Source organism: Coregonus lavaretus, assembly GCF_964263955.1.
Source record: "Coregonus lavaretus genome assembly, contig: HAP1_SCAFFOLD_945, whole genome shotgun sequence".
NCBI lineage: Eukaryota > Metazoa > Chordata > Actinopteri > Salmoniformes > Salmonidae > Coregonus > Coregonus lavaretus.
In genome coordinates this window covers 49,695-193,298 of record NW_028156931.1, presented here as the reverse complement: position 1 = coordinate 193,298, position 143,604 = coordinate 49,695, and the positions used below count along the sequence as shown (strand labels likewise).

Below are 143,604 nucleotides of genomic sequence, written 5' to 3'. Positions count from 1 at the left end.
GAGGAGGAAAACAGAACATGGAGAAGGAGAACAGAAAGCGGAGGAGGAAAAGAGGAAGAGCTGAAGAGGATACAGGAAACTCCTTGCTGAGAACGTGAGAATGGAAAACAGAACAAAAGATAGAAGAAGAACGAAGACAGCAGCTCGAGAAGGAAAGACTAAAATTAATGGATCACAATAGAGAGCGAGAGAAAGCTGAAAGGACGAGGATTAGGCAGGAAAAAGAGATTGAAAAAGGAGATCAGAAAACTGTATAAAATGTTTCCAAATATTAAACAGACAAGGGCAATAAATTGTTTAATTTATCCACAAAATGAATTATTGCAGAGAGCACACAATCATTGTAAACTTTTAAATCCACAATTGCACAGCCTGTTTTTTATTTTCCCCAATGATGTGGTTAAAGGGATAGTTTACACAAATTACATAGTGATTTTATAACCCTGTTAGCAGTCTTTGGTTTTGTTTACCTGACTGCTGTCGCCAAATGCTTTTCAAAACCAATGCCTGTCAATATCTATAGAATCCTCTATAGCATTGCAATAAATATATTATATTGATGCCTTGTTGTCCGATCTCTTCTGGCACTTCAACACCTGAGACAGAAAAATCCCAACAGTTTATTCAGGATTTATTTACATTCAACTCTCTTATAGGCCGGTATTCAATGCAAGCATGTTTCTATCAAATGTCCATGTCTTGACCAGACCCAGTATGTAGCCAGTGGTGTCATTAGGCTTCAGCCCCGGATGTTTTGGTCCATCCCGACCCTTTTGATGGTATTGTTATTATTATTTTTTTTTACATTTCAGTCTGAGTTTCCATACTTCACATCACTTGCGCTATGCACATTTAATGACTAAAATAAACGATCCAATATACTGCAGTAGCAGGCACTGCAAGAAGCCCCTGGTCTGACTCAGTGCTGCTGTGATTGGTCGATTACACAACGCAGTGGACCACTCCCATCCCTTGACCCCACCCATACGCACCGGTTAGATGTCAATGTCATCACTCAGTAAAAACCTCAGGCAGAACACAGCAAATATGGATATTCAGAATTATGCATAAAAAATCGAGCAGGTTGACGTTGAGTAGGTGAATGAGGTGGAGAGTGTAGAACAGCCACAAAGTCAGTGGAGCAGCAGAGTTAGCCAAAGGTTATCGCAGGTTGGTGGTAGCTAACTAGTCTCCATCAGCATAAGGGTAGGCTAATGCTAATAAGCTAGCGTTAGCGTTCAGTATCCTAAAGGTATTGGATGTCATTGAGTTTATTTAACACTATATTTAGTGAATGGGCAAGCTAAGGATGTTGATATAAGTTATGATATTAGGAAAAGTATTTATTTCCGGCGAGTGTATTTGATGGGTTTCGTTTCTGTAGCTATCTGAGACCGAAAAGATGAGCAAATGTTTTTTTCTGACTGAAGCTCATATCTTCTGACAGTGAAACAGTGCCCCCTGTGGACTGAAGCTGAACTTTACTACAACATATTTAACCCTTTTTTTAAATGAGCAATGTAGAGGTGGTAGAACTGACAAAATTAAATGAATCATAGGTCTTATAACATATATTATTCTACAGGTAAACATGCTTAGCTCATGTCTGTTATTTCCATATAGGCTATGTAACTATTTGTAAAGAACTTCCCGTTATTAAATTGGTGAAATAATTTGAGCTTTTATTTTTACTAATTTAGCTACTTGCTTTCTCTATTGTTGCATTGTCGAGAGGTGAACCTGCAAGTAAGCATTTAATTGCACTGTGTACTCATGTATATGACAAACCAACTTGAATTTAGACAAGGGGGAGGGCAGCCAGAAACAGAGGGGAAAAGATGGCCAGCTTTGTGGTTAGATTATAGGTGAACATAACATTAAATACATCGGCCCTTAAATTGTGTCCTCAAATGTTATGTAATCTAAACATCTCACATTAGCTGGTAGAACTGACAAGGTCTGATAACTCATTCCATTCTACAAGTCCATTTTCTTTGAATCAAGTCTCTTTTGGGGCGGCAGGTAACGTAGTGGTTAAGAGCGTTGTGCCAGTAACCGAAAGGTCGCTGGTTCTAATCCCCGAGCCGACTAGGTGAAAAATCTGTCGATGTGCCCTTGAGCAAGGCACTTAACCCTAATTGCTCCTGGAAGTCGCTCTGGATAAGAGCGTCTGCTAAATGACCTATTTATTTATTTATATTCATATAGCCTAGGGGGCTATGTAGCTTCTTACCTGTCGTGTTTGGAGTTGTGTTGCGCTGTTATGTGAACATTTACATTTTTCTTTACAGTTGAGTTGCCCTGGTTGTCAGTATACTAGGATAGGGCTGTAACGGTACAGGTGTAGATATACCAACCCATTAGGCACGGGGACCTCGGTTCGGTCCGCACTGTGAACCTGAATTAATACAAAAAACATTTTAAAAACAATAACGCCATGCCTACGCTGCGTTGTATGCCACTGCCTCGTGAGTAAAGCTGAAAAAACATTGTAGGTTATTCCTTTAAAACAACTACAACCTATGCTCACGTTGTAATCAACATTATAATATTAACTGTCAGATTTTAAATTCTGCTTTTGTGAGGCACAGCCGGGAACTCTGTAGATGGCGCGTGGTGGGCTCGACAAACCAAAATTGGAGGAGCCTCCATCGTTTAAATCTCCAGTTTGGGAACATTTTGGTTTCACTGTCAATTACAACAGCGATGGACGGAGTTGTGGATAAAACGTTAATATGTTCTCCACTGCTCAACGAGAATGGCCCAGAGTGGCGTGTGTAGCTTGTCGGCCATCGCAAGTCATCAATGTGCCACTACAGTCAGTCCATAGAGCCTCCATGTGTGGCAAAGCAACGGGTGAAGCAAATTAGGAGATGATCTAATCAACGGAAAATGGAAGTAAGTGGTACAACGACCAAGAGCCACCAGGTAGGTTGCTATTTAATCATCTGAACGGTGTAATGCTTGAAAGCGCATGCAGACTCAATTAGCCTAGCTTGATAACATACAGTGAGGGGAAAAAAGTATTTGATCCCCCTGTAACTATGTCAGGAAAGCGCATGCAGACTCAATTAGCCTAGCTTGCTAACATAGCTAGCCGTCTTAGCCAACTAGCTTCTCTCAGTTTGACGCAGTCAAGACCGGTAGTAAATAATCCTATTGGATGATAAATAACCAGCTATGACAGGCTACAAGTTTGTATTCTAGCGCGAGTCGGCTTGTTATGGTTGGTTTCTGTCTCTCCCTCCTTGGTCCCGTGGCACTCGCTCACAGCACACACACACCGCAAGACTCCTCCTCCGCCTGCTCTCCCTTGCTCTGTATCAGCTCTGGTTAATAAAGTAGCTTACAAATGGATTTCTGCTGTTCCCGGATCAGATCATGTCTATACGGAACTGGTTATCCTCGGGTCTGTTCGGAACGGGTCTCTATATTGGAAAAAATGTTCATGCATATTTGTCCGGGTGGGAACGCCCCAGGTCCATTTCGGAATGGGTCCAACTTTTTAGACTTCTACTTGAGGCCCAACATAACAATTCCTATCACAGCAGACGATGCCAGGAACACTGTGAATGAAACTGGACTTGGGCCACAAATAGGGTTCTTTTTAATTGTGCGTATAAAAGTATTCTACTGTCAATTGACTACAAAGTGTAAATAGAAAATGTTGGTAAAAGTCAGTCTCGTCCAAACCTGAGTTGTGAGTCTTGTGGTCGTGACTTCATTACAACATAAAATGAAAAATGGGCATGTTTCAATCACATGACCACAGCTGGCAGCAGACAAGTAATCATCAATTCGGAGTGCAGCTGCATGCATCCTGATCTTAATGCCTGTGGTAAATTTGGGTTGACTTTGGACATCCCTATGGGGCTAGTTAGGGACCATAGGTAAATTACACAAGTACAGTACATGGGATAATACGTAAAGATTCCAATAGCTCCAAATGTCAATGACCAACTATAAATTGTATGAATGCATATACAAATATTGAAAGCATTTAATGAGAACTAAAAGGTGTGCAACATCAATATATTGTCTTATTTACATTGCCATTTATTGACGGTCACTAACTAGTCCTGGAGCTAGGCTATCCAAAGTCAGGTCGCACACCAGCCAGCTGAAGGTAATTGACAAACTAATTTGGCTAACTCTTCCCACCTGCAAACACACCCACATCAAACCACACCCCGAAACCAATTTACGGCTGAATTCAGTCATGGCTGCTAGCATTTCTTAATGAACCAAATCTAAAACGAGACCAGATCAGGAAGGGCAGTCACCCTTTAAATCTAGCTGATGACGTGTTGCACCTCTTCATTGTTACCTTTCAGAGCCAAGGAGGAGGACAGATGATAACAGCAGTCCAGTGGAGCACTTAGAACAACAGCAGCCAGGGGCAAATGTTAGGGAAGAGAAGGATTTAGGTGACCTAGACACAGGCCCAAAACAAGTTAAGCTACCTCAGTATCCCCTTGGCCATTCTGGATTGCAAAACTAAAGAGACCCACCAGACAAGACACAGAGATAGATAAGAGCGTCTGCTAAATGACTAAAATGTAAATGTAATAGATGGCAACAGAAGAGTAGATGATGGAGGGGAGACACAAAACAGACCGCAACACAACAATGGGATGTGATGGAGAGAGAGAACAGAAGAGGATAGACCCAAAAATAGAAAAATCTTATTTACATAAGTACATAAAATCATGGTTGTTTGTTACGTCTCTGACAATTGGACATTACTTAAGTCAACTCCTAAGGTGGATCGTTTTAAGACTGTATTATGGCCACTAGAAAGCCATCAACATGTACACTGAGTCTTTGTTTTGTTTCTGCAGTTCAAGAGGTTTTTCCAAAGAAATAAGAGCGCCAACCGTTAGGGCTCCAGAACTCTCTTCCCATTCAGAAAGAACAGAAGACTGGCGGACAAAGATGTGAGTGACTCAGATGTTTGCATAACATACTGTATTAGTTATAATTTACACACGCTGCGCTGCCTGGGCAATGAGGAAAAAAAAAAACAATTTTATGTTGACGGTGTTGGGTTGTAGTTTGACGTACAGTAAGGGGAAAAAAGTATTTAATCCCCTGCTGATTTTGTACGTTTGCCCACTGACAAAGAAATGATCAGTCTATAATTTTAATGGTAGGTTTATTTGAACAGTGAGAGACAGAATAACAACAAAAACATCCAGAAAAACGCATCATGTTATAAATTGATTTGCATTTTAATTAGGGAAATAAGTATTTGACCCCCTCTCAATCAGAAAGATTTCTGGCTTCCAGGTGTCTTTTTATACAGGTAACGAGCTTAGATTAGGAGCACACTCTTAAAGGGAGTGCTCCTAATCTCAGTTTGTTACCTGTATAAAAGACACCCGTCCACAGAAGCAATCAAACAATCAGATTACAAACTCTCCACCATGGCCAAGACCAAAGAGCTCTCCAAGGATGTCAGGGACAAGATTGTAGACCTACACAAGGCTGGAATGGGCTACAAGACCATCGCCAAGCAGCTTGGTGAGAAGGTGACAACAGTTGGTGCGATTATTCGCAAATGGAAGAAACACAAAATAACTGTCAATCTCCCTCGGCCTGGGGCTCCATGCAAGATCTCACCTCATGGAGTTGCAATGATCATGAGAACGGTGAGGAATCAGAACTACACAGGAGGATCTTGTCAATGATCTCAAGGTAGCTGGGACCATAGTCACCAAGAAAACAATTGGTAACACACTACGCCGTGAAGGACTGAAATCCTGCAGCGCACGCAAGGTCCCGCTGCTCAAGAAAGCACATATACATGCCTGTCTGAAGTTTGCCAATGAACATCTGAATGATTCAGATGAGAAATGGGTGAAAGTGTTGTGGTCAGATGAGACCAAAATTGAGCTCTTTGGCATCAACTCAACTCGCCGTGTTTGGAGGAGGAGGAATGCTGCCTATGACCCCAAGAACACCATCCCCACTGTCAAACATGGAGGTGGAAACATTATGCTTTGGGGGTGTTTTTCTGCAAAGGGGACAGGACAACTTCACCGCATCAAAGGGACGATGGACGGGGCCATGTACCGTCAAATCTTGGGTGAGAACCTCCTTCCCTCAGCCAGGGCATTGAAAATGGGTCGTGGATGGGTATTCCAGCATGACAATGACCCAAAACACATGGCCAAGGCAACAAAGAAGTGACTCAAGAAGAAGCACATTAAGGTCCTGGAGTGGCCTAGCCAGTCTCCAGACCTTAATCCCATAGAACATCTGTGGAGGGAGCTGAAGGTTCGAGTTGCCAAACGCCAGCCTCAACCTTAATGACTTGGAGAAGATCTGCAAAGAAGAGTGGGACAAAATCCCTCCTGAGATGTGTGCAAACCTGGTGGCCAACTACAAGAAATGTCTGACATCTGTGATTGCCAACAAGGGTTTTGCCACCAAGTACTAAGTCATGTTTTGCAGAGGGGTCAAATACTTATTTCCCTCATTAAAATGCAAATCAATTTATAACATGTTTGACATGCATTTTTTCTGGATTTTGTTGTTGTTATTCTGTCTCTTACTGTTCAAATAAACCTACCATTATCATGTCTTTGTCAGTGGGCAAACGTACAAAAACGTACAAAATCAGCAGGGGATCAAATACTTTTTTCCCTCACTGTACAAAGCCTTGCAAAAGTATTTATCCCCCTTGGCGTTTTTTCATATTTTATTGCATTACAACCTGTAATTTAAATTGATTTTTATTTGGATTTCATGTAATGGACATACACAAAATAGTCCAAATTAGTGAAGTGAAATGAAAAAATTACTTGTTTCAAAAAAATTAATAACGGAAAAGTGGTGCGTGCATATGTATTCACCCCCTTTGCTATGAAGCCCCTAAATAAGATCTGGTGCAACCAATTACCTTCAGAAGTCCTATAATTAGTTAGATTGCACACAGGTTGACTTTATTTAAGTGTCACATGATCTCAGTGTATATATACACCTGTTCTGAAAGTCCCCAGAGACTGCAACACCACTAAGCAAGGGCCACCACCAAGTAAGCGGCACCATGAAGACCAAGGAGCTCTCCAAACAGGTCAGGGACAAAGTTGTGGAGAAGTACAGATCAGGGTTGGGTTATAAAAAAATATCTGAAACTTTGAACATCCCACGGAGCACCACTAAATCCATTATTAAAAAATGGAAAGAATATGGCACCAAAACAAACCTGCCAAGAGCGGGCCGCCCACCTAAACTCACGGACCAGGCAAGGTGGGCATTAATCAGAGAGGCAACAAAGAGACCAAAGATAACCCTGAAGGAGCTGCAAAGCTCCACAGCGGAGATTGGAGTATCTGTCCATAGGACCACTTTAAGCCGTACACTCCACAGAGCTGGGCTTTACGGAAGAGTGGCCAGAAAAAAGCCATTGCTTAAAGAAAAAAATAAGCAAGCACGTTTGGTGTTCGCCAAAAGGCATGTGGGAGACTCCCCAAACATATGGAAGAAGGTACTCTGGTCAGATGAGACTAAAACTGAATTTTTTCTTGATGGCCAAAAAGATAAATCTGGCGCAAACCCAACACCTCTCATTACCTCGAACACCATCCCCACAGTGAAGCATGGTGGTGGCAGCATCATGCTGTGTGTATGTTATTCATCGGCAGGGACCGGGAAACTTTGCATCTTCAAAGTGGTAGGCATGTTGTGTAAATGAAATTATACAAACCCCCAAAAAATCCATTTTAATTCCAGGTTGTAAGGCAACAAAATAGGAAAAATGCCAAGGGGGGTGAATACTTTCGCAATCCACTGTACCTGCTATACTAGAAGTTAATGGCTACATGTATGAGGAATGTATATGGTGGGGTCAATGGAGGTTGGATGAGAAATATGGGCCTGAAAAGTGACTAAGGGAAAAGGCAATCACTTGGTTGAGGTCACTGATAAGGTTGGATAGCTGTGGATTAGTGAGGAATGTGGGCCGAGGTCAGATGAAGGGAGAAGGTACACTTTTGTTACACATCACTTAACTTCCTTCCTAGCAACAAAGATGTGGTGTTTAAAGGTGCAAGGAGGAGACTCCGCCTAAAGGAGGGTATAAATACTTGTGCTGGTGGAAACATGTCTTTGTCTTTTCAGCTGTTTGACCCAGTGGGTGAATAAACTTGGTTTGAGCCTTTCCTAGTCATCTGTGAGTTTTACTCCCTTTTATTTAGAACCTAACAACGGCCAAATGATCTGTTGCAATTTTCTAATACCGTGGCTGCTGAAGTAACCCCAGTTCTGATATGTTTTCAGAACACTTGAGTCATGTCCGACTCTGAGACCATCGAGCTAGCCGCTCTGGGCCGACCCTTCCAGCTGGGGATGCTGTATGACTGTCGCAGAGATGTCCTCATTCCAGGTACAGGAAACTATTACTATTTGGTTTGGAGGTAATGCATATTGATTATCTTAAATTCATTGACAGTGTTTCCACCATTGAGTTGGATAGAGGGCACGCTGTTCTAGCACGGGGAACACCATTGAGGGATTTCACCATTTTTAAAGTAGTTTCTATGGATTAAGGAAGAATCAGCAGGAGGGGTCAGCCAATGAATTGCACTCCTGAGCAAACATTCCATAACTGCAGGTGTCAGTAAATCACCAACCTGGGTGTCAGAGTGGTGTGTGTAGATGAGGAAGGAATCAACCGCAGGAAACCAGGAGGACTCTCACAGAACTTTAGTCAAAATCTGACAGGCAAGAAACGTCAACCCAACCGGGTGGCGCAAACAGATTACGCACGAAACACTGTGCGGAGAAAACAAGAAAAAGCGCACGCAGTGCGAACTCTCGTAAAACCTACGAGCGACTCAAAATATCGAGCAACAGCTGACAACAAGACAATCACGCATAACACCTGACCCAAACACACGAACTAAATAAGGGAAACAATTAAGACACAAATAAGGGACAGGTGTTATGAAACAGACAAAACCAAAAGAACATGAAACATAGAACGGTGGCAGCTAGTACTCCGGAGACGACGACCGCCGAAGCCTGCCCGAACAAGGAAGAGGAGCAGCCTCGGCCGAAACCGTGACACTGGGCTTTACACCAGTTCAGACTATACACACTCCGCACAGTAGGTGATGGTATGCACCTTTTCAATTGATTTACAAAACTGCTAATACACTCATAGAAGTTGAAGAAGACATTTGGGCCATACTTGTGTACACAAGCAAACATTTAAATGTAAACAGTTTCTCCAGCTCAAAATGAGTCTTGGCTAATTAAAATTGTTGATTTACTTGCACGTGACAGAATGCTAAATTGTATCTGGTCCCATCCGATAACATGGCATACATTAGCCCTATGCTAACCTCACCAGGTGGTAGTGATTATATTCTGTCTGATCCCTCCCGAGGACCCAGATTGAATTATGTAATCCTTCCTTAACCCAAAGGAAGTCTCACCCAGTAGACCACTTCAAAATGGTGAAAGACCTCAGTGGCGCTGCCCATGCTAAAACAGGCTTTTGGGCACTAAAGTCCTCTTTGATGCTGTAACAGAAGCGGCTATTGCAAAGAGAGATGAGTTTTCTGGTACATCTCTATGGTCTCCACAGAGTAAGAAAAGCTAGATGACGCACACAAATAGCACCCTTTATTTGTAACCCAGGTTCTATTTGACCTGGAAAGGGTTCTATCTGCAACCCATTTCCAGACTGGTTCTCCTACAAGGACAAATGGTGCTACATAGCACTCTTTTCTTCTGAGAGTGTAGGAGGTGTAGGTTTTCTAACTATGGGTGTCATGTCACCTAGAATATTTACTTTGAGTTCAATATTTACCTTCAATTAGTTATTTGAATGAAACCATGTTTACATATATAAATAATTATACATTTACAGGTTGGAGTATTATTTTCACAGTAAACATTCTTTGGTCATTCTCTTTTTAAACTGCAGGTATCACTCTCTGGGATTCTGAGATGCTACAGAAACACATCAATGTCTGTCCACAACTGAACACTGACTTCAAAATCCTTGCTTCAGACTCAAGTGTAGCCAAGTCAGAAGCTTTGAATGTGTCTGCATCTCTTAAGGCCAGTTTTCTTGGTGGCTTAGTCAGTGTGAAAGGTTCTGCTGAATTCCTACATGACAAAAAGACCTCAAAGCGTCAGTCTAGGGTTTCTCTGCAGTACCGTACCACCACTCGCTTCGAGCAGCTGACCATGGAACACCTGGGGGCAGGAAATGTGAAACACTGTAATGTCTTACAAGAGGGCTCTGCAACCCATGTGGTGACTGCCCTGCTCTACGGAGCGCAGGCCTTTTTTGTTTTTGACCAAGAGGTTTCCTCAGGATAAAACCACCAGGACATCCAGGGAAACCTGCAGGCCAGAATAAAAAAGATCCCTCTCATATCAATAGAAGGACAGGCAAAGTTGAAGATGAGTGAGGAAGAGAAGAGGGAGGCCAATAAATTCAACTGCACTTTCCATGGTGATTTTGCACTAGAAAACAACCCTGTCACATTTGAAGATGCCATCAGGGTGTATACTGGCCTGCCACGTCTGCTAGGGGAGAACGGAGAACACACTGTGCCCATGACCGTCTGGCTCTATCCTCTCAAGAACCTGGACTCTGCAGCTGCCCAGCTAGTCAGGCAGATCAGTGTTAGCCTGGTGCGTCGCGCACAGCGAATCTTGGACGGACTGGACAATACTGATGTACAATGCCAGGACATGATGAAGGAAGACATGGCTATCAAGTTCCCTGAAATCAAAGCCAAGCTCAACAAGTTCAGGGACTTGTGCTCAGAGTACAAACTGGTGTTCCAGAAAGGTCTCTGCAAGGTTATTCCCAAAATAAGAGGAGGAGGAATGGAGGAGGAAGAGATGATAAAAATGCTCAAAAGCAAAGAACGTTCTCCATTCCAGAATGACCTTATGATCACGTACCTGGACGACAGAGAGAGAGAGATGAATGTTGTCAGGTCTTACCTTGACGTAATGAAAGATGTACAAGTTGTGTACTCAAGCAGTGAATTGGATAGAATAGTGCTTGATCAAGCTAATGATTATGTAGTGTGTTTTGCATTATCCTATTTGAAGGAGAAAGAAGAGTATGTGGAAGTATTGGAAAACTACTTGCTGGAAGAATCTAAGAGTGATTTTCCACTGATACCTTACAACCCCAACGCAGCTGGGAAATCTGCAGCAGAAAAGTGGTTTCACTCGCGGGAGGTAATGAACCTAACCAGGCAAACCATAAATCTGTTCCTAGACTTCAAAGAGTCAAACAAAGGCAGAGAAAATATTGCATTCTGCATTGCATCAAGTCCAAACAAACTCCTCACTGCGTCCATCCATGTCTATGAAAGAGGGACACTTTTGAGTCCACAGTTTGAGCTGCCATCAAAGCCAGGTGTCCCCACCATCAAGAGTCTGGAGCATGACTGTGTCCACTTGCAAGTCAACCCTCCCAACCTTGGTGTTACCTCTGTGGAGTCATACCAGGTTTTGTACCAGGCTGTGCAGGCTGACTCTGAGTGGACAGAGGTCAAACCTGATGCTACAACTAACCAGGTCACCATCCGTAATCTGGACCCTTACAAAAAGTACCGCTTTAGCTGCAAGGCGGTGTGTAGACCTGGTGTGAGCCTCTCCAGTGACTGGACAGAATACTTAAGGACCCGTTCATGTAGCCCCCCTGGACCACCCACAGAGAAGAGCATAGAATCGGGACGTATCAGAGTGAACTGGGACATTCCTACCATGGTGGGAGACGATGTTTTAGTCATTGGTTATGTGGTGGAATACAGACAGAGTGTAAAGGCTATAGACAATCAGATGTGGCACATCATCAACACCACCACTAGAGAGAGTACACTGGAAGGACTAGAGGCTGACACTGCATACAGCATCAGAGTCTCTGCTAACTGTGGTGAAGCAGGGAAGAGTCTACCTAGTCCTGAGACTGTGCTGACTACCATTAGGGTCACTGATGCCCAACCGAAGACGATCAAATCAACCGGAGCAAAAAGTGAGGAATTCCTCAAAAAATCCCAGAAGGTGGAAAAGGGCAACCCCTCAATACACTGGCTGAATCTGGAACAGAAGTTTGGTGTAAATGAATGTTTTGGCCAGTACACATTTGGGAGGAAAGTTGAGCAAGGGAATAACAAGGTTATATTGCTTCTGGGGGCCACAGGTGCAGGAAAAACAACTCTGGTCAATGTCATGATAAACTACATTCTCGGGGTAAATTGGGAAGACTATTACCGCTTTAAGCTCATCCATGAGGTGACCAACAAGTCACAGGCTGAGAACCAGACTATGGTTGTGACATCATACGAGCTCTACAACCAGCCAGGCTTTCAGATTCCTTATTCTCTGACTATCGTTGACACACCAGGGTTCGGAGACACCAGAGGAATGGCTCAGGATAAATTGATCATCCAGATGTTGAAGGATTTCTTCTGTAATCCTTTAGGGATTGATCACATTGATGCAGTCTGCTTTGTAGTGCAGGCATCACTTGTTCGTCTAAGTCCTTCCCAGAGATGCATCTTTAATTCCATCCTGTCCATTTTTGGAAAGGATGTTGCAGAGAACATCCTGATGCTTGTGACATTTGTTGATGGGAAGCAGCTACCGGTGCTAGAGGCCATCAAAGCTGCAAATCTGCCCTGTAAGAAAGACAAAAGGGGGCAACCAACCCATTTCAAATTCAACAGTTCAATTCTGCTCTCAAAGAAGATGGAGAGCAGCAGTGAAGAGGATGATGATGATGGTGGTGATGATGATTATCATAAGTCACAGTGTCCAGAGCAATGGAGGTCAACTTTCAAGGAGATTAAGAAATTTTTCCAAGCACTGGAAAGCATTGAGAGCAAAGATCTGACCCTGACAAAGAAAGTGCTGGAAGAACGTGAACTTCTGGAGAAAACCATGAAACGCCTGACCCCTCAGATCACAGCAGGTCTGTCAAAGCTAAGTGAGATGAAAAGCTTAAAACAGTGTCTGGAGAACGAGGACGAGAACATGAAACAGAACAAAGATTTTGAGACAGAGATAGATGTGCTGCAGGTGAAGAGAAGCAAATTATCCCAGGACATTGCGACAAACTGCAAGGTATGCAATTTCACATGTCAAACCTGCTGCTTCCTCCCAAATGAGGATGACATCAAAAGTTGTACCGTGATGGATGATGATGGCAACTGCACCGTATGTCCAGGAAAATGCTCTTCCAGTGACCACGACAGGGAGAAAGTCTTGTTGACATATGAAACAAAGACTGAGAAAAAGACTATTCAAGAACTGAAGGACAACTTCATGAAGGCGTGGGGCAAGTATATGTCAACCAAGGACATGTTGTGTAACCTTGAGAATGAGTTTCACATGATCGAGGACGCGCTGATGAATTTGATCAAGCAGTCTTCTGACTGTCTCAAGAGACTTGATGAAGTTGCACCGAATCCAAGTTCTCTCTCCACTATGGAATACATTGAGATACTCATTCGCACAGAGGAGGACGAACGCAAGCCAGGCTTCGAGGATCGGATCGTAGGGCTGAAGAAGATGAAGGAAGTGTCTGTGATTCTGGACAAGATTGCAAAAGGAGTAGATTTACTCCCAAATTAGTGAAAATTCATGAAAGATAAAGAGGATAGACGGCAGGGGGTTCCAACATAAGTCAGTCATGGGATGTTGTCCTGCTAACATTATCTGGAAACCAAATTGAGTCTCCATTTGAATATTAAGTTTCCCAACGTTGTAGGAACATTTGCGTTTGCTGGGTAGATCCAACTGAGATGTGGGGTTCATTGGATTTGTATTAAAACTCTTAGCCTTGTGTAAAGCCTTATGTTAATTTGTCCACCCCAAGGTAACTGAACAAAAACTAGGGCCTAGATTAAATCAGAACTCCATAGCAAATCATTGTTTTTGTTTAGGCAATGTCAGAGGTGTAATTGCATTGCTCTTGTGGTCATTGTCACAAAGCCACACCCATCCTACCCATGTTAGAAGTTCAGAAGGAGGAAGTGTAGCTACATAGAAATAATGACACTCAAATTGAAAATCATTAAATGAAAGAATAAGGATTGATATCAGCCTAATCGAGGTGTACTTTGTATGACAACGCACATTCCAATGTTCAAACTTGTAAAACGGATGCATGAGCTTTCTACTAATGCGACTCGGTGCATCGAATGGCAATGTCCGCGATCGGTATAACGCCGCGAAAACGCTTGCTGATTTGACAGCTACAACGCAGTAACACCTCTGACATGGCCTAAGGGTCTTTCTATAAACTAGAGAACCAGTGAGGATTTCCTGCGCTGGACAACTTACAGATACAGCTGTTGATAAGTCATTGATATAAGGAACATTCAATAAAATTCAACTCTTTTTAACCCTTTCTCTTGGTGTCTTGACAGATTTGTCCAAAATCGTGTGACATAAAACACTACATTTCTTACCTTGCATTTATGGCAGTGTTTGTTGTTTTATCATATATTAAGCATTTATCAGTTAAATTAGACATTGAACTTGTACCCGGTAAGAATCCTGGATCTTGCTAGGACAGTTATTATGGATGCCGATTTTGGAAATGCACTGTAACTAGGCCTATGTAACATTTAGTGTTTCCTGTTACGGCGTGAATATAGTTTTCATGGTTACACAAATCCAAAATGTATGTGATTGCAAAATCGAATGCTTCTAACTGATATAGTCTTTACTAAATCCTTAAAACCAAAATCGATATTCATTAAACGTGGTTCTTCAATAAATACTTGTTGGATGCACATTTGATGTCCAGCTGTTTTAATTACGTTGTGATAGTTTCACACATCATCTGATCCAGGAAATTATTTTCTGAATGACAGTCAAGTGACAAACAGCTGTTGTGATACAGCACTTGATGCAATAACAGCCAAAGTGCAGGAAAAATGATGTTTGCAAGGAATGTCCAGAATGCTTTGGTGTCTCATTCGTTAACCCGATGAAGACCATTGTGCTGTGATCCACATTGGATCTAATATCCCTAGCAGATTGATGTTGATTGTCTGGTCTTGTCTGCTTGATTTAAAGCAGGGTCACGTTAGATTGAACAGAGAACGTTTCAAGGTAATGAGGTATAGTTTTATTGGATATAGTCTACTGTGCGCAATTGTGTAGCATAGACTATTGCGTATGGAAACATGGCCTTAACTACATCTGAGGACACCGAGTTCCGTGTACGTTTCGGCCAATTAATATTTCTTACTACATGACAAGATAAAAAAAATGAGTAAAGGGTCGTTCCTCGTTTATATGATTTGAATCTGAAATTAAACAAGTCATGAACGTTTTTTTTGTTCTTGTCTAAAGCAAATATTAAATAACGAGAAACTGAATAATAATTTGATTATTTAAATGTGTTTTTATAATTATTGGTTCTAGTTCAACCCGTGAACAGGGCCAGATTAACAAATCATAGTCCCCGGGGCTTTGTTTTTAAAATAATTGATCATTTCCAGTGGCACACTGACTCACCTAATGATGGAGACGAAGCCATAGGCTACCCACGGTGATGGTCGATGCGCTCGCCGAGCTACTTTGAAAAACAGTGCTGCTGTTAGTTAGACATTTGGAGTTGTTGAGATTTGTTTCTATATACTCTTCTCTTTTCAGCAGTAGGCATTTGCTTTCCAAACTACATTTTTCCCAGGATTGTGTTTTGAAATTTGCAAAAGGCAAACTGACAGTCGCAACCAACCATAGAAATATACTGAACAAAAATAAACGCAACATGTAACAATTTCAAAGATGTTACTGAGTTACAGTTCATATAAGGAAATCAGTCAATTGAAATAAATAAATTAGGCCCTAATCTATGGATTTCACATGACTGGGAATACAGATATGCACCTTAAAAAAAAGCAACGGTGTGGATCAGAAAACCAGTCAGTATCTGGTGTGACCACCATTTGCCTCATGCAGCGCGACACATCTCTTTTCCATAAGAGTGCATCAGAATGTTGATTGTGGAATGTTGTTCCACTCCTTTTCAACGGCTGTGGAAAGTTGCTGGAATTTGGCGGGAACTGGAACACGCTGTCGTGCACATCGATCCAGAGCATCCCAAACATGCTCAATGGCTGACATGTCTGGTGAGTATGCATGCCATGGAAGAACTGGGACATTTTCAGCTTCCAGGAATTATGTACAGATCCTTGCGACATGGGGCCGTGCATTATCATACTGAAACATTGTGTCAGATGAATGGCACGACAATGGGCCTCACGATCTCATCACAGTATCTCTGTGCATTCAAATTGCCATCGATAAAATGCAATTGTGTTCGTTGTGCATAGCTTATGCCTGCCCATACCATCAACCCACCGCAACCATGGGCCACTCTGTTCACAATGTTGACATCAGCAAACCGCTCACCCACACGTCTGCCATCTGCTCGGTACAGTTGAAACCGGGATTCATCTGTGAAGAGCACACTTCTCCAGCGTGCCAGTAGCCAAGGTGAGCATTTTCCCACTGAAGTCGGTTACAACGCCGAACTGCAGTCAGGTCAAGACCCTGGTGAGGATGATGAGCACGCTTGGTAACAGGCTGATTGGTTGGCTATACAGTGGGGGGGGAAAAGTATTTAGTCAGCCACCAATTGTGCAAGTTCTCCCACTTAAAAAGATGAGAGAGGCCTGTAATTTTCATCATAGGTACACGTCAACTATGACAGACAAAATGAGGAAAACAAATCCAGAAAATCACATTGTAGGATTTTTTATGAATTTATTTGCAAATTATGGTGGAAAATAAGTATTTATTTTATTTATTTATTTATTTATTTATTTTAGCAGCTATTCTGTGTTTAGCGGTTAACAAAGAAACAGGTCCTCCTATATGTTTAGATTTTTAATACATTCTAAGGCTGCATGATGCGACTAATGATGATTTTAAAAAAAGTAGCATGAAAGACATGAGCTCTACTTAGTTTTTTTGTGCAGGCTGTACACACTTCATCAGTCTCTCATTCACAATTTGACAAGCACTTGATAATGCCTCGAATTTCCCGGCGGCATCCCCTTCGTGTGGCCGTAATGCCCCTTTAAAAAATCCATGCCTTTTTGCGTTTAGCTTCAAATGTTAATAAACTATTAGGCTATTGCTTCACATTATAAGAGCAGCAATGCACACATGGCAGTAGGCTATAAGCGGAATGTTCCATCAGCGGGAAAACACCATGATCAAAAGTGACCGCAAATGCGATTATGCATTGTTCTGCTTTTATTATAAAGGTGCATTTTTATGGTGAAAATGATCTTCCCCAAACTTGAAACTCACATGCTGCATATGTATGAGTGAGGCTCTACACCCACTATAAAGGGGATTAATGTGCTTAATTTTAAGAAGTTATTTAGCCACTTTAGTTGTGATACAAACCTTATCAAAACATATAGGCCTATGGGCTAGGCTACATGAGGTGTGGGTCTATGATTGGAAAAAGTTGCAAAAAAAAGGAATGCGTTTGTCAGAAGGGAACCGATGTGGATGTGGTGGAGGAGTCAGGCGCAGGACACAGAGGTTAAGTCCAACAGACTTTAATAATCCAAAGTAGACTGTCCTAAAGTAACACGACCTCGACAAAACAAGAGGCGAGGGAGAATTACGCATACACGCGTAAACACTAAACATAAAACAAACAGAGTGCAAACACGTAGCTCCGAACAGCATGACAGTGAAAAACAACACACAATAATACTAACACAAAACAAGGAACTTATAGGGCACGCAATCAACACACAAATGGCCACAGGTGATACAGACAGACAAAAGCAATCGACTGCAGAAACATAGAGCGGTGGCAGCTAGTACTCCGGGGACGGCGCTCGCCGAAGCCTGCCCGAACCAGGAGGAGGAGCAGTCTCGGCCGAAACCGTGACAGCGTTGTTTCCTGCCTTATGCTGGGCATCATTCACAAGTGATAATATAGAATTCACAGGTGATAGGCTAATATTGTCACCCATCAGACTATTCTTGATTTAATCTTGTCTTTACATATACTAAATAATATGTGTGTAATTTGTTTTGATTGAGAATGGACCAGGGGCAGGGGGAAAAAATACATGTCATCTATGCACTTAAATAGGGAATGGAGAATGCTTTTCCCGTGGTTCAGTTTCATGCCAGCCAGGTAGGCTATACTCCTGTTGTAAAGAGAAACAATGTGCTTAATATTAGGAAAGTTGAGAAATAAATATAGTAGGCCTAGCCTATAGAAAGCTGATGGGATCCTCCTCTTTTTAGCAGAGGCCATCACTCTGTTTTCTCACGCAATTGCGTAGCCTATAGAAATGTTGCACAACATGAGCTCATGGGCTCTTATGATGCGTTTGATTAGGCCTCCTGTAGCTCAGTTGGTAGAGCATGGCGCTTGCAACGGCAGGGTTGTGGGTTCGATTCCCACGGGGGGCCAGTATGAAAATGTATGCACTCACTAACTGTAAGTCGCTCTGGATAAGAGCGTCTGCTAAATGACTAAAATGTAAATATAATTTACGATTAGAGTGATTAGAGGCACAATAGAGTGCTGAGTACCAGGCAGTTAGCAAGTTTGGTAGGCTACTAATGACCATCAGAGGCATCAGCGCTTGGAGAAGCCTAATTACCGTGACTAAACGGTCACATGGAATTTGACTGCCTTCATGACTCGTGACCGCCGGTGTGGCGGTAATACCGTCACCGTAACAGCCCTAGTTATGGCTTTACACCCCCTGCTATGTTGTGGATAAAGAGTTACCTGTCTAACAGAACACAGAGGGTGTTCTTTAATGGAAGCCTCTCCAACATAATCCAGGTAGAATCAGTAATTCCCCAGGGCTGCTGTCTAGGCCCCTTACTTTTTCAATCTTTACTAATGACATGCCACTGGCTTTGAGTAAAGCCACTGTGTCTATGTATGTGGATGACTCAACACTATACACGTCAGCTATTACAGCGATTGAAATGACTGCATCACTTAACAAAAGAGCTGCAGTTATTTCTAAAACTAAAAGCATTGTATTTGGGACAAATCATTCACTTAAACCCTAAATCTCAACTAAATCTTGTAATAAATAATGTGGAAATTGAGCAAGTTGAGGTGACTAAACTGCTTGGAGTAACCCTGGATTGTAAACTGTCATGGTCAAAACATGTTTATACAACAGTAGCTAAGACATGCCACCAGAGGTCTCTTCAAAACCCCCAAGTCCAGAACAGACTATGGGAGGCGCACAGTACTGCATAGAGCAATGACTACATGGAACTCTATTCCACATCAAGTAACTGATGCCAGCAGTAGAATCTGATTTTTTTTTAAACAGATACAAATTCAGCTTATGGAACAGTGGGGACTGTGAAGAGATACACACACACACACACACACACACACACACACACACACACACACTAGCACACGCACTCTACACACACATGCAATATAATAATAATTAAGTGTAATATTGTTGTATGGTGGTATTATACACTGTGTGCACAATTATTAGGCAAGTCAGTATTTTGACCATATCATCATTATTATGCATATTTCCCAACTCTAAGCTGTATAAACTGGAATGCTTATTGGAATTTAAGCATATCAGGTGATGTGTATTTGTGTAATGAGGGAGGATTTGGCCTAAGGAGATCAACACCCTATATCAAAGTGTGTATAATTATTAGGCAGCTTTTCCTCAGGCAAAATGGGCCAAAAAATAGATTTAACTGACTCTGAAAAGTAACACATTTTAAAAAGTACTTCAGAGGGATGCAGCACTCTTGAAATTGCTAAGATATTGGGGCGTGATCACAGAACTATCAAACGTTTTGTTGCAAATAGTCAACAGGGTCGCAAGAACCGTGTTGAGAAAAAAAGACTAAAAGAATCAAATGTGAAGCTACCAGGAACCCATTATCCTCCAGTGCTGTCATATTCCAGAACTGCAACCTACCTGGAGTGCCCAGAAGTACAAGGTGTTCAGTGCGCAAAGACATGGCCAAGGTAAGGAAGGCTGAAACCCGACCACCATTAAACAAGACACATAAGTTGAAACGTCAAGACTGGGCCAAGAAATATCTGAAGACAGATTTTTCAAAGGTTTTATGGACTGATGAGATGAGAGTGACTCTTGACGGACCAGATGGATGGGCCCGTGGCTGGATCAGTAACGGGCACAGAGCTCCACTTCGACTCAGACGCCAGCAAGGTGGAGGTGGGGTACTGGTATGGGCTGGTATTATTAAAGATGAGCTAGTTGGACCTTTTTCGGGTTGAAGATGGACTCAAACTCAACTCCCAAACCTACTGCCAGTTTTTAAAAGACACTTTCTTCAAGCAGTGGTACAGGAAAAAGTCTGCATCTTTCAAGAAGACCATGATTTTTATGCAGGACAATGGTCCATCGCATGCATCGAAGTACTCCACTGCGTGGTTAGCCAGTAAAGGCCTTAAAGATGAAAGAATAATGACATGGCCCCCTTCCTCACCTGACCTAAACCCTATTGAGAACTTGTGGTCCCTTCTTAAACGGTCGATTTACGGTGAAGGAAAACAGTACACCTCTCTGACCAGTGTCCGGGAGGCTGTGGTTGCTGCTGCACAAAAAGTTGATCGTCAACAGATCAAGAAACTGACAGACTCCATGGATGGAAGGCTTATGACTGTTATTGAAAAGAAGGGTGGCTATATTGGTTACTGATTTTTTTGTTGTTGAAATGTTTATTTGTAAATTTTGAGTTGTTTGTTTATTATTCTCACTTTAACAGATGAAAATAAACAAGTGAGATGGGGACTTTTCGTTTTTCATTTAGTTGCATAATAATTCTGCACACTAATAGTTGCCCAATAATTGTGCACACATAGATATTCTCCAAAGAAAGCCAAAACCTCACTTTTACTTTCTTAAATATTCAGGTTTGAGGTTTATTAACATTTTGGATTGACCGAGAGCACTGTAGTTGTTCAATAATAACATTAATCCTCAAACATACAACTTGCATAATAATTGTGCACATAGTGTACAGTACCAGTCAAAGTTTGGACACACCTATTCATTCAAAGATGTTTCTTTATTTTCTTTATTCTACCTTGTAGAATAAAAGTGAAGACATCAAAACTATGAAATAACACATGGAATCATGTAGTAACCAAAAAAGTGTTAAACAAATCAAAATATATTTTATATTTGAGATTTTTCAAATAGCCACCCTTTGCCTTGATGACAGCTTTGCACACTCTGGGCATACCACCTTGCACACTCTGGGCATACCACCTTGCACACTCTGGGCATACCACCTTGCACACTCTTGCCTGCATCTAGCTGATCTAGGGTGTAATCATTAGTCCAAGAGTGTGCAAAGTTATTCTGTTGGACTGATCGAAAAATGACGAATTAGCCTCCTTCCGTATGCCTTTATCTGTATAGCAAAATGTTTATATTTAATCCATTTTAAATTCAAGCTGTAACACAACAAAATGTGGAAAAAGTCAAGGTGTGTGACTTTCTGAAGGCATTGTATATATTAATATTAGTATATTACCATATTGAATTGATATATTCCTGCTACCAGTCACTTTTCAGCCCTGTTTACATGTACAGTCGTGGTCAAAAGTTTTGAGTATGACAAGTATTGGTCTTCAAAGTTTGCTGCTTCAGTGTTTTTAGATATTTTTGTCAGATGTTACTTTGGTATACTGAAGTATAATTACAAGTATTCCATAAGTGACAAAGGCTTTTATTGACAATTACATTAAGTTTATGCAAGAGTCAATATTTTCAACCTTTTTTGATATACTAAGAGGACCTTTATTAGCATGTTTTAACCACTCCTATGTAAATGGTAGATTATTTGACACTCAGGAAGAAGGTCTGATCTCATTATTACTGAAACAGGATACAAGTGGAAAATATAAAGATCCAGTCCATTTACAAAATTGGAGGCCCCTTACACTTCAGTGTTGTGATGCAAAAATCCTAGCAAAATGTATAGCGCATAGAATTAAAAAGGTATTGTCGGATATTATTCATTCTAATCAGACAGGTTTTTTACATGGAAGATACATTGGAGATAATATAAGGCAAGTATTGGAAACAATAGAACACTATGGAAAATTTTGGAAACCAGGCCTGCTATTCATAGCAGACTTCGAAAGGCATTTGATAAAGTTTGACTGGGGTTTATATATAAATGCCTTGAGCATTTCAATTTTGGAGAATCTCTTATAAAATGGGTCAAAATCATGTATAGTAACCCTAGGTGTAAAACAGTAAATAATGGCTATTTCTCAGAAAGTTTTAAACTGTCAAGAGGAGTGAAACATGGTTGTCCACTATCGGCATATCTATTTAATGTGGCCATCGAGATGTTAGCTATTAAAATCAGATCCAATAATAATATCAGAGGATTAGAAATACAGGGCTTAAAAACAAAGGTGTCATTGTACGCTGATGATTCTTGTTTTCTTTTAAATCCACAACTAGAATCCCTCCACAGCCTCATAGAGGATCTAGATACATTTTCTAACCTCTCTGGATTACAACCAAATTATGACAAATGTACTATATTACGTATTGGATCACTAAAAAATACAATTTTTATATTACCATGTAGTTTACCAATAAAATGGTCTGATGGTGATGTGGATATACTCGGAATACATATCCCAAAGGAAATAAATGATCTCACTTCAATACATTTTAATAGAAAGTTAGCAAAAATAGATAAGATCTTACTACCATGGAAAGGAAAATACCTGTCAATTTGTGGAAAAATCACCCTGATTAACTCTTTAGTATTATCCCAGTTTACCTATTTGCTTATGGTCTTGCCTACGCCTAGCGAACAATTTTTTAAATTATATGAGAAAAAAATATTCAATTTTATTTGGAACGGCAAGCCAGACAAAATTAAAAGGGCATATTTATATAATGAATATGAATTCGGAGGACAGAAATTATTAAATATTAAAGCATTAGACCTATCACAGCAGTCATACAAAAGTTATACTTAAATCCGAACTGGTTCACAAGCAAATTAGTAAGATTGTCTCACCCAATGTTCAAGAAAGGCCTTTTTCCCTTTATTCAGATTACAACCTCTCACTTTCAGTTATTTGAAAAGGAAATAATCTCCCAAATATCACTATTTCTAAAACAAGCCATAGAAAGTTGGTTGCAATTTCAATTTAATCCTCCAGAAACGACAGAACAAATAATGCAACAAATATTGTGGTTAAATTCAAATATACTAATTGACAAAAAACCTTTATACCTTTTTTAAACATTCTGTCAAAAAATAATATTTGTAAATGATATCATCGGTAGGACTGGTGGAGTTATGTTGCACATGCAGCTAACAAAAACATATGGAGATGTCTGCTCTACCCAAAATTACAACCAAATAATTGCAGCCTTACCGCAAAAGTGGAAGAGGAAAGTGGAAGGGGGAGAAAGTAAGGAACTTGTCTTTCGGCCTTGCATTAAAGAACATAATTGGTTAAGGAAAACTGTGATAAATAAAAAAGTATATCAGTTTCACTTAAGGACCAAAGGATTGACAGCCGTCCCATATAGATTGCAAAATAGTTGGAAAGAGATCTTTGACGTACTGATCCCATGGCATAGTGTTTATGAACTGACACGCAAAACGACACCGGATTCAAAAATTAGAATCTTTCAATTTAAATTATTATATAAAATTCTTGCTACCAATAGAATGTTATTTATATGGGGGATACAATCTTCCCAGCTCTGCAGATTTTGCTGTGAAGAGACAGAATCATTAGATCATTTGTTTTGGTTCTGTCCATTTGTAGCTTGTTTTTGGACACAGGTCCAGGAATGGCTAAAGGATTGCAATATTTACCTGGAGCTAACCTTGCAGATAGCATTACTGGGTGATCTGAAAAGTCATAGTCAATCAATCAATAATACTTTTAGCAATTTTTTTTATTTTTTATTCACAATCTGTAGAAGCAATGAGAATAGAAAGGTTCAGAACTTTTGTAAAACATCACAGTACGGTTGAAATATATATGGCAAATAGAAATCCTATATGGATGGTGTTAAGAGATAGATGGGAGGTATTGAATATAGTTGAAGGATGGGACTAATAACAAATAACAACAAATAATAACAAAGATAGCTAATAATGTAAGCATACTGTGTCCATAATAAGTATATAGGTTGTATGTTGGGAGCTTTTGGGAAAGAGCACAGTTAGAAAGATATGGCATATAGAAGCAAACCGGATGGACATCATGAAAATGATCGGAGAGGTTGAGAGTAGAAGTAGTTCAGGAGCAAATATATATATATATATATATATATATATATATATATATATATATATAAATATAATTATTGTAAAATTAACTCTGTCCATAAGGTGTAGATAGTACGTATAGACCGGAAGTAGATGCCTGGGCATTGTTGTTCACTAATTTACTCCAAGTAGGGAAAGGATGGCGGGGTTGAAAAGTAATAAAGGGGAGTATATATATTTAAAAAAAACATGGGGGATTGGAAGTGATGCAGACAATTACATTGATAGAAGATTCAATCTATCTGCAATATTAAGCTGATCCCCCCCCCCCCCCCAAATAAAAAAGAGTCAATATTTTCAGTGTTGACCCTTCTTTTTCAAGACCTCTGCAATCCGCCCTGGCATGCTGTCAATTAACTTCTGGGCCACATCCTGAATGATGGCAGCCCATTCTTGCATAATCAATGCTTGGAGTTTGTCAGAATTTGTGGGTTTTTGTTTGTCCACCCGCCTCTTGAGGATTGACCACAAGTTCTCAATCGGATTAAGGTCTGGGGAGTTTCCTGGCCAAGGACCCAAAATGTCAATGTTTTGTTCCCCAAGCCACTTAGTTATCACTTTTGTCTTATGGCAAGGTGCTCCATCATGCTGGATAAGGCATTGTTCGTCACCAAACTGTTCTTGGATGGTTGGGAGAAGTTGCTCTCGGAGGATGTGTTGGTACCATTCTTTATTCATGGCTGTGTTCTTAGGCAAAATTGTGAGTGAGCCCACTCCCTTGGCTGAGAAGCAACCCCACACATGAATGGTCTCAGGATGCTTTACTGTTGGCATGACACAGGACTGATTGTAACGCTCACCTTGTCTTCTCCGGACAAGGTGTTTTCCGGATGCCCCAAACAATCGGAAAGGGGATTCATCAGAGAAAATGACTTTACCCCAGTCCTCAGAAGTCCAATCCCTGTACCTTTTGCAGAATGTCAGTCTGTCCCTGATGTTTTTCCTGGAGAGAAGTGGCTTCTTTGCTGCCCTTCATGACACCAGGCCATCCTCCAAAAGTCTTCGCCTCACTGTGCGTGCAGATGCACTCACACCTGCCTGCTGCCATTCCTGAGCAAGCTCTGCACTTGTGGTGCCCCGATCCCGCAGCTGAATCAACTTTAGGAGACGGTCCTGGCGCTTGCTGGATTTTCTTGGGCGCCCTGACGCCTTCTTCACAACAATTGAACCTCTCTCCTTGAAGTTTTTGATGATCCGATAAATGGTTGATTTAGGTGCAATCTTACTAGCAGCAATATCCTTGCCTGTGAAGCCCTTTTTGTGCAAAGCAATGATGACGGCACATGTTTCCTTGCAGGTAACCATGATTAACAGAGGAAGAACAATAATTTTAAGCACCACCCTCCTTTTAAAGCTTCCAGTCTGTTATTCTAACTCAATCAGCATCACAAAGTGATCTCCAGCCTTGTCCTCGTCAACACTCTCACCTGTGTTAACGAGAGAATCACTGACATTATGTCAGCTGGTCCTTTTGTGGCAGAGCTGAAATGCAGTGGAAATGTTCATTTTCAAGGCAAAGAGGGACTTTGCAATTAATTGCAATTCATCTGATCACTCTTCATAACATTCTGGAGTATATGCAAATTGGCATCATAAAAACTGAGGCAGCAGACTTTGTGAAAATGTAATATTTGTGTCATTCTCAACTTTTGACCACACCTATTCACACACCTCAACCTTTTCCACATTTTGTTGTTACAGCCTGAATTTAATATGGATTAAATATAGTTTTTTTTTGTCATTGGCCTAAACACAATTACATTTACATTTTAGTCATTTAGCAGACGCTCTTATCCAGAGCGACTTACAGGAGCAATTAGGGTTAAGTGCCTTGCTCAAGGGCACATTAACGTCATTTAGCAGACGCTCTTAGCCAGAGCGACTCACAAATTGGTGCGTTCACCCTATAGCCAGTGGGATAACCACTTTACAATTTGGGGGGGGGTTAGAAGGATTGCTTTATCCTATCCCAGGTATTCCTTAAAGAGGTGGGGTTTCAAATGTCTCCGGAAGGTGGTGAGTGACTCCGCTGTCCTGGCGTCGTGAGGGAGCTTGTTCCACCATTGGGGTGCCAGAGCAGCGAACAGTTTTGACTGGGCTGAGCGGGAGCTATGCTTCCGCAGAGGAAGGGGAGCCAGCAGGCCAGAGGTGGATGAACGCAATGCCCTCGTTTGGGTGTAGGGACTGATCAGAGCCTGAAGGTACAGAGGTGCCGTTCCCCTCACTGCTCCATAGGCAAGCACCATGGTCTTGTAGCGGATGCGAGCTTCAACTGGAAGCCAGTGGAGTGTGCGGAGGAGGGGGGTGACGTGAGAGAACTTGGGAAGGTTGAACACCAGACGGGCTGCGGCATTCTGGATGAGTTGTAGGGGTTTAATGGCACAGGCAGGGAGGCCAGCCAACAGCGAGTTGCAGTAGTCCAGACGGGAGATGACAAGTGCCTGGATTAGGACCTGTGCCGCTTCCTGTGTAAGGCAGGGTCAATACCACATAATGTCAGTCAAATTATATTTTTTGAAATCTTTACAAATTGATTACAAATTAAAAGCTTTAATGTCTTCTTTCTTTCTTTCTTTCTTTCTTTCTTTCTTTCTTTCTTTCTTTCTTTCTTTCTTTCTTTCTTTCTTTCTTTCTTTCTTTCTTTCTTTCTCATTCAATTCCCTGTCTTCATGGAGGGGGGAAGAAAATAAATCCATGTCTCTCATTTGTTACTGAGAGATGTGTTACAGAACACAATAACTGTACTTCATTCTTATCATGAAATATAATCATGACGGCTTTTCAAACTGAGCCAAACTAAGCTGTTCTGAGCTGGCCTGGTTAACTTACGCATCTGCTGGAACCATGCTAGAAAGGATCATGTAAAAAGAGAATATCCGAACCAGGGACAGCAGTTTGGGACAGCAGTTTGGGACGTGTTGGCATTACAGTGTGAAATTGATAATTAACTTATATTCTCAGCTATTCTTGTTGGGTTTTCATTTAAATACAACTACTGACTTGTTCTGCTCATAGAGATAGATAGAGGACTCGTCTTTGTATCTGTGCCATTTATAGCATCTATGGCAGCATGGGCAGCAAGGCAAGGCAATCTCCATTTTGAAGAAGTCAATTTTCTTCTTCACGATTGGCTGATCCCTCCTGATGACCCGGTTGGACATGACTCCAACAGGACATGACTCCAACAGGGTCACCAGGAGGGATCAGCCAATGAAGTTGGAAGTCCCACCCAGTTGACTACATTCAAATGATGGAACTCAGTTGCCGGAGACGAAGGAAACCGCTCAGGGATTTCACCATGAGGCCAATGGTGACTTTAAAACAATTACAGGGTTTAATGGCTGTGATAGGAGAAAACTGAGGATGGATCAAAAACATTGTAGTTACTCCACAATGCTAACCTAAATGACAGTGAAAAGAAGGAAGCTTGTACAATACACAAATATTCCAAAACATACATCCTGTTTGCAATAAGGTACTAAAACAAAACTGCGAAAAATGTGGCTAATAAATATACTTTATGTCCTGAATACAAAGCGACATGTTTAGGGCAAATCCAACACAACACATCACTGAGTACTACTCTTTATATATTCAAGCATGGTGGTGGCTGCATCATGTTATGGGGACGCTTGTCATCGGCAAGGACGAGGGAGTGTTTTGGGATAAAAAACAAACGGAATAGAGCTAAGCACAGGCAAAATCCTAGAGGAAAACCTGGTTCAATCTGCTTTCCAACAGACACTGGGAGACAAATTCACTTTTCAGCAGGACAATAATCTAAAAGACAAGGCCAAATATACATTGGAGTTGTTTACTAAGAAGACATTGAATGTTCCTGAATGGCCTGGTTACAGTTTTGACTTGAATCGGCTTGAAAATCTATGGCAAGAGTTGACTAGCAATGATCAACAACCAACTTGACAGAGCTTGAAGAATATATATATATTTTTTAAAGGAAATATTGTACAACCCAGGTGTGCAAACTCTTAGACTTACCCAGATCGACTCAAAACTGTAATCGCTGCCAAAGGTGCTTCTACAAAGTATTGACTCAGGGGTGTGAATACTTCTGTAAATTAGATATTGCTGTATTTCGTTTTCAATAAATATGCAAAAATATCAAAAAACATGTTTTCACTATGTCATTATAAGATAATTGTGTGTACATGGGTGAGAATCAGTTTGATACATTTTGAATTCAGGCTGTAACAACAAAATGTGGAATAAGTCAATGGGTATGAAGACCACACTCCTATTTGGTGGTCCGTCCAATGCAGTTTATTACAGAAAGAGGTTGACACCATGAGACCACACTCCTATTTGGTGGTTCGTCCAATGCAGTTTATTACAGAAAGAGGTTTACACCATGAGACCACACTCCTATTTGGTGGTCCGTCCAATGCAGTTTTTAGAGAAAGAGGTTTACATACACAGTATGTTGACATGTGTGGGCGTAATGTGTCTCAGTTCATCAGTCACCCTCCATGTAATCACACGCAGTCACAGTTGTCACCGTTTGTGTGTGTGTTTAGTCCTCATCCTTCTCGATGTATGTATTGGTGGCTGAGCGTGCCATCTGTCTGGCCAGGTATCTGTCTGGCCAGGTATCTGTCTGGCCAGGTATCTGTCTCTGGCTGAGGTTACTGTCTGCTCACTGCTACACTTAACAAACTTACTCACTATACTCTCCTTCTCTGCCCCTTCTTCCTCCTCTCCCTCTCCCTCCTCCTCCTCCTCTGCCACCTCTCCCTCCTCCTCTGTCCCCTCTCCCTCCTCCTCCTCCTCCTTCTCTGCCCCTTCCTCTCTCTCCATCTCTTTTCCTCCCTCAGTCTCTGTCTCTCTCCAAGTCCTTCTCTCTCTCCATCTCTTTTCCTCCCTCAGTCTCTGTCTCTCTCCAAGTCCTTCTCTCTCTCCATATCTTTTCCTCCCTCAGTCTCTCACCAATTGTGCGCCGCCCCGTGGGTCTCCCGGTCACAGCCGGCTACGACAGAGCCTTGATTCGAGCCAGGATCTCTAGTGGCACAGCTAGCACTGTGATGCAGTGCCTTAGACCACTGCGCCACTCGGGAGGACATTTGAGGTTTGGTCCAATAAAATCGGTCATATGGACACCGAAACACATTGAGACATTATTTTACTGTACTAGAAGTAAAGTTAACCGTTAACGATACCGTTTTTATGTCTCAACTACTCAAATTGCACACAGAGCAGACACTACTAAAACAGGACTATCAATGAACATTGATTCTGGAAAATTCATGCTCAGTTTGTTGTGCGCTGCATTGAGGTACCACGTACCGCTAGCAGCATTTTAGCCAAAGACTTATACTAGCTGTCTAATTATATAAGGAATTAGCAACTCGTTCTTACTCTGAGAAATAAGGTAGGCCACTTGATTTCAACATCTGAACAAAGTGGACAGGCTAGCGTGCTGTTCAAAACAGCTGAAGACAGACAGAACGGTGTGTTCATAACAATTCAACTGTTCTACCTTGTTAGCTAGCAAATATATCCAAGATGGCTGAACTTGAAATATAAAGATCAGCTGCCTACTCACTAGCACGTGGGCTTGTGCTTGAGAGATCATTTATGAGACCTGTGATAATGTTCTATAATGTCTGCTACAGTATTAGTCATTACATTATTATTACTACAAGAGTCATTATTAGTGAATGTGCATTATTCATGGTTCTGGTTAACTTTGTAACAAATTGGGCATTTTCATAGACAGACTTGAAAGCCAGATCAGTGATTATTGCAACAAAAAAAAAGCAGCTTAAACAATTTTTATAAATTATTAAACTATTAGTGGGGTTTGTATTTAGCCTAATTCCATTCCTCCATCCATCCATCCATCCATCCATCCATCCATCCATCCATCCATCCATCCATCCATCCATCCATCCATCCATCCATCCATCCATCCATCCATCCATCCATCCATCCATCCATCCATCCATCTGTTTCTTCATCATCCTCCTCCTCTTCAGAGACTCCCTCTGCAAACTCTCCCCAACCGAGGTCTGGAACATTCCACAACATTACTTCTGATAGAGCTTCAGTCATTTTGCTAAACTTGCAACTCACTCTCACTCACCCCCATCTCGCCGACTGTCGCAAAGGATCTCCAGAGTGTAGAAACTGTCCTGACTTTAAGGGACTACTGGTCAAACAAGAATCCTTTAAATACTTACTATGTAATCTGCTCAGGCTTTCTTGCAAAATACCTTAATACCGGTAGGCTATATGGTACTCACCCAGCTAGTTAAATAAAATAACTGATAACAGACAGACATTAATACACTGTTCCTACCTCTTCATTAGAGTCATCCCCAAACACAGAGGGTCTGGGCAGGGTGGCTGTCTTGGACGCTGCCTTCTGGGGTATGATCAGACCGTACCTGGGAACACAGGTGACGTGACTGGATAACAAGCACGGACATTTGAAAGACATAAGTTCGCTTGCAATGCTGTTGTTGGTTCCGTGCACGCATTGCGGCTTGTAGTGTGTCTAGCTAGTTATTTCACTGTATAACGGCCACAGCACACGGTGAACAGGATAAGCAACAGCGGAGGAATAACCCCAACTAATAAACATGTTTGTATGGTAAATAGCTACGATACAAGAACATTTTTGTACTGTCAATTTCAAAATGCTGTTTACCAGGGGCCACAATCTTGCGCCTTCAGATAACATAATAATAAGCTATTTAGCAGACGCTTTTATCCAAAGCGACTTACAGTCATGCGTGCATACATTTTTGTGTATGGGTGGTCCCGGGGATCGAACCCACTACCTTGACGTTACAAGCGCCATGCTCTACCAGCTGAGCTACAGAGGACCATATGTTCTTCTTCGATTAGGTTTAACGGCAGATGGCATCCAATAATTGTTGCATTACCGCCACCTACTAGACTGGAGTATAACTCCCTTTTACTTTGCTTTAAAAAATACAACAAATAACCTACCATCTATCACTAGACTCACAAAAAATTAAATAATAATAATCACTACCATAGTCCACTATTTAGTCCTACTTCAGGCCAACAGCCTGAAATTATGGGACACCGCCACTTATCACATCCTTTAACTCTTCTGATGTCAAGTCTCGCACACCCAAATACCTCTCTGCAGATGCCACCACAACCTCTATTTTCTTCGACTTACGTTCCATCCCTGCAGTACAGTTGATAACCATTGCTATAAATGCCGAAAATCCAATTTGACTGAAACACATATCACTTGTTGGTTTTCCTTCAGATATGTCTGACCAGCTGCCGACAGATACGTTGGCAAGCTAAAATAAAAAAAAGCGAGAACTCAAAATAATTGTATAGATGTCCAGAACATATGCAATGTAGGTAGCTATACATAAATATAATATTGGTACATTTAATAAATTACGTTTGCGCCGTGTTCTCATTAGCGTTCTTGTAAATGGCTAAAGTGCCTCATGCCAATTAATCAGATTAAGATCAGGTACTCAACATTGCAGAGAATTGGAGAATAGTCGTTCAGATGGAAATTTCAATCGGTACGTTTAAATCGGCTCCGTTTATTGTAACGTGAAAATCTCTAATAACACTTTATCAGCAAAGGCCTGTCGGTAAATGTAGTAAACTCCAGCAGGTCTACAGAGAATCAACAAAGATTGTTACTTTGACAGCTACAGTACGCCACCACTACCACTAGATGGCGAAATTGTACAGTTCAGCCAAGCCGAGCATTCTGATACGCTCACAAGGAAATGAGACGAGGACAGCACTCAGAGGCTAGAAATGACAAAATAAAGAAAAAATGTGTTCTTTATTTAATTGAATTACCTTGAAACCATAACAATTTCATTGGTTGATGGCTCTCTTCCCACCATGCCAGTTCTCCTTAATAATACCATACCACTAATACCCAGGCTTTCTTCCTCTCACTCATTATCTCTGGTGAGATCAGAGGAATCACCTGTGATGAAAGCTGAGGCTTTGGTTCCCTCCTGACTCTTCTGTTGTCTCTCCTGAGTGACTCTAAACCTCAAAAACCATTATCCCTGTCGTAATCCCAAACTTATCTCTCCTACTCTCTGCTGCCACTGTTGCTAATCCCCTCACAGTGATAGAGAGACTGCCAGTCAGGATGGATGAATGGATGGATGGATGGATGGATGGCTAGAGCGGGGTGTATTCATTAGCACATACCGTAGCAAAACGTTGTGCAACAGAAAAATGAAAACAAGCGTTTCTTACTGGACAAATTCCCTCCCCGTTTCGTCTCATTTGCTTCAGTTTGGTTCCTGGTGATGAATACACCCCAGAGTGCTCTCTGAACTGAAGTGGGTGGGGCCAGTGCTACTGAAACATGAACTGTGATTGTGTGTGTGTGTTACTATTTATCTATGCAGAGTCATGTTCTCTCACCCATGTGTAATTGTGTGGTAATGAAGCATTTTGGAATACAATATTGTTGACCCGCTAGGCATGATGCAGGAAAGCATTAAACAACCAAAGACAACACCCACTGAACAAAAAAACAAATTAATTTCTGTTGTGTCAAAGAGCTTCCTTTTTATGGAAAGTTTTGTCAAGGTGTTTGGAATGAAATGAGGTAGTTGATGTGCGTGTAGCTCTCCTCTCCCCTTCACCGCTCATAAAGATTTTGGTTCTCTGTTGAAGACCAGTCTGCAGAGCAACACATCCCTCTCGTAGAGATAAAGCACAGTGGTTAAGACCTGTCTGCAGAGCAACACAACCCTCTCGTAGAGATAAAGCACAGTGGTTAAGACCTGTCTGCAGAGCAACACATCCCTCTCGTAGAGATAAAGCACAGTGGTTAAGACCTGTCTGCAGAGCAACACATCCCTCTCATAGAGATAAAGCACAGTGGTTAAGACCTGTCTGCAGAGCAACACATCCCTCTCGTAGAGATAAAGCACAGTGGTTAAGACCTGTCTGCAGAGCAACACATCCCTCTCATAGAGATAAAGCACAGTGGTTAAGACCTGTCTGCAGAGCAACACATCCCTCTCGTAGAGATAAAGCACAGTGGTTAAGACCTGTCTGCAGAGCAACACATCCCTCTCGTAGAGATAAAGCACAGTGGTTAAGACCTGTCTGCAGAGCAACACATCCCTCTCATAGAGATAAAGCACAGTGGTTAAGACCTGTCTGCAGAGCAACACATCCCTCTCGTAGAGATAAAGCACAGTGGTTAAGACCTGTCTGCAGAGCAACACATCCCTCTCGTAGAGATAAAGCACAGTGGTTAAGACCTGTCTGCAGAGCAACACATCCCTCTCATAGAGATAAAGCACAGTGGTTAAGACCTGTCTGCAGAGCAACACATCCCTCTCATAGAGATAAAGCACAGTGGTTAAGACCTGTCTGCAGAGCAACACATCCCTCTCATAGAGATAAAGCACAGTGGTTAAGACCTGTCTGCAGAGCAACACATCCCTCTCGTAGAGATAAAGCACAGTGGTTAAGACCAGTCTGCAGAGCAACACATCCCTCTCGTAGAGATAAAGCACAGTGGTTAAGACCAGTCTGCAGAGCAACACATCCCTCTCGTAGAGATAAAGCACACTGGTTAAGACCTGTCTGCAGAGCAACACATCCCTCTCATAGAGATAAAGCACACTGGTTAAGACCTGTCTGCAGAGCAACACATCCCTCTCATAGAGATAAAGCACACTGGTTAAGACCTGTCTGCAGAGCAACACATCCCTCTCATAGAGATAAAGCACACTGGTTAAGACCTGTCTGCAGAGCAACACATCCCTCTCGTAGAGATAAAGCACACTGGCTAAGACCTGTCTGCAGAGCAACACATCCCTCTCGTAGAGATAAAGCACAGTGGTTAAGACCTGTCCACAGAGCAACACAACCCTCTCATAGAGATAAAGCACAGTGGTTAAGACCAGTCTGCAGAGCAACACATCCCTCTCGTAGAGATAAAGCACAGTGGTTAAGACCTGTCTGCAGAGCAACACATCCCTCTGTCACGATTCAGACAGACGACCAGAGGACCACAATTGCGTCACACCAGAAAGTTTATTAAAACTTAAGGGAAAAGGGAAGTAGGGAGTGAATGAAGGCTCCAGGGGTAACAGGGATCCCGTCCAATGTGCTGGGTCTGTGCCCCCCCCAGTGGCAGCGATGCGTCCTATGAAGCCGGTGGTGGGTGGTCCAGAAGTCCTGGGGGGGGGAGACACAGACACAACAGGGCGGAATGAAACAAGGCAGCAGTACAGTTCAAGGGAAATCCAAAAACGTAGTAGCAAGGCAGAAGGCTGGTCAGAGTTACCGGGATTGAAGAGTAGTCAGGAGTCGTTATGGCAGAAAGCAGGTCTGGATCTCCTGGGGCAGAAGAGTATCCAAAAATCAGGCAGGTCCGGGGTCACAAAACCAGGGTGAGCCAGAAGCGTGAGCAAACAGGTTCCGGGTGTGAGCTTTGCAGACGATCTGACAAAGGAGAGCTGAAAGACAGGGCTTTAAATACTGAGAGAGGTTAGTGGGTAATGCAGCGCAGCTGGCAGAGTAATTAGAGCAGAGCAGAGCAGGGACAGGTGGAGCTAGTTAGGCTGAGTAGAGAGAGTGGTGAGCAGAGTGGAAGATAGTGGAAACAAATTAAGGTGGTAACCCGGTGGAGTGAGAGGGCTCATGACAGAACCCCCCCCCCAAGGGACGGCCCCAGAAGTCCCAAGAGCAACACCACGCCGGGCGGGAGGAGGGGAGCCGGAGGAGGGCTAGAACTCCTCCGAACGGTCCGAGTGAACGTCCTCATCCTCGGAGGAAGCCGGAGGGCCGTGGTCGGGAGATGGGACAGGTCCCGAGACAGGATCAGGCACAGGACAGGAAGCCGAGCGGGCAGGACGGTTAGGGACCCCTCTGGGGCGGCCCCTACGGATTGCAGGTTGATCAGGATGCCGTTGGTGGAAGGCGGTGATGAGAGTCCTATCCACAATCCGACTAGCTGGCACCCAGGTCCTTTCCTCAGGTCCATAGCCCTCCCAGTCAATGAGGTACTGGAGACCCCTACCCCTCCGTCTGGACCGAAGCAGGCGGCGGACGGTGTAAACCAGACCACCATCGACGAGCCGTGGAGGAGGAGGACAAGGCGCAGCAGGGACCAGCGGACTCTCATGAATGGGCTTAATCTTAGACACATGGAAAGTGGGGTGCACCCTCATGGAATTAGGCAGTTGGAGCCGGACAGCAGTTGGGCTAATCACTCTTATGATAGGGAATGGGCCAATGAACCGAGGTGCCAGCTTCTGCGACTCCACCCTGAGTGGCAGGTTCTTCGATGACAACCACACCCTTTGACCAACATGGTAGGTGGGAGCAGGAATTCTCCGACGGTTGGCCCCGGTAGTGTAGCTGGCAACGGATCTGAGGAGTGTGGCTCGGGCTTGTGACCAGGTGCGGCGGCATCGACGGGCAAAAGCAAGTGCAGATGGGCAAGTAACCTCCCCTTCCTGGCTGGCAAATAGAGGAGGCTGGTATCCATAAACACATTGGAAAGGGGACATACCGATGGCAGAGCAGGTCAGAGAATTGTGTGCGTACTCCACCCATGTCAATTGCTGCGACCAGGAGTGGGGGTTGCGTGAAGTCATGCATCGCAGTGCCTTCTCGAGCTCCTGATTTGCCCGCTCTGACTGCCCATTGGATTGGGGATGGAATCCGGAAGTCAGACTGACTGTGGCTCCCAGCAGGTGACAGAACTCCTTCCAAAAAGCGGAGGAGAATTGTGGGCCACGGTCAGAAACTACATCCTTTGGCAGTCCGTGGATCCGGAAGACGTGTTCCAGGACCACCTGGGCGGTCTCCTTGGCGGTTGGGAGCTTGGGGAGGGGAATGAAGTGTGCCATCTTGCTGAATCGGTCAACTATGGTGAGAATGACGGTCATGCCACTTGAAGGGGGCAGCCCCGTGACAAAGTCAAGGGCGATGTGAGACCAGGGACGTCTGGGCACAGGCAGGGGCTGCAGCAATCCGGCTGGGGGCTGGCAGGACGACTTGTGTTGGTTGCAGATGGGGCAGGCTTGGACGAATTCCCGTACATCCTTTCTCAGAGAGGGCCACCAGAACCTCTGGGCAAGCAGGTTGTAAGTGCGGGTGGAGCCAGGGTGACAAGCTAGGCGGGAGTCATGTCCCCACTGAACGACCTGGGACCTCAGGTTTTCGGGGACAAAAAGGCGGTCAGCTGGGCAAGTGCTGGGACCTGGCTGGTTACGGAGAGCTTCCAGCACCTGTTCCTCAACAGCCCAGGTCAGAGCTGCTACGATGCAGGGACTGGGCAGAATCGACACAGGATCCTTGGAGGGGGTGTCATCCTTCTGGAATTGACGGGAGAGGGCGTCTGGCTTGGTGTTGCGTGATCCAGGCCGGTATGACAGAGTGAAATTAAACCTGGTGAAGAACAGGGCCCAGCGGGACTGCCTGGAGTTCAACCGTTTGGCCGTGCGGATGTACTCCAAGTTCTTATGATCGGTCCAAACGAGAAATGGAATGGTGGACCCCTCCAGCCAGTGACGCCACTCCTCCAAGGCAAGCTTCACAGCCAGCAGCTCTCGGTTCCCTATGTCGTAATTGCACTCAGAGGGGGACAACCGACGTGAGAAAAAAGCACAGGGATGGAGCTTCCTATCCTCCGCAGCCCACTGAGAAATCACAGCACCAACTCCCACATCCGAGGCGTCCACCTCCACAATGAATTGCCGGTCCACATCAGGCATCTGGAGGATGGGAGCGGAGGTGAACCTTACCTTGAGGGTACTGAAGGCTTTGTCGGCTGCTGGGGTCCAGGTGAAGGGTTGCTTGGTGCTGGTTAGAGCAGTGAGAGGGGCAGCAACGGTACTGTAGTTCCGGATAAACTTTCTATAGAAGTTAGCAAACCCCAGAAACTGTTGCAGCTTCTTTCGGTTCTCCGGAACTGGCCATGAAGTGACTGCTGATACTTTGGCAGGATCCATTTGGATACTTCCCTCTGCCACTATGTACCCCAGGAAGGCCACTGTCTTGACGTGAAACTCACATTTCTCTGCCTTGGCGTAGAGGGAATTCTCCAGAAGACGATGAAGGACTTGCTGGACATGGCGGGTGTGTTCAGACAGGTTTCTGGAGTAGATTAAGATGTCATCCAGGTAAACGAAGACAAACTTGTTTAACATGTCCCGCAGTACATCATTCACTAGAGCCTGGAACACAGCAGGAGCATTGGTGAGGCCAAAAGGCATAACCAGATACTCGTAGTGGCCTGTTGGTGTATTGAATGCGGTTTTCCATTCATCTCCCTCCCGGATCCGCACTAGGTGGTAAGCGTTTCTGAGATCCAACTTGGTAAAAACAGTGGCTCCCTGGAGCAACTCAAAAGCAGAGGTGAGCAGAGGCAGAGGGTAACGGTTTTTCACTGTGATGTCGTTGAGTCCCCTGTAGTCGATGCAGGGGCGAAGAGATCCGTCCCTCTTCCCCACAAAGAAGAAGCCAGCACCAGCAGGAGATGAAGATGAACGGATTAATCCTGCGGACAGAGAGTCATTGATGTAGTCCTCCATGGACTTTCTTTCAGGAGCAGACAACGAATAAAGACGGCCCTTTGGAGGGGCTGTTCCAGGGAGGAGGTCGATGGCACAGTCGTACGGTCGGTGAGGGGGCAGAGATGTGGCTCTTGCTTTGTTAAACACTTCTCTGAGACCATGGTAGCATTCTGGGACATTGGAGAGGTCAGGAGCGGAGTTAGTAGGTACTGGCCGAGGGGGTAGTGCGGCAGCAAGCAGGCAGGTTCGGTGGCAGTCCTCTCCCCACTCCCTGATCACCCCGGTCACCCAGTCGAGCTGAGGGTTGTGCCGGCGGAGCCATGGGTAACCCAGGATGAGGGGTTGGCCTGGAGAGGGGAGCAGGTGAAACTGGATAGTTTCTTGATGGTTTCCGGACAGACCCATCGAGACCGGGGCCGTGACATGAGTAACCGATCCGAGTAAGTGTCCGTCCAGTGCCCGGGCAGGAATAGGAGGTGTCAAACGGAGGTTCTCCAGTCCCAGTTGGCGTGCCAGCTTGATGTCCATTATGTTGGCTTCGGCGCCAGAATCCACCAGAGCAGCCAGGGTGTGAGTTGAGTCAGAGAGGCGGAGGTGAACTTGCAGCAGGGGTTTGCGGTCGGAGGACTGGATGGTCATTGAGCTCAACCGGACTCCCCCTATGCCCGGTGAGCTTCGGCCTTTTAAAGGGCAGGTTACCACACGATGTCCATCACCTCCACAATAGAGGCAGAGGTTTGAGGTGAAGCGGCGCTGGCGCTCTGCAGGAGTGAGAGAGGCTCGCCCAATCTCCATAGGCTCAGACTGATCAAGCTGACCTGGGTGAGTGGCAGTAGATGACAGGAGCCCAGTCGGATCTCTCCGAATGCCGGTAGTAGGTGGACCTTGGCGCCCCCTCTCACGACGACGGGTCTGTATCCTTCTGTCGATCCGGACAGTCAGTGCGATGGCTTCATCAAGAGTGGAAGGCAGTTCATGGGAGACCAACTCGTCCTTGATATAGTCAGCCAAACTATGGAAGAACGCGTCCACCAACGATGGTGTGTTCCAAGAACTTCGTCTTGCCAGGGTTCGGAAGTCGATGGAATGGTCTGCGACTGTACGTCTGCCTTGTCGAATACTGAACAGTTCACGAGACGCCTCTGCGGTTGGTGAATCCAGGTCAAACACCTTCAGCATCTCCTCAGCAAACAGGTCGAAGGTTGCACATGCGGGGGTTTGACGTTCGAACTCTGCTGTTCCCCAGAGTCGAGCTCGGCCCGTCAGGTGAGTGATGGCATACCCAACTTTAGCCCCCTCCGTGGCGAAGGTCCTTGGCTGCAAGGAGAACTGAAGTCGGCAGCTAGTCAGGAATGGCCGGACCTGGGTTGAATCGCCGTTGAACCGCTCGGGGTTTCCAATCTTAGGTTCCGGAGCAGCGGCTGCAATGACCGGGGCAGGTAACTCGGGGGCAGGGCTGGTGGGCAGACTGCCTGGAGTAAGGTTGGTGAGGAGTTGAATGATCATGGCGAGTTGTTGTTGCTGCTGCTGGAACTGCTGCTCAGGTTCGTCGGTTTCCATGTCGGGGGAAGTGTGCGCTGAGTCCATGATGGTCAGATCGTACTGTCACGATTCAGACAGACGACCAGAGGACCACAATTGCGTCACACCAGAAAGTTTATTAAAACTTAAGGGAAAAGGGAAGTAGGGAGTGAATGAAGGCTCCAGGGGTAACAGGGATCCCGTCCAATGTGCTGGGTCTGTGCCCCCCCCAGTGGCAGCGATGCGTCCTATGAAGCCGGTGGTGGGTGGTCCAGAAGTCCTGGGGGGGGGAGACACAGACACAACAGGGCGGAATGAAACAAGGCAGCAGTACAGTTCAAGGGAAATCCAAAAACGTAGTAGCAAGGCAGAAGGCTGGTCAGAGTTACCGGGATTGAAGAGTAGTCAGGAGTCGTTATGGCAGAAAGCAGGTCTGGATCTCCTGGGGCAGAAGAGTATCCAAAAATCAGGCAGGTCCGGGGTCACAAAACCAGGGTGAGCCAGAAGCGTGAGCAAACAGGTTCCGGGTGTGAGCTTTGCAGACGATCTGACAAAGGAGAGCTGAAAGACAGGGCTTTAAATACTGGGAGAGGTTAGTGGGTAATGCAGCGCAGCTGGCAGAGTAATTAGAGCAGAGCAGAGCAGGGACAGGTGGAGCTAGTTAGGCTGAGTAGAGAGAGTGGTGAGCAGAGTGGAAGATAGTGGAAACAAATTAAGGTGGTAACCCGGTGGAGTGAGAGGGCTCATGACACCCTCTCGTAGAGATAAAGCACAGTGGTTAAGACCTGTCTGCAGAGCAACACATCCCTCTCATAGAGATAAAGCACAGTGGTTAAGACCAGTCTGCAGAGCAACACATCCCTCTCGTAGAGATAAAGCACACTGGTTAAGACCAGTCTGCAGAGCAACACATCCCTCTCATAGAGATAAAGCACACTGGCTAAGACCTGTCTGCAGAGCAACACATCCCTCTCGTAGAGATAAAGCACAGTGGTTAAGACCTGTCTGCAGAGCAACACATCCCTCTCATAGAGATAAAGCACAGTGGTTAAGACCTGTCTGCAGAGCAACACATCCCTCTCATAGAGATAAAGCACAGTGGTTAAGACCTGTCTGCAGAGCAACACATCCCTCTCGTAGAGATAAAGCACAGTGGTTAAGACCTGTCTGCAGAGCAACACATCCTTCTCGTAGAGATAAAGCACAGTGGTTAAGACCTGTCTGCAGAGCAACACATCCCTCTCGTAGAGATAAAGCACAGTGGTTAAGACCTGTCTGCAGAGCAACACAACCCTCTCGTAGAGATAAAGCACAGTGGTTAAGACCAGTCTGCAGAGCAACACATCCCTCTCGTAGAGATAAAGCACAGTGGTTAAGACCTGTCTGCAGAGCAACACATCCCTCTCGTAGAGATAAAGCACAGTGGTTAAGACCAGTCTGCAGAGCAACACATCCCTCTCGTAGAGATAAAGCACAGTGGTTAAGACCTGTCTGCAGAGCAACACATCCCTCTCGTAGAGATAAAGCACAGTGGTTAAGACCAGTCTGCAGAGCAACACATCCCTCTCGTAGAGATAAAGCACAGTGGTTAAGACCTGTCTGCAGAGCAACACATCCCTCTCGTAGAGATAAAGCACAGTGGTTAAGACCTGTCTGCAGAGCAACACATCCCTCTCATAGAGATAAAGCACAGTGGTTAAGACCTGTCTGCAGAGCAACACATCCCTCTCATAGAGATAAAGCACAGTGGTTAAGACCTGTCTGCAGAGCAACACATCCCTCTCGTAGAGATAAAGCACAGTGGTTAAGACCAGTCTGCAGAGCAACACATCCCTCTCATAGAGATAAAGCACAGTGGTTAAGACCTGTCTGCAGAGCAACACATCCCTCTCGTAGAGATAAAGCACACTGGTTTAGGAAACTAGTTGTTTACATCGGATGTTTGCTCATGTTTGTCTGTTTCAGAGTAAACAGGTGTTGTCCCTGTGAAGTATTGGTAGTCTAAACAAATATTTATTATCCCTGAAGGGGAAATTTGTTTTTGCGTCAGAATCATCCCTTTAAAATAAAACAAGACATTTGAACATAGCCAGGCTTATAGGACAATACACACTATATTGTTGATGGAGGCCTGTGTTGGTGTTGTTGAGTGTACTATTATGGGGGATGGGGGCTAGGCTATACAGGAAGAGGAAGGGTCGCAGGTGATGACACACTTCCTGTTCCTGTTGACGTAACAGCTGTGTGTGTAGATACAGGCTGTGTCTCAAATGCCACCCTACTTTAGTGCACTATATAGGGAATATTGTGCCATTAGGGATGCAGGTACTGTATGTTCAGAGTAGAAGTTGCCTTTAGGCACAGATCTAGGATCAGTTTACTACATCTAATAAAAACCAAAAACGGATTTGTGTTTACTGGCAACTTCTACCTACTTGTGGTTACAGAGAGTAGCAGGATAGTGCTCAGCTCAGACAGGCAGAGAGGCAGAGTCTTGCGCCACAGGAGCCAAGAAACACAGTCTTGACTTTCTCCCTCTGTCAGATTCACCATGCTCACCAGTTCAATACTGAGCTGATAGTGGATACTGTAGTCAGATTCACCATGCTCACCAGGTCAATACTGAGCTGATAGTGGATCCTGTAGTATAGCCGCGGGAAGTAGAGGTGCTGAAGGTGCTACAGCACCCTCTGATAAATCAGAATTTTAAAAAATGTTTAGTAAAAAAATCTAAATTAGTGCGCTGGGCCTTTATTACTCCTGTATGAGAGGACAAAAATAGTCATCAGCAGGGCGGGGAGAAAACTTCAGCACCCCCCACCCCTAAACATCTCCCTTCAGCACCCCCCCACCCCTAAACATCTCTCTTCAGCACCCCCCACCCCTAAACATCTCTCTTCAGCACCCCAACCCCTAAACATCTCCCTTCAGCACCCCCCCCCCAAACATCTCCCTTCAGCACCCCCCACCCCTAAACATCTCTCTTCAGCACCCCCATCCCTAAACATCTCCCTTTAGCACCCCCCACACCTAAACATCTCTCTTCAGCACCCCCCCACCCCTAAACATCTCCCTTCAGCACCCCCCACCCCTAAACATCTCTCTTCAGCACCCCCATCCCTAAACATCTCCCTTTAGCACCCCCCACACCTAAACATCTCTCTTCAGCACCCCCCCACCCCTAAACATCTCCCTTCAGCACCCCCACCCCTAAACATCTCCCTTCAGCACCCTCCCACCCCTAAACATCTCCCTTCAGCACCCCCCACCCCTAAACATCTCCCTTCAGCACCCCCCACCCCTAAACATCTCCCTTCAGCACCCCCCCACCCCTAAACATCTATCTTCAGCACCCCAACCCCTAAACATCTCCCTTCAGCACCCCCCCACCCCTAAACATCTCCCTTCAGCACCCCCCACCCCTAAACATCTCTCTTCAGCACCCCCATCCCTAAACATCTCCCTTTAGCACCCCCCACACCTAAACATCTCTCTTCAGCACCCCCCCACCCCTAAACATCTCCCTTCAGCACCCCCCACCCCTAAACATCTCTCTTCAGCACCCCCATCCCTAAACATCTCCCTTTAGCACCCCCCACACCTAAACATCTCTCTTCAGCACCCCCCCACCCCTAAACATCTCCCTTCAGCACCCCCCACCCCTAAACATCTCTCTTCAGCACCCCCCCACCCCTAAACATCTCCCTTCAGCACCCTCCCACCCCTAAACATCTCCCTTCAGCACCCCCCACCCCTAAACATCTCCCTTCAGCACCCCCCACCCCTAAACATCTCCCTTTAGCAACCCCCCACCCCTAAACATCTCCCTTCAGCACCCCCCACCCCTAAACATCTCTCTTCAGCACCCCCATCCCTAAACATCTCCCTTCAGCACCCCCACCCCTAAACATCTCCCTTCAGCACCCCCCACCCCTAAACATCTCCCTTCAGCACCCCCCACCCCTAAACATCTCTCTTCAGCACCCCCCACCCCTAAACATCTCTCTTCAGCACCCCCACCCCTAAACATCTCTCTTCAGCACCCCCCACCCCTAAACATCTCCCTTCAGCACCCCCACCACTAAACATCTCCCTTCAGGACCCCCCCACCCCTAAACATCTCTCTTCAGCACCCCCCACCCCTAAACATCTCCCTTCAGCACCCCCACCACTAAACATCTCCCCCTGCCCTACTAGGGTCATGTAGAATTCGATTGAAATAACCCCTTCAAATGTGACCCATATACCGTCATGGTGTGAGGTGTGGATACAGGTACGATCTATTGAATAGATGACACTTGTTGGTCTTTTTTATCAATATATTATATATTTCGTTTACAGGAAAGTGACTGTTTAGCTTGACTGGAGTAGGCTATGGGCCCATAACTACAGTCCAGATGTCACACAAACTATTTCACCACAAAACAACACCCCACACAATTCATTTCACCACATTTCCATCAGAACAAAACAGAAAACTCTCTGTTACAGGGGGGTGACTGAATTATCAGCAGAAAACAAGTCACGCAGATAGACTTTATTATTCTTTTAGAGTGTGGGGATTCACTTCATAGTCTAAACCAGGGATCATCAACTAGATTCAGCTGCGGGCCGATTTTTTTATTGAGCAGGGGCTGGAACATAATTCCTAATACTTTGTAGACTGCAAATGGGCCGCAAGAAGCCCAAACAGATATAATATTTGACTAAAACATAATCATTTCAAACCTTGCTTACGTTTGTATATGATCACGTGTCTCTATTATGCGTGGGAATACTTGGGAACAGATTTACAAAATTAAAATCACTTGCTCAGAAAACTTGGGGGGGGGCAGTTGGGAAACTCTGGCCTCCACTGTCTGCTGCTTTGTCTGTTTCCAGCACATAACAGGTTAAATCGGAATTGACAGCTGGCGGCTGCTGCGCATGCGCTAATCATCCGTCCAGAGGAAACAGCCGGGGAGTAGCTAGCTGCCTACGAACGAGCGGATAACCCGGGTACAGCTGACTTCTCCCGAAACAATTATGACCGTCTCGCCGTTGTCGCTTTCTCTCAGGTATCTGTTTCCCGGTCGCTGAATGGCGCTGGTAACCGTGCAGCGCTCACCGACTCCCAGCACCAGCTCCAGCCCCTGTGTTTCGGTAAGCCATCGTTGTTTCGATCCCCCAACCATTGAATCCCTAGCTCGAAGCTTTGGGTTGATTTCCTCTGTTTTTACTGACTGTCTATAAGTGCCTAGCCTTTGTACTCGTACGCATGCGTAAAATGTATATTCATTTTGGAATACAGTAGAATCTGTCGAGCCCAAAATGTATACATTGTAGCTGTCACTGTTGCGACTAGTTTACCAAGCACAGAAGCTTGCGTTTATTCGAGTGTTACATTGTATCACATCGTAGTATTAGTTTCAGGAGGAGAAAATATAGGCTACATTTTGTCTGGTGGGTTTCCTCAGTACATACTCGCGACGTAGCCTACACGCCGGACTAAACATCAGCCAGTGACTGTAGTCTACTGTAAAATAGGCATATTTTCTCTAAAATAACTGGCCTCCCCAAGTCATCCAATATGCCGATTCATACTAGCCAAGTACCTCAACTCCTCTACGGAGTTAAGCACAGACTAACCCATTCATAGCTGCTAACTACCTTTAGCGACCACTGACCCATTCATAGAAACTAACTACCTTTAGCGACCACTGACCCATTCATAGACACTAACTACCTTTAGCGACCATTGACCCATTCATAGACATTAAGTTTTGTTAAGAGCCCTGATGCTCGTTCTGAACTTCAAAATGCATTGCTTGCGGTACGGTTTTGGAAACAGTAACGAACTGTATCTTTCAGATAAATAATAGTAATAATAAAGGTGAAATTACTTTACACCTTTTTATAGGGTTCCCGACGAACGGTTCTTTTGCTGACGTTGAGGCAGTTTGGAACTCGGTAGTGAGTGTTGCAACCGAGGACAGCGGTCCCATTCTGTGAGCTTGTGTGGCCTACCACTTCGTGGCTGAGCCTTTGTTGCTCCTAGACGTTTCCACTTCACAATAACAGCACTTACAGTTGACCGGGGCAGCTCTAGCAAGGCAGACATTTGACGAACTGACTTGTTGGAAAGGTGGCATCCTATGACGGTGCCATGTTGAAAGTCACTGAGCTCTTCAGTAAGGCTGTTCTACTGCCAATGTTTGTCTATGGAGATTGCATGGCGGTGTGCTCGATTTTATACACCTGTCAGCAACGGGTGTGGCTGAAATAGCCGAATCCACTAATTTGAAGGGGTGTCCACATACTTTTGTATATATAGTGTTACTTTTTCAGCCATTTTCCATCTCTAAAAAGTAGTCATAAATGAAGGCTTTGATTTCTGGATAAACTGAGGGAAAAGGGGTCTTTTAGAAAACATCTACCAGGAAAGTCTTAAAAGGTATCAGAAATACATCAAAACACATATGTTGACGTGAACTTATATCAGCACTTATATTTCGTTTTGGAGAAATTGTTTTACCTTCTGTAAGTTTAAGAAATATTGCCTTGTAATTCCGTTACTTTTCAAACATCTCTCCTCATGAGGAGGGAGGATAATGAAACTTTACAGAGGTAACAAGTAATGGTAGACCTACCATACTGATTTCAATTTTGTTTAGGAATTATTAAGTGATTAAAACTCGTAATTCTGTTGCCAATTTGTGAACATATTTACCAAATTGGTAACAGAATTACACAAAATCACTGCAACTGAATTGGCTTCAATGGGAAATCCCAATAGTCACAAACCACAGTTGGGTCACCTGCTGCTGTCCTCCCTTCCACTGGCATACTGTTATGTTCAGCTCATAACTGTTTGCTTTGTCTTTCTGTTGTCTGGTGGTCAAACCAAGAGTGTTAAAACAGTCTGAATCTGGACAATAGCTCGCTCTCTCTCTGCCTCTCTTTCTCTCTCTCTGCCTCTCTTTCTCTCTCGCTGCCTCTCTTTCTCTCTCGCTGCCTCTCTTTCTCTCTCGCTGCCTCTCTTTCTCTCTCGCTGCCTCTCTTTCTCACTCTCTGCCTCTCTTTCTCACTCTCTGCCTCTCTCTCTCTCTCTCTGCCTCTCTTTCTCTCTCTCTCTGCCTCTCTTTCTCTCTCTCTCTGCCTCTCTTTCTCTCTCTCTCTGCCTCTCTTTCTCTCTCTCTGCCTCGCTTTCTCTATCTCTGCCTCTCTGCCTCTCTCTCTCTCTCTCTGCCTCTCTCTCTCTCTCTCTGCCTCTCTCTCTCTGCCTCTCTCTCTCTGCCTCTCTTTCTCTCTCTCTGCCTCTCTTTCTCTCTCTCTGCCTCTCTCTCTGCCTCTCTTTCTCTCTCTCTGCCTCTCTTTCTCTCTCTTTCCCTCTCTCTGCCTCTCTGCCTATCTCTCTCTCTCTTTCTCTCTCTCTGCCTCTCTTTCTCTCTCTCTGCCTCTCTTTCTCTCTCTCTCTGCCTCTCTCTCTCTCTCTCTCTGCCTCTCTCTCTCTCTCTCTCTGCCTCTCTCTCTCTCTCTGCCTCTCTCTGCCTCTCTCTCTCTCTGCCTCTCTTTCTCTCTCTCTGCCTCTCTGCCTATCTCTCTGCCTCTCTGCCTATCTCTCTGCCTCTCTTTCTCTCTCTCTGCCTCTTTCTCTCTCTCTGCCTCTCTCTCTCTCTCTCTCTCTCTCTCTGCCTCTCTCTCTCTCTCTGCCTCTCTCTCTCTCTCTCTGCCTCTCTCTCTCTCTCTCTCTCTCTCTCTCTCTCTCTCTCTCTCTGCCTCTCTCTCTCTCTGCATCTCTTTCTCTCTCTCTCTCTCTGCCTTCTTCTCTCTCTCTGCCTCTCTCTCTCTTTCTCTCTCTCTCTCTCTCTCTGCCTCTCTGCCTCTCTTTCTCTCTCTCTCTCTGCCTCTCTTTCTCTCTCTGCCTCTCTTTCTCTCTCTCTGCCTCTCTTTCTCTCTCTCTGCCTCTCTTTCTCTCTCTCTCTGCCTCTCTCTCTCTCTCACTCTCCAGTTAATGTCTCCCAGCTCTTACTGACACCTACCCATGAGCCCCTGCTCTTTCCATTTACTGTAAACAGCATCCTCACCCGCTGAGCACCGACCGACACCGGACCTCCATGGACGTTTACATTTGACAGTCCACCCTGGCCTTGATGTTAACGTCCACAGACGGACCGAACTGAACCTATGATAGACGTATGTTTCACAAGTTTGGATAGTACAGTATAATGCAGCACTTATAGTACAGTATACTGTACTGAACTCTACTCTACTCTGCTGTATTGTACTGCACTGTGCTCTGCTGTATTGTACTGCACTGTGCTCTGCTGTATTGTACTGCACTGTGCTCTGCTGTGATGTCGAAACTATTGACACGTGAGGAGAATGTCGTTCATATCCATAATGATGCATTTCTGTGTAGTACAGATCAGGGAACCATGATGTAATTATGTTACCATAATTCTGTTACCGTAATTCTGTTACCGTAATTCTGTGACCTAGTGTTTCAAAGTCAAGGTGCAATGTCATAGCTGATATTTCAGAGTTTTTGGAAAACGTGGTCGCATAACCTGAGGGAGATTCTACCGTAGTACTGTTACCAAAGTTTGCATCTACACAGATCTTTCACTTAATTAGTTTTTGTACATTTGGGGAAATTGTTAAAAGTAGTTATTGTGCACAGTGTTGTTGGGCTTGTTAAACTTTGAAATCAATGGTTTTTGTTTGGCATTTTAAGGTGAAGAAACTGAGTCAGCGTAATTCTGTCACCTTGGAATTGCCCATTTGATTAACGTTTTATTAAAAAGTATGGATGCCACACAACAACAGAGGACAAACATAGGTACACGGTAAGGGTTTAAGACTTACAATTTTTTGAAGGATCGACACAGAGCGAATCGAAGGAGCTGGAAGTTCATAAATAAATAAAAAAACGATAGTCTGCGCTCAACTCTGTGGAGGAGTTGAGGTACTTGGCTGACTCATACAGGCCTAAAACACTTTATCAAACCAGTTTTATGCGAGAAGGGTGCAACTGCAGCCCGCAATTCGGGGCGTTCCTGCATGTGGGCGTTCCTGCATGTGGGCGTTCCTGCATGTGGGCGTTCCTGCACCTGCAGGGAACCCCTACTTATACTTCTATTGCTCCGTTTGTCACTCCGGTACATAGGCAGCGGCACTCCAGTACAGTAGATGGCGGTAATGCACCATAATGTTGGATGCCAACCACCGATAAACCCCAGAGAAGAAGAAGAGGCAGGGGCGACAGTGGTAGCTAGCTATAGCTAGTACACTCCGGTAGAGTGTCCTTCGCCCCCTGTATTTTTGGGCACTGTTTTCCTGCAGTTCTGTTAACGACAGCGAGGGCAGGTGTTCGGCAGGCGGGAGCGGAATGACACTGTGTGCTAGATTAGCCAGCTAGTCCAAAGGAGGACTCCAGTGCACAGCAGGCAGGAGGCGACACCGTGTGCTGGCTAGCTAACTAGGGGGGCGTTCTGCAGTTGCACACTGTTGTTCTTTGCTGAACATTGGCGCGATCGATAGAGCAGCTGAATTTATTTCTGGCAAAGTTGTTTTAGGCTGCCTGAAGAGCCAGATAAGTATTTGCCCAACATACAAAGATGAAATGTGGGGTGGTTTTGTTTGCAGTGACGCGAAAGCATTAGAATGGAGCTGTTAAGATCAGAGAGTCGTTTCCTGAGGATACACCTTAGTTTGAGGCGTACATACCTACGTCTCCTGATTTACAAACCAACAAATATGACTTGTATGTCTTCATGCTCTCTTGAGAACCTTGTTGATCTGGAAATGGAGTCAGACGGCAGGGGTGAGCGCTCTGAGGTTGAGCCAGTCCAGGATGAAGTGTGCCTACCTGTGGCAACAGGTGTAGTGGACACTTCCAACGTTTACCCTGAGAATCCTAACAGAGATGATTCTGGACCGGTAGGAGTGAGATTTTTGGAAAGCGTGGATTTCTGCTTTTTGTCTGACCCATACATTGTGTCGGGCTGGGTGAAGGACAAACTGGGAATGGAATCTGTGAGTTTCGAGAAGTGGAATTGTTTAGATTCTTTGTGTATCCAGTTCCCAGAGGAAGCCGTCACTTCGAGTCACGCAGCTCGGGTCTCAACCTGTGGTGTGCTTTGCTCTCCGGAGCAGGGCGCAGATAAAAGGGGTGATCAGTGGGATAGCGTTGAGTGTAGAGGTGGATCAAATGAAAAGGAATATTCCTAGTGTTTGTGACAACCACTGTTTGGTGAGATGTAGACCCGGTGGCAAAGGAGGGACTGAGAATACCCTGTCTGTCTTGAGTTTTGAAACAGTGTTTCTACCTGATAAGGTCAGGTTAGGTTATATTTACTATTCCGTGAGGGCCTATGTTCCGAACCCGCTTCGGTGCTTTAGCTGCCAAGGATTGGGACACGTTTCAGCAGTGTGTAGAAGGGAGATGTGCAGGAGGTCATAGTTAGAGGGAGTGTACAGTTGGAATAGAGAAAGCACTGTGTGTCAACTGTGGGGACGCCCATTCAGCTGGAGATCCGAAGTGCCCCTGTGAGAGACGGAGACACGTTGAGATTGCCAGAGTTTGAGTGGGGCAGAAAGTTTCCTATGCTGAAGCAGTGAAGAGAGTAGAGGATAGACCAAGGGTGAGGGAGACGACTGGGAGCCTCCCAGAGAGTAGGCCTGAAGAGAGAGATCCAGAGAGGATGTTTTAGTAAGGTTGGATTTCTTGTGTTTATAGCCATGGTGATCAACTGCACTGATGGAGCGGAAATCACAGAAGATCGATGAGGTAGTTGCAGCAGCAGATAAATATTTGGGTGTGAGAGATTTTAGTGCAGAAGATCTACAGGGAATTTTGAGATAAGGGGTTCCATTCTCCCAGGCCGACGGCCTGGTGTAGGATAATTTGGGGCCAAGTATTGTTATTAATAATAATGTACTACTTTTCTATAGCGCTTTTCATAGAATCTCAAAGCGCTTCACAAGTCAACCAACAAGTCTTTAAACGCTGCATCCTCCGAAGATGGAGAGGGTCAGTTCCAATTCCTCCATTTTTTTTCTTCTCTTCAGCTCGAGAAAAGTGGAACAATACTAGTGGTGCACTTCTCCCCTGGTCCGCTTCTCCCCTGGTCCACTTCTCCCCTGGTCCCCTGGTCCACTTCTCCCCTGGTCTGGGCGCTCTGGCTTACGAGTACTCTTATTCTACATTTCTCACAAACTAGATAATAAGAAACCACAGCAACAGTTTTTTTTACAAAAGACAAAAACATCATCCACATTTTCACCATTTACTTGAACACAGCAAGTTGTGCGTTAGCTCTCCTATTCTGTGTTTTCATCTAAACCAGTCGGTCGGGTCAAAGTGGAGAGGTAGGAATTCCGATAGATGTTATCAGAACACGATGGCCCATATTGTCAGTAACGCCTTGATGGATGCTTGATTTAGTCATAACTTTTTATTTATTCGCTTTTATTTATTCAGGGTAACCTAATCGAGACCAGGGTCTCATTCCCAATGGTGCCCTGAGTAAAAACATTTTCTCACAAACAGGAAGAAAAATTAACATTACAAATAAAGCAAGAATAAAATTAACCACAAGGCACAACCTCAACACCACAATTTCAACAAATAAACCGCTATGATCAATCGAAAAAAAAACTGCAATCCTCAATGAATTAATTCAACACCAGAGTCCTAAACTGCCCTAGCAGCACCAGAGAATCAAGATGCAAGTAATTTTGTAGGTTATTCCAACAATGGGGGGCACTAAAACTAAAGGAGGATTTTACCTAAATTGGTCGAGACCAGAGGGACCTGAAGAGTTAACCAATCCTGCGAGCGGGTTTGGTATCTCATGTTTTTATACTTCAGTTAGGTAAGTCAGAAGCTTGTGTAGTAGAGCTTTGTAAACAGAAATGGAATAGTGAAGTGATCTACTGAGACTTTAATGAGGACCAGACAACCTTTTGATACAGGATGCAGTGGTGAGGATTAAAACTGTCACCTGTGATAAAACGAAGGGCGCTATAGTAGATGGCATCCAAAGGATTAAGAGCTAATGCATTCTGGTAAATGGTTTCACTATAGTAAAGAACTGGCAGGAAAGTTGACTGTACAATCTGCTTCCTGCTATTTAGGGAGAGGCAAAATATATTTATATAAAAAAAATATGCCCACTTTAAATCTTAAATCTTTCCTTATTAAGTCTTTGTCCAAATAACCAGATATTTCTAGGATTGAACCCAATCGATGGGTGAACCATCCAATTAATAAATATGTAGTTCATCTGAAACATTTTATTTTTGCGAGAATTAGAGAACAACATGTTTAGTCTTTCCCAACTTAAGTACAATTTTTAAACCAACCAGAGTTTTCTGTAAGGCAACAAAGTCACTTTGCTGTTTTAACAAGGCAACAAAGTCACATTGCTGTTTTTAACAAGGCAACAAAGTCACATTGCTGTTTTTAACAAGGCAACAAAGTCACATTGCTGTTTTTAACAAGGCAACAAAGTCACATTGCTGTTTTTAACAAGGCAACAAAGTCACATTGCTGTTTTTAACAAGGCAACAAAGTCACATTGCTGTTTTTAACAAGGCAACAAAGTCACTTTGCTGTTTTAACAAGGCAACAAAGTCACATTGCTGTTTTTAACAAGGCAACAAAGTCACATTGCTGTTTTTAACAAGGCAACAAAGTAACTTTGCTGTTTTAACAAGGCAACAAAGTCACATTGCTGTTTTAACAAGGCAACAAAGTCACATTGCTGTTTTTAACAAGGCAACAAAGTCACATTGCTGTTTTTAACAAGGCAACAGTCACATTGCTGTTTTTAACAAGGCAACAAAGTCACATTGCTGTTTTTAACAAGGCAACAAAGTCACATTGCTGTTTTTAACAAGGCAACAAAGTCACTTTGCTGTTTTTAACAAGGCAACAAAGTCACTTTGCTGTTTTAACAAGGCAACAAAGTCACATTGCTGTTTTAACAAGGCAACAAAGTCACATTGCAGTTTTTAACATAGCCTGGTCCACAGTTGGGTCAATGGCATACAGTGCCTTCGGAAAATATTCAGACCGCTTGATCTTTTCCGTATTTTGTGACGTTACTGCCTTATTCTAAAATTGATTAAATAAAAACATTTCCTCATCAATCTACACACAATATCCATAATGACAAAGGTTTAGACATTTTTGCTAATTTATAAAAAATACAAAACAAAAATACATTATTTACATAAGTATTCAGACCCTTTGCTATGAGACTCGAAATTGGGCTCAGGTGCATCCTGTTTCCATTGATCATCCTTGAGATGTTTCTACAACTTGATTGGAGTCCACCTGTGGTAAATTCAGTTGATTGGAAATGATTTGGAAAGGCACACACCTATCTAATATAAGGTCCCACAGTTGACAGTGTATGTCAGAGCAAACACCAAGCCATGAGGTCGAAGGAATTGTCCGTAGAGCTCAGAGACAGGATTGTCTCGAGCCACAGATCTGGGGAAGGGTACCAACACATTTCTGCAGCATTGAAGGTCCCCAAGAACACAGTGGCCTCCATCATTCTTAAATGGAAGACGTTTGGAACCACCAAGACTCTTCCTAGAGCTGGCCGCCTGGCCAAACTGAGCAACCGAGGGGGAAGGGCCATGGTCAGGGAGGTGACCAAGAACCCTATGGTCATTCTGACAGAGCTCTAGAGTTCTTCTGTGGAGATGGGAGAACCTTCCAGAAGGACAACCATCTCTGCAGCACTCCACCAATCAGGTCTTTATGGTAGAGTGGCCAGACGGAAGCCACTCCTCAGTAAAAGGCACATGACAGCCCGCTCCCCATCCAACCTGACAGAGCTTGAGAGGATCTGCAGAGAAGAATGGGAGAAAATACCCAAATACAGGTGTGCCAAGCTTGTAGGGTCATACCCAAGAAGACTCGAGGCTGTAAATGTGCTTCAACAAAGTACTGAGTAAAGGGTCTGAATAGTTATGTAAATATGATATTTCCATTTTTTATTTCGTATACATTTGCAAAAATGTCTAAACCTGTTTTTGCTTTGTCATTATGGGGTATTGTGTGTAGATTGATGAGGGGAAAATAACAATTTAATCAATTTTAGAATAAGGCTGTATCAAAATGTGGAAATCATCAAGGGGTCTGAATACTTTCCGGATGCACTGTATATAACAGTGTCATCTGCATACAGAGGAATATGACAAGTTTTAACAGATAGACCAATATTATTTATATAAATAGTAAAGAGAACAGGTCCCAGTACCGACCCCTGCACCTTTTTTATTATCAAGGAAACTAGACTTCACACCATCAGAAATCACACGTTGAGTCCTATCTGACAGATAATTATCAAACCACTTGCAAAAAGCCTGATCCAGGCCTATTTCAGTCAACCTTTGAATAAGAGTGTGATGGTCAAGGATATAACATCTATAGAAGAGACAGCAATGCTTATGGGGGAGGTGTTGCTGTATATATTCAGAGCCATATCCCTGTAATGCTTAGAGAAGATCTTATGTCAAGTGTTATTGAGGTGTTGTGGTTGCAGGTTCACTTGGCACATCGAAAGCCTTTTTATTTTTGGGGTGTTGCTATAGGCCACCAAGTGCTAACAGTCAGTATCTAAATAACGTGTGAAATGCTTGATAGTGTATGTGATGTAAACAGAGAGGTCTACTTTCTTGGGGACCTAAATATTGATTGGTTTTCATCAAGCTGTCCGCTCAAGAGGAAGCTTCTCACTGTAAACCAGTGCCTGTAATCTGGTTCAGGTTATTAATCAACATACTAGAGTGTTTACAAACACTACAGGAACAAGATCAGCCACATGTATTGATCACATTTTTTCTTATATTGTAGAACATTGTTCTAAAGCTGTATCTGTACCCAGTGATCATATATCCAGGAAAGCCAAAGTTCCAAAAGCTGGGCCCAAAATAGTTTAGAAGAGATCATACAAAAGATTTTGTTGTGACTGTTATGTGGGTAATGTTAAAAATATTTGTTGGTCTGATGTGATTAATAAGGAGCATCCAGACACTGCACTTGATGAATTTATGAAATAGCTTCTTCCAATTATTGATAAACATGCAGCTGTTAAGAAACTGATTGTTAAGAACTGTTAAAGCTTCATGGTTTGATGAGAAATTGAACAATTGTATGGTTGAAAGAGATGGGGCATAAGGAGTGGCTAACAGGTCTGGCTTACCGCAAATTGAGAAATGATATGACTAAACTCAACAGAAAGAAGAATACTGTATTATGAAGCCAAGATCAATGATATAAAGAAACTTTGGAGTACTTTTAAATGAAATTATGGGAAGAAAGACTAATTCAACTCCATCTTTCATTGAATCAGATGGCATATTCATCACAACCATTTGATGTTGCCAATCATTTTAATGATTACTTCATTGGAAAAGTGGCCAAATTTAGGCAGGAAATGCCAACAACGAACAGTGAGCCGTCATACTTATGTATAAAAAAAATAATCATGAAAGAAAAGCATTGCAAGTTTGAATTTTGTAAACGTTAATGTGGGAGAGGTGGAAAAATTGTTATTGATCAATAAAGACAAACCTCCTGGCATTGACAACTTAGATGGAAAGCTACTGAGGATGGTAGCTGCCTCTATAGCCACTCCTATCTGTCATATCTTTAATCTGAGCCTAGAGGAAAGTCTTTGTCCTCAGGCCTGGAGGGAAGCAAAAGTCATTCCGCTACCCAAGAGTGGTAAAGCAGCCTTTACTGGTTCTAACAGCAGACCTATCAGCTTGCTACCAGCTCTTAGATAACTGTTGGAAAAAAATTTGTTTGACCAATTACAATGCTTCTCTGTAAATAAATTAACAACAGACTTTCAGCATGCTTATAGAGAAGGGCACTCAACATGTACTGCTCTGACACAAATGACTGATGATTGGTTGAAAGAAATTGATAATAAGAAGATTGTGGGAGCTGTACTGTTAGATTTCAGCGCAGACTTTGACATTATTGACCATAACCTGTTGTTGAGAGAACTTATGTGTTATGGCTTTTCAACCTCTGCCATATTGTGGATTCAGAGCTATCGATCTAATAGAACTCAGAGGGTTTTCTTTAATGGAAGCTTCTCTAATGTCAAGCATGTAAAGTGTGGTGTACCGCAGGGCAGCTCTCTAGGCCCTCTACTCTTTTCTATTTTTACCAATGACCTGCCACTGGCATTAAACAAAGCATGTGTGTCCATGTTTGCTGATGATTCAACCATATACACATCAGCAACCACAGCTAATGAAGTCACTGAAACCCTTAACAAAGAGTTGTAGTCTGTTTTGGAATGGGTAGCCAGTAATAAACTGGTCCTGAACATCTCTGAAACTAAGATAATTGGATTTGGTACAAATAATTCCCTAAGTTCTAGACCTCAGCTGAATCTGGTAATGAATGGTGTGGCTGTTGAACAAGTTGTTACCTTAGATTGTAAACTGTCATGGTCAAAACATGTAGATTAAATGGTTGTAAAGATGGGGAGAGGTCTGTCCGTAATAAAGAGACTCTGCTTTTTTTGACACCACACTCCAAAAAGCAAGTTCTGCAGACTCTAGTTTTGTCTAATCTTGATTGTTGTCCAGTCGTGTGGTCCAGTGCTGCAAGGAAAGACCTAGTTAAGCTGCAGCTGGTCCAGAACAGAGTGGCATGTCTTGCTCTTCATTGTAATCAGAGGGCTAATATAAATACTATGCGTGCCAGTCTCTCTTGGCTAAGAGTTGAGGAGAGACTGACTGCATCACTCTTTCTTTTTATAAGAAACATTAATGTGTTGAAAATCCCAAATTGTTTGCATTGTCAACTTACACACAGCTCTGACACACACACTTACCCCAGCAGACATGCCACCAGGGGTCTTTTCACAGTCCCCAAATCCAGAACAAATTCAAGAAAGCGTACAGTATTTTATATAGAGACATTATTGCATGGAACTCCTTCTATCTCATATTGCTCAAAAGAAGAGCAAACCCTGGTTTCAAAAAACATATAAAGCAACACCTCACGGCACAACGCCTCTCCCCTATTTTACCTAAATCGTTTGTGTGTATGTGTTGATATGTAGGCTACGTGGGCCATTTTTTAATTGATGTCGTTCTGTCCTTGAGCGGTTCTTGTCTATTAATGTTCTGTATTATGTCATGTTTTGTGTGGACCCCAGGAAGAGTAGTTGCTGTTTTCGCAAACAGCTAATGGGGATCCTAATAAAATACAACAACAAAAATATCAGGAAATGGCCGATTTTTAGTCATCCAGGAGAGGGTGAGTTCGGGGGAGCGGCGTAAATCCCCATCGGAGGGTCCAGGTGAAGTTAGGAGGCTCAGAGCTGAAAAACGGTTAGAGCCGGTGAAGTTAGGGGGCTCAGAACTGAAAGACGGTTAGATCTGGACGAGAAGGAGGATGCGTTGAAATTATTCCACTTTGCTTCCGAGTAGATGGAGTAGAGCAAAATGATCTGATTCTCATCGGTGGGATGTGTTTAAAACGGGAAAGTGGTCCAAGGTAGTATCCTCAGTAGCTACTGCAGAGGAGCCCAATCTCATAGAGCACCCTGGATTATCCCCTCGGTCGTGTAGAATTTCCGCATCAAACACAGCATGCAGTATTGAAGTCTTCTTAGCCAGAGCGAGACGTTCTCTTAGGAGCCTATTCTCCTCCAGTAACTCAATGATCCACTCCTTTGAGACACGGAGCTGTTTGCGTTTATCACAAGTGTATATAGTATACTCTTCCTCTTTGACTACAATCAACATGTCACAGGTCTCACATTTTATGACTTTGCTGTCCATCTCGGGATCCGACTCCAAAACAGAGGAGTCCGACGTGCCTATTCTCGGGTCAGAAACGGCGGTCCCGGCTACAAGAGCCATCCGCGACGTGAGACAAGCTTTGCCGGTTACAGCCAGGTGTCCTAGATAGTCGAAGCTAGCCTGCTAACGCTAGCTCCAGGAGACTGAAACAGTCCAGCCGAACACGGCATGTTGAAAGCAGCAGCACCAACAACGTGGTCCCGAAAACAAAAGTTTTAAAAGTATGAAATGTTAGTGTCTTAGAAATATTAATGTAATTTTTTTTTTTTAAAGTATAAAACACTGAAGCGCTGCACCGCCAAGCACACACGTGTCTAACACCGGTCAACACCACAAACTCACTATCACAATCAATCATAACCTCCTGGCGGCTGTTTCAGAATCACATTTAAATATACTTGGCGAATAAAGGTAATTCTGATTCTGAAACTGCTGCCAGAGGTTGAGTGTTAGTGCTCTAGTGAGTCAGTCTGTCAGCATATCAGGGAAGCAGCTCTTGTTTGTGGCGTAACAGTTTAGTTGCAAGAAGAGCCTCTCTCAAACTAAGGCAAAGGTGTTTACAAAAATGTTGTCCCTTGGTCACCCAGCTCCCACCCACTCACACACACCTCTAGCCTCACCCACACCTCTACCCTCACCCACACCTCTACCCTCACACACACCTCTAGCCTCACCCACACCTCTACCCTCACCCACACCTCCACCCTCACCCACTCACCCACACCTCTACCCTCACCCACACCTCTACCCTCACCCACTCACCCACACCTCTACCCTCACCCACTCACCCACACCTCTACCCTCACCCACTCACACACACCTCTACCCTCACACACACCTCTACCCTCACCCACTCACCCACACCTCTACCCTCACCCACTCATACACACCTCTACCCTCACCCTCCCCAACCCAACCTAAAAACCACCACCATGGTTCTTGTTGTCAGTCCGTATCCTTGAACTGTCTTATGACCAGTTGAGCCAGTTTGGAGTCAACGACAGTGCTGAGTTAGAGGTATGGGGGGAGAATGTTCCTTGCCAGCATTTGTGATCTTGTACGAGACCCGGTCATTGACGTCTCTCTCTGCATTCCCCCCCCACCAAACAGGTTCTGTGAATTAGTTCAGATGATAGCCTTGCCTTGCACACTCCCTTGCCCCATACACACACATAACACATACTCTCTCTGTCACACACACACACGCTGTGTCCCACGGCTCAGTGTGGTGTGTGTGTGTGTGTGACATCCTGACTGTGAGGTGTCTTGAGAGATGCCCGCTGGATGTTCTTTCTCTCTCTCTCTCTCTCTCTCTGGAACCCTGTGGTGAACCTGGCCAGCTCCAATGCTGTGTTGCCTTGACAATGAGGGCCTTTGAGAGCCAGACACACACACACACACACACTCTGCTGCTGGAAGAGTCCATGGAGTCGAGGGAAGCCTGCACTCAGTAGATAACTACACCCTTCCTTCTCTGACTAATAGGGTAAATGGTCCAAGTGGAAGATGTTGAATGGCTGAGGGCGGTGGAGGATTCACCTCATCTCTCTGCTGCCTGCTCTGTTTTCCTACCTGTCCTATCCTGCAGACGCCTTAAAACACACACACACATTATGACTGACACACACACACACACACATTATGGCTGACACACACAAAACACATTTCCATACACACTGAAAAACAAACCCTGAGGGTTTTGCATGTATGTAAATGTCCCGACTGGGGAATCTGTGCTACTCCTCTCACTTCCTGTCTAGACAAACACAACAGCCTGGCCACTTCCTGTCTAGACAAACACAACAGCCTGGCCACTCCCTGGGTATCTGACCACACTGGCCAACACACACTGCATTTGAATTGGCTGTATGTGTCCACAATAGTAACCCTGACCCACACCCGTCTCCCCACTCTTCATGAATTTCTATTTTGAAGGCTGAGGCTCTGGCCATGATTTCTTCCCTCAGTCTAAACATGAATGGTTCTCTCTTATGTGAGATATATATATATATATATATATTATATTATATTATATTATACTGGTAGATATAACTTGTTATATCTGTGTTGTTACTATGGAGATCAGCTGAGATGTGTACCAGGTCAGTGACAGTCAGGAAGAACACTCAAATTGGACCCAGAGGATCTTATCTTGTCAGAAACCTACTGAACTAGAGGTGGGTCTGTGTTTGGGTGGGTTTCTCTCTCGGACCGCGCCTTATAAACGGACTGAGGTCATTTTCCTGGAGAGCAAATTGAATCCAGGCTGAATGGCTCGTCTCTCTAACTCTTCTCTAATGGGGTAGTTGGACTGCAGCCTGTCTCTCTGCTCTAATAGGGGTAGTTGGACTGCAGCCTGTCTCTCTGCTCTAATAGGGGTAGTTGGACTGCAGCCTGTCTCTCTGCTCTAATAGGGGTAGTTGGACTGCAGCCTGTCTCTCTGCTCTAATAGGGGTAGTTGGACTGCAGCCTGTCTCTCTGCTCTAATAGGGGTAGTTGGACTGCAGCCTGTCTCTCTGCTCTAATAGGGGTAGTTGGACTGCAGCCTGTCTCTCTGCTCTAATAGGGGTAGTTGGACTGCAGCCTCTCTCTGCTCTAATAGGGGTAGTTAGACTGCAGCCTGTCTCTCTGCTCTAATAGGGTAGTTGGACTGCAGCCTGTCTCTCTGCTCTAATAGGGGTAGTTGGACTGCAGCCTGTCTCTCTGCTCTAATAGGGGTAGTTGGACTGCAGCCTGTCTCTCTGCTCTAATAGGGGTAGTTGGACTGCAGCCTCTCTCTGCTCTAATGGGGTAGTTGGACTGCAGCCTGTCTCTCTGCTCTAATAGGGGTAGTTGGACTGCAGCCTGTCTCTCTGCTCTAATAGGGGTAGTTAGACTGCAGCCTGTCTCTCTGCTCTAATGGGGGTAGTTGGACTGCAGCCTGTCTCTCTGCTCTAATGGGGGTAGTTGGACTGCAGCCTGTCTCTCTGCTCTAATGGGGGTAGTTGGACTGCAGCCTGTCTCTCTGCTCTAATAGGGGTAGTTGGACTGCAGCCTGTCTCTCTGCTCTAATGGGGGTAGTTGGACTGCAGCCTGTCTCTCTGCTCTAATAGGGGTAGTTGGACTGCAGCCTGTCTCTCTGCTCTAATAGGGGTAGTTGGACTGCAGCCTGTCTCTCTGCTCTAATGGGGGTAGTTGGACTGCAGCCTGTCTCTCTGCTCTAATAGGGGTAGTTGGACTGCAGCCTCTCTCTGCTCTAATAGGGGTAGTTGGACTGCAGCCTGTCTCTCTGCTCTAATGGGGGTAGTTGGACTGCAGCCTCTCTCTGCTGTAATAGGGGTAGTTGGACTGCAGCCTCTCTCTGCTCTAATAGGGGTAGTTGGACTGCAGCTTGTCTCTCTGCTCTAATGGGGTAGTTGGACTGCAGCCTGTCTCTCTTCTCTAATGGGGGTAGTTGGACTGCAGCCTGTCTCTCTTCTCTAATGGGGGTAGTTGGACTGCAGCCTGTCTCTCTGCTCTAATAGGGGTAGTTGGACTGCAGCCTGTCTCTCTGCTCTAATAGGGGTAGTTGGACTGCAGCCTGTCTCTCTGCTCTAATAGGGGTAGTTGGACTGCAGCCTCTCTCTGCTCTAATAGGGGTAGTTGGACTGCAGCCTGTCTCTCTTCTCTAATGGGGGTAGTTGGACTGCAGCCTGTTGTAGTCATTCTCTGTTACTTGTATGTGTGAGAGTTGATCATTCGCTAGACTAGCTGACCACACTGATACTGTGTGTTATGTGTTGTGTTAACCGGCTGTGTGCTGTGCTGTGTTGTGTTAACCGGCTGTGTGTTGTGTTAACCGGCTGTGTGCTGTGTTAACCGGCTGTGTGCTGTGTTAACCGGCTGTGTGCTGTGCTGTGTTGTGTTAACCGGCTGTGTGTTGTGTTAACCGGCTGTGTGTTGTGTTAACCGGCTGTGTGCTGTGTTAACCGGCTGTGTGCTGTGTTAACCGGCTGTGTGCTGTGTTAACCGGCTGTGTGTTGTGTTAACCGGCTGTGTGCTGTGTTAACCGGCTGTGTGCTGTGTTAACCGGCTGTGTGCTGTGTTAACCGGCTGTGTGCTGTGTTAACCGGCTGTGTGCTGTGTTAACCGGCTGTGTGCTGTGTTAACCGGCTGTGTGTTGTGTTAACCGGCTGTGTGCTGTGTTAACCGGCTGTGTGCTGTGTTAATCGGCTGTGTGCTGTGTTAACCGGCTGTGTGCTGTGTTAACCGGCTGTGTGCTGTGTTAACCGGCTGTGTGTTTCTCTCCTCAGGAGTCCGGCAGTGGGGAGGAGGACCTGCGCTCTCAGCCTAGAAGGTAAGACAGACACGCCCCCCGTGACATCATCACCCTTGTTTGTGACATTGCAAATGTCACTTTGTGCCTGTGTGACTGATTTCTCAGAGATCACCTGTGCTATTGTGAAATCAGAGGAATGTCCTGTGTGGCTGTGACATCAAGAACAGCACCTGTGACATCAAGAACAGCACCTGTGACTACAGTTGAAAAATTCCAGGAACTGTCAATAAATTCCTTGGTTTTCACAAAATCCCATTTGGAAGATTCCCGGAATCAGGAGGTAATAAGCAGGAAATACAGAATCCTCCAACCAGGATTTCTGGAAAACCAGGGAATTTATTGAACGTTTTGGGAATTTTGCAACCCTAATTGTGACATCAAGAGCTCCATTGCAAGAGTTCTGTCCTGTGATTGAGACATCATAAAGAGCTCCTGTGCGAGAGTTCTGTCCTGTGATTGAGACATCATAAAGAACTCCTGTGCGAGAGTTCTGTCCTGTGATTGAGACATCATAAAGAACTCCTGTGCGAGAGTTCTGTCCTGTGATTGAGACATCATAAAGAACTCCTGTGCGAGAGTTCTGTCCTGTGCAATTGTAACATCACAATGCAGGGTTCTTCTTTTTGTTGCCTAGGGCAGTGAGTTTCTGAGCTGTGGAGTTGTTGTAGATCAGGTTTGTCCTGTCTCTGTCCACCACAGACTCCCAACTGAACAGCTCTCACATAACACTGCCTTCTGCTCGTGCGTGTGTGTGTGTAGGGCTTGGAATTGCCAGGGACCTCATGATATGATATTACTCTACCAACAGTAGCAAAATAACATTGTCCCAAAATAATATTGTGATATGTAACTTTTTTTTTCTTCTTTTTTTTCCCCATCACTGCACAACATCTCTGTGTGTTAATTTTAACACCTTCTCACAAAGCAGCTGTTTTGATGATGCAGAGGTTGTTGAGTCTGGTCTTCACAAGTCCTCACTGTCAGCCCCAGCTATGGAAACCCAATTTCCCTAGTATAACATAAGGTTGTATATAGGTTTGTGACAGTAATTGAATAACTGTGTAACTGACGGTTATGGATGAAGACGTCATTAAAATAAAATGATCATCAAAACCGTTTAAATACGCCGACATTCATAAAAAAAATGTTTTACTTTCTTTTCGTGTAGATAAACTTGACCTAATAGTGGAGTGTTTACTAATGATTATAAGAAATTGTTTTGCTAACTTAGTCTGTCTATTAAATGTTCTACATCTCCTCCTCTTTCCAACTGTCCTTTTGATGCTCAAGCAGCTGATCTGTGTAGAGCGCTATAGGCTATGGCACTTCAGTAAATAAATTGTTGCATTTGTGGACTTTCTTTTATACAAGGCAGATTTTCATTGCTTGCTAGTAAATAAATAAATTGTTATTCTTTTAAAAAAGGTTGGATGTACAGTGGGGGGAAAAAAAGTATTTAGTCAGCCACCAATTGTGCAAGTTCTCCCACTTAAAAAGATGAGAGTGGCCTGTAATTTTCATCATAGGTACACGTCAACTATGACAGACAAAATGAGAAAAAAAATCCAGAAAATCACATTGTAGGATTTTTAATGAATTTATTTGCAAATTATGGTGGAAAATAAGTATTTGGTCAATAACAAAAGTTTCTCAATACTTTGTTATATACCCTTTGTTGGCAATGACACAGGTCAAACGTTTTCTGTAAGTCTTCACAAGGTTTTCACACACTGTTGCTGGTATTTTGGCCCATTCCTCCATGCAGATCTCCTCTAGAGCAGTGATGTTTTGGGGCTGTCGCTGGGCAACACGGACTTTCAACACCCTCCAAAGATTTTCTATGGGGTTGAGATCTGGAGACTGGCTAGGCCACTCCAGGACCTTGAAATGCTTCTTACGAAGCCACTCCTTCGTTGCCCGGGCGGTGTGTTTGGGATCATTGTCATGCTGAAAGACCCAGCCATGTTTCATCTTCAATGCCCTTGCTGATGGAAGGAGGTTTTCACTCAAAATCTCACGATACATGGCCCCATTCATTCTTTCCTGTACACGGATCAGTCGCCCTGGTCCTTTGCAGAAAAACAGCCCCAAAGCATGATGTTTCCACCCCCATGCTTCACAGTAGGTATTGTGTTCTTTGGACGCAACTCAGCATTCTTTGTCCTCCAAACACGACGAGTTGAGTTTTTACCAAAAAGTTCCATTTTGGTTTCATCTGACCATATGACATTCTTCCAATCCTCTTCTGGATCATCCAAATGCACTCTAGCAAACTTCAGACGGGCCTGGACATGTACTGGCTTAAGCAGGGGGACACGTCTGGCACTGCAGGATTTGAGTCCCTGTCGGCGTAGTGTGTTACTGATGGTAGGCTTTGTTACTTTGGTCCCAGCTCTCTGCAGGTCATTCACTAGGTCCCCCCGTGTGGTTCTGGGATTTTTGCTCACCGTTCTTGTGATCATTTTGACCCCACGGGGTGAGATCTTGCGTGGAGCCCCAGATCGAGGGAGATTATCAGTGGTCTTGTATGTCTTCCATTTCCTAATAATTGCTCCCACAGTTGATTTCTTCAAACCAAGCTGCTTACCTATTGCAGATTCAGTCTTCCCAGCCTGGTGCAGGTCTACAATTTTGTTTCTGGTGTCCTTTGACAGCTCTTTGGTCTTGGCCATAGTGGAGTTTGGAGTGTGACTGTTTGAGGTTGTGGACAGGTGTCTTTTATACTGATAACAAGTTCAAACAGGTGCCATTAATACAGGTAATGAGTGGAGGACAGAGGAGCCTCTTAAAGAAGGAGTTACAGGTCTGTGAGAGCCAGAAATCTTGCTTGTTTGTAGGTGACCAAATACTTATTTTCCACCATAATTTGCAAATCGATTCATTAGAAATCCTACAATGTTATTTTCTGGATTTTTTTCTTCTCAATTTGTCTGTCATAGTTGACGTGTACCTATGATGAAAATTACAGGACTCTCTCATCTTTTTAAGTGGGAGAAATTCCACAATTGGTGGCTGACTAAATACTTTTTTTCCCCCCACTGTATAAACTGGTGTTAAAGTCTCAAAGCAGCATGATGAGGGACAATTAACCCCCGGTGTGCTGCTAAGAGTAAACGGTGTGGAGTTGAAGGGGAAGAACAGGGCTTTCCCCAATGCCCTTAATACTGGAAGAAGGACATGTACGTGTGACTGGACTGAATATATGTTCAGGAGTGTGTGTGGGGGGGGGGGGGGGGGGTGGTTGAGGTTGTCACGTTCTCTTGGCATGCACCTCCTTGACCACTAGTCTCAGGAGTCTTTTGTTGAAGATGTCAAAATATTATGTTCGTCTGATGTGCATAAGGAAGTGAATCCAGATGCAGCACTGGTATTGTAAAATCACTCGTGCCAATTGTTGACAAGCTTGCACCTGTTAAGAAACTCACTGTGAGCTGTTAGAGCCCTCTGGATTGATGAGGAACTGAAACATTTTATGGTTCGAAGAAATGATGCAAAAGAGGTGCCAATCATTTCAATTACTATTTCAATAGTGAAGTGGACAAACCTAAGAAGTGAAATGACTTTGAACAGTGAACCATCATATTTGTGTATTGAAGATCTGATAACGAAAGAGAAGGATTGCTGTTTTGAGTTTGGTCAAGTTTGTATGGAAGAGGTGGAAGAATTGTTATCCATCAATAATGATAAGCCACCAGGTATAGACAACCTAGATGGAAAACTATTGAGAATGGTAGCAGACTGTATTGCCAGCCCTATTTGCCATGTCTTTAACCAACCCCCAAAGGACTGTGTGTGTCCACAGGCGTGGAAGTTAGCTAAAGTAATTCCACTACCTAAAAATAGTAAAGCACCCTTTTCTGTCTCTAACAGCCGACCAATCAGTTTGCTGCCTGTTCTTAGTAAACTGATGGAGAAAATTGTGTTTGAACAAATACAATGCTATTTTTCAAAGAACAAGCTAACTACTGACTTTCAGCATGCATATAGGGAAGGGCTCTCAACTTGTACTGCACTAACTCAGATGACTGACGATTGGTTAAAATAAATGGATAATAAGATGATAGTTGGAGCTGTACTGTTAGATTTCACTGCAGCCTTTGGTGTTATTGAGCATAATTTGTTATTGAAAAAACTCACTTGTTATGGCTTTACATCACCTGCCATCACATGGTTGGAGAGTTATTTATCCAATAGAACCCAGATAGTGTTCTTCAATGGAAGCTTCTCTAACATCTGATATGTACAGTGCGGTATCCCTCAGGGCAGTTGTCTTGGGCCGATACTCTTCTCTATTTTTACAAATGATTTGCCACTTACAAGAAGCTAAAATGACTATGTATGCTGATGATTGTACACACATCAGCACCTACAGCCAGTGAGCTCACTGAGACTCTTAGCAAGGAGTTAGTCTGTGTCAGAATGGGGTTAATTAACCAATAAACTGGTCTTTAAATACAGTGCCTTCAGAAAGTATTCACACCCCTTGACTTTTTTCACATTTTGTTGTGTTACAGCCTAAATTTTAAAATGGATTAAATTGAGATTTGTTGTCACTGGCCTACACAAAATACCCCAAAATGTCAAAGCGGAATTATGTTTTTACAAATTCATAAAAAATAGAAAGCTGAAATGTCTTGAGTCAATAAGTATTCAACCCCTTTGTTATGGCAAGCCTAAATAAGTTCAGGAGTAAAAATGTGCTTAACAAGTCACATAATAAGTTGCATGGACTCCCTCTGTGTGCAATAATAATGTTTAACATGATTTTTGAATGACTACCTCCTCTCTGTACCCCACACATACAATTATCTGTAAGGTCCCTCAGTCGAACAGTGCATTTCCACCACAAAGACCAGGGAGGTTTTCCAATGCCTCGCAAAGAAGATCACCTATTGGTAGATGGGTAAAAATAAAAAAGCAGACATTGAATATCCCTTTGAGCATGGTGAAGTTATTAATTACACTTTAGATGGTGTATCAATACACCCAGTCACTACAAAGATACAGGAGTCCTTCCTAACTCCGTTGCCGGGGAGGAAGGAAACTTCTCAGAGATTTCACCATGAGGCCAGTGGTGACTTTAAAACAGTAACAGTTTAATGGCTGTGATAGGAGAACTGAGGATGGATCAAGAACATTATAGTTACTCCACAATACTAACATATTTGACAGAGTGAAAATGAAGCCTGTACAGAATAAAAAATATTCCAAAACATGCATCCTGTTTGCAACAAGGCACTAAAGTAATACTGCAAAAACTTTTTGTCCTGAATACAAAGTGTTATGTTTGGGCAAATCCAATACAACACATTACTGGGTACCACTCTCCATCTTTTCAAGCATAGTGGTGGCTGCATCATGTTATGGGTGTGCTTGTAATCATTAAGGACTGGGAAGTTTTTCAGGATAAAAAAGAAACGGATCTACGCACAGTTTTGACTTAAATCTACTTGAAAATATTTGTCAAGACCTGAAAATGGTCGTCTCTCAATGATCAACAACCAATTTGACACAGCTTGAAGAATTTTGGAAAGAATAATAATAATGGGCAAATGTTAAACAATCAGGAGCAATCCAGGTGTCGAAAGCTCTTAGAGACTTACCCAGAAAGACAGCAAACATATTATAATAATAATCTAAAAACATGTTTTTACTGTGTCATTATGGGGTACTGTGTGTAGATGGGTGAGAAAAAATATTACATTGATGGAAGTTACAATCTATCTGCAATATTAAAGTTGATCTACCCCCTAAAAAAAAAAAAAAGGTTTTTGTGAAGATGGGGAGAGGTATGTCTGTTTATAAAAATATGTTTTTGACACAAAGATCAACTGTACTAGTTCAGGCTCTGGTCTTGTCCCATCTTGATTACTGTCCGGTAATATGGTCAGGGTGCAGCAAAGAAAGACCTAGCAAAGCTGCAGCTGGCTCAAAACAGAGCAGCACGTCTTGCCCTTAACTGCACACACAGAACTAACATCAACAACATGCATGATAGTCTTTCTTGGTTGAGGAGAAATTGACGACTTCTCTTCTAGTCTTTTTAAGAAACATTTGTGCGTTGAAAATGCCTAACTACTTCCCACCAGACACACCACTATGGGTTTCTTCACGGTAGCCATACCCATTTCCTTTCTTCCTGTGCCAATCAAATTTGCCTAGACCTACTGCCACATTTGCAGGTTGTTAGCTAGCTAGGTAACATGACTGAACAACGTTGTTTGTTATCAAACCAATAATTAGATACGCAGGATTAGTTTAAAAACGGCCCGCGACATTGTTTGTAAATTATATAATGTAAAATGCGTGCGAAATCGCGCAGGAAGAAAAAAAAAAAAAGGTAGTTCTGGTAATATGGGTGATATTGTTTTTAGCTAAAGACATGCCGGTTTTCTTTGCTGTGAAGCTGTGTCCATTTCCTCTCTGCCAGAGGCTGCGTGACAGTGAACTTGCAATTTCAAAGCCTACTCAGACTGGCCTGTGCGATGCGCATGAAAGTGAAGTGGACATTATTGGATTGGCACATACAAGACACTAGGTCAGATTTTGCTTACTAGGCTACTTTGAAGCAAGCTCATAATATGAAATAAAGCATTCAGGTTTCAAACAAATAAGGATGTTTTAGCAAATTTATAAAATATAAAAAACATACCTTATTTACAGAAGTATTCAGACCTTTTGCTATGAGACTTGAAATTGAGCTCCGGTGCATCCTGTTTCCATTGATCATCCTTGATGTTTCTACAACTTGATTGGAGTCCACCTGTGGTAAATTCAATTGATTGGACATTATTTGGAAAGGCACATACCTGTCTATATAAGGTCCCACAGTTGACAGTGCATGACAGAGCAAAAACCAAGCCATAAGGTTGAAGGAATTGTCCGTAGAGCTCCGAGACAGGATTATGTTGAGGCACAGATTTGGGGAAGGGTAGCAAAACATTTCTGCAGCATTGAAGGTCCCCAAGAACACAGTGGCCTCCATCATTCTTAAATGGAAGACGTTTGGAACCACCAAGACTGTTCCTAGAGCTGGCTGCCCGGCCAAACTAAGAAATCGGGGGAGAAGAGCCTTGGTCAGGGAGGTGACCGAGAACCCGATGGTCACTCTGACAGAGCTCCAGAGTTCCTCTTTGGAGATGGGAGACCCTTCCAGAAGGACAACCATCTCTGCAGCACTCCACCAATCAGGCCTTTATGGTAGAGTGGCCAGACAGAAGCCACTCCTCAGTAAAAGCCACATGACAGCCCGCTTGGAGTTTGCCAAAAGACACCTAAAGGATTCTCAGACCATGAGAAACAAGATTCTCTGCTCTGATGAAACCAAGATTGAACTATTTGGCCTGAATGCCAAGCGTCACGTCTGGAGGAAACCTGGCACCATCCCTACGGAGAAGCATGGTGGTGGCATCATCATGCTGTGGGGATGTTTTTCAGCGGCAGGGACTGGGAGACTAATCAGGATTGAGGGGAAAGATTAACAAAGCAAAGTACAGAGAGATCCTTGATGAAAACCTGCTCCAGAGCGCTCAGGAGCTCAGACTGGGGCGAAGGTTCACCTTCCAACAGGACAATGGCCCTAAGCACACAGCCAAGACAACGCAGGAGTGGCTTTGGGACAAGTCTCTGAATGTCCTTGAGTGGCCCAGCCAGAGCCCGGACTTGAACCCCGTCGAACATCTCTGGAGAGACCTGAAAATCGCTGTGCAGCGATGCTCCCCGTCCAACCTGACAGCGCTTGAGAGGATCTGCAGAGAAGAATGGGAGAAACTCCCCAAATACAGGTGTGCCAAACTTGTAGCGTCATACCCAAGAAGACTTGAGGCTGTAATCGCTGCCAAAGGTGCTTCAACAAAGTACTGAGTAAAGGGTCTGAATACTTATGGAAATGTAATATTTAAATTTTTTATTTTGAATACATTTACAAAAATTTCTAAAAACCTGTTTTTGCTTTGTCATTATGGGATATTGTGTGTAGATTGATGAGGGGGGAAAATGATTTAATCTATTTTAGAATAAGGCTGTAACTTAAAGTGGAAAAAGTCAAGGGGTCTGAATACTTTACGAATGCACTGTAAATGGTGAATGAGAGGCGCTCTTCAATTACCAGTGGAGAAATAAAAATAGAAAATCTATTTTTAATCGTGCACCAAAGCTGTTTTTAACACCCGATTGCGCATTTTAGAGTTGTTGTGCAATGAATGGGTTTATAAAAGCATGTTTTGAGGAGCTGCAGGAGAAATCCCCTCAGAGTAGGCTCAGTATGCCGTGTGTGATAGTTGTGTTGGATAAATAAGATCCATGATGATTAACGAAAATACACACAGGCCAATTTAATGACACTAAAATTATGCAAATGCACCTATAAACCGATAAGCATGAAGGTCAAATGTATTTCCATCGACTGGTATTTCCATCAATGAATAAAAAGCATTATTTTGCAATAGGAATTATTTTTTTTCTCCTGGTCATTTTAGCATGCAACAGTTATTTATTGATTAGTTTTACATTTCTTTTATCAGCCAAAAGCCGGCTAACCGAAACCCTGCGTGGTATCGGTATAAACCCTGCGTGGTATCAGTATAAACCCTGCGTGGTACCGGTATAAACCCTGCGTGGTACCGGTATTAACCCTGCGTGGTACCGGTATAAACCCTGCGTGGTACCGGTATAAACCCTGCGTGGTACCGGTATAAACCCTGCGTGGTACCGGTATAAACCCTGCGTGGTACCGGTATAAACCCTCCGTGGTATCGGTATAAACCCTGCGTGGTACCGGTATAAACCCTGCGTGGTACCGGTATAAACCCTGCGTGGTACCGGTATAAACCCTGCGTGGGACCGGTATAAACCCTGCGTGGTACCGGTATAAACCCTGCGTGGTACCGGTATAAACCCTGCGTGGTACCGGTATAAACCCTGCGTGGTACCGGTATAAACCCTGCGTGGTACCGGTATAAACCCTGCGTGGTACCGGTATAAACCCTGCGTGGTACCGGTACTAACCCTGCGTGGTACCGGTACTAACCCTGCGTGGTACCGGTATAAACCCTGCGTGGTACCGGTAAAAACCCTGCGTGGTACCGGTATAAACCCTGCGTGGTACCGGTTACCATGCAACACTAAACACGTTCTCTCTCCCCCCTCCAGTATCAGTGAGAGCTTCCTGACAGTAAAAGGCGCCGCCCTCTTCCTGCCCCGTGGAAGTGGCTCCTCCCCTAGCTCCGCCTCCCGCTTCTCTCAGCTCCGCAGCAAACATGCAGGTACAGTACGGAGTACAGACATCAAGGGGCATTATGGGAAAACGGAGCACGGTAGCTTCATGTTCAGTCAATGAAATGTTTTTTATAAATCCCTTTTTACATTAGCAGATGTCACAACTAGAGTACAGTAGGCCCGGGACAATACCAGTTTCGCAATATTGCTCCTTTGCTGAATGTAAAATATTGCTATATCTTAAAAAATAAATGTGACTCTTGAGGACAACATAATGATGTTTGTTTTCAACATTAGGGCTGTTTTCCTAAAGAAGTTAAATCCGCTTTGTGTTTTTGTTTACTTGCCACGATACTAACAAATATCGCGATACTGGTATCGTCCCGGTCCTATTGTACAGTTACCCGCCCTAGACCCAGCAGAAGCACAGTGGCCAGGAGAAGCTAAGGCACAGTGGCCAGGAGAAGCTAAGGCACAGTGGCCAGGAGAAGCTAAGGCACAGTGGCCAGGAGAAGCTAAGGCACAGTGGCCAGGAGAAGCTAAGGCACGGTGGCCAGGAGAAGCTAAGGCACGGTGGCCAGGAGAAGCTAAGGCACGGTGGCCAGGAGAAGCTCCATAATTCAGCTTTTAATGAGTTAGAACTGCCGAAGGGGAGATGGATGTAGAAATGCCAGTGATAAAGCATTAGTGGGACTAAAGAGAAAAGATGATCTGATTTAGCATTTACTATTGAGCAGATATGCTAATTGTACTCTAAATGCCATAAGGACGCTAACAAGGAATGGTTATTGATAATGAGGACACACAGCAACGTTAACTGTGTGTGTGTCTAGGTGATCTCCAGCAGCACCTGCAGACCATGTTCACTCTCCTCCGACCAGAGGACAACATCAAACTGGTGAGTACACGCACACACAAACACACACACGCACACACACACACACACAAACACACACACGCACACACACACACACACACACACACACACAAACACACACAAAATAGCCCTCTAACCAATTGTACTATTATGTGTGTTTTTTCGCGTTATTTGTAATTTATTCTGTACATAATGTTTCTGCCATCGTCTCTTATAACCAAAAAGAGCTTCTGGATATCAGGACAGCGATTACTCACCTCGTATTGGACGAAGATTTTTTTCTTCAACGAGTCGGACGCGAAGGATATCCTACAGACACCCGACAAGGCCCAAATCCCTGTCATTCGCAAGAGAAAGAGACGGAGATATCGTGGACGTAGGTCGGGGTGCCTTGTAAGGATCCGACGGCGAGCGAGTAAACTGCCTCTTCCATCAATCCTATTAGCCAATCTTCAATCATTGGAAAATAAATTAGATGACCTAAGATTACGATTATCCTACCAACGGGACATTAAAAACTGTAATATCTTATGTTTCACCGAGTCGTGGCTGAACGACGACATGGACAACATACAGCTAGCGGGCTATACGCTACATCGGCAGGATAGAACGGCTGACTCCGGTAAGACAAGGGGTGGCGGTCTGTGTATATTTGTAAACAACAGCTGGTGCACAAAATCAAATACTAAGGAAGTCTCAAGGTTTTGCTCGCCTGAGGTAGAGTATCTTATGATAAGTTGTAGACCAAACTATTTACCAAGAGAGTTTTCATCTATATTTTTCATAACTGTCTATTTACCACCACAAACCAATGTTGGCATTAAGATTGCACTCAATGAGCTGTATAAGGCCATAAGTAAACAGGAAAACGCTCATCCAGAGGCAGCGCTCCTAGTGGCCGGGGACTTTAATGCAGGGAAACTTAAATCCATTCTACCTAATTTCTACCAGCATGTTAAATGTGCAACCAGAGGAAAAAATACTCTAGACCACCTTTACTCCACACACAGAGACGCATACAAAGCTCTCCCTCGCCCTCCATTTTGCAAATCTGACCATAACTCTATCCTCCTGATTCCTGCTTATAAGCTAAAACTAAAGCAGGAAGCACCAGTGACTCGGTTAATAAAAAAGTGTTCAGACGACGCAGATGCTATGCTACAGGACTGTTTTGCTAGCACAGACTGGAACATGTTCTGGGATTCTTCAGATAGCATTGAGGAGTACACCACATCAGTCACTGGCTTCATCAATAAATGCATCGATGATGTCGTCCCCACAGTGACCGTACGTACATACCCCAACCAGAAGCTATGGATTACAGGCAACATCCGCACTGAGCTAAAGGGTAGAGCTGCCGCTTTCAAGGAGCGGGACTCTAACCCGGACGCTTATAAGAAATCCTGCTATGCCCTCCGACGAACCATCAAACAGGCAAAGAGTCAATACAGGACTATGATTGAATCGTACTACACCGGCTCTGACGCTCGTCGGATGTGGCAGGGCTTGAAAACTATTACAGACTACAAAGGGAAGCACAGCCGCGAGCTGCCCAGTGACACAAGCCTACCAGATGAGGTAAACCACTTGTATGCTCACTTCGAGGCAAGCAACACTGAAGCATGCATGAGAGCACCAGCTGTTCCGGATGACTATGTGATCACGCTCTCCGTAGCCGATGTGAGTAAGACTTTGAAGCAGGGCAACATTCACAAGGCCGCAGGGCCAGATGGATTACCAGGACGTGTACTCCGAGCATGTGCTAACCAACTGGCAAGTGTCTTCACTGACATTTTCAACATGTCCCTGTCTGAGTATGTAATACCAACATGTTTCAAGCAGACCACCATAGTCCCCGTGCCCAAGAACACTAAGATAACCTGCCTAAATGACTACCGACCCGTAGCACTCACGTCTGTAGCCATGACGTGCTTTGAAAGGCTGGTCATGGCTCACATCAATACCATTATCCCAGAAACCCTAGACCCACTCCAATTTGCATACTGCCACAACAGATCCACAGATGATGCAATCTCTATTGCACTCCACACTGCCCTTTCCCACCTGGACAAGAGGAACACCTACGTGAGAATGCTATTCATTGACTACAGCTCAGTGTTCAACACCATAGTGCCCTCAAAGCTCATCACTAAGCTAAGGATCCTGGGACTAAACACCTCCCTCTGCAACTGGATCCTGGACTTCCTGACGGGCCGCCCCCAGGTGGTAAGGGTAGGTAACAACACATCTGCCACGCTGATCCTCAACACGGGGGCCCCTCAGGGGTGCGAGCTCTGTCCCCTCCTATACTCCCTGTTCACTCATGACTGCATGGCCACGCACGACTCCAACACCATGATTAAGTTTGCCGACGACACAACAGTGATAGGCCTGATCACCGACAACGATGAGACAGCCTATAGGGAGGAGGTCAGAGACCTGGCCGTGTGGTGCCAGGACAACAACCTCTCCCTCAATGTGACCAAGACAAAGGAGATGATCGTGGACTACAGGGAAAAAAAAGAGGACTGAGCACGCCCCCATTCTCATCGACGGGGCTGTAGTGGAACAGGTTGAGAGCTTCAAGTTCCTTGGTGTCCATATCACTATTATGGTCCAAACACACCAAGACAGTCATGAAGAGGGCACGACAAAGCCTATTCCCCCTCAGGAGACTGAAAAGATTTGGCATGGGTCCTCAGATCCTCAAAAAATTATACAGCTGCACCATCGAGAGCATCCTGACTGGTTGCATCACCGCCTGGTATGGCAACTGCTCGGCCTCCGACCGCAAGGCACTACAGAGGGTAGTGCGTACGGCCCAGTACATCACTGGGGCAAAGCTTCCTGCCATCCAGGACCTCTAAACCAGGCGGTGTCAGAGGAAGGCCCTCAAAATTGTCAAAGACTCCAGCCACCCTAGTCATAGACTGTTCTCTCTGCTACCGCACGGAAAGCGGTACCGGAGCGCCAAGTCTAGGTCCAAAAGGCTTCTCAACAGCTTCTACCCCCAAGCCATAAGACTCCTGAACAGCATGGCTACCCTGACTATTTGCACTGCCCCCCCCACCCCCACCCCATCTTTTTACGCAGCTGCTACTCTGTTAATTATTTATGCATAGTCACTTTAACTCTACCCACATGTACAGTGGGGGAAAAAAGTATTTAGTCAGCCACCAATTGTGCAAGTTCTCCCACTTAAAAAGATGAGAGAGGCCTGTAATTTTCATCATAGGTACACGTCAACTATGACAGACAAATTGAGAAAAAAATATCCAGAAAATCACATTATAGGATTTTTAATGAATTTATTTGCAAATTATGGTGGAAAATAACTATTTGGTCACCTACAAACAAGCAAGATTTCTGGCTCTCACAGACCTGTAACTTCTTCTTTAAGAGGCTCCTCTGTCCTCCACTCGTTACCTGTATTAATGGCACTTGTTTGAACTTGTTATCAGTATAAAATACACCTGTCCACAACCTCAAATAGTCACACTCCAAACTCCACTATGGCCAAGACCAAAGAGCTGTCAAAGGACACCAGAAACAAAATTGTAGACCTGCACCAGGCTGGGAAGACTGAATCTGCAATAGGTAAGCAGCTTGGTTTGAAGAAATCAACTGTGGGAGCAATTATTAGGAAATGGAAGACATACAAGACCACTGATAATCTCCCTCGATCTGGGGCTCCATTCAAGATCTCACCCCGTGGGGTCAAAATGATCACAAGAACGGTGAGCAAAAATTCCAGAACCACACGGGGGGACCTAGTGAATGACCTGCAGAGAGCTGGGACCAAAGTAACAAAGCCTACCATCAGTAACACACTACGCACCAGTGACTCAAATCCTGCAGTGCCAGACGTGTCCCTCTGCTTAAGCCAGTACATGTCCAGGCCCGTCTGAAGTTTGCTAGAGTGCATTTGGATGATCCAGAAGAGGATTGGGAGAATGTCATATGGTCAGATGAAACCAAAATATAACTTATTGGTAAAAACTCAACTCGTCGTGTTTGGAGGACAAAGAATGCTGAGTTGCATCCAAAGAACACCATACCTACTGTGAAGCATGGGGGTGGAAACATCATGCTTTGGGGCTGTTTTTCTGCAAAGGGACCAGGACGACTGATCCGTGTAAAGGAAAGAATGAATGGGGCCATGTATCGTGAGATGTTGAGTGAAAACCTCCTTCCATCAGCAACGGCATTGAAGATGAAACTTGGCTGGGTCTTTCAGCATGACAATGATCCCAAACACACTGCCCGGGCAACGAAGGAGTGGCTTCGTAAAAAGCATTTCAAGGTCCTGGAGTGGCAGCGACAGCCCCAAAACATCACTGCTCTAGAGGAGATCTGCATGGAGGAATGGGCCAAAATACCAGCAACAGTGTGTGAAAACCTTGTGAAGACTTACAGAAAACGTTTGAGCTGTGTCATTGCCAACAAAGGGTATATAACAAAGTATTGAGAAACTTTTGTTATTGACCAAATACTTATTTTCCACCATAATTTGCAAATAAATTCATTAAAAATCCTACAATGTGATTGTCTGGATTTTCTTTTCTCATTTTGTCTGTCATAGTTGACGTGTACCTATGATGAAAATTACAGGCCTCTCTCATCTTTTTAAGTGGGAGAACTTGCACAATTGGTGGCTGACTAAATACTTTTTTTCCCCACTGTACATATTACCTCAACTACCTCAACTAGCCGGTGCCCCCGCACATTGACTCTGCACCGGTACCCCCCTGTATATATAACCTCCCTACTGTTATTTTATTTTACTTCTGCTCTTTTTTTCTCAACACTTTGTTGTTGTTTTATTTTACTTTTTTATTAAAAAATAAATGCATTGTTGGTTAAGGGCTGTAAGTAAGCATTTCACGGTAATGTCTACACCTGTTGTATTCGGCGCATGTGGCAAATTAAAATTTGATTTGATTTGAAAATACAAACATTGTTCTCTTCAATAATCAAGATCTGGTCTTCACACTTCCACCTCTCCTTCACACCTCCCTCCCTCCCCCTCTCCTTCACACCTCCCCCTCTCCTTCACACCTCCCCCTCTCCTTCACACCTCCCCCTCTCCTTCACACCTCCACCTCTCCTTCACACCTCCACCTCTCCTTCACACCTCCACCTCTCCTTCACACCTCCACCTCTCCTTCACACCTCCCCCTCTCCTTCACACCTCCCCCTCTCCTTCACACCTCCACCTCTCCTTCACACCTCCCTCCCTCCCCCTCTCCTTCACACCTCCCCCTCTCCTTCACACCTCCCCCTCTCCTTCACACCTCCACCTCTCCTTCACACCTCCCCCTCTCCTTCACACCTCCCCCTCTCCTTCACACCTCCCCCCTCCTTCACACCTCCCCCTCTCCTTCACACCTCCCCCTCTCCTTCACACCTCCCCCTCTCCTTCACACCTCCCTCCCTCCCTCTCTCTCTCCTTCACACCTCCCCCTCTCCTTCACACCTCCCCCTCTCCTTCACACCTCCCTCTCTCCTTCACACCTCCCCCTCTCCTTCACACCTCCCCCTCTCCTTCACACCTCCCCCTCTCCTTCACACCTCACCCTCTCCTTCACACCTCCCTCCCTCCCTCTCTCCTTCACACCTCCCCCTCTCATTCACACCTCCCCCTCTCCTTCACACCTCCCCCTCTCCTTCACACCTCCCCCTCTCCTTCACACCTCCCCCTCTCCTTCACACCTCCCTCCCTCCCTCCCTCCCTCTCTCTCCTCCCTCTAGGCAGTACGGTTGGAGAGTACCTTATACCAGGGGACTCGCTACATGGTAGTGGTCTCCACTAACGGCCGCCAGGACACAGAGGAGAGCCTGGTACTGGGCATGGACTTCAGCCCTACAGACAGGTGTGTGTGTGCGCGTGCATTTCTGCAGACACAGATCGTATTGGGCATGGACTATCATAGAACAATGTTGTATGTTCCAGCTCGTGCTTGGTGGGGCTGGTTCTACCCCTATGGAGCGACACACTGATACACCTGGATGGAGACGGGTAAGAATGTCTCTCACATACACACTATAATGACAGGACAGACCAACAGACTCATCTTGACAGACGTATGGTTCAGAGGAGTTTGACTGCTTATTTGACCCTCTCCCTCCCTCTCTCCCCTCCCTCTCCCCTCCCTCTCCTCTCCCTTTCTCTCTCCTTTCCTTTACCCCCTCTCTCTCTCCCTCTTGTTTTTCCTCTCTCTCTCTCTGTCAGGGGTTTCAGTGTGTCCACTGATAACAGGGTCCATGTATTCAAGCCTGTGTCAGTGCAGGCCATGTGGTGAGTACAACTTTTTTAGGTCTTCACCTTTTCAATATGCAATTTTTTGGTGTTACCTAGTGTTTTCTGATACATCATCTCTTATTAGTTTACCTTGCATTCCATTTACCCTTAATCTTAATATCTCAATGTCCCACCAATGATCAATTTCACATTCTCACATTCCCTCTCTTCTCCCGCTCTTCTCCGTCTACCCCTCTCTCCATTTCTCTTTCTCCTCTCTCTCCATTTCTCTCTTTCTCCCCTCTCTCATTTCTCTTTCTCACCTCTTTCCATTTCTCTCTTTCTCCTCTCTCCATTTCTCTCTTTCCATTTCTCTCTTTCTCCTCTCTCCCCTCTCCTCTCTCTCCATTTCTCTCCCCTCTCCTCTCTCCACCCCTCTCTCTCCTCTCCCCTCTCCCAGGTCCGCTCTGCAGTCGCTCCACAAGGCGTGTGAGGTGGCTCGTTGCCATAACTACTACCCCGGCAGCCTTTTCCTGACCTGGGTCAGCTACTACCAGAGCCGGGTCTCCTCTGACCAATCACGCATCAACGAGTGGAACGCCATGCAGGACGTCCAATCACATCGTGCCGACTCTCCCGTGCTCTTCTCTGACGTGTGAGTGTCACAAACACGCTACATTAACGTGTGGGACTGTTTCAAGTTTATTTTCCAACATGTCTTGTTAATAAATTGGAAATCTGAATCACTTGATAAACGCATTAAAAACAGATGCACAGTAAAATAAACAGTGGGCGTTTCTCAATATGCAGACTACCGTGCTCCACACTCTCATTCTCCGAGGACGTTCTCTTAAATACTGGACACTCTTGGGAGGACGAGTGTGGAAAACGGCTAAAATATTTGAGAAGCATCTTCCAGCCAGGACAATGGCATCAATCGAGACTAAACAACATATACACAAAGCAAACTTTTTACTTCGTAATAATCTAGCTAGCAATATGTGACTCATAATAATCTAGCTAGCAATATGTGACTCATAATAATCTAGCTAGCAATATGTGACTCATAATAATCTAGCTAGCAATATGTGACTCATAATAATCTAGCTAGCAATATGTGACTCATAATAATCTAGCTAGCAATATGTGACTCATAATAATCTAGCTAGCAATATGTGACTCATAATAATCTGCTAGCAATATGTGACTCATAATAATCCGCTAGCAATATGTGACTCATAATAATCCGCTAGCAATATGTGACTCATAATAATCCGCTAGCAATATGTGACTCATAATAATCTAGCTAGCAATATGTGACTCATAATAATCCGCTAGCAATATGTGACTCATAATAATCTAGCTAGCAATATGTGACTCATAATAATCTAGCTAGCAATATGTGACTCATAATAATCTGCTAGCAATATGTGACTCATAATAATCTAGCTAGCAATATGTGACTCATAATAATCTAGCTAGCAATATGTGACTCATAATAATCCGCTAGCAATATGTGACTCATAATAATCTGCTAGCAATATGTGACTCATAATAATCTGCTAGCAATATGTGACTCATAATAATCCGCTAGCAATATGTGACTCATAATAATCTAGCTAGCAATATGTGACTCATAATAATTTGCTAGCAATATGTGACTCATAATAATCCGCTAGCAATATGTGACTCATAATAATCTAGCTAGGAATATGTGACTCATAATAATCTAGCTAGCAATATGTGACTCATAATAATCCGCTAGCAATATGTGACTCATAATAATCTAGCTAGCAATATGTGACTCATAATAATCTAGCTAGCAATATGTGACTCATAATAATCTGCTAGCAATATGTGACTCATAATAATCTAGCTAGCAATATGTGACTCATAATAATCTAGCTAGCAATATGTGACTCATAATAATCCGCTAGCAATATGTGACTCATAATAATCTAGCTAGCAATATGTGACTCATAATAATTTGCTAGCAATATGTGACTCATAATAATCCGCTAGCAATATGTGACTCATAATAATCTAGCTAGGAATATGTGACTCATAATAATCTAGCTAGCAATATGTGACTCATAATAATCCGCTAGCAATATGTGACTCATAATAATCTAGCTAGCAATATGTGACTCATAATAATCTAGCTAGCAATATGTGACTCATAATAATCTACAGTGAGGGGAAAAAAGTATTTGATCCCCTGTTGATTTTGTACGTTTGCCCACTGACAAAGAAATGATCAGTCTATAATTTTAATGGTAGGTTTATTTGAACAGTGAGAGACCGAATAACAACAAACAAATCCAGAAAAACGCATGTCAAAAATGTTATAAATTGATTTGCATTTTAATGAGGGATATAAGTATTTGACCCCTCTGCAAAACATGACTTAGTACTTGGTGGCAAAACCTTTGTTGGCAATCACAGAGGTCAGACGTTTCTTGTAGTTGGCCACCAGGTTTGGACACATCTCAGGAGGGATTTTGTTCCACTCCTCTTTGCAGATCTTCTCCAAGTCATTAAGGTTTCGAGGCTGACGTTTGGCAACTCAAACCTTCAGCTCCCTCCACAGATTTTCTATGGGATTAAGGTTTGGAGACTGGCTAGGCCACTCCAGGACCTTAATGTGCTTCTTCTTGAGCCACTCCTTTGTTGCCTTGGCAGTGTGTTTTGGGTCATTGTCATGCTGGAATACCCATCCACGACCCATTTTCAATGCCCTGGCTGAGGGAAGGAGGTTCTCACCCAAGATTTGACGGTACATGGCCCCGTCCATCGTCCCTTTGATGCAGTGAAGTTGTCCTGTCCCCTTAGCAGAAAAATACCCCCAAAGCATAATGTTTCCACCTCCATGTTTGACTGTGGGGCTGGTGTTCTTGGTGTCATAGGCAGCATTCCTCCTCCTCCAAACACGGCGAGTTGAGTTGATGCCAAAGAGCTCCATTTTGGTCTCATCTGACCACAACACTTTCACCCAGTTCTCCTCTGAATCATTCAGATGTTCATTGGCAAACTTCAGACAGCCCTGTATATGTGCTTTCTTGAGCAGGGCGTAGTGTGTTACCAATTGTTTTCTTGGTGACTATGGTCCCAGCTGCCTTGAGATCATTGACAAGATCCTCCCGTGTAGTTCTGGGCTGATTCCTCACCATTCTCATGATCATTGTATCTCCACGAGGTGAGATCTTGCATGGAGCCCCAGGCAGAGGGAGATTGACAGTTCTTTTGTGTTTCTTCCATTTGCGAATAATCGCTCCAACTGTTGTCACCTTCTCACCAAGCTGCTTGGCGATGGTCTTGTAGCCCATTCCAGCCTTGTGTAGGTCTGCAATCTTGTCCCTGACATCCTTGGAGAGCTCTTTGGTCTTGTTCATGGTGGAGAGTTTGGAATCTGATTGATTGATTGCTTCTGTGGACAGGTGTCTTTTATACAGGTAACAAACTGAGATTAGGAGCACTCCCTTTAAGAGTGTGCTCCTAATCTCAGCTCGTTACCTGTATAAAAGACACCTGGGAGCCAGAAATCTTTCTGATTGAGAGGGGGTCAAATACTTATTTCCCTCATTAAAATGCAAATCAATTTATAAACATTTTTGACATGCGTTTTTCTGGATTTTTTTGTTGTTATTCTGTCTCTCACTGTTCAAATAAACCTACCATTAAAATTATAGACTGATCATTTCTTTGTCAGTGGGCAAACGTACAAAATCAGCAGGGGATCAAATACTTTTTCCCCTCACTGTATATATACACATATATACACATACATACATACATACACACACACACATATATGTATATGTATGTGAATGTGTATTTATATGTAGCTATCCATATGTGACTCATAATAATCTAGCTAGCCAGCTAGTTAAACAGGCAAAAATGACCTATAAATAATGTTATGCAAGGTAGATGTAAATTCTTCGTGAATAGCTACAATAGCTAGCCAACAGTAGTAGCTAGCCAGTTAGCCCTATTGACTTACCATGGAATTGCAATCACGAACACTACAGTGGGTATTGTAGGCAGGTAAACATGCCAAAATTAACACAGTATGTATTTATTAATGTATTAAGATAAAATATTGTAGTCAGGAAACATGAGATGTGAATGGGCGACATTTCATTCTGAAAACTTGAGTTTTTCTCTCTTGTCGTTTTTTACGTGGTTGCGTCATATTTCCGTTGAAGCTTGGGGTGGCGATTTATAGGAGTACATGGTCATTAAGGCCAGATCGTTCTTCAATATGTTCATAAATGACCAGCAGGGTGAAATTATAATCACAGTAGTTGTAGAGGGTGCAACAGGATCAGCACCTCAGGATTAAATGTCAGTTGGCTTTTCATAGCCTCGCTCCCTCTCCATGCTTGGCTATGTGCACACTGCCCACAAAATGAGGTGGAAACTGAGCTGCACTTTCTAACCTCCTGCCAAATGTATGACCATATTAGAGACACATATTTCCCTCAGATTACAGCAATCCACAAGAGAATTCGAAAACAAACCCAATTTTGATAAACTCCCTTATCTACTGGGTGAAAAACCACAGTGTGCAATCACAGCTGCAAGATTTGTGACCTGTTGCCACAAGAAAAGGGCAACCAGTGAAGAACAAACACCATTGTAAATACAACCCATATTTATGTTTATTTATTTTCCCATTTGTACTTTAACTATTTGCACATTGTTACAACACTGTATATATACATAATATGACATTTTAAATGTCTTTATTCTTTTGGAACTTCTGAGTGTAATGTTTACTGTTAATATTTATTGTTTATTTCACTTTTGTTTACTATCTACTTCACTTGCTTTGGCAATGTTAACATACAGTTGAAGTCGGAAGTTTACATACACCTTAGCCAAATAGATTTAAACTCAGTTTTTCACAATTCCTGACATTTAATCCTAGTAAAAATTCCCTGTTTTAGGTCAGTTAGGATCACCACTTTATTTTAAGAATGTGAAATGTCAGAATAATAGTAGAGAAAATTATATATTTCAGCTTTTATTTCTTTCATCACATTCCCAGTGGGTCAGAACTTTACATACACTCAATTAGTATTTGGTAGCATTGCCTTTAAATTGTTTAACTTGGGTCAAACACAAGCTTCCCACAATTAGTTGGGTGAATTTTGGCCCATTCCTCCTGACAGAGCTGGTGTAACGGAGTAAGGTTTGTAGGCCTCCTTGCTCGCACATGCTTTTTCAGTTCTGCCCACAAATATTCTATTGGATTGAGGTCAGGGCTTTGTGATGGCCACTCCAATACCTTGACTTTGTTGTCCTTAAGCCATTTTGCCACAACTTTGGAAGTATGCTTGGGGTCATTGTCCATTTGGAAGACCCATTTGCGACCAAGCTTTAACTTCCTGACTGATGTCTTGAGATGTTGCTTCAATATATCCACATAATTTTCCTTCTTCATGATGCCATCTATTTTGTGAAGTGCAACAATCCCTCCTGCAGCAAAGCACCCCCACAGCATGATGCTGCCACCCCCGTGCTTCACGGTTGGGATGGTGTTCTTCGGCTTGCAAGCGTCCCCCTTTTTCCTCCAAACATAACGATGGTCATTATGGCAAAACAGTTCTATTTTTATTTCATCAGACCAGAGGACATTTCTCCAAAAAGTACGATCTTTGTCCCCATGTGCAGTTGCAAACCGTAGTCTGGCTTTTTTATGACGGTTTTGGAGCAGTGGCTTCTTCCTTGCTGAACGGCCTTTCAGGTTATGTCGATATAGGACTCGTTTTACTGTGGATATAGATACTTTTGTACCTGTTTCCTCTAGCATCTTCACAAGGTCCTTTGCGTTTGTTCTGGGATTGATATGCACTTTTCGCACCAAAGTACGTTTATCTCTAGGAGACAGAACGCGTCTCCTTCCTGAGCAGTATGACGGGTGCATGGTCCCATGGTGTTTATACTTGCATACTATTGTTTGTACAGATGAACGTGGTACCTTCAGGCGTTTGGAAATTGCTCCCAAGGATGGACCAGACTTGTGGAGGACAAAAAAAAAATTCTGAGGTCTTGGCTGATTTTTCTTTTGATTTTCCCATGATGTCAAGCAAAGAGGCACTGAGTTTGAAGGTAGGCCTTGAAATACATCCACAGGTACACCTTCAATTGACTCAAATTATGTCAATTAGCCTATCAGAAGCTTCTAAAGCCATGACATCATTTTCTGGAATTTTCCAAGCTGTTTAAAGGCACAGTCAACTTAGTGTATGTAAACTTCTGACCCACTGGAATTGTGATACAGTGAATTATAAGTGAAATAATCTGTCTGTAAACAATTGTTGGAAAGATTACTTGTGTCATGCACAAAGTAGATGTCCTAACCGACTTGCCAAAACTATAGTTTGTTAACAAGACATTTGTGTAGTGGTTGAAAAACGAAAAATGAGTTTTAATGACTCTAACCTAAGTGTATGTAAACTTCCGACTTCAACTGTACGTTTCCCATGCCAATAAAGCCCTTAAATTGAAAATTGAATTGAATAGAGGTAGAGGTAGAGGGTATTTGTATTTATTACGGATCCCCATTAGTGGCTGCCAAGGCAACAGCTACTCTTCCTGGGGTCCAACGACAATTTACATACAATAAAACAATACATAACACAACACCTAATTACACACTACTCTACTATAACATATTTACAATACAAAATCAATAAAACAGCAAAATAACAATATTAAAATGTGTGTGTGTGTGTAGAGTGCGTGTGTTAGCATGTGTTTGCGGGAACTGTGTGTGTGTATCTTCCCAGTCCATAAAGTGTAGTTTTATCTGTTTTTTAAGAGGTAGAGATAGATGGAGTGGAAAACAGCAGATCCGGGACAGGGTAGCATGTCTTGTGAACAGGTCTTGGTTCCAGAGCCACAGGCAAAACAGCAGGAACTGGATCAGCACCACGACCAGGTGGACTGGGGACGGGGACAGCCAGGAGTCATCAGGCCAGGTAGTCCTGAGGCATGGTGCTAGGGCTCAGGTCGTCCGGGAGAGAAATGGGAGAATTAGAAGGAGCATACTTAAGTTCACACAGGACACCAGATAAGACAGGAGAATTTCACCAGATAGGACAGACTGACCCTAGCCCTCCGGCACATAGACTATTGCAGCATAGATACTGGAGACTGAGACAGGGGGGGGATGACACTGTGGCCCTCTCTGACGATAGCCCTGGACAGGGCCAACCAGGCAGGATATAACCCCACCCACTTTGCCAAAGCACTACCCTGAGACGAGACTGAGCCCACGAAGATCTCCTCCACTGCACGAGCCAGAGGTGGCGCAAAACCGGACCGGAAGATCACGTCAGTGACTCAACCCACTCGAGTCGAGTATAGAGGAAAAAAGCCTGGCACGATGTGACGCACCCCTCCTAGGGACGGCATGGAAGAGCACTAGTAAGCCAGTGACTCAGACCCCGTAATAGGGCCAGAGGCAGAGAATCCCAGTGGAGAGAGAGGAGCCGGCCAGGCAGAGACGGCAAGGCTGGTTCATCACTCCAGTGCCTTGCCGATCACCTTCGCACCCCTGGGCCTGACTACACTCAATCATAGGACCCACTGAAGAGATGAGTCTTCAGTAAAGACTGAAAGACAGCGTCTGCGTCTCTCACATGGATAGGCAGACCATTCCATAAAAATGGAGCTCTGTAGGAGAAAGCCCTGCCTCCAGCTGTTTGCTTAGAAATTCTAGGGTCAATAAGGAGGCCTGCGTCTTGTGACCGTAGCGTACGTGTAGGTATGTACCTGTGGTCCTCTGTAGCTCAATTGGTAGAGCACGGCGCTTGTTACGCCAGGGTAGTGGGTTCGATCCCCGGGACCACCCATAATGCTAAATGGCATATTATTATTGTTATTATTATTATTATGTACGGGCAGGACCAAATCGGAGAGATAGGTTGGAGCAAGTCCATGTAATGCTTTGTAGGTTAGCGGTAAAACCTTGAGAGAAAAAAAAAACGTCCACTGCCCGCTATGTGTTTCCAGGCCGACAGAGAGAGAGAAAACGGAGCGGCTGATCAAGACTCGTCTGAGAGAGATCATGGTACAGAAAGACTTGGAGAATGTCACCTGCAAAGAGGTGTGTTCATGCATAACATGCCGTCTTCATTTTCATATTCTGTCGTGTTAGTGTGTGTATGAAACCCGTGTGTTCTCTCCCAGATCCGCACAGAGCTGGAGGTACACATGGTGTGTAACCTCCGTGAGTTTAAGGAGTACATAGACAACGAGATGATCCTGATCCTGGGCCAGATGGACAGTCCAACTGAGATATTCGACCACGTTTACCTGGTAGGTCTGCCTGGCTTTCTCTTCTGTCTTTTTCTCTTTGTAAGATATAAATACACTTTATGGAACAGCGGGGACTGTGAAGCAACACACACATAGGCACAGACACATGCATACACACACATGATTACATACACTCTATACACACACGTACACATGGATTATGTGTTATAGATATGTGGTAGTGGAGTAGGGGCCTGAGGGCACACACTTAGTGTGCTGTGAAATCTGTTCTGAATGTATTGTAATGTTGTTTAAATGTATAACTGCCTTAATTTTGCTGGACCCCAGGAAGAGTAGCTGCTGCCTTGGCAGGAACTAATGGGGATCCATAATAAACCCCAGGAAGAGTAGCTGCTGCCTTGGCAGGAACTAATGGGGATCCATAATAAACCCCAGGAAGAGTAAAGGGACATTGTAAGAAAGGCTGGACAGGAGTGGAACTGATCTCATATTTTTTGTTTCCCTCCAGGGCTCTGAGTGGAATGCATCCAATCTGGAGGAGCTGCAGAACAGTGGGTAAGGCCTGCTCTGGAAAACTACTACTCCCATGCTGCACTACTCATGAAATTCAAAATGTATTTGCCTACACATCTATAATGACAACCTGTCCACCTTTCTCCCCCTCCCCCATCCTCCCCCTCCCCAGTGTGCAGTATATTCTGAACGTGACGAAGGAGATTGACAACTTCTTCCCAGGTGTGTTTGAGTACCATAACATCCGTGTGTATGATGAGGAGGCTACAGACCTGCTAGCATACTGGAACGACACCTACAAGTTCATCTCCAGAGCCAAGTGAGTCACTACTGGCCGACTGATTCTGTGTCTCTCTCTGTCTCTCTCTGTGTATCTCTCTGTGTATCTCTCTGTGTCTCTCTCTGTGTCTCTCTCTCTGTGTCTCTCTCTCTCTCTCTCTGTGTATCTCTCTGTGTCTCACTCTCTGTGTCTCTGTCTCCCTCTCTCTCTCTCTCTGTGTCTCTCTCTGTGTATCTCTCTCTGTGTCTCTCTCTGTGTCTCTCTCTGTGTCTCTCTCTCTCTCTCTCTCTCTCTCTGTGTATCTCTCTCTGTGTATCTCTCTCTGTGTATCTCTCTCTGTGTATCTCTCTCTGTGTCTCTGTGTCTCTGTCTCTCTCTCTCTGTGTCTCTCTCTATGTGTATCTCTCTGTGTCTCTGTCTCTCTGTGTCTCTGTCTCTCTGTGTCTGTGTCTCTGTCTCTGTGTCTCTGTCTCTGTGTCTCTCTCTCTGTGTCTCTCTCTGTGTCTCTCTCTGTGTCTGTCTCTCTCTCTCTCTGTGTCTCTCTCTGTGTCTGTCTCTCTCTCTCTCTGTGTCTCTGTCCATAGTGATGTCTCTCGCTTTCTTTTTATTTCTCAACTCTCTTTCTCTCCAACTCTCTCTTTCTCTCAACTCTCTTTCTCTCAACTCTCTCTCTCTCCATATATGTACATTCACTTCCTCTCATCTTTCTAGAGATGGTCACTGTATTTCTCTCCGTCATCTTTCTATCTCTGTCTCTCCCGTCTTAGTTTGTCTAACCTCTCTGATCTCTGTTCTCCTATGTCAGTCCCTTAACCAGTCCCAGAGTGTGTGTTTAAATAATGTCTGTCTGTAGGAAAGCGGGAGCTAAGTGTCTGGTGCACTGTAAGATGGGTGTGAGTCGCTCTGCATCCACGGTGATAGCCTACGCTATGAAGGAGTACGGCTGGGACCTGGAGAGGGCATTTGACCATGTTAAGGAGCGACGTGCCGTCACCAAACCTAACCCGTCCTTCATGAGACAGCTAGAGGAGTACCAGGGCATACTGCTGGCCAGGTACACACACACACACACACACACACAGATACACAAACAGGTCAACATTCACAAGGCCGCAGGGCCAGACGGATTACCAGGACGTGTACACGGAGCATGCGCTGACCAACTGTCAAGTGTATTCACTGACAATTTCAACCTCTCCCTGTCTGAGTATGTAATACCAACATGTTTCAAGCAGACCACCATAGTCCCTGTGCCCAAGAACACGAAGGTAACCTGCCTAAATGACTACCGACCCGTAGCACCTCACGTCTGTAGCCATGAAGTGCTTTGAAAGGCTGGTCATGGCTCACATCAACACCATATTCCCCGAAACCCTAGACCCACTCCAATTCACATACCGCCGCAACAGATCCACAGATCACGCAATCTCTATTGCACTCCACACTGTCCTTTCCCACCTGGACAAAAGGAACACCTATGTGAGAATGCTGTTCATTGACTACAGCTCAGCGTTCAACACCATAGTGCCCTGAAAGTTCATCACTAAGCTAAGGATCCTGGGACTAAACACCTCCCTCTGCAACTGGATCCTGGACTTCCTGATGGACTGACCCCAGGTGGTAAGGGTAGGCAACAACACCTGCCACACTGATCCTCAACACGGGGGCCCCTCAGGGGTGCGTGCTTAGTCCCCTCCTGTACTCCCTGTTCACCCACGACTGCGTGGCCAAGCACGACTCCAACACCATCATTAAGTTTGCCAACGACACAACAGTGGTAGGCCTGATCACCGACAACGATGAGACAGCCTATAGGGAGGTGGTCAGAGACCTGGCAGTGTGGTGCCAGGACAACAACCTCTCCCTCAACGTCAGCAAGAGAAAGGAGATGATCGTGGACTACAGGCCACCATTCACATCGACAGGGCTGTAGTGGAGCAGGTCGAGAGCTTCAAGTTCCTTGGTGTCCAAATCACCAACAAACTGGTCCAAACACACCAAGACAGTCGAAGAGGGCACGACAACACCTTTTCTCCCTCAGGAGACTGAAAAGGTTTGGCATGGGTCCTCAGATCCTCAAAAGGTTCTACATTTACATTTACATTTTAGTCATTTTAGCAGCAGCTGCACCATCGAGAGCATCCTGACTGGCTGCATCGCCGCTTGGTATGGCAACTGCTTGGCACCCGACCGCAAGGTGCTACAGAGGGTAGTGCGTACGGCCCAGTACATCACTGGGGCCAAGCATCCTGCCATCCAGGACCTCTATACCAGGCGGTGTCAGAGGAAGACCCAGTACATCACTGGGGCCAAGCATCCTGCCATCCAGGACCTCTATACCAGGCGGTGTCAGCGGAAGGCCGGAGCGCCATGTCTAGGTCCAAAGGGCTCCTTAACAGGTTCTACCCCCAAGCCATAAGACTACTGAAAAGTTAATAAAATGGCTACCCGTACTATTTGCAGCTACCCGCTGCTACTCGCTGTTTAGCTATCCATAGTCACTTTACCCCTACCTACATGTACAGTTCAAGTCTGAAGTTTACATACACCTTAGCCAAATACATTTAAACTAATTTTTTCACAATTCCTGACATTTAATCCTAGTAAAAATTCCCGGTCTTAAGTCAGTTAGGATCACCACTTTCTTTTAAGAATGTGAAATGTCAGAATAATAGTAGAGAGAATGATTTATTTCAGCTTTTATTTCTTTCGTCACATTCCCAGTGGGTCAGAAGTTTACATACACTCAATTAGTAAATGGTAGCATTGCCTTTAAATTGTTTACCTTGGGTCAAACACAAGCTTCCCACAATAAGTTGGGTGAATTTTGGCCCATTCCTCCTGACAGAGCTGGTGTAACTGAGTCAGGTTTGTAGGCCTCCTTGCTCGCACACGCTTTTTCAGTTCTGCCCACAAATGTTCTATAGGATTGAGGTCAGGGCTTTGTGATGGCCACTCCAATACCTTGACTTTGTTGTCCTTAAGCCATTTTGCCACAACTTTGGAAGTATGCTTGGGGTCATTGTCCATTTGGAAGACCCATTTGCGACCAAGCTTTAACTTCCTGACTGATGTCTTGAGATGTTGCTTCAATATATCCACATAATTTTCCTTCCTCATGATGCCATCTATTTTGTGAAGTGCACCAATCCCTCCTGCAGCAAAGCACCCCCACAGCATGATGCTGCCACCCCCGTGCTTCACAGTTGGGATGGTGTTCTTCGGCTTGCAAGCGTCCCCCTTTTTCCTCCAAACATAACGATGGTCATTATGGCCGAACAGTTCTATTTTTGTTTCATCAGACCAGAGGACATTTCTCCAAAAAGTACGATCTTTGTCCCAATGTGCAGTTGCAAACCGTAGTCTGGCTTTTTTATGGAGGTTTTGGAGCAGTGGCTTCTTCCTTGCTGAGTGGCCTTTCAGGTTATGTCGATATAGGACTCGTTTTACTGTGGCTATAGATACTTTTGTACCTGTTTCCTCCAGCATCTTCACAAGGTCCTTTGCTGTTGTTCTGGGATTGACTAGCACTTTTTGCACCAAAGTACGTTAATCTCTAGGAGACTAAACGAGTCTCCTTCCTGAGCGGTATGACGGCTGCGTGGTCCCATGATGTTTATACTTGCGTACTATTGTTTGTACAGATGAACGTGGTACCTTCAGGCGTTTGGAAATTGCTCCCAAGGATGAACCAGACTTGTGGAGGTCTAAAAAATAAATTGAGGTCTTGGCTGATTTCTTTTGATTTTCCCATGATGTCAAGCAAAGAGGCACTGAGTTTGAAGGTAGGCCTTGAAATACATCCACAGGTACACCTCCAATTGTCTCAAATGATGTCAATTAGCCTATCAGAAGCTTCTAAAGCCATGACATCATTTTCTGGAATTTTCCAAGCTGTTTAAAGGCACAGTCAACGTAGTGTACGTAAACGTCTGACCCACTAGAATTGTGATACAGTGAATTATAAGTGAAATAATCTGTCTGTTAACAATTGTTGGAAAGATGACTTGTGTCATGCACAAAGTATATGTCCTAACTGACTCGCCAAAACTATAGTTTGTTAACAAGACATTTGTGGAGTGGTTGAAAAACGAGTTTTAATGACTCCAACCTAAGTGTATGTAAACTTCCGTAGTCTGCTATGTAGTCTTATGTAGCCTGTTATGTAGCCTGCTATGTAGCTGGATAGAGGAAGCTACCAGCATTGATTAACATCTCTCTCTTTCTTCCTCTTGTTCTGTCACTCTTCTACCCCCCCCCCCCCCCGCAGTAAGCAGAGACACAACAAGTTGTGGCGTTCCCACTCGGATAGCGACCTATCAGAGCACCACGAGCCGCTGTGTAAGACCGCCCACCACCCCCACACCCTGGGCCGCTCAGACCCCCGTAACCAGGGCAACAGTCCCACCGCACCCTCCCTGCAGGAGCTGCTGCACCCCTCGCTGGGCACCCCCTTCAACACGGGGCAGGTGGTGCAGTCCGTCTCTGAGTGTGGGACGCCCTCTAGTGCAGGGAAGGTGGTACGGTCCAGTAGCCAGCCCAATACCACTGTTACTAGGACTGAAGCTCAGTTGACCTCCACAACTGGGGTCCAGTCAGAAGGCAGTGGGGTCCAGTCCTCCCATACTGTTGACCAGTCAGCTCCCAGTGGGGTCCAGTCCTCCCATACTGTTGACCAGTCAGCTCCCAGTGGGGTCCAGTCCTCCCATACTGTTGACCAGTCAGCTCCCAGTGGGGACCAGTCCTCCCATACTGTTGACCAGTCAGCTCCCAGTGGGGTCCAGTCCTCCCATACTGTTGACCAGTCAGTTCCCAGTGGGGTCCAGTCCTTGGATTCCCCAGACAGTGCTCCCCTGGCTGGGTCTGCGTGTCCCCCATCCCCCCCTCTGTCCAACGGCCTGTGTGACTCAGAGGAGGATCCCTCGACCCAGTCTCTCCCCCGGCCGCGGGCGGCCACCGTGGTGCCTGATGTTTCCACTGTAACCGTGGTGGAGACCGTGCCGGTCGGGCGTCCTCACCTGCCCCCCTCCCTTCACCACCTCCCCCTCTCCCCTGCACCTTTTCCAACCCCCTCCGGCGCAGACGAGACTCTGAAAGCCAAGGAGCCATCCTCTAACTTGCCTGGGCAAAAGTCCCGCCAGTCGCAGGTGCCCGAGTTGTTGTTGAAGACCCCGGTAACAAGCAGACAAACAGCAGGATCCCAAGAGCAGTCCGCACCAGTGCCTTATGAGAAACGACACAGTGACCAGCGGTTACCTGGGGTGTTTTTGGACAGTTCAGGACCCCAACAACCCTCCAGTAGTGAGGTGCTCATCATCAGCCAGCCCAGTGCCCCCCTTCAGGACCCTGTCGCAGAGGGGTCCTCGGCTCTCAGCACAGACCGCATCAACTTCTTCAGCGCCAGAGAGAAGTTCCAGGACATGACTCGGGACGGGAGGACCCGCTGCTTTTCTGATCAGGCACTGCAGCAGACACCTCAGCCCATACCCAGGGGTCCAGGACAGGAGCTGCAGCAGGAGGACCCCTCTGCTGAGGCGACTGAGGAGGTCAAGGAGAGGAAGAGGGTGAGACAATTTTTTAAAATATATTCTACCATTATTTTACCAGGTTAGTCTCCAGAGAGATTAACAATCTCTTTTCCAAGAGAGACCTGGCCAAAATAGCAGCACACAAAGTTTCAGACACAATTACAACATTAAAAACAAAGCACTACGGTTTAAAAACATCCACTTACACATTGAACAGGCAATAATTATTTGGGGAGGTGTGATGCATCCTGGGGTCAAAACATTGCCAGCCCCCCACTTAGTCCACCATAGTTTGGACCCTAGCTTTGAACTCATTCAAGGAGATGAGCTCCTGCAATTCCATGTCCTTTTATAGCTCGTTGCAAGTGGAGGGGAACTGGAACGCTTTTTTTACCCAGCCCTTTACGGGCCTTATTTTAATTTTATGTAACCTTTATTTTATCAGGGAGTCATACTGAGACCAAGGTCTCTTTTATAGATCAGCCCTGAATTACAGAAAATACAGAAAATACATCTAAATACAAAATGCAAGCAGGAAGAAAAACACTGTCATAAAAAACAAACACATTGATCAGTAATAAAGTCCTCAATCAGCTTTCTGAATTACCCTAGAGGCACCAAAACATCAAATGTAACATTTTGAAGAGTGTTCCACAAATAAGGTGCAAGAAAACCAAACGCTGATTTACCTAACTCCGTAGAGACCAAATGAATTTCTAGGGTTAGCCATCCCTGAGACAGGGGTGTGGAAACTCATATGTCTAAAGTTTAGTAAAGATGTTAGGTACAGTGGGACTTTTTGTAAAAGGGCTTTATAAATGAAAACATAGCAACCTACGTGACATCATAGAGGGCCAGCCAACGTTCTGGTAGAGAATGCAGTGATGAGTACTAAATCTGTCCCCCGTAATAAAGCGTAGTAATAAACTGTGTCTAACAGCTTTAATGAAGTGGCAGCTGCGTTTATATAGATGACGTCGTCATAGTCCAGGACCGATTGGAACGTCGACTGAATAATCAGCTTTCTACTATTTAGCGAGAGGCAGGACCTGTTTCTATAGAAGAAGCCCATTTTTATTCCCAGCTTCTTAACTAACTCATCAATATGCTTTTTAAAAAGACAGCTTTTCACCTATCCAGATGGCCAGATATTTGTAAGCACGGACATGATCAATATGGACACCGTCCAAAGTACATATGCTTAAATCTAACCTTAGACACAGTCAAAAGGGTACAGTCCTGTGAGCGTAGCCGATAGTTGTCATTTGACTATTTTAAAGATGGTGGTGGTGATGATAATGAATCTTTACAATGTAATGAAAACAATCATTGTTTCAGTGATTTAGATGAGGTTTTACTAACTGTAGCTGCAATACAACTGTTCCACGTGGAACTAGAACATGCACCGTTGAAAATGTGTAGCTTCAAATTTTAAAAACTTTTTTTTTTTCAGTAGAGTTAAAGCATTTTCATACAGGATAGAGGGGATCTTAAAAGGCCCAGTGCAGTCAAAAACGTGATTTTTCCTGTGTTCTATACAGTATATATTCCCACACTGTGAGGTTGGAATAATACTGTGAAATGAAAATTATGATAATGCCCTTTTTAGTGTAAGAGCGGTTTGAAAAAAAAAAAAACTGCCTGAAATAGGATGGCCTTCCAAAATAAAATAAAATGTTATTGGTCGCATACACATATTTAGCAGATGTTATTGCGGGTGTAGCCAGTATATACATATAAAATGAGTAAAGGAGTATGTAAACATTATGTGGAGTCCGGAGTATAAAGGAAAAGGCCACCATGACCGGGGGCTCCTTCTCTTCCATGTAGCGGGTCATCTCGGTTTCGGCACGCACTCTCAACTTTAGTCGTTCTACAAACGTTGGGCTATATGTTTTGATTTTTAAGAACTTTTTTTAAGGCTGCATGATGCGACTCTAATGATGATTTGAAAAAGGTCGCTTGAAAGGCATGAGCTCTGCTTTTGTTTTTTTGCGCAGGCTGCACACACTTCATCAGTCTCTCATTCACAATTTGACAAGCACTTGATAATGCCTCGAATTTCACGGCGTCATTCCCTTTGTGTGGCCGTAATGCCCCCTAAAAAGATCCATGCCTTTGTTGTGCCCTTCTCTCTGAGTGCTGCGCGCTCTCATGACGTAATCGGGTCATTCTCACAGGCTACAAGTGAAGACAGACACATCGGGGACGCAACTGCGCGCGTCCTTATCCAATTCCGAGGTGCATATTGACGATATTGGAAGAACTGTCCACATTTACTTTTCGTCAGCCAACAAGATGAGTCGGCCTAATGAACAGGAAAAGCACTAGCCTATGTCAATCTACTATCCCCCATAGTACAAAAGTCGACCTATTCTGTGCGACAAATAAATATTCCAAACATAGTCTGGGACAGTTGTGGGATGCGATAGATCCCAAATTAATACAACCACTAGCATAAAACATTTTTTTAAATGCAATGTGGCTGACCCAACAGATGAGAACGTTTAGCTTTACCAAACTTTTTTTTTTTTTTTAAGACTACTAATGACCATCAGCAGCATCAGAGTTTGGAGAAGCCTAATTACCGTGACTAAACGGTCACATGGAATTTGACTGCCTTCATGACTCGTGACCGCCGGTGTGGCGGTAATACGGTCACCGTAACAGCCCTGGGCGTGCGTGGCCACACAGTCATGGGTGAACAGGGAGTACAGGAGGGGGCTGAGCACGCACCCTTGTGGGGCCCCTGTGTTGAGGATCAGCGAAGTAGAGGTGTTGTTGTCTACCTTCACCACCTGGGGGCAGCCCGTCAGGAAGTCCAGAACCTAGTTGTACAGGGCGGGGTTCAGACCCAGGGCCCTGAGCTTAGTGATGAGCTTGGAGGGTACTATTGTGTTGAAGGCTGAGCTGTAGTCAATAAACAGCATTCTGACGTAGGTATTCCTCTTGTCCAGATGGGATAGGGCAGTGTGCAGTGCGATGGTGATTGCATCATCCGTGGATCTATTGGGGCGGTATGCAAGTTAGCAAATTGCAGTGGGTCTAGGGTGTCAGGTAAGGTAGAGGTGATATGATCCTTAACTAGCCTCTCAAAGCACTTCATGATAACAGAAGTGAGTGCTACGGGGCAATAGTCATTTAGTTCAGTTACCTTTGCTTTCTTAGGTACAGGAACAATGGTGGACATATTGAAGCAAGTGGGGACAGCAGACTGGGATAGGGAGAGATTGAATATGTCCGTAAACACTCCAGCCAGCTGGTCTGCGCATGCTCTGAGGACACTGCTATGGATGCAGTCTGGGCCGGCAGCCTTGCGAGGGTTAACATGCTTCAACGTCTTACTCACGTCGGCCACAGAGAAATATCGCACGTAGAACCGATCTACCGCTTCTTAGACTCACTTTCAATGAGAATGACAGATCTATAACTCACATTTCTATGTGGATTTGGTCGGGTCGCCCAAAAAGTTCCATATTGCAGCTTTATAAATAAAATATACTTTGGAAATGAACTTTTAGTTACCAAGACTACTTCTATACTTTACTTACTGCTTGGTTTTCTCTCTTCTTTCTCTCAGGAGAACGTCGTCTCTGTTCACCTCATAGTCACAGAACTGGAGTCCTTGATGCACACTGTGGCCCCTTCCCCTGGTCCTTCCAGCCAACCAGAGTCTACAGCCTCCCAGGACCAGGAAATGTGTCAGTCAGACCAGGAAGTAGAGGAGAAAGTTGCAAAGTCACAGCAGGAAGTGAAGGCTGTCAAAGAGGAAGTGAAGGACAAAGCAAAGGAGATGGAAGCTGCCTCCCACTCTCCTCCCACCCCTCTCTCTGGTGATTGGGCAATGGGCTCTGTGCGCCGCGTCACCCGACAGCTGGAGCAGCGAATGAGGCAGGAGCACGGCTCCCCCTCCCCAACTCCCCCGTCCCTCCCACTCGACCCCTCCCACCACCCTGCCTCCATCACCCCTCGCCACACTGCCTTCTGCTATGCCCCCCTGTCCTCCGTGGACTTCCTTTGTCTGGAGGGGGTGACTGAGTTTGAGTCGGGCACGAACTGGGGTAGCCCCCCGGGACGAAGACGCGGTGACATCATGAGGGAGACACAGGAGATGGGGGCGTTCTGTCGCCAGGAGAGCGGGGACGGGGCCAAGGAGCCCAGGTGTATGGGCCAGGTGTGGGGGGAAGGTGTGGAGGCGAGGCAGAAGGGGAGCAGGGGGGGCGACCGGCAGAGAGCCAGGGAGATGGAGGCCCGGATTCGCCGGGCTGGACTGACCCCGCCCTCCCTGATGAAGCGCTCTGCCTCATTGGCTAAGCTGGGCTGCCTAGAGCTGTCGGCCAATGACCTGAGCGGCTGGGAGCTTAGCCCCACCGTGGAACCCTTCCCTCCTTTGGTGGCAGCTGACGAGTCCTCCAAGAAACTGAGGGTGCTATCCCACAATGCCCCCTGTCTGACTTCTTCTGTCTCAACCAGCAGGCCAGAGTCCCTCAGGACCGGAGGGGAGGGGCCTTGTAAGGGTGGACACACCCCCTCAGAACACTTGCATTCTCCTCCGCCTGACTCTGGTCACGCCCCCTCGCCGATGCCTGACCTGATCGTCGTGGCAACACGACAGCAGTACGGAAGGACACACCCCCTACATAGGCTGAAGAAACAGACTGTCAGCACCCTCTACCACACTATGTGACCCTCACACTGTTCTCTGTGTGTGTGTGTGTGTGTGTGTGTGTGTGAGAGCGAGAGACACAAAGTGATGAATGTGTGTATGCAATAACTGTTTAATTTCTACTTTATTTCTATCTGGAACTATGTGAAAACGGGTCAAACCCCAGCCACTTCCCTGAGCCTCTACCCCCCCGTCGCTTGCAGATTTGCAAAACTCTGATAGGATGTACAATATGGCTGCCTTCCCATAGAACATAGTAAGAATAGATGGATCCATCACCATTGTGCTTAATGCTAACACAAAGCTTCTCTATTCAGGGCCCGTATCCACAAAGCGTCTCAGAGTAAGAGTGTTGATCTAGGATCAGTTTTTGCCTTTTTTAGATCATAATGAATAATATTATATGGACAGATCCTAGATCAGGACTCCTGCTCTGAGATGCTCTGTGGTTGCGGGCCCAGATGTGCAGACTGTAAAGGGGTAGAGGGGCTAGAGGTTGTTTTCCGAGATGAGTTTGACTGTTCAATACCTCGTGGGCCTGAACCTGAGCAGCACAACCAGCACAATCATCAAGTCAATCACTTAAATATCATTCAATCAGTTCAAACAAGCACAGTCTTCTCTCAGTCTTCTCTCAGTCTTCTCTCAGTCTTCTCTCAGTCTTCTCTCAGTCTTCTCTCAGTCTTCTCTCTGTCTTCTCTCTGTCTTCTCTCTGTCTTCTCTCTGTCTTCTCTCTGTCTTCTCTCTGTCTTCTCTCTGTCTTCTCTGTCTTCTCTCTGTCTTCTCTCTGTCTTTTCTCAGTCTTCTCTCTGTATTCTCTGTCTTCTCTCAGTCTTGCCTACATTAACTTCAAGACTACTTGAAGTGTGTGTGAGAGAGAGGGGGAGTGAGAGAGAGAGAGGGGGAGCGTGAGAGAAAGAGGGGGAGCGAGAGAGAGAGAGGGGGAGCGAGATGGCGAGGGGGAGACTAAGTATGTTGTAGGCAGCATGTGCAGTTATACTGGCACCCCGGAGATAGTCCTTGGTTGCACAGCCTTTGGCCAAGATAACTGCCAACAAATGCTTCTTGGAGCCAACAATGAGCTGGCTGCACCTTTCTACTGGCACTTTTCAGCAGCAAACTGCTCTAATTCTTCAATTTGTGGCCAACTGAAGTTTACAAAAATATAATTGCTTCTGCAATGTTGAAAAATCCAATAAGGTGTGGGGACCAAAAGTTTAAAAAAAATTCTAACTTATTTGAGAAGAAATAGGGAATTTAAGAAAAGTGCAAGGAGGGGGGTCAATATATTTGGCCTCCGCTGTATGTAGAGACTTGTAGGATGAGTAATGTGTTTTATTGTTGCATATGTCTGTATTGTGCATTTGAGTGTGTTTATGATTTTAGAACGTGTTTTATATCAGTTGGAGTCTGGACTGTGTGTGTGAGCCAATATCTCCATATCGATATGTTTTCTATCTGTTAAGAGTCTGGACTTTGTGTGGTGGGGCGGACAGAATATCTCCTCATGGATGTGTACATTTCTAACAGATGTTTATCACTTTTGTGCACATAATAGGAAGTTTCTGAAATATGCACTTTACTCCTTTATTGTTTTATTTTATTTTTTAAATTTATGGTTTCTACTCGTCGAGCTTAAATGGGAGTAAAAAAAATGGTGTATGTATTATACAATGCAAAAACGGTAATGTATTTTTCTAGGACTGGGACTGTGTCTTTTTATACTGTATATGAAATGTAAGTCCCGTTTTATACCTGGTTCTAACATGTCTCCTGATCTTGTCCACATTATGATTGGTTCCACATATTTAGACAGATGTAGACAATTAAAAGGCGCATTGTGATCCGATCTGCCTGCCCACCTCCGCAGGTAGTCAGACACGCACGTGTCTGGGTATCTTACAGGTGTAGCCGGATCTGGACGGTGAAACCAATTTTAAAATCATCATAATTCCGCCCTCTAAAATCATTGACAGGTGACACCATTGATTTGACATCTATTTGCATACAGGGAGGGACCGGGATATATTCACACACACACACTGGACGGATAAGAGACATTTTACTACCATGTGCAGATGCAATGACTACAATGTGGGCACAATCCGAATGTGAATAAGATCCGGGACCTTGGATCCTCTCCTCCAATGAGCTTTGAGAAGAATTGAGGAAACTTGACAACTACTGTAGTAATATGTTTTCCACTGTTTAGATCAATACCACCATCGAGACCACTGTTCCAGCATAACACTGAACCAACAAGCTTGAACTCCAGTCTTCTTTCAACCCCATATATATATATATATATATACATCTGACCCAAAGTGTAAGGGCTCGATTCAATCCGCATCGGCGAAGTCCAGCACTATAGCGCACTTGAAATTTCAAGCTGCAGTATGTAACTTTTTGGGGCGACCTGACCAATTGCACATAGAAATGTGAGTTATAGATCTGTCACTCATTGAAAGCAATGAGAAGCGGTAGATCTGTTCTATGTGAGCTATTTCTATGCTTCCTGTGCTTAAATTTCATTTTTGCTTCTTTTACTTCCGGTTTTGTACACCAGCTTCAAACAGCTGAAAATATATTTCACAGTGGTTTAGATGGTACAATGATTCTCTACACAAAACATTGCTTGTTTTGTCACAAACTGAAATTAGGTGATCCATTAGATTTTTTTGCAACCAGGAAATGGCGGAGCGATTTCTGCATGTTGCACCTTTTTTAAAGGTAATTTCCGATTGAGCCGAAATATGCAGCGTTCCACACAGTGAATGCAGTCTCTGTGAACGTTGGAATATTGCCTTTAAATTTTAAATGGCGCTATATTCCTACATACATTGTTCAACTAAATATATTTACTTATCTAGGATTTTAAATCGTGATGCCTCCAGGTGATAGTCAGAGCAGAGGTACAGTTCTTTAGAGTAGAAGACCAAGAAACTTTTCCGACAGTCAGCTACAAAAATGTATCCCCTCTATGCATTCTCTGATGTTGTACCAAATGTTCATTTCGTTTGAGGTTTTTCCTCACACAGCAGCTATAAAATCTCTCCCGTGCGTTTTCTCTGATGGTGTTCCTAGTTTGAACGTTGACTGAAACGCTTCCCATAGTCAGAGCAGCGATAAGGTTTCTCCACAGTGTGTGTTCTCTGATGTTGTACCAAACTGCTCTTATATCTGAAACGCTTCCCACAGTCAGAGCAATGGTAAGGCTTCTCTCCTTTTGTACAAGCTGATGCCTTGTTAAATGTTTTGCCGAAGAGGTCTTGCCATATTCAGTGCAGCAACAGAGGTTTCATTGAGTTCTCCATAGACTGGTGGTCTGTTAAATAACTTTCTCCACAGTCTAAGTGAATGTTTGGGCTTCGTCCTGTCAAAGGTAAAAAGGGTCTTTAGTTCAATAAAAATGCCTACAATTTCCATTCAATCAATTCAGGTAGTAAATTGAAATGCCAATTCAATAAACTGTCTACGGTGATCCAAACTGTTTTGCCAAAATTCCTATAATGCTTCTATTATCATAAAACTTACCAGGCTGAGGACACATTTCCTCTTTCCTTCCTTCAGAACTCCAGAATAGTCTAGACATCAACAGAATAAGCCTTGCTGAAGAATAAGTCTGATGTACAGTACCAGTCAAAAGTTTGGACACCTACTCATTCAAGAGTTTCTTTATTTTTACTATTTTCAACATTGTATAATAATAGTGAAGACATCAAAACGATGAAATACAAAAAAGTGTTAAACAAATCCAAATATTTTATTTTTTGAGATTCTTCAAATAGCCACCTTTGCACACTCTTGGCATTCTCTCAACCAGCTTCACCTGGAATGCTTTTCCAACAGTCTTGAAGGAGTTCCAACATATGCTGAGCACTTGTTGGCTGCTTTTCTTTCACTCTGCGGTCCGACTCATCCCAAACCATCTCAATTGGGTTGAGGTCATCTGATGCAGCACTCCATCACTCTCCTTCTTGGTAAAATAGCCCTTACACAGCCTGGAGATGTGTTGGGTCAGATTGGATGGCGTATCGCTGCAGAATGCTGTGGTAGCCATGCTGGTTAAGTGTGCCTTGAATTCTAAATAAATCACAGACAGTGTCACCAGCAAAGCGCCCCCACACCATAACACCACCTCCTCCATGCTTTACAGTGGGATCTACACATGCGGAGATCATCCGTTCACCCACACTGCGTCTCACAAAAACACGGCGGTTGGAACCAAAAATCTCCAATTTGGACTCCATACCAAAGGACACATTTCCACCGGTCTAATGTCCATTGCTCTTGTTTCTTGGCCCAAGCAGGTCTCTTCTTCTTATTGGTGTCCTTTAGTAGTGGTTTCTTTGCAGCAATTCGACCATGAAGGCCTGAATCACACAGTCTCCTCTGAACAGTTGATGTTGATGTGTCCGTGACTTGAACTCTGTGAAGCATTTATTTGGGCTGCAATTTCTGAGGCTGGTAACGCTAATGAACTTATCCTCTGCAGCAGAGGTAACTCTGGGTCTTCCGTTCCTGTAGCGGTCCTCATGAGAGCCAGTTTCATCATAGCGCTTGATGGTTTTTGAAAGTTTCTTCAAGTGCAGTCGCAAAGTTCTTGAAATGTTCCGTATTGACTGACCATGTCTTAAAGTAATGATGGACTGTCGTTTCTCTTTGCTTATTTGAGCTGTTCTTGCCATAATATGGACTTGGTCTTTTACCAAATAGGGCTATCTTCTGTATACCACCCCTACCTTGTCACAATACTACTGATTTGGCTCAAACGCATTAAGGAGGAAAGAAATTCCACAAATTAACTTTTAAAAAGGCACACCTGTTAATTGAAATGCATTCCAGGTGACTACCTCATGAAGCTGGTTGAGAGAATACCAAGAGTGACATGTACTTCTGTTGATGTCTTCACTATTATTCTACAATGTAAAAAATTGTAAAAATAAAGAAAAACCCTTAAATGAGTAGGTGTGTCCAAACTTTTGACTGGTAGTGTATTTCCTGATCGCACTCACATACACAACTAACTAATACTTACTTTGGTAAATACAATTATTATAAACTTTTCTTCTTCCTTGATTTTGACACGTTCTTCTATCCTCGTGGGGACCCAAAATTAAATTCCATTCAAAGTCCGTTCATTTGTCCTCATGGGGACGTGGGAAATGTCCCCACTAGGGGAGAACTTTCCTTGTTTTACTATCCTTGTGGGGACATTTGGGGGTTTCAGGTCCCCACAAGGACAGAAGAACAAGTCCAGACGCACCTATTTATCCAGCCCTAATCCCAACTAGCCTAATACTCACTTTGGTAAATAGAATGATCCACCTCTTCTTCTTTGATTATATGACATTCAGCTCCTGCGTCTGACTTTCATCCTCCATCTTCACTGACGCCACCATTGGCTCTGGCGTGCTCTGGTCACTATGGTAACAGTCAGGACCATGCAGCTCTGTTAAAAATAAATATATAGTTATATTAAAACATACAATCTACCTGCAGTGAAGCCGCTCAACATTTACATCACATTAGTCATCTAACAGACTCCTATCCAGAGCGACACACAGAAGCAACCAGGGTCAACGCCCTGCCCAAGGGCACGTCGACAGATCTCCCTTTGACAAGGTCAAAAAACGGGGACCCGAACCAGCGACCTATCAGCCACCGGCCCTTACACTGCTCTATCACTGCACTGAACAAAAAAAAAATGTAACTTTCTCTTTGGAAGAGCGGGATAGAGTGCTGAAACCACGCTTGCACCTCATCTGACTTTCGGCGTGGTGCGGTGAAGCGTTAATGCAGATTAATATACACTGAACAAAAAAATTAAGGCAACAATTTAAAAGATTTTACTGAGTTACAGTTCCACTGATTTCAAAACTCGATCTCTCGGCATGTCCAGCCCACTCATTATCTCAGCCAATCATGGCTAGCGGGAAGGTTTGTGCAGAAATTCTTTGGTTGTGCAAACCCACAGTTTCATCACCTGTCTGGGTGGTTGGTGTCAGACGATCCTGCAGGTAAAGAAGCCAGATATGGAGGTCCTGGGCTGGCGTGGTTACACGTGGTCTGCGGTTGTGAGGCCGGTTGGACGTACTGCCAGTCTTTTTTTTTGGTTTTACCAGGTTAAAACCCTCTTTTGAGAGGGCGACCTGGCAAGAAGGCAAAACAGGGAAATAGCAGCTTGTACATAAAATATTACCGAAAAATACAAAATACACACAAAAGACGAAGTGTCACAAGTTACAAATACAATTGAAGATTAGAACCAACTGCAGCTATCACAAACAGTGTTGTCGATCTCAGCTCTGCAGATTTTGCTGCGAAGAGACAGAATCATTAGATCATTTGTTTTGGTACTGTCCATTTGTAGCTTGTTTTTGGTCACAGGTCCAGGAATGGCTGAAGGATTGCAATATTTACCTGTAGCTAACGCTGCAGATAGCACTACTGGGTGATCTGAAAAGACATAGGCAATCGATCAATAATATAATAATACTTTTAGCAAAAATGTTTATTTTTAATTCACAATCTGTAGAAGCAATGAGAATAGAAGGGTTCAGAACTTTTGTGAAACATCACAGTACAGTTGAAAAATATATGGCAAATAGAAATCCAATATGGATGGTGTTAAGTGATAGATGGGAGGTGTTGAATGGAGCTGAAGGATGGGACTAATAACTAACAACAACTAATAACAACAATATAACTAATGTAAAGCATACTGTGTCCATAATAAGTATATGGGTTATAGGTTGAGAGCTTTTGTGAAAGAGCACAGTTAGAAAAATATGGCATATAGAAGCAAACCGGATGGACATCAGGCCTAAGCATTGTTGTTCACTAGTTTACTCCAATTAGGGAAGGGGTGGTGGGGTTGGAAAGTAATAAAGGGAAATATATTTTTTTAAAGGAAATGTGTGTGTATATATGTATGTGTGTATATACAGTGGGGGAAAAAAGTATTTAGTCAGCCACCAATTGTGCAAGTTCTCCCACTTAAAAAGATGAGAGTGGCCTGTAATTTTCATCATAGGTACACGTCAACTATGACAGACAAAATGAGAAAAAATAATCCAGAAAATCACATTGTAGGATTTTTTATGAATTTATTTGCAAATTATGGTGGAAAATAAGTATTTGGTCACCTACAAACAAGCAAGATTTCTGGCTCTCACAGACCTGTAACTTCTTCTTTAAGAGGCTCCTCTGTCCTCCACTCGTTACCTGTATTAAATGGCACCTGTTTGAACTTGTTATCAGTATAAAAGACACCTGTCCACAACCTCAAACAGTCACACTCCAAACTCCACTATGGCCAAGACCAAAGAGATGTCAAAGGACACCAGAAACAAAATTAGAACAAGAATAGACTGACGAGTTTCAGAAGAAAGTTATTTGTTTCTGGACATTTTGAGCCTGTAATTGAACCCACAATTGCTGACGCTCCAGATACTCAACTAGTCTCAAGAAGGCCAGTTTTATTGCTGCTTTAATCAGCACAACAGTTTTCAGCTGTGCGAATATAATTGCAAAAGGGTTTTCTAATGATCAATTAGCCTTTTAAAATGATAACCTTGGATTAGCAAACACAATGTACCATTGGAACACAGGACTGATGGTTGCCTATGTAGATATTCCATTAAAAATCAGCCGTTTCCAGCTACAATAGCCATTTACAACATTAACAATGTCTACACTGTAATTCTGATCAATTTTATGTTATTTTAAATGGACAAAAATTGATTTTCTTTCGAAAACAAGGACATTTCTAAGTGACATTTTTGAACGGTAGTGTATATATTTGCGAGAGAAAGAAACCATATGGGGGATTGGAAGTCATGCAGACAATTACATTGATGGAAGTTACAATCTATCTGCAATATTAAAGCAGATCTACCTCCCATATTTTTTTATTTTTTTTAAATAAATAAATAGATAAACAAAAAGTGTTGTCGATCAGAGTCTTAAAAACAGGCAAGGACACTAACTCTCCCCTAACTAACTTTAATATACACTGCTCAAAAAAATAAAGGGAACACTTAAACAACACAATGTAACTCCAAGTCAATCACACTTCTGTGAAATCAAACTGTCCACTTAGGAAGCAACACTGATTGACAATACATTTCACATGCTGATTTCACATTTCACATGCTGATTTGCCAGGATGGCAAATCAATGCGAGCTGTGGCAAGAAGGTTTGCTGTGTCTGTCAGCGTAGTGTCCAGAGCATGGAGGCGCTACCAGGAGACAGGCCAGTACATCAGGAGACGTGGAGGAGGCCGTAGGAGGGCAACAACCCAGCAGCAGGACTGCTACCTCCGCCTTTCTACAAGGAGGAGCAGGAGGAGCACTGCCAGAGCCCTGCAAAATGACCTCCAGCAGGCCACAAATGTGCATGTGTCTGCTCAAACGTTCAGAAACAGACTCCATGAGGGTGGTTTGAGGGCCCGACGTCCACAGGTGGGGGTTGTGCTTACAGCCCAACTGTGCAGGACGTTTGGCATTTGCCAGAGAACACCAAGATTGGCAAATTCGCCACTGGCGCCCTGTGCTCTTCACAGATGAAAGCAGGTTCACACTGAGCGCATGTGACAGACGTGACAGCGTCTGGAGACGCCGTGGAGAACGTTCTGCTGCCTGCAACATCCTCCAGCATGACCGGTTTGGCGGTGGGTCAGTCATGGTGTGGGGTGGCATTTCTTTGGGGAGCCGCACAGCCCTCCATGTGCTCGCCAGAGGTAGCCTGACTGCCATTAGGTACCGAGATGAGATCCTCAGACCCCTTGTGAGACCATATGCTGGTGCGGTTGGCCCTGGGTTCCTCCTAATGCAAGACAATGCTAGACTTCATGTGGCTGGAGTGTGTCAGCAGTTCCTGCAAGAGGAAGGCATTGATGCTATGGACTGGCCCGCCCGTTCCCCAGACCTGAATCCAATTGAGCACATCTGGGACATCATGTCTCGCTCCATCCACCAACGCCACGTTGCACCACAGACTGTCCAGGAGTTGGCGGATGCTTTAGTCCAGGTCTGGGAGGAGATCCCTCAGGAGACCATCCGCCACCTCATCAGGAGCATGCCCAGGCGTTGTAGGGAGGTCATACAGGCACGTGGAGGCCACACACACTACTGAGCCTCATTTTGACTTGTTTTAAGGACATTACATCAAAGTTGGATCAGCCTGTAGTGTGGTTTTCCACTTTAATTTTGAGGGTGACTCCAAATCCAGACCTCCATGGGTTGATACATTTGATTTCAATTGATAATAATAATAATAATAATAATATGCCATTTAGCAGACGCTTTTATCCAAAGCGACTTACAGTCATGCGTGCATAAATTTTTGTGTATGGGTGGTCCCGGGGATCGAACCCACTACCTTGGCGTTACAAGCGCCGTGCTCTACCAGCTGAGCTACAGAGGACCACAATTGATAATTTTTGTGTGATTTTGTTGTCAGCACATTCAACTATGTGAAGAAAAAAGTATTTAATAAGATTATTTCATTCATTCAGATCTAGGATGTGTTGTTTAAGTGTTCCCTTAATTTTTTTTGAGCAGTGTATTTTGAAGCATGTTCCAGGATGAAGAGGCATTATGGGAAAAAGATTGTTCCCTCCTCAGTTCTAGCCTTAGGAACAGACAAGGACAGCAGCAACTGTGAACAAAGACCGTATTTAGTGACTGATCTGGTCAGTAAGGAACAGAGATACAAAGGGAGTTGTCCTATAAATGCTTTGTACACAAAAGTGTTCCAGTGTTTTAGCCTCCTGGTGGAGAGAGAGGTCCATTGCACCATAGCATACACATCACAGTGATGGGTGAGTGATCTAGCATTTGTAATACATCTTAAAGCACCATTATACACTGTCCAGAGTTAAGGTTCTTGCTGAGGCATATAGACAATATCCCCATAATCCAGCACTGATTTAAAAAGTGCTTTGAACAAGATCCTTTCTGACTAACATTGAAAAGCAAGATTAGTTCCTAAAATAGAAACCCAATTTCAACCTCAGTTTCTTGGTCAAGTTATCAATGTGCTGTTTAAAATTCAGCTTTTCATTCTAACCAAATCACAAGATACTTATAGGAGGTGACCTTATCAATTTGCTGGCATTTGATAGTTAAAATCTGCAAGTGACTCCATCTGTTTACTTTCAGGGAAGAGAACCATACATTTTGTTTTGCTTGCATTAAGCACAGGTTTCAATTAGAAAAGCTGCCTTTGAATAACATCAAAAGCCAACTGTAAGTCCTGAAAAGCCTTCTCAATATTAGATGCGCTAGAATAAATAATTGTGTCACCAGCATACAGATGGAGATTTGCAGAGTCAACAGTCTTCCCTATATCATTTATGTAAAAAGGATCAGACCTAAAATTGAGCCCTGAGGAACTCCTTTTGTAAGCCTTCGAAACTCAGATTTCATACGCTCCTGTGCTACAAACTGTATTCTGTCAGAAAGGTCGTTTTAGAACCAATCCAATGCAAACCAACCTTTTGTAGTCTATACAACAGCAGGGCATTGTCAACAGTGTCGAAGGCCTTCGATAAGCCAATAAAAAGTGAAACAGTGATTTATCTTGTCCTGAGCATCTAAAATATCACCTACAATCTTACTTACTGCAGTAATTGTACTATGCTTGGCTCTAAAACCTGACTGGAATTGAGATAAAACTGAGTTATTATAAAGCAAGTCTTTCAACTGTGAGTTCACCAGGTTTTCCAAAACTTTTGCCAGTGGAGACAGTTTAGATATGGGACGATAGTTCTCCAACTGGGACGGATCTCCACCCTTATGTAAAGGGGTGACATAGGCTGCTTTCCAGTCTTTTGGAATGGTTTTACTCACCAATTAAAGATGTAATATATGAGTGAGAGGAGCAGCAATGATCTTTGCACCAATTTTTAGAAAATAAGGGTTTAATTAATCCGGGCCAGCCACTTTCTTAATATCAATAGATTTGAGTGCCTTTACAACTCCTGAAAGACCTTAGTTCAGTAACCACATCTGTCTTTAATATAAATGGCTATACCTCCCCCCTTACTTCGTTGGTCACATCGATAAACATTAGAACCATCCAAGCCTATAGACTGATTTCGAACAGATGTCTTAAGCCAGGTCTCGGACAGAACTAAGACATCTGGGTCAACAGAGTGAACCCAGACTTTCATCATGTCTATTTTCACCATCAGACTCCTCACATTAATAGACCGGCCAATCACCGGTGGCGAGTCCACCCGGCGGGGGTATCCTGGGCTAGGAAGCCCAGCACATCTAGACGTTATGTCACAGCGCAGATACCGACCTGGACGGAGTCTGAGGACAAAGTGAGGAAAACGATTGATGAAAAGCTGCATATGGATCATAGGAAGATTGAGGTTTTCAAGTCCTGTGGACGCGCTCAACCTATCTCCGGCCCAGGTGACAGAACCAGGTCGATAGTGGTAAAGTTCCTGAGGAACAAGGACAAGGTGGCTGTTCAGGAGAGATCCAAGAACTTGAAAGGAACCAGAGAAGAAAATAACTGATCCCAGCAATGAAGGCTGCCAGGGAGCTTGGGGATATTGCTTACATCTGCTATGACAGGCTCATTCCACTCAGTCCACTCTCTCACCCAAAGGCCTGGAGGAAGTGAGAGAACAAAGCCTGGAGGAAGTGAGAGAACAAAGCCTGGAGGAGGTGAAGAACAAAGCCTGGAGGAGGTGAAGAACAAAGCCTGGAGGAGGTGAGAGAACAAAGCCACTGGATTCATAGCTTCAGCCCCACGTCCTGATTGACGGCTTGCTTTGTTTGTGGTTTTCCATATATTTTCTATATCTAATAAGCTACCCAGGAAACAGACCTACCCACAAAGATAGCTAATAATGTAAAGCATACTGTGTCCATAATAAGTATATAGGTTGTCTGTTGGGAGCTTTTGGGAAAGAGCACAGTTAGAAAGATATGGCATATAGAAGCAAACCGGATGGACATCATGAAAATGATCGGAGAGGTTGAGAGTAGAAGAAGTTCAGAAGCAAAAACAAAACAAAAAAATATATATATATAATTATTGTAAAATTGACTGTGTCCATAAGGGGTAGATAGTAAGTATAGACCGGAAGTAGAGGCCTGGGCATTGTTGTTCACTAATTTACTCCAAGTAGGGAAAGGATGGCGGGGTTGAAAAGTAATAAAGGGGAGTATATATATATAAAAAACATGGGGGATTGGAAGTGATGCAGACAATTACATTGATAGAAGTTACAATCTATCTGCAATATTAAGCTGATCCATCCACCCAAAAAAAATTAAAAAATATTTAAAAAATAAGCTACCCAGGAAAGGGCTAGAAATAGCCTATATTACTATATATAGCCTCAGAAATAAGATTAATGAAATCAATAACTTGCTAACTTCCTATAACCTCCATATATTGGCCATATTCATATAAAGGCCATCACTGACAATACTGTGGTAACAATAGAACATCCATATAAGAGTCAGGAATAAATATGGGGGAGGTGTCGCTGAACATGTGGTATCAACCACATGAAAACCACATCTTTAATGTGTTTGATGCCATTCCATTGACTCCATTCCAGCCGTTATTATGAGCCGTCCTCCCCTCAGCAGCCTCCACTCAAATCAAATCAAATGTTTTTTAGTCACATGCGCTGAATACAACAGGTGTAGACCTTACAGTGAAATGCTTACTTACAAGCCCTTAACCAACAATGCAGTTTTAAGAAAAATAAGTGTTAAGTAAAAAATATAAATAATTTTGCTCCACATAAGCTATAATAACCATTCAGACCATCGGGGCCCCAGTCCACTCTTTCTGTGTGTCTTGCAGCCACAATTGTCTTCGATTCTTTTGGAAGGGATGATATCCTCTTGGTATAGAGAATAATCTCCATCCCTGATCACCTCGTTTAGCACAATTCACCGCACAGCAGGGGCATATTCATTACGCCGATTCTGTTGCAAAACGTTTCGTAAACGGAACGAAACGGGGCGGGACCTACCTGAATTTGTCCAATAGAAACTCGTTTTCGTTGCAAAACGCAACTGTTTTGGACTAATGAATACACCCCAGCTTCTTATTGTTGTTGCTAGCTAGGTAACGTTAGATAGCTAATCAAAGAAACTAGCTAATTAGCTAGGAAGTAGTACTTACCTCCAAAATATATTAAGTAGTATTTACCCCCAAGTTATATAGGCTGTGCTTTCTTCGGTTCGAGCTAGAGATGCTAGTCTGGTTTTCCCCGTTACTTCAGGGGTTCATGATAAAGTCGGCACAGCATTTATTCTAGGTATTTTTTCTTGAGCTCCGAATGGACATTCAAATATTTTTTTAACTAAGATAGACCACAGGCTGTCGTTTCCAATGGGACAAAGAGTCATAGTGGGCAGAGCCAAGCACGAAATAGCGAGATCCTATTGGTGCGTTCTAGGAACATTTGCATATTTCCGTTAGGGGACGCCTACTCGATGAAGTGCGCTTGTATAATAACTCAATTCGCCACTTTGGCAAAGTGTAAAGTCTACAAAACTTTGTCCACTCTGTTCAGCACAGATTCTAGTTTTGGGAACAGAAAACTGTATTGAGATCAAATGTTTCATTGATGAGCCTTTGTAGCTCAGTTGGTAGAGCATGGCGCTTGCAACGCCAGGGTTGTGGGTTCGTTTCCCACGGGGGGCCAGTATAAAAAAATGTATGCACTCACTAACTGTTAAGTCGCTCTGCATAAAAGCGTCTGCTAAATGACTAAAATGTAAATGAGAAAATTTGCAGAATATTGGTCAAAATCCATCTCGTTCCATCTTCTCCTACTGCCGGCCAATGGGCTTCCTCTCACTACCATATTTGGTAGTGAGTGGAAACGCCAAGCGGATGCTTCACATTTATACGTCCAGTGAAATATCTGTCTCATTGTTCTATCTGTGGTTAATATTTGACTGTAGGAGCTGGTCGCGCCAAAAAGACGTCACAGCACTTCGGGTAACACGGAACACGTCAACAAAAATGGGGGACCGCCGGCAGAAGCTGGAGCAGAGCACAGTCAGAAAAGAAGGTGAAAAAGAGGTGGATCATGACGATTTAACTTTCCAAGGTAAGTAGGGATTCGTACTTGATAAGTGCATTGTGTTTTTTTTCTTCTCATGGAAGCCTCATGTTTTCATGTTCTTTATTGGTCTTCTGTGTTGACTGTCCCGGAGTTTTGAAAGATGAAGAGGAAGGTGTGAGTCTCCTCAGTTCTCTATGATCATTTGGAATGTTATGGATCTGTAATGTTTGGGAAATGTCTAATAGAAATGTGTCTGAATTGAGAATTGTTTGAACTAATGTCATTATTAATTGTAAAGGAAACCATATGGAATGTATCATATGTGGAAGTCGTTGGCAGGCAGTGGGAGATGCCATTTGATTCAGTTCTCTGTTCCTAAAACTAGATTTTGTTACAAACGATGCATCATACGTTTTGTTGACGTGACTCATTTTTCAACCATAATACAAAGTATATTATTTAGAGGAGAGGTGAAGGTGTGATGGAAATTAAACACCAGGGACACCTGAAGTCAATTATTAAATGAATAAGTATTTATTATCAGTTAACTGGAGAGGTTACAATAAACACACGTCTGCCACAAGCTACACCAGGACGGTCCCTTCAGTCCTCTTTTATACCGCTACACAGAAAAGCTACATAGGCCTGGTTCATAGGCCTGGTTCATAGGGTTGGTTCATAGGCCTGGTTCATAGGGTTGGTTCCTGCAGGTGACTGGCTGTTATCGTGCGGGTTTCCCAAGAAACTGAGCAATGTCTCCTATCTTAACTTCCAGAACATATTCTGGTCGTTCTGCCAATTGGTCTGAGGAGGAGGAGGAGGAGGAGGAGGAGGAGGAGGTCACAGTCACCTGCACAGACCAGGATAGAGTGTGGTCCTCTGTAGCTCAGCTGGTAGAGCACGGCGCTTGTAACGTTATTATTATTATTATTATTATTATTATTATTATTATTATAGAGTGAGAGAAGATACACACTGTGTACAATTCAAGGCTATCTCTTCAGACTATTACGTTTCCCCTTACAGGTTCTACATGGAACCCAAAAGGGTTCTTCAAATGGTTTTCCTATGGGGACAGCCGAAGAACCCTTCTAGGTTGTAGGTAGAGGGTATGCCCTACACATATTATTAGAACTACTGTACAATGTGGAAATAAGACACAGCCATTTGAGGTGTAGTATGCATATTACTGGTAAGTAAAGGACTTTGTTGAGGTATAGTATGCATATTACTGGTAACTAACGGACTTGGTTCTCATCATATTGCACACATAGCTACGATCCAATCCAAACATTTCAATCCAAACATTTCAAGCAAGTTATGGGAGTAGTCTTGGAATTTTGTTGGACTAGACCTTATGCAGCTTTTAATGGTTGTCTTTGTTAACTAAATAAACTGTTTGTCATTAGCAGGAGAGAACCCAACCTCTTCCTCTAACAGCGGGAAGAGTTGTTCTTCAACATTAGAGACAGACCTGGACCAGACCAAACCAGAGAAACCATACGACTGCTCCCAGTGTGGAAAACAATTTTCCCTTCTGTCAAACCTAAAAAGACATTTTAGAATTCATACAGAAAAGAAGCCTCATGCCTGTGCTCAGTGTGAGAAGAGTTTCTCCAAAGCAACTTCCCTGAAATTACATGCAAGAATTCATACAGGAGAAAAATCAAAAACCTACCAATGTTCTGACTGTGGTAAAGATTTAACCACACATGCAAGCTTGGAAATTCACCAAAGAATACATACAGGAGAGAAACCCTATTGTTGCACCCAATGTGGAAAGCGCTTCTCTCAATCTGGAAACCTGAAACTACATGAAAGGATACATACAGGAGAGAAGCCTTATAACTGCCCTGACTGTGGGAAAAGTTTCTCACATGTAAGTCACATGAAGCAACACCAGCGGGTGCACACTGGAGACAAACCTTACCACTGCTCAGACTGCGGGAAGAGTTTCAATCATGCCAACCACATGAAAACCCATCAGTTAACTCACAGTGAACAGAAGCCCCATGTTTGCTCTGTGTGTGGAAGAGCCTTTAAAAGAGCAGATGGTTTAATAGAGCACCAACTTATACACAGCACAGTGAAGCGTCACTGCTGTTCCCAATGTAGCAAGGCCTTCTTTAGAGCTAAATGTTTAGCAAGGCATCAGAGACTGAGTCACACTGGAGAGAAACCTTACAAATGCTCTCATTGTGGGAAGAGATGTGCCACTTCATCGGATATGAAAAAACACATACGGGTTCACACTGGAGAGAAGCCTTACCACTGCACCAAGTGTGGGAGGGGTTTCGCACAGTCAAGCACCCTAAAGCAACATCAGCGCAGCGTGCACACTGGCTAAGAGAGAATACACACCAGAAAGATGGGTGTGAGAAACCTTTTAACAACTTCGATGACCGTTTGGGACTATAACACACTGACAAGAGTAGCAGGTTAAGGCCCAGTTCTCTGTGACATTTTAGAGACACACTTGCATATGACCACGCACACAATCATGAAGAAGTTTCACTTTCACACGGAGCACAAAGAAAAATGAACATTAATGGGATTGACATTGATTAAAGAAAACAAGAAAATGAAGAAAAATAAATGAATTTGGACTGGAATTTATTAAAATAATGATTAAAGGTTAAATATGTTGAATGTTAAAGGTTAGAAACTGGGAAATATACAGTAGAATATATTATTAAAGGGGGATTAGAGTAATGCAGTGAAAGGGTTAACAATGTGTGATTTAAAGTAATGTAGTAAAATGGTTAACAATGTTGTTTGCTTTAAGGTACAATGCATATGGACTATGTTTGTTAAGCTTAGAGGAACAAGGTCCGTAGGAGGTTGATAATTACATTTTGTAATGATGAAATGTTTAAGTTGGTGGATGTTTAAGATGCAATGGGAGTAGTACGTTAAGTTGGAGTAAGGAAGATTAATGTTTAAAAACTAATGTTTTACAAGATAAGGTTAATAAAGTACATTAATGATGCTAGCTTGATCTGGAAATCCCCAGGTCAGGGTGGTTAGTGGGTGAAGTGGATGGACGTCCTGCTTAGGTGAGAAAAAGGTGGAAGTTAAGGGGGCTGAAAAAGCACCTTTTTGAACGAGGGCCGCATTAGGTGTTACCTACCCCAATGGATGCCTCATTGGGGTAGGTGTTCACCACAATGAGTTAGCAGAAAGAAAAATGGAGGGTTTAAAAGAGCCATTATTTTTGGAAGAGGGGAACTCTCTGAGCTTGCCAGAAGAACCTGTCGACTGCTGGAAGAAGATTTTTGCTGTAGCTTTTTAGCTTAAAATATATTTTTTATTATACTCAGTTAAAGTACAATTCTAGGAGGAACCCTTAATGTTGGCCCATTGATAGAAGTGTGTTAAAGTAGTTGTTAGAGTTTTTAGACGCCGTCTGAGGGACTGATCATCCTGAGGGGGGAGACAAAAAAAACTGTTTATAGAGTTGTAGAAGGTAAGAAACCGTTTTTCTTGTTATTAAATATTGTGCTTCTTATTAAAATGTCTAGGAAAAAAAATAAAAATTATTGGCACACCCCAATAAGGGTTTAGTTAAGGGTGCTGAAGGGGTCTATCAATTCAATTTACGGTTGATGTTTGCCTATCATTGGTGATTATTGATTTGTGATTGATTGATTGATCTGGGATTTTTTTATGCCTGTTTCTGGAATTTTGAATAAAACTGCTTTATTGTTCTAAAACCCTGTGTCATCAAATAGTCATACCAGTGCATGTCGTTTTACTCTATGCATATGAAGTAGGCTTGATTTAATTGAGGATCTCTAGCTAATTTTCTTGGTTAATCATTTCATTGGGAACCTGAGTAGCTGGTATAAAGGAACCTGGGACCCGAACTATAGGTACTGAGTGCATTGGTAGGAGTCGTAGGGAGGAGTGATTTCTGGGCTAAGCCAACTCAGTCTATAGAAGGCACCCTGTCATAGTGTTCTACGGCAGAAGCTGGAGGATCCTGAAGAGGCACCGGGTTATAGAGAGGGGGGGGGGGGGGGGGGCGAGGCAGCACAGGCACTTGGCTCTGAGGACAGTCCACTTTACTGTAAGGCCCTTACTGTTGAGTCTGAGGAACAGTCCCTAGCTGTAGACCAGCTCAGTGGTAAGGCAGAGTGATATCTATCAGACCTGTAGGGGTTAACAATATGGAATAACCGGACTGCTATTGGGTAGGCAGGGTCGAGTTGAGTGGTTAATCTTGCAGAGGTGTAATTTTAGCTTTGACATCACCATGGTGACAACAAGCGATAGGACGGCCACCCGCTGCCGTTAGTCGCCGCGGTGTGACTGAGCCTTAACACCTTTCCATATTCCAGTGCCTCTGAAAAAAAAGGTCTGTCAAAGTAGATAGTTGGTGCATCATTAAAATGAAGCATCATTCCGTAGCTGCTCCAACTCTGGGATGACTGTCTTGTCTCCAATGACTCTAAAAGGTACACCAGCTCTCTGTCTGGACTAGGCTTGCAAAATTCAGGGAATTTGCAATAGATTCCCTGGTTTTCCCAAAATCCCGGCTGGACGATTCCAAGAATCAGGAGTGAATGATTTCCAGCAAGGGAAAAAAATACGTGATTGTTTTTTCTCTCTCTGTTTAATCCAAGCAACTGTGAAAGAAAAATTACGTATTTACCTGATTTGTTTAATATCAATAGTTAACAATTATATGCTTAACAATAGTAAGACATTTCTATTCTACCAATACTGTGCTTCTGAGAAAGGATGGTTCCTCTCTTCCACGTTCACTCCCCGCAGCTGGTCTGGGCATATCGTCAAGGACAAGGTGCGACGACCTGTTATTGTTTCCAACCATCTGGGCTTCTGTTCAACGTGGTCACACGGCACAAGAGGAAGAGCCTCACAGTGTCTCAGTCTATCCTGTTCTCCTCAAATCCTTCAAGGGCACGGCTGTGTGGAGATATGAAGAGAACAGAGGCTGGCTTGAACAGAGAGGAGTAACGGAACTAACGTTATCACTTGTTTGTGCGCTACGACCCCGATACACATAACCACAAGAAGAAAACAAGGTAGCTTATGATGCCCTGAACTGCCGTCGAGGGGTGGAACCAGCCATGACTAAGCATTTTTAGGTCCTCTATATAAGATCTCAGCATTTCCTGTATTGTTGGTCTCTCAACGATCACCTACGGTACGGGTGGTCGTTGACCAGCTCCATTATTGCAATCATTTATCAATATTAAAGTATGATTGTTTGAAGAAATAACAAAGACTCTCCTTATTGGTTAGAATTTCCACGACACAACATAAATTAATGTATCACTAATTGGCCCAAGGGATGGGGGGAGGAGCTGAGTATTGATTATTAAGTAACAACAGTGATGATGATCAAAAAAACTGTTTCATGGGACGCTTTGAACAGGACATTATTTTTTAGCCAAAACAATACATTGTTAAGCCCACATGAAGTTATGGCGTAGCTGTGTGGATAATATTATGGTTCAGTGGCAACGCGTTGTTCAGGGCAGGTGGGGCAGAGCCAAAACAACTGAAAACTCGGAACTGGGAAATCTCAGACTTCAGTGAGTTCAAGACAACTGGGAACTCAGGGAAAAAACTAGCTCCATCTGGGAAAATATGGAAAATAATTTTGAACAGTCATCCATCTCGGAATTCCAAGTCGGGAACTCGGGCCTATTTCTAGAGCCCACAAGAAGGACCGTCGCGTTCAAGTGAGCACAGCACAACAACGTGAGTCCAAAAATGTATTGTATGCTGCTGCATAAATGATGTAATATGCCAGGGAGAGTGCATTCGGAAAGTATTCACCCCTTGACTTTTTCCACATTTTGTTACGTTACAGCCTTATTCTAAAATATAATAATTTTTTCCCCTCATCAATCTACACACAATACCCCATAATGACAAAGCGAAAACAGGTTTTTAGAAATGTTGTTGTGTGTTCGAATGTCATTATGGACAACTTTAGCATTTTAGCTAATTAGCAACTACTTACTACTTTTTAGCAACTTTGCAACTACTTAGCATGTTAGCTAACCCTAAACGTAACCCTTTAACCTAACTCCTACCCATAACCCTAACCTTAAACCCTAACCAACGTTAGCCCCCTAACCAATGTTAGCCACAACAAATTGGAATTCGTAAACATATCATACATATTTCAAATTCGTAACATATATTGTACGGATTGCAATGCGTAACATTTCATACAAAATGGACGATGGGACATACCATAACGAAACGTAACATTATACTTAGTTGAGTGTCTTGGATTTTTATGTTTACTATGTCACGTCTACCCCTATGTCCAGGTTGCAATATTATACGTTGTTTGAGTGCCTTGTACAAGCGTCGAGAGATGTGGCGGCAGCCATATTGAAACAATGTCACGGTTATGGTAGAGCGTCTCACTCCTACTTTCTTTTGGTTTTTCGATCAACACTCTGATCAAGAACTGAATAATATAAAACCTAAAGCTACCGATTTGAGATGGAAACAATTAAATACTAACAAACATGTTAATAAGCAATGTATAGTCTGGTCAAAAATCATTTAGCAAACGTTTTTGAGCTCATTCAGCTGTAGGCTACATTGGCATTATTTTTCACATGCAAATCTACCAGACATTAGCAAGCTAGCTAGGTAGCTAAATGCATGATGTCCACAATAACAAAGGAGGTAGCTAGCATCGAATAAGCTTGTATGTCCAGTCAAAAACCCACTTGCACCTGTTTTTGAGCTCATTCAGCGAGTCTTGCTGGGTTGAACATTTACAGTAAGTAGGACATGGGCATTGGATTGACTGTGTTAGCAAAAGCAAGTACCAGCAAGATAACAGCTAAACAAAGAAGCATGTTAACAGGGTTAGTAAGCATACTGTATGGTAATGCCCACAATAATGTCACTTTTGCAGGCAGATCATGTACACTATGCATAAATCGGTATTCAATATGGTTTGCAGTGAGGGACTATGAGAGGCTAACTAGCTAGCCCCCCCAAAAAAAGAAGCTGCCCAGAAAAACAAGTAGCTATTCAGTCAATGCAAGCTAGCTAACGTTAGCTAGCTAGGTGTCTGTTCTGAAAGAGTTAGCTACAGAAATGTAGCTAGGGTTGTTAAGTGTCCAGTCCTATTAAATAAATTGCAGATAGTTGTGAGAGTTACCAAAATGATGCTGCTGTGACCAGTGTAGATTGCCTCTGCGTTATTTTTGATCTGCTTACATATGACCAGAGGATCAGGGTTGGTGTTATTTTATTCTCTGATAACGACAGGAAAAACTTCCATTAACAAATGCTGTGCTGACATAAATACGCCAACTCCTCTCTTCCACATGGGTACAGCAGACATGGTCAATAACAATGTTGCAAATGCAATGTACAGTTTTAAAGCAGAGTTTTAGTTTTACCCTAGTTTTGTTGTTTTCAGTAGTCCATAGTAGACACATTCACCAAAAATTGAGTTTCAAAATGACGTCTGAGTCTAGATATCTAGCTTTTAATGTCCTGATCAGTCCTGATGTTCCCAATTGCCTGTTGGAGTCAATTCCTACAACTCCCAAGATTACCCTCTCCCTAACTGGGTGGAGTGGGTGGTGTGTGGGTCGAACTTGGTCCAACATGTAGGGCATGTGAGATTGGAGTGGGCATGCAATAAATGTTCCTTGAGTTTTGTGGGAGTTCAGAGTAATGAAAAGTAGCTAACAGCCAAAACGCTCTCTCATGTCTCCTCATTGCGCAGAGCAGCCCAAGCAGAGCCGTTGCCATGGAGAGGGTGACCCTCAGAGAGGAGCAGCTAATGGATTTACTAATGGAGGAAGTTATTTCGGGTTTCGGGCAGGGCCTTACATTTGGCAGAAGTAATTGGACCTGGGTAGGGTAGGGCCTAAATGTCGGAAAACAATCCCCTTTTAAATGTACAGTAGCCTACAAGGCTAACCAACTGTCTCAATGACAGCCAGGCGATACGTAAAGTACGTGAATTGCACTTGCAAACTGTTAAACAGTAAAATATCATCAAAATATCGTCAAAATATCTTAACAAAAACGCATGACATACCTGATAATTGTTATGAGTTTCTGGTGTATCAAGTGATTACGAATGTAAGGATGTACTTAGTCACTTTTGATGGGGAGTTCATATAAGATATTTAATATGGTACCATGGTTAGTTATAACAGACAAAGGACATGGCCCTGCCTCTGCCATCTTCCGAACTCCAGAACAAAGAGCCACTCTCTCTATATATACACTCTGTTACACGTTTCTTCACAAACATTTACATTTACATTTACGTCATTTGGCAGACGCTCTTATCCAAAGCGACTTACAAATTGGTGCATTCACCTTATAGCCAGTGGGATAACCACTTTACAATATGTTTTTTTTTTTTTTGGGGGGGGGGGGGGGGGGGGGGGGTAAAGGGGGGGTAGAAGGATTACTTTATCCTATCCCAGGTATTCCTTAAAAAGAGGTGGGGTTTCAAGTGTCTCTGGAAGGTGGTGAGTGACTCCGCTGTCCTGGCGTCATGAGGGAGCTTGTTCCACCATTGGGGTGCCAGAGCAGAGCCACGAACATCGAAGATATTTAATATGGTACCATGGTTAGTTATAACAAGTGACCTGTTGCTCCCGAGTGGCGCAGTGGTCTAGTAGCTGTGCCACTAGAGATCCTGGTTCGAATCCAGGCTCTGTCGTAGCCGGCCGCGACCGGGAGGCCCATGGGGCGGCACACAATTGGCCCAGCGTCGTCCAGGGTAGGGGAGGGAATGGCCGGCAGGGATGTAGCTCAGTTGGTAGAGCATGGTGTTTGCAACGCCGGGGTTGTGGGTTTGATTCCCACGGGGGGCCAGTATGAAAAATAAAATAAAAATAATGTATGCATTCAATAACTGTAAGTCGCTCTGGATAAGAGCGTCTGCTAAATGACTAAAATGTAAAATGTAAATGTAAAAATAACAGACGAAGGACATGGCCCTGCCTCTGCCATCTTCCAACTCCAGAACAAAGAGCCACTCTCTCTATATATACACTCTGTTACACGTTTCATCACGAACATCTGTTAACCCTCAGTGGGCACTCCCTTCTCTGATGTCATTACTCTTTACCCCCAAGTCAGCATATCCTGTCCATCAATCATTCTAAGATCAACATCAGTAGTCTCCTTTGACATAACGGAATGCAGACTCTGTGGCACCAAGCCACTTATCTACCAACTCTCCCCTGGTTTCACACAACACTATAAAAACCTCATATCAATAATGACAGGGAAAAACTTCCATAAACAAATGCTGTGCTGCCTTCATGCGCCAACTCCTCTGCAAAGTGCAAACTCACATGAAAAGGGACATGAATAGCCATGCCAGCCCAATGACGATGTAGCCTACAGTAGAAATTACAGATGCTAGCCAACAAGTACAGTAGGGTCACATTACAAGATTAAAAGGTTATAAGTGACTGAAATGCACACCTATCACTATATAATGGAGAGACCATAATAATACACGGTCAGTGACCATATGAACTCATAAGTCTTTTAACACATAGGATTGATTATGATTTTCATGGGAAAATTGTACAGCATCCTACCTCTTCCACATGGGTACAGTAACCAGAGAAGATGTAAGGGAGGACGGCGATATCAGGCTTCATGGAAATTCAACACAGGGACACTCAAAGTCAATATTAAATGAATCACTCTTTATCGTCAGCAAGCTGGAGAGGTCACAGTCAAACTTAGACGCATAATGTACCGGTCTGAAGTGAGCTCCAAAAGGGCGTTCCTTCCTTATATACAGCTACATAAAAACCTACACAAACATGATTCATTGGATTGGTTCCTACATGTGACCGGCTCCGTCTCCTATCTTTTAACTTAAATAACATATTCTGGGCGTTCTGCCAGATGGTCCGAAGGAGTGGGCCATGACCGTCTCCCCCTCATATCTCTACCCAGCACCTACAGGAACCAATGATTGTATGAGACAAGATGTACAATTTCAAGGCTGTCTCTTCACACAAGAACATTTCCTTCACACAGGCATGGAACTATTCCGAGACTTTATGTAATTATACAACATGAAATTCAACACTTGTTACACTGCCAATGTCCATAGTAAAATCCTGCACTGTAGCAAACTGTTCTGTTAACGTTCATAGATATCAACATTTTGGGGTCAATTTATCGTTCATGCCGTATTACCCGGCTAGTCTTTAACAGGATAGCCTTCTAAAGGCACTAATATCATTTTAAAAATGTTTTTATTTTTTAAAATTAAAACCTTCTCAATGAGGCTACTGAAATGCATTATAATCAGGACTGCCTGTCAGTCGAACCATTCTAGTGATGTCATCGATGACACGTTATCAAGATGGCGGCACAAATATACACTACCAGTCAAAAGTTTGGACACACCTACTCATTCAAGGGTTTTTCTTTATTTTTAAATGTTTTACATTGTAGAATAATAGTGAAGACATCACAACTATGAAATAACACACATGGAATCATGTAGTAACCAAAAAAGTGTTAAACAAATCAAATGTATTTTATGTTTGAGATTCTTCAAATAGCCACCCTTTGCCTTACATTTTACATTTAGCAGACGCTCTTATCCAGAGCAACTTACAGTTAGTGAGTGCATACATTATTTTTCATACTGGCCCCCGTGGGAATTGAACCCACAACCCTGGCGTTGCAAACGCCATGCCCTACCAACTGAGCTACATCCCTGCCGGCCATTCCCTCCCCTACCCTGGACGACGCAGGGCCAATTATGCGCCGCCCCATGGGTCTCCTGGTCGCGGCCGGCTACGACAGAGCCTGGATTCGAACCAGGATCTCTAGTGGCACAGCTAGCACTGCGATGCAGTGCCTTAGACCACTGCGCACTATTGGCATAAATGCATAAATGAAAGGTGAAAACAAAACAGAAACGTTTGGGCGTCAGGCCGTCATCAGTGGAAATTGTCGGCACACACACCTGGTTTCTATTTCAATGACAATTGCATATGTCACATGATCAGGCAAGAAAATACATCAGAAAATCTATAAATCAGTACCTAGTACAATAGAATGCATGATCTAGATTATATACAAAATATACAAACACGTACAGAAACATCAATTACTGCTTCTACATACAGTATACCATGTGAACACTTCCTCAGAATAAATAAAACAGGTTTGTAAGAGTAGGGTGCTGGAGAGACCACTAGATGGGGGTATCGAACACCAATAAGAGGCAATACAACAGTTACAGAAAACACTTCAATAACAATTCTTCGTTTATGCCTGATGGGTGGAACGTTTTTAAATAGAACATCCACCTGCATTCTGTCTGGAGAAGACTTAATTCCAGTTTACCACTGCGTACGCAGGCCATGGAGGAACTGGGAAATGTTCAGCTTCTAGGAATTGTGTACAGATCCTTGCGACATTTGGCCAAGCATTATCATGCTGAAAGGTGAGGTGATTGCAGCGGATCAATGGCATGACAATGGGCCTCAGCATCTCGTCACGGTATCTCTGTGCATTCAAATTGCCTTCGATAAAATGCAATTGTGTTTGTTGTCCGTAGCTTATGCATGCCCATATCATAACCCCACCTCCACCATGGGGCACTCTGTTCACAACGTTGACATAAAAAAACTATATTATTACTATGATAGTACCTCTTCTATTACTATGATAGTACCTTTTCTGTTACTATGATAGTACCTCTTATATTACTATGATAGTACCTCTTATATTACTATGATAGTACCTCTTCTGTTACTATGATAGTACCTCTTCTATTACTATGATCTGTGTAGCTCAGTTGGTAGAGCATGGCGCTTGCAACGCCAGGGTTGTGGGTGCGTTTCCCACGGGGGGCCAGTATGAAAATGTATGCACTCACTAACTGTAAGTCGCTCTGGATAAGAGTGTCTGCTAAATGACTAAAATATACATGTAAATGATAGCACCTCTTCTCTTACTATGATAGCACCTCTTCTGTTACTATGATAGTACCTCTTCTGTTACTATGATAGCACCTCTGCTGTTACTATGATAGCACCTCTTCTGTTACTATGATAGCACCTCTTCTGTTACTATAAAATAAAATAAATAAATTGGTCATTTAGCAGACGCTCTTATCCAGAGCGACTTACACTATGATAATACCTCTTCTGTTACTATGGTAGCACCTCTTCTGTTACTATGATAGCACCTCTTCTGTTACTATGATAGTACCTCTTCTGTTACTATGATAGCACCTCTTCTGTTACTATGATAGCACCTCTTCTGTTACTATGATAGTACCTCTTCTGCTACTATGATAGTACCTCTTCTGTTACTATGATAGTACCTCTTCTATTACTATGATAGTACCTCTTCTGTTACTATGATAGCACCTCTTCTGTTACTATGATAGTACCTCTTCTGTTACTATGATAGCACCTCTTCTGTTACTATGATAGCACCTCTTCTGTTACTATGATAGTACCTCTTCTGTTACTATGATAGCACCTCTTCTGTTACTATGATAGCACCTCTTCTGTTACTATGATAACACCTCTTCTGTTACTATGATAGCACCTCTTCTGTTACTATGATAGCACCTCTTCTGTTACTATGATAGCACCTCTTCTGTTACTATGATAGCACCTCTTCTGTTACTATGATAGCACCTCTTCTGTTACTATGATAGCACCTCTTCTGTTACTATGATAGTACCTCTTCTGCTACTATGATAGTACCTCTTCTGCTACTATGATAGCACCTCTTCTATTACTATGATAGCACCTCTTCTGTTACTATGATAGCACCTCTTCTGTTACTATGATAGCACCTCTTCTGTTACTATGATAGCACCTCTTTTGTTACTATGATAGCACCTCTTTTGTTACCATGATAGTACCTATATTGACAACAAGGTGACAACAGGAGATAGGAAGGCCACCTGCTGCCTTAGGCTGTTAGTCGTGCGGTGTGACTGAGCCTCAACAGCTTTCCATTTTCCAGTGCTCTGACTCTGAAAAAGTCTCACTCAAAGTAGATAGGTGGTGCATCATTAACATGTATATGGTGAGAAAGAAGCCTCATATCTGCTCCAACTCTGGGAAGAGTGTATTCTTTTTCGATGACTCTGAAGGTACACCAGCGCTCTCTGTCTCTCTCTCTCTCACTCTCGACAGAGATCTTCCCATTACATGCAGTGTGGAGAGGGTTCTCCCATTGTTGTGCTTTGTATGATGTGTCAAATTGTATTTCTGGGGCAATTTTTTATAGATAACAGGTTATGGTTGAGGACCAGCAAATGTTGGAACATTCGTATAATTGAAGGTTACTAAATGTAAGATGACATCCTGATGTTATTGTAGCTAAATAATGGTGTTAAATAAACCTGAATCTCAGTTGAACAGAACTTGCCAACCTGCCAATGAGCATCAACCATATTGTATTTAAAATGTTTGCAGGATGAAATCTCTTGAGATGTTTTCAAGGGGTCTATACAGTATACTAACCGATATCATTCAGACAATGGAGGGGCCCCTGCTTTCTGGAATCACTCGTCAGGGTGACACACACCTGTTCTGACAGCATTATCCCTCCCTCATTCTGACCCCAAATTAAATCTTTTGCCGACAAAATATGTTTTTTATTCATCAATTGGTCTGAAAATAACGGTAGTTGTTTAATACTATGCTCTTTATGATTCAAACAAATTTGAAGTAATTTGATTGAATTATGGGTGTTTTACTGAATGTAATAACTTCTGTTGTCCTCTGGGGTCAAAAAGACCCCGCAGCACAAAGTTTACATACTGCTTGGCAAAACATCTTTGATCATGTTTATTTGATGTGTGGGGTCAAGCAATGGTTATGACCAAAAAAAAAAAAAAAAAGTATTTTCTCACAGGTGTTTGGGCATTTCACATTTTAGTCTGAGAGAGACAGGCAGCACAATGAGGAGGCCGAAGTTTTATAATGCACAGGAGGCTTGCAAGATAATTTTTGAAATAAAAGAAAATAATGACCAGGAGGACAATGCTGCACATAATGAGGATGAATCAACTGATGAAGAGGGTTCAGGGTCAGAAGAGGAGGAACATAATGATGAGGTGATAGATCCAACATACAGACAGCATGCTACTTCTTCCTCCGAAGATTCCCCCACATCTCCTGCTGCAGAAATGGAAGATGATTATGAATATAAGGAAATGGATGAACGTGATGATGACGTAGAATCTGAAGCTGGTATGGAAGAAGTGTCAAAAGTGGAGCACTGCACCTATTATGATGAAGAATCAACAGATGAGGTAGAATCTGAAGTTGAAATGGAAGAAGTGTCAGAAGTGGAGGACATCATCTATTATGATGAAGACGAAGAATCAACAGATGAGGTAGAATCTGAGGAAGAGGACTCAGCTGAGATGGAAGAATATTTCCAGTCAAAGGATGAAACATTGATCTGGTCTTCCATCCCTCCCAGTGACCGACGACGCATGTTGACAGCAGAGAGAGATACAAGCCACCATGGTCCAACTGCATATGCAAGGTCTCGGATTGATGACATAAAGTCCACTTTTGACCTGTTTCTGCCAAAGCCTATTGAAGACGCAGTGCTGAGCATGACAAACAAGGAGGGGCAACGCGTTTATGGCAACAAGTGGAGAAAGATGGATCAAATGGATTTGCAGGCATATGTGGGTGTGTTGATTCTTGCTGGCGTGTACCGATCTAGTAAGGAAGCTACATCTAGTTTATGGCATGCCGAGTCTGGTAGGACAATTTTCCGTGCTACCATGACACTCAAGATGTTTCATAAAATCTCAAGAGTGATTAGATTTGATGATAAAGCCACAAGAGAAAATCACCGTGCACGAGACAAACTTGCTCCCATTCGAGATGTATGGGACAAGTGGGTGTCTCTCCTGCCGTTGATGTACGATCCAGGTACTGATGTGACTGTGGATGAGCGCCTGGTCCCCTTCAGAGGTCGCTGTCCATTCAAACAGTACATCCCGAGTAAACCAGGGAAATATGGGATAAAAATATGGGTAGCATGCGATGCCAGGTCTAGCTATGCATGGAACATGCAGGTATACACTGGCAAACCGGCTGGTGCGCAGTCAGAAAAAAATCAGGGCATGAGAGTTGTCCTTGACATGACAGAAGGTCTCCGGGGGAAAACAATCACCTGTGACAACTTTTTTACTTCACATGCTCTTGGCTTGCAGCTGCTGAAAAGAAAGCTGTACATGGTGGGAACAGTACGGAGGAATAAGCCTGAGCTTCCCCCTGCTCTGGTGTCAAAAAAGGACCGGGCACGGTTCTCATCGAAGTTTGCCTTCACCGAGACCCATGCTCTAGTGTCATATCACCCCAAAAAACAGAAAAATGTTCTTCTGATGAGCACTCTGCATCGGGATGCTGCTGTGAGCAACAGGGATGACAAAAGGCCCAAAATCATTGAAGATTACAATCACAACAAAGGTGGTGTTGATAACCTTGACAAAGTTACCAGTGTGTACACGTGCAAAAGAGTGACAGCCTGTTGGCCACTCATTGTCTTCTACAACATTCTCGACGTGTCTGCATACAACTCTTTTGTCCTATGGTCTGAAATCAAGCCAGCCTGGAATCAGGGAAAGTACAACAAGAGAAGGCTCTTCATGGAGGAGCTTGGGCGACAACTGGTGATACCTCACATCAAGCGACGCAAGGTTATTCCCCGCACGTCAGCCGCTGTCAAATTGGTTAAGGAGATCCAGCAGGTCTCCTCCAGCTCTACCTCTGCAGCAGCTCCCCCTCTCCCAGTTCCCTCATGCCGACCAGCCCTTCCTCGCCCATTACCCAAAAGGAGTAGGTGCAAATTCTGCCCTCGCCGAAGTGATTTCAAAACATCCAAAATGTGCCAAAAATGCAATGCATACATCTGCAAAGATCACGCCATTACTACCTGCCTCGCATGCAACTGAGGGCTCATTCAGACTAAAAAGTTAGGTTTTGAAGTTGAAAATGTTTTGGAAATGAATTATAACATGTGTTATATGTCAGGTAATAAGTTGGAATAAAGTTGACTGAAAAGTTGAAACAGAGAAGTGATTGTAAATGTATACTGTATGCTTTATAAACAGTCAAACCAGGCGGGGTCATTTTTGACCCCAGAGGACAAAAGGTGTGATTATGGGCTGTCATTAATAAAAATAAAATTATTCAAAAACAGCATCCTCACTAAACTTTTACAAATACCACTCAGTGATAAGTCAAATAGTCAAAATAATAATAGGTCAAAATAATTCATAGTTTCATTGTATTTTTACTTAAAAACAGGGTATACTTTTATGTAAACAAGGTCTATTGGCTCTAAATTCCAAAACAAATGAAAAAAATTATAGTAATGGGTTGAACAGAAGTAAGACTAAAGATGTAACACAGAATTGTTGAAAAAATATATACTGTATGCTTTATAAACAGTCAAACCAGGCGGGGTCATTTTTGACCCCAGAGGACAAAAGGCGTAAGGCATTTGGGAGGACAACACGAGGGTTATATCAATCGACTGTTTCTATGAGAGATGGAGTGATGTCTGCCAAAAAGACATACCAACTCACCTACATACAAACTTGACTGTCTGGTCACCATCGCACATTCGGATCATTGCATACATCTTACTAAGCTGGAAATATCCACACAACAGGCCTCTGTCTCACACGAGCGAGGGTCAAAACTGAGGGGGGGAAATTCTGAATAAAACGATTTCCGCTGACGCGTCAGTTGCATTTTCTTACGAGTTCGCTAACGTTACTTCGGCCTTTTAAAGGTTGGCCAAACTGATAATATCAAAGACAGTGGCCACTATACGATAATATATTTGCATCTTTTTTTTCTGGGCCAAACTGAACCTCTCGCCATGGTGGAGGTGTTGCAATGTACATCGGAGACTGTGCTCATACCCCTTAACCTGCATCAGTGTTCCCGACCATCTGGAATGCAGTGAGACCCCTGAGACATATCTTACTGTTGCTGTGTGTGTGTGGTGTACTCAACGCCTCAATCACCACATCAAGATGAACTCATTGAACATCTAATATCCTCGTCTGACCTGCTCTGCTCCAGACTTTGGACTTGCAATTCTTGGAGACTTCAACCGCCTCAACGTCCATGAAATCTGCCTTGACAACAAACTCTGTCAGGTGGTTCAGAAGAACACCAGAGGTGAAGCCATCCGGGGTCGTTCCATTTCAGCAAGACATGAAACCCACATCTCAGGTTGTTCTGAAATGGTTTCTATAGTCAGAAACAGAGAAGATAAGCATTCCTGCAACATTATGTTGAAAGACAATTTGAACTCGACAGTATAGTACACAATGTCCGATTTGGACCAAACCTCTTCTTAGCAATGATTTAAGACTTGAGGAATCGAAATAAATGGTCAAAAGCCACCCACGGACCCCCCCCCCCCCAGGGCCCACACCAAGCCCACCCAATGGCCAGTATACAGTATCAGTTCTCAACGTTTGACTAGTAGTATGAAGCTGCGGCTTGGATAATTGTTTAATCATACTATGTAATGTATTATCACTGAATTTTGTGTTTTTTTCCCTCTGTTCAGAGACCTTAGTAATTGAAGTTGTTAGGTTTTGTTGTAGAAAATTGTCTTTGTCCTCAGTCAAACACAAAGTTTTTTCAGAGTTTTTGTAGAATTAAAATAGACTTTATTACAATCAATATAGCCGAGGTGGTCTGCAGAGCATCTAACTTTCCACCTCTCAGCTCTCAGTTTATACAGTCATTTTACATACATTTTAGCTTAATCCCTCCCTCTTTGGTTCCTCCACCACTGTCTCCAGTTTTCACCTCTTGACCGCTCCGCCCACTTCCTTAATGGCGGTATCTGACTTCTCTTCCTTCTAGTTCCGTGTCTGGAATATAATGGTGGGACCAAGCCCTGTCATGCAAAAATATCGGAGCCCTTTCCTGGCTCCGTTCTGACCCCCTAATTGATTCCCAAACCTATCAATCGATACTTAAACATGGCAGTTCCATAATCAATTTCTCAAACATATACCAGCCTCCTCCCCAGTCCAAACGTCCCCCTCATGCTGTGATCAACCATGTTTAGTCTGAACTCTGTTCAACCCTGGCTCCGTTCCAGGACTATGCCTAAGGAGGGAGGCAAAGGGCAACAGTCTGGTTTCAGTCACCGATAAGGTAGGACAGCCGTGGATTAGAGAGGAGCGAGGAATTTGACCCGAAGACAAGTCGGATGAGAAAAGAAGAAACAGCCATAACAGCCCTATAGTTTACTGAGTCTGAAAGGATCCAACTATAGTCCACTGAAAAATTCCCATCAGTTTATGTCCCATCTCGTTATATTACCAGATTCTGACCACTAGATGGTGCTGTTCCTGCTGTTAGGTGTAAAAGGTGTGAAGAATCCCCCAGTTAAAATGAGAACAATTTGTTTGTTTAAATACGTCTCAAAGAAAAATTATATGAAAACAAAAAAACAACATTGAGGACTACTCATTCTTCATTTAATTATTTTTAAATGTATTTTCTTTCTTCAGTGAAACTTCTATTGCAGTGATGTTTCTACATCCCAAATGATATTGGCGACCAGTTGCAGTGGTTGGTGCCTTAAAGGGATAATCCACGCCCAACCCATAATTCATATGATTAACAGTGCTAAACAGTCTTAAATAACAATAATATATGAAAACAATATGTTTTTTTTAACAAATGTTTAATTTTGTCATTATAATAAGGTTGGTAGCAACACGTGAAAATTGTTGTGGAAATCTGTTGAAAAATGCAATGCTCTTCCTCTGGGCTGGCTGGCTAGCGAGCTAGCTAATGTAGTTACACACAATAATACCAGAGTGAATATCAGCGAAGTAGCTAGTTAGCTGTAAAATTGCCTAAACAAACTGCACTATCAATTTAGGAGTGTATCTCACCGAGTTCAACTTGCAGTTCGCCTCTGTCAACAACGGCCCTTTTCCCACGTTTCCCACAGACACACAGGGCTCTGCTCTGCCTTTTTTGCATTGCTTTAGCTACTGAGCTTGAGCCTTCGCAATGTAGGAATGGGCAGTGAGGGACTCCAACTTCTCCAACAACAATGTAAGAAAAACCACACACATGGGTGTGTTTACTAATTCTTCTCAGTCAACAGTTGTCCACTGATGAAAGCTGACCTCATTTTCAGTCTCTTCCATTTCCTCATAAGGTTCTTCAGAGTGTTCAATCTGCTGTTCTATGTGACCTCTGACCTCAATTACATCAGGGCATTTATCACTTCTATGCATCTCCTGCTCTCTCGGTCACAAACCATCAGGTCCGCAAGTGCATGGCAGTCTTTGTCCACCTTTACTGCATTCAGCATGTTGTTGTATTGTATGTTGTATTGTTGTATTGTACGTACGTCCCAGATGAGCCGACTGGCACACATTGCTTCGGAAAAGGCCATTTTACGTTCTGTTTTTCTTTTTCTTGAATAAAGGAACACAGGAAGCGGCACAGGTCCTAATCCAGGCACTTGTCATCTCCCGTCTGGATTACTGCAACTCGCTGTTGGCTGGGCTCCCTGCCTGTGCCATTAAACCCCTACAACTCATCCAGAATGCCGCAGCCCGTCTGGTGTTCAACCTTCCCAAGTTCTCTCACGTCACCCCGCTCCTCCACACACTCCACTGGCTTCCAGTTGAAGCTCGCATCTGCTACAAGACCATGGTGCTTGCCTACGGAGCTGTGAGGGGAACGGCACCTCCGTACCTTCAGGCTCTGATCAGTCCCTACACCCAAACGAGGGCACTGCGTTCATCCACCTCTGGCCTGCTGGCTCCCCTACCTCTGCGGAAGCATAGTTCCCGCTCAGCCCAGTCAAAACTGTTCGCTGCTCTGGCACCCCAATGGTGGAACAAGTTCCCTCACGACGCCAGGACAGCGGAGTCACTCACCACCTTCCGGAGACATTTGAAACCCCACCTCTTTAAGGAATACCTGGGATAGGATTAAGTAATCCTTCTACCCCCCCCCCCCCCCCCCCGCTTTACTCCAACCCCCCCCCCCCCCCCCCCCCCCCCCAAAAAATAAATAAAACACATTGTAAAGTGGTTATCCCACTGGCTATAAGGTGAATGCACCTATTTGTAAGTCGCTCTGGATAAGAGCGTCTGCTAAATGATGTAAATGTAAATAACATGCAAAATACCTGCAGTGAAGCCGCTCAACATTTACATTACATTTAGTCATCTAACAGACTCCCATCCAGAGCAACCCCCAGAAGCAACCAGGGTCAACTCCCTGCCCAAGGGCACGTCGACAGATCTCCCACCAAGTCTAAACGGGGACTCGAACAAGCAACCTATCGGCCACCGGCCCAAGCTCCCAACCCTCCAAGATCCCCCACAGTTCCCTGAGAGCTGCCCCTCAACCATCAGAGACCCCCCCCCCCTGCTTGAAAAACAATGGCAAGACCTGAAAATGGTTGTCTAGCAATGATCAACAACCAATTGACAGAGCCTGAAGAATTTTGAAAAGAATAATGGGCAAACGTTGCACAATCCAGGTGTGGAAATCTGTTAGACACATACCAGGAAGACTCACAGCTGTAATCACTGCCAAAGGGGATTCTAACATGTATTGACTCAGGGTTGAATACTTATCTAATCAAGATATATTAGTGTTTTATTTTTCAATAAATGAAATGAAAAATCTAAAAACATGTTTTCACTTTGTAATTATGGGGTATTGGTGTATATTTAATCAATTTTGAATTCAGGCTGTAACACAACATAATGTGGAATAAGTTAAGGGGCGTGAATACTTTCTGAAGGCACTGTATGATCAAACTATAATATTTTGATAAGTCACGTTGACTGGCCTCTCCCTCCCACAGACAGGTTGATGATGTCATCAGTCCTGGCCGTAGTCTCTCTCCTCCTCCTGCAGACTGGGGTCCAAGGGTTCCTGGTTCTCTCCGCAGGCAGCTCCATGGACCACCTGGAGATCACTAGGGAAGCCATCTTACAGACCGCAGCTCCATGGACCACCTGGAGATCACTAGGGAAGCCATCTTACAGACCGCAGCTCCATGGACCACCTGGAGATCACTAGGGAAGCCATCTTACAGACCGCAGCTCCATGGACCACCTGGAGATCACTAGGGAAGCCATCTTACAGACCGCAGCTCCATGGACCACCTGGAGATCACTAGGGAAGCCATCTTACAGACCGCAGCTCCATGGACCACCTGGAGATCACTAGGGAAGCCATTTTACAGACCACGGCACAGGTGTGCAACCAACTGGCCTCTGTTGAGGGAAGAGACTTCACTCTGCCGGTAAGTAAACTAAAGCCACGAAACAAAGTACTACATCAGACTCATCAGTCACTGTATTTTATTTATACTTTTGTCATAGTAAAGAAAGTATTGGTGTTGTGTTTTCTAATGTAGTACAGAATATAGTAGAATACATTTTATTTACACCAATGTGTATTAAAATGTGTGTGTGTGTTTGTGTGCGTGTTTGTGTGTGTGTGTGTGTGTTTGTGTTTGTGTGCGTGTTTGTGTTTGTGTGTGTGTTTGTGTGCGTGTTTGTGTTTGTGTGTTTGTTTGTGTGTTTGTTTGAGTGTGTGTTTGTGTGCGTGTTTGTTTGTTTGTTTGTTTGTTTGTGTGTGTGTGTGTGTGTGTGTTTGTGTTTGTGTGCGTGTTTGTGTTTGTGTGTGTGTTTGTGTGCGTGTTTGTGTTTGTGTGTTTGTTTGTGTGTTTGTTTGAGTGTGTGTTTGTGTGCGTGTTTGTTTGTTTGTTTGTTTGTTTGTGTGTGTGTGTGTGTGTGTGTGTGTGTGTAGCCCGGACCCCTGACTGCAGAGGTTCTGGCTCTAGCCTGCTCCTCATCGGGGTCTGCTAAGAGTTTCCAGAGTGCCATAACAGACGTCACCTGGAGAAATGGCAGAATTGACTTCCGTCACCTGTTCAATGAAGAGTACCACTTTGATAGGGAGAGGTTCGTGGAGGGGCGGAAACTCATCACAGATGGCTTGACCTCTGTCAAAGCCAACGTCAAGCGAGGGAACTTTGAGGCAGCAAGACAGACGCTGGGAGACATTTTACACACCTTACAGGTGATTTAGATGATTTTCATTATCTCCTTACTCCACAAGACAAGAGAGACATTGCTTTTGCTGAAATATTAGTTTAGCTAAAAGCATTTAAATCACATGGCATTTGGCATAGCACTATTTTAAACAACTTATCATTCTTATATTTTCAGGACTTCTACAGTCACAGTAACTGGATAGAACTGGGCAACAGATTTCCCCATCCCGATCTCATCAGATCAGACGTGTTGGACATCGGCCCAGTTGCAGGTATTGCGAGGGCGTGCGTCTGGGTGTGTGTTAAAGAGGGGGAGTAATATTGAAAGTGAAAGAGTTTGGAGATCGCTAATTGCCATCTGAAACAGGCAGGTTGATGTTCCTTTGAGGAGACCAGGGGTGTAACATTCAGGTTCGACAACGATCCTTACACATTCAACACAATGGGGTTTTTGTCAATTGGTGATTGCCAAAGGGATGCCAAGTGGATGCCAAGATAGATGCAGAAAAAGTGTTTACTCGACTCACGACAACAAACTGATACGGACCAGTGCACAATGCTGCTGAAAGAGCAGCCACATGCCAATTGTTATAGTTCCTTTGTCCTGAATTGGTGGTTGCCAAAATAGAGGTCATGTGATGCTGTAAGGAAAATTAACATGTCTGTTGCTCATTATACAGAGACAACGGGATGTGGGTCAAATATTGGCTCATGCAGTCACAACATGCTGCCTTAGTAAAGGTGATGTAATGGTGTTTTACATCAATAGTCTTTTAGTGCAAGTATTGTTATATCAGAACAGACCTAAAGATACTGTATCTTAATTTGACACAGTTTCTCACAGCAGGAAAATAATCCTGCAGCAACAGGAAAAGTGAATTATTATGTGGATTATAATTAATTGACATTTTTTTAGGGATTGATACATTTCTTGTTAGGGCAAATCAAGTCTGAGATTTGAAATTACAAACTTTAGAAGCCTTGAATACACTACAAGTTTGCATTTCCTGCTGTTCAGAAAAATTCCTGAAACAACAGGATGATCAAATGAAGGTATGGCATCTGTAGGACCAGAATAGTAGTGTATTGACTGGCAGAGAAGAAATATCAATGTAATAACATACAAGATCCTGATGGCAGTTGTTAGTCACTCTTCTGAGAAACCAGAACATTGAAATCAAAAATATTTCAACTGTAAACAGATATCACGCCAAAGCAACAGGTGACAACAGTGAAAGGTTATTGTAAATTATGGTGGCAAGGCACTTCCTGGTTCTCTAGCAGATTAGTAAGAATGTCCCACCCCGTGTTCTAGAATGGCCTTTTAACCTTTATTCAGATTACATCCTCTCACTTTCGGTTATTTGAAAAGGAAATAATCTCCAAAATATAGCTATTTTTAAAACAAGCCATAGAAAGTTGGTTGCAATTTCAGTTTAATCCACCAGAAAAGACAGAACTAATATTATGGTTAAACTCAAATGTACTAATTGATTAAAAAAACAATATTTTGGGGTTGAAAAAAAGGTATAATATTTGTCAATGATATCATAAATAAGACTGTTGGAGTTATGTCACACATATATGGAAATGTCTGCTCTACTCAAAATTACAACCAACTAATTGCAGCATTACCGCCAAAAATGGAAGAGGCAAGTGGAAGGGGGAGAAAGTAAGGAACTTGTCTGTCGGCCCTGCATTAAAGACCAAAATTGGCTAAAGAAAATTGTGATGAATAAAAAAGTATTCCAGGACCGAAGAATTGACAGCTGTGCCATATAGATTGCAAAGTAGTTGTGAAGAGATTTTCGATGTACCGATTCCATGGCACGTGGTTTATGAACTGATACACAAAACTACGCTGGATTCAAAACTTAGAGTTTTTCCATTTAAAATATTATACAAAATTCTATTAACCAATAGAATGTATATATATGGGGATACAACCATCCCAGCTCTGTAGATTTTGCTGTGAAGAGACAGAATCATTACATCATTATGTTTTGGTACTGTCCATAGGTAGCTTGTTTTTGGTCACAGGTTCAGGAATGGCTGAAGAATTGCAACATTTTCCTGCATCTAACTCTGCAAATCGCACTGCTGGGTGATTTAAAAAGTCATAGTCAATCGATCAATAATATAATAATACTCTAAGAAAAAAATTGTATCTTTAATTTACAATATGTAGAATCTCTGAGAATAGAAATGTTCAAAACTTTTGTGAAACATCACAGCACAGTAAAAATTATATGGCAAATAGAAATCAAAACTGGATGGTGTTCAGAGATAGATGGGAGGGGTTGAGTGGAGCTGAAGGATGGGACTAAAAACAAACAAAAGATAACTATTGTAGAATATACTGTGTCCGTAAAATGTATATAGTTTGTATAAGCTGGAAGTAGAAACTTAAGTGTTGTTGTCCATTAGTTTACTCCAATTAGGGGAGGGATGGTAGGGTTAGGGGAAAATAATAAAGGAAAATATATTAAAAAATATATATACATGTATTTTATATATTTACTAAAATAATATGGGGGATTGGAAATGATGCAGACAATTACATTGATGGAAGCCACAATCTATCTGCAATATTAAAGCTGATCTACCCCCTAAAAAATATATATAATAATAATAATAATAATAATACTTTTAAAAAATCTATGTAATAGCATACAAGATCCTGATGGCAGATGTAAGTCACTCTTCTGATGAACCAGAACATTGAAACCAAAAATATTTCCACTATAAACAGTTGCCAAAGCAACAGGTGACAACAATGAAAGGTTTAATGTAAATGACAGTGGCATGGCACTTCCTGGTTGTATTGTATAAAGAGAACCATAATCTGTGTGATACAGATCACTTCATAGGAGACACAAGGTAGGCACTGGTCTGTTTGTTAATCTTTCAAATGTGCTATTGGTTGATAAGGGCGTGGGTAGTAGCTATGGAAAGAAATGTAGAAAATCATTAGAAGTTGTCAGACAGTTATTTGTTGTGAAAGTTCTATCTTGATGCAGTTGATATCACAAATGTTTTTTTCTTCTAAATCACTACATAAAAACCGCTGAAGATGTGATGTTGAAGGGTTACCTAACAAGGCATAAAATATTATTTGTTTTGCAATTTAGTGATCTAAAACCAAAGACCTTATTTGCAGAAATATGTTTTATGCTTTCTGGATAAGTCTGACATTGTTCTTTTTTTGGATGAATGTACAGAACTTTACTCTAATATAATATTAATATTATACAGTGGGGGAAAAAATTATTTAGTCAGCCACCAATTGTGCAAGTTCTCCCACTTAAAAAGATGAGAGAGGCCTGTAATTTTCATCATAGGTACACGTCAACTATGACAGACAAAATGAGGATTTTTTTTCTCCAGAAAATCACATTGTAGGATTTTTTATGAATTTATTTGCAAATTATGGTGGAAAATAAGTATTTGGTCAATAACAAAAGTTTCTCAATACTTTGTTATATACCCTTTGTTGGCAATGACACAGGTCAAACGTTTTCTGTAAGTCTTCACAAGGTTTTCACACACTGTTGCTGGTATTTTGGCCCATTCCTCCATGCAGATCTCCTCTAGAGCAGTGATGTTTTGGGGCTGTCGCTGGGCAACACGGACTTTCAACTCCCTCCAAAGATTTTCTATGGGGTTGAGAGCTGGAGACTGGTTAGGCCACTCCAGGACATTGAAATGCTTCTTACGAAGCCACTCCTTCGTTGCCCGGGTGGTGTGTTTGGGATCATTGTCATGCTGAAAGACCCAGCCACGTTTGAACTTCAATGCCCTTGCTGATGGAAGGAGGTTTTCACTCAAAATCTCACGATACATGGCCCCATTCATTCTTTCCTTTACATGGATCAGTCGTCCTGGTCCCTTTGCAGAAAAACAGCCCCAAAGCATGATGTTTCCACCCCCATGCTTCACAGTAGGTATGGTGTTCTTTGGATGCAACTCAGCATTCTTTGTCCTCCAAACACGACGAGTTGAGTTTTTACCAAAAAGTTCTATTTTGGTTTCATCTGACCATAGGACATTCTCCCAATCCTCTTCTGGATCATCCAAATGCACTCTAGCAAACTTCAGACGGGCCTGGACATGTACTGGCTTAAGCAGGGGGACACGTCTGGCACTGCAGGATTTGAGTCCCTGGCGGCGTAGTGTGTTACTGATGGTAGGCTTTGTTACTTTGGTCCCAGCTCTCTGCAGGTCATTCACTAGGTCCCCCCGTGTGGTTCTGGGATTTTTGCTCACCGTTCTTGTGATCATTTTGACCCCACGGGGTGAGATCTTGCGTGGAGCCCCAGATCGAGGGAGATTATCAGTGGTCTTGTATGTCTTCCATTTCCTAATAATTGCTCCCACAGTTGATTTCTTCAAACCAAGCTGCTTACCTATTGCAGATTCAGTCTTCCCAGCCTGGTGCAGGTCTACAATTTTGTTTCTGGTGTCCTTTGACAGCTCTTTGGTCTTGGCCATAGTGGAGTTTGGAGTGTGACTGTTTGAGGTTGTGGACAGGTGTCTTTTATACTGATAACAAGTTCAAACAGGTGCCATTAATACAGGTAACGAGTGGCGGACAGAGGAGCCTCTTAAAGAAGAAGTTACAGGTCTGTGAGAGCCAGAAATCTTACTTGTTTGTAGGTGACCAAATACTTATTTTCCACCATAATCTGCAAATAAATTCATAAAAAATCCTACAATGTGATTTTCTGGATTTATTTTTCTCAATTTGTCTGTCATAGTTGACGTGTACCTATGATGAAAATTACAGGCCTCTCTCGTCTTTTTAAGTGGTAGAACTTGCACAATTGGTGGCTGACTAAATACTTTTTTTCCCCACTGTATATACAGTGCCTTCAGAAAGTATTTACACCCCTTGACTTTTTCCACATTTTGTTGTGTTACAAAGGGGCATTAAAATGGATTTGTCATTTTTGGTCAACAATCTACACAAAATACTCTGCAATGTCAGAGTGGAAGAAAAATTCTAACATTTGTTTTAAATGAATGGTAAATAAAACACTAATATATATTGATTAGATAAGTATTCAACCCCCTGAGTCAATACGTGTTAGAATCACCTTTGGCAGTGACTACAGCTGTGAGTCTTTCTGGGTAAGTGTCTAAGACCTTTCCACACCTGGATTGTGCAACATTTGCCCATTTCAAGTTCTGTCAAATTGGTTGTTGATCATTGCTAGACAACCGTTTTCAGGTCTTGCAATAGATTTCCAAGCAGATTTAAGTCAAAACTGTAACTTGACCACTCAGGAACATTCACCTTCTTCTTGGTAAGAAACTCCAGTGTAGATTTGGCCTTGTGTTTAAAGTTATTGTCTTGCTGAAAGGTGAATTCATCTCCCAGTATTTGGTGGAAAGCAGACTGAACCAGGTTTTCCTCTAGGATTTTGCCTGTGCTTAGCTCCATTCTGTTTCTTTTTTATCCTGAAAAACTCCCCAGTCCTTCATGATTACAAGCATCCCCATAACATTTTATTATGCACAGGCTTCCTTCTTTTCATTCTGCCAATTAGGTTAGTATTGTGAAGTAACTACAATCTTGTTTATCCATCCTCCATTTTCCATCTCAGCCATTAAACACTGCAACTGTTTTAAAGACACCATTGGCCTCATGGTGAAATCCTTGAGCGGTTTCCTTCCTCTCCGGCAACTGAGTTAGGAAGGACGTCTGTATCTTTGTAGTGACTGGGTGTATTGATACACCATCTAATGTGTAATTAATAACTTCACCATGCTCAAAGGGATATTCAATGTCTGCTTTTTTATTTATACTGTTACGAACCCCGTGGCTTTAAACGTCTATGGTGGATGGACATGAGACCCGTAACATAATTCATGCAAATTATAAGCGTGACATGGAACAGTGAGAAATAAAACTACACGACAACCATAAACTACCGTCAAACATAAAAGGTTTATTGTTGAACACACGGTAAAGGTTTGGGAAAAAGGGCTGAGCAGGACCCAAGAAATGAAACAATAGTGTAAAACACCCCTAAACTGATCTTGCCTGCCTCAAGAACCGCTAAGCTACTGCTAATCATACAAAAATACAGTGGGTGGTCCGCTCAGGTCTAACTAGTGTTTTTAGACAGTTTTCTTCCTACGTGTAATGTACGCCCAAGGGCAACTTGCTTAAACTCCCCTTTTCCCAGAAACACACAGAGTTACCAAACAGAGTAACTAGCAAATGAGTGAGTACACAAAACACAGGACACCACATTATTCATACACATACGAAAAGTAGTCTAACAAAGTTACCAAACAGAGTAACCAGCAACTTAGTGAGTAAACAAAACACAGGACACCACAGTATCCATACTCACATACGGAAATAGTCTCTAACAAAAAACACAACTGACCGGCTTTTATACAATGGGATGTGTGATGGAAAAACCAGCTACAGGTGGTGCAATGCAGAGGAATGTTCACTGATTGGTCCACCTTAGCAATCAGCAGACACCCCAACGACCACCAATCAGGAACATACAGGACACCTGTGATTAGGGCAGAAGGAGAGGAAAAACACAAAAAGACACAGGATACCTGTATCCGTAACACTCCCACCCTTAAAAGAGCAAACCACAATGCGACACACGTACCATCACAACACCCAAAATTCAAAGATCATCCTGACAGGATAACAAAAAAAAACCTAGATCATTAAACACGAGACAAAGCATCTGCCAACACATTATCCAACCCCTTTTTGTGGCGGATCTCCAAATTATAATTTTGCACGACAAGTGCCCAACGCATAAGGCGTTGGTTCTGGTTGTACATCCGGTGGAGAAAATCTAAGGGGTTATGGTCAGTATACACTATCACTGGTAATGCACTGGAACCAACATCAACATTTTATGCATAGTCACTTTAACTCTACCCACATGTACATATTACCTCAACTACCTCAACTAGCCGGTGCCCCCGCACATTGACTCTGCAACGGTACCCCCCTGTATATATAGCCTCCCTACTGTCACTTTATTTTACTGTATATATAGCCTCCCTACTGTCACTTTATTTGACTTCTGCTCTTTTTTTCTCAACACTTTTTTTGTTGTTGTTTTATTCTTACTTTTTTTGTTTAAAATAAATGCACTGTTGGTTAAGGGCTGTAAGTAAGCATTTCACTGTAATGTCTGCACCTGTTGTATTCGGCGCATGTGACCAATAAAATTTGATTTGATTTGATTTGAACTTCAAAGTTCTGCAGAGCTACCAACAAAGCTAGAGCTTCTTGTTCAATGGTGGAATAGTTTGTCTGACATTTGTTAAATTTCCGTGAAAAATAACAGACTCCACTCTGGTCCTGCTGCAGTAGAACAGCACCAGCACCTCTGGCACTTGCATCTACCTCCAGTTTAAACGGTCGTTCAAAATCTGGCGCAGCAAGAACAGGAGTACTACATAAGAGTGCTTTAGCAGTGTTGAAAGCAGTACGACAATCTTCAGACCATGCAAATTTTCTCGCCGGACTGAGCAAATCCGTTAATGGAGCAACTACCGCAGAGACATTTTTACAGAAACTACAGTAGTAGCCAACCATCCCTAAAAAGCGGCGTAGCTCTCTTCTGGTGGTAGGTGCGGGAAATGCATTTATAGCTGAGACCTTGGCATCTAGAGGGCGCACCTGACCATGGCCGACCTGTTTACCAAGATAAGTAACAGTGGCCTTCCCAAACTCGCACTTTGCTAAGTTCAGGGTTAGAGAAGCGGCTGCTAGACGTTCACACACTACCCTTAGAGTGTTAACATGATCAGACCACTCAGTTGAATAAATTACCAGATCATCAAGGTAAGCACTACAATTAGGAACTCCAGCCAATACTGTGTTAACCAGGCGTTGGAAAGTGGCTGGTGCGTTCTGCATCCCAAATGCCATGACAGCATATTGTAGGAAGTGATCTGGGGTCACAAAGGCAGAGATGTCGGAGGAACGTGAGGTTAACGGCACCTGCCAGTAACCTTTTAGAAGATCTAGTTTGGTTACATAAGTAGCAGCACCAACAGTATCAATACAGTCATCCAGTCTGGGTAACGGGAACGAGTCGGGCACTGTGACAGCATTGACCTTCCGATAGTCCGTACATAATCTGGATGTCCCATCAGGTTTAGGAACCAGAATGCACAGAGAACTCCAAGGACTTGAACTTGGCATAGCCAGGTTATTCTCCAGCAAATAACCGACCTCATCCCTCATTATCTTTCTTTTAGAGACGTTGACACGATAAGCATGTTGCTTGATAGGTGCAGCGTTTCCAACATTAATGTCATGTTCTAACACATTTGTGCATGTAGGAACATCATTAAAAAGACATGGAAAGCTGTGTAATAGTCTCACAATATCATCTGACTGTCTGTCCGTTAAATGAATCAGGCTTGACGGGAGAGACAGCAGCATCTCTGAATTGGGCAATCTAGCACACTCCAAACCATCTCCGTCCACATCATTAACATGACCTCCCACTACAGCCGTAGCAGCCATAGAGACAGCCGACTCGGCCAGTTTCTCTGGACTGTCTATCTGAGTGACGGGTCTGGTGTGGTATGTCTTCAACATGTTAACGTGGCACACACGAGATTGGCATTTTCTATCAGGAGTCTGTATCACGTAGTCAGTTTCACTTAGTTTCTTTTCAATGACATAAGGACCAGAGAAACGTGCTGACAATGACGCTCCTGGCACAGGCAACAGTACAAGAACTTGGTCACCTGGCTGCAGTGAACGAGAAACAGCCTGTGTGTCATAGTGTCGTTTCATCCGTTTCTGTGAGGAAGACAGCGCTTCCTTTGGTAGAGCACAGGCACCATGTAGGCGCTCACGAAAGCGACTAACGTAGTCCAACACATTTTCTTTCACACACAACTCTTGTGATAAAAACTGATCCTTAAGGACTTTCATAGGTCCTCTCATGGTGTGTCCAAACACCAGTTCAGCTGGGCTGAACCCTAGGGATTCCTGTACTGTCTCACGGACAGCAAACAAAACTAGAGGAACTCCCTCATCCCAATCCTTCTCAGATTCCAAGCAATATTTACGGAGCATAGACTTCAGTGTCTGATGCCAACGTTCAAGCGCACCCTGAGACTCTGGGTGATATGCGCTTGACACACGGTGTGTAACTGACAAGGATTTTAACACTTGTTTGAAAAGTTTAGAAAGGAAATTCGTACCCTGATCAGTTTGTATCACCTTAGGTAACCCAAAAGTTGAGAAGAATTTGATCAATGCTTTACTCACCACCGGAGCAGTAATCCTTCGCAGAGGAATGGCCTCTGGGTACCTGGTGGCCACACACATAATCGTCAACATAAACTGGTTACCAGATTTTGTCTTTGGTAATGGTCCAACACAATCAACCATCACATGTTCGAATGGTTCACCTATGGCCGGTATGGGACAAAGAGGCGCGGGGGAAATATCCTGGTTCGGTTTCCCAGTTACTTGACAGGTGTGGCAAGTCTGACAGAACTGAGCCACATCTTGTTTTAAACCAGGCCAAAACAAATGTCGCAAAACTCGATCATAAGTCTTGGTGACTCCCAGATGTCCAGACCACTGGTGATCATGAGCGAGGGATAAAACATTTTGTCGAAAGGCTGTAGGAATCACTATTTGGTAAACAGCATTCCAATCTCCGCCAGCGTCAACATGGGATGTCCATTTACGCATGAGGAGATTACCATCAATGAAGTATGCCATGTTTTTCTTCTTTAGCTCCACCTCTGAGACAACACTAGAAAAACATTTAGCCAGGCTAATGTCAACCTTTTGGTTAGCGATCAGCTGCTCACGAGTAACTGATAACTGTATTGCCTCAGCAACAAGTTCCACATCCTTCTTCCTTTCTCTGGACTGTTGGTCAGACTGCACCAGCTTACCAGAGGTAGCACCCGAACTATCCTCTGGGTCACACTCTCTGAATTGAATCGTGTTCGACAAATCTATCACTTCACCCACTTGTCGTGCTTGAGCATGGGTGACAGCACAAGCGGGGAACACATCTGGATAACCCTGTGCCAGCTCCTCGGAGAGAGACTGGTCACTTTTATCCAATACCTCCAATACGGGTATCACCTTTCCTCCGGCAATATCGTTGCCCATTATGAATGTCACACCTTTTACTGGCAACATAGGACATACGCCAACTCTGAACAATCCACTGACTAACTCAGAGTGTACGTTCACAAAGTGCAATGGCACTGGGACGAATCCCATTTCAATTCCTTGTACTAACACACTGGAACCACAATATGTATGTCTATTGGACAAGGGCAA

The 143,604-nt window shown here is 43.7% G+C and overlaps 1 protein-coding gene across 1 annotated transcript; it reads left to right on the top strand.

The window, feature by feature from the left end:
* Positions 1 to 44,471: 44,471 nt before the first annotated feature.
* LOC311119579 (uncharacterized protein) lies at positions 44,472 to 97,398 on the top strand (the record flags this gene model as incomplete). The annotated part of the gene is made up of 15 exons (XM_084194254.1): positions 44,472 to 44,534; positions 61,499 to 61,542; positions 70,675 to 70,787; positions 71,574 to 71,638; positions 77,369 to 77,490; positions 77,571 to 77,636; positions 77,850 to 77,915; positions 78,319 to 78,513; positions 85,884 to 85,977; positions 86,061 to 86,189; positions 86,659 to 86,705; positions 86,836 to 86,982; positions 87,797 to 87,997; positions 91,214 to 92,507; positions 96,052 to 97,398. The coding sequence occupies 15 exons, from the start codon at positions 44,472 to 44,474 to the stop codon at positions 97,156 to 97,158; spliced, it is 3,753 nt and encodes a 1,250-aa protein (XP_084050380.1). The 3' UTR covers positions 97,159 to 97,398.
* Between the last annotated feature and the right edge of the window lie 46,206 nt (positions 97,399 to 143,604).